The 140,863-nt window shown below is 49.9% G+C and overlaps 6 protein-coding genes, 1 non-coding gene and 2 pseudogenes across 13 annotated transcripts in view; 5 read left to right on the top strand and 4 right to left on the bottom strand.

The window, feature by feature from the left end:
• Positions 1-784, top strand: part of LOC107520937 (interferon lambda-4-like) — a 1,418-nt gene extending 634 nt beyond the window's left edge. The window contains exons 3-5 of the mRNA XM_016165225.2: positions 56-199; positions 449-523; positions 686-784. Of these exons, the coding sequence (XP_016020711.2) occupies positions 56-199; positions 449-523; positions 686-784 (318 nt within the window). The remainder of the gene's footprint in view (positions 1-55; positions 200-448; positions 524-685) is intronic.
• Positions 785-3,609: 2,825 nt separating this feature from the next.
• Positions 3,610-5,113, top strand: LOC107520938 (interferon lambda-3-like). Its single transcript, XM_016165226.2, has 6 exons — positions 3,610-3,619; positions 3,743-3,924; positions 4,238-4,315; positions 4,598-4,741; positions 4,843-4,926; positions 5,015-5,113. Exons 1-6 carry the CDS (start codon positions 3,610-3,612, stop codon positions 5,111-5,113), a joined length of 597 nt encoding a protein of 198 aa, XP_016020712.2.
• A 7,355-nt stretch (positions 5,114-12,468) lies between these two features.
• LOC107520939 lies at positions 12,469-20,292 on the top strand (annotated as a pseudogene).
• Positions 20,293-33,336: 13,044 nt separating this feature from the next.
• Positions 33,337-34,772, top strand: SYCN (syncollin). The gene is made up of 2 exons (XM_016165237.1): positions 33,337-33,737; positions 34,636-34,772. The coding sequence occupies exons 1-2, from the start codon at positions 33,337-33,339 to the stop codon at positions 34,643-34,645; spliced, it is 411 nt and encodes a 136-aa protein (XP_016020723.1). The 3' UTR covers positions 34,646-34,772.
• A 942-nt stretch (positions 34,773-35,714) lies between these two features.
• On the bottom strand, positions 35,715-39,363 carry NCCRP1 (NCCRP1, F-box associated domain containing). The gene is made up of 7 exons (XM_016165235.2): positions 39,312-39,363; positions 38,632-38,978; positions 37,952-38,014; positions 37,821-37,872; positions 37,083-37,178; positions 36,359-36,497; positions 35,715-36,224 (listed from the first exon to the last, which is right to left on the bottom strand). Exons 2-7 carry the CDS (start codon positions 38,927-38,929, stop codon positions 36,084-36,086), a joined length of 789 nt encoding a protein of 262 aa, XP_016020721.1. The 5' UTR covers positions 38,930-38,978; positions 39,312-39,363; the 3' UTR covers positions 35,715-36,083.
• Positions 39,364-59,216: 19,853 nt separating this feature from the next.
• Positions 59,217-101,463, bottom strand: PAK4 (p21 (RAC1) activated kinase 4). 4 transcript variants are annotated; one of them, XM_036231630.1, is made up of 10 exons: positions 101,307-101,463; positions 69,975-70,048; positions 68,436-68,689; positions 65,380-65,838; positions 64,731-65,168; positions 63,325-63,458; positions 62,937-63,063; positions 62,092-62,217; positions 60,714-60,848; positions 59,217-60,183 (listed from the first exon to the last, which is right to left on the bottom strand). In XM_036231630.1, exons 3-10 carry the CDS (start codon positions 68,637-68,639, stop codon positions 60,028-60,030), a joined length of 1,779 nt encoding a protein of 592 aa, XP_036087523.1. In that variant the 5' UTR covers positions 68,640-68,689; positions 69,975-70,048; positions 101,307-101,463; the 3' UTR covers positions 59,217-60,027. The 4 variants fall into 4 exon arrangements, with proteins under 4 accessions (XP_036087523.1, XP_036087526.1, XP_036087525.1 ...); XM_036231633.1 differs by lacking the exon at positions 101,307-101,463 and adding an exon at positions 93,098-101,109; XM_036231632.1 differs by lacking the exon at positions 101,307-101,463 and adding an exon at positions 78,626-78,812.
• A 2,395-nt stretch (positions 101,464-103,858) lies between these two features.
• On the top strand, positions 103,859-104,509 carry LOC107520950 (annotated as a pseudogene).
• A 2,739-nt stretch (positions 104,510-107,248) lies between these two features.
• On the bottom strand, positions 107,249-107,355 carry LOC118611528. Its single transcript, XR_004954491.1, has one exon. It is a non-coding gene; the product is annotated as a U6 spliceosomal RNA (small nuclear RNA).
• Positions 107,356-111,075: 3,720 nt separating this feature from the next.
• On the bottom strand, positions 111,076-125,713 carry ACP7 (acid phosphatase 7, tartrate resistant (putative)). 4 transcript variants are annotated; one of them, XM_036231624.1, is made up of 13 exons: positions 125,639-125,713; positions 124,164-124,470; positions 118,634-118,834; positions 118,178-118,360; positions 117,177-117,300; positions 116,983-117,045; positions 116,778-116,892; positions 116,578-116,685; positions 116,432-116,489; positions 116,276-116,343; positions 116,093-116,164; positions 112,977-113,114; positions 111,076-111,975 (listed from the first exon to the last, which is right to left on the bottom strand). In XM_036231624.1, the coding sequence occupies exons 2-13, from the start codon at positions 124,291-124,293 to the stop codon at positions 111,910-111,912; spliced, it is 1,326 nt and encodes a 441-aa protein (XP_036087517.1). In that variant the 5' UTR covers positions 124,294-124,470; positions 125,639-125,713; the 3' UTR covers positions 111,076-111,909. The 4 variants fall into 4 exon arrangements, with proteins under 4 accessions (XP_036087517.1, XP_016020795.2, XP_036087518.1 ...); XM_016165309.2 differs by lacking the exon at positions 125,639-125,713 and adding an exon at positions 125,223-125,334; XM_036231625.1 differs by lacking the exon at positions 125,639-125,713 and adding an exon at positions 125,223-125,334 and having other exon boundaries at positions 118,205-118,360.
• Positions 125,714-140,863: the final 15,150 nt, after the last annotated feature.

The following is a 140,863-nucleotide window of genomic DNA, read 5'->3' as shown; positions in this document are numbered from 1 at the left end:
GGGGATGCGCGGGCCAGGGCTGCGGCCCCCTCTAACTCCGCCGGGTCACCCGCAGACCTGCGCGCGGCTCCGCCTGGTGGCGCGGGGCCTCGCCGACGCCCAGGAGGTGCTGAGCAGCTTGCCGAGCCCCGAGCTGTACCCCGGCGTCATCCGAACCCTGGAGCTGCTGGCCGCGGTGCGGCGGGACGTGGCCGTCTGCGTGGGTGACGCCCGCACCCAAACCCTCCACCCGCACCCCAGCTCGCTCTGAGCTCTCCCGCCTCACGGCGAGGCCGCCCGATTCGCGGTCGGTGCCGCTGAGCCCCGAACCCTGACCCCGTGGGGACACCATTCGCGTCGTCTCGGTGTCCCCGGATCCGGTCGGGTCTGCGGCTGGGAGGGTCACGGGCGACGTCGGCGGGAGACTCGGTCCTTGCTCTCCCTCATTTAGCTCCCGTCCCCCATGCAGCTCGCGCTGGCGCGGCCGGGCTCCTCGAGGAAGTCGGTGCGGCCCCCCAGGAGGCGTCGCCCAAGGCGGAGGCCTGTGAGTGAAGCGGAGACGCGGGGGCGGGGGGCGGCGGCAGAGCGGGGAGCGTGTGCGGTGGGGCCGGGCGCGCCGCCGCCCTCGGGCGGTGACGGACGGAGAGGAGCTTCCAGGAGGGCGAGTCGCGCCTCAGCCCCGCTCCGTCTGCTTCCCGGGGTCCAGGACTCGCAGCGGTGCCACGAAGCCATCGTCATCTTCAACCTCCTGCGCCTGCTCACGTGGGACCTGAGGCTGGTGGCGCACTCCGGACCTTGCCTCTGATCCCGCGGTGGCTCGGAGCGGACCCACAGCTCCCCGGGCGGAGCGCAGCGGGCCCGTCTCCAGACGGCGGGCGCGGAGGCTCCGGCGAGGCTCTGCCGCCGCCGGCGGGACCTCGCCCTGGCTGCGCCGGGTGCACCGGCGCGGGTGCCTCTCCAAGGATCAGAACGCGTCCGCCGCATGCAGGGACATTTCCGTGCGCTGCGTTGCCCTAAGGCCATCGGGGGCCGTGACTCGCGGGATGAGACTTGAGTCCGGGTCGCCTAGTCGCTGACCCCCAGCTACCATGGACCAATGTCTACCTCTCTGGTTCCCAGAACTCCGGAACCCCCTCTCCCGCGAGGTCCTACACCCTACTTTGAACCTTCAGTGCCCGTTCTCAGATTCCGCGAGGCCGTGACTCTTGGATCTCCGTGCCTGGGAGGCCTCATCCGCTGAGGGGTTTGGCAGTGGAAGGGCCCACTGTCCTTAGTCACTGCAGCTTTTTGGATTATGTAACCCGTGTGTCTTTTGTATTTCTGTTTTCTGGTGTTAATTTATTGCCATTATTAAATACTGTTGCATTTACAATGGTTGTTCGTTCCCCTGTGATCATTCTGAGGGCCATTTTTCAATTAAAAAAAAAAAAGTGCTGAGGCAAGGAAATCAGGTGACTCAGTCACTTAATGATGGTGTGACTGGGCAAATCACTTCTCTCTGAGCCTGTTTCCTCATCTATGCAATGGCGTTGTTATCCTTCCCTTGCAAATGAGTACTGTACATTGAAATAGCGTTAATAAAGCTTGTGTAGCTGAGGGCATAGGAGGGTCTGAATTTATGGTCTCTGTTTATTAAATAACCACACACACACACACACACACACACATGCATAAAACTTGCACTTTTTAATTTGCCCAAGACCGTAGGCTCGCCACCTTAGTGGCTGACTGCAAGCCTCTTTCCCAAGGCCACACGGTTAGTGAGGGTCAGAGAAAGGGTTGAACTCCAGACCCTCTAGCCCCAGAGGCCATGCTGTTAACCAGCCCATCAACTTCCTTTCTAAGAAAAACCAGTAGGAAGTTTAGGAATTCTGAGATCATACGTTCACTTTCAGAATTCGCTGTTGACCCAATGTCCCCTCTCCTGGGCTAAGGTCTCCACCCTCCCACGCCCACCCCTCCAGTTGACAGAAACTGATCAATGCACTGGACAGTGACGGGAACATCCCTGCTCTGGGCTTTGAAACATTATTGTGTATCGGAGTTCGAAGATTCTCCCACCTGAGGACTTTGGTCCACTCTCCCCCTGGGATTATGGATGAGGGAAAGGGCGTTTGGGGTGGGAGCCAAAAGGACTGGGCACCTGCTGTCCGAGAAAGTTGCCAGTCTCTGGGTCCTGGGGATGGAGCTGCCCAGAGGCTGGAGGACGCAGTGGTTCCTTGTGGGTGTCAGACAGACTTGGTTAAAATCGCGCCCTCACTGCTTATTTGCTGGGAGGCTTGGGTAGGTCTCTTAACCTCTCTGAGTCTCTGCAGTTTAGTCTGTACTTGACTTGAAATGTAGCACAGTGTGCCCTTGAGGTCATCATGGATCCAATTCTACACTGTGGCAAAGCCTCAGTGATGGGGAGAGACACGGAGCGCTCGCCAAAGGGGGGGGGCGTCTTCGTTTTCCTTTTGCACTGACTGACTCCTTTGCCCAAGAGGCTCCCTCCCTCACTTCCTTTAGGTCTTTGCTCAGACGAGAGTTTCTCAGGCCACCCACTGAGTGCAAACCCCCTCCTGCACCCCGCTCTCACCCCTGCTTTTCTCTTTCATTTTCTGTTATCTGATGTCATACACACCGCCTGCAACCCCCCCCCCCCAAACTATGTCACTCCTCTCTAGTAAAGAGCTCCACGAGGGTTGTTTTACTCCCCTCCCCTCCCCCCCAGTGATCTATTCTGGGCACCTAGAGCAGTGCCTGACACAGAGTGGGGGCTGAATTACACCTGGTGAAGGAATGACGGGGTTTCCCACATACTGAGCTGGTCCCCCCCTCCCAAGGCCTTGGCCACACCCCAGTTCCCTAGCAGGGCCTCCTATTCCTGGGTCCCTCTGTGCCTGGACAATTAAAACCGCTAGTCAAGCTCCCCCTCCTCCCCATCTCTCTCTCAGTGCATGTGGGGAGGGGAGCAAGAGCGGGTCGCCTCTGCTAACACTGGCTGCTTTGCCTTTCTGTTGCGCGCTGCGTGCGCGCTTCGCCAGGGGCTTCTCCCTCCCCGAGTAGCCTCCCTCGTGGAGGTTGCAGGTTCTTCTCGACAGCAGCCCTGGGGGTGCCTTTCCACTCCTCTCGGCGCACTGGGGCAGCCTGCAGAAAGGCGAGTCCCTCTGTGCGCTCCCCATGCAGTCCTGGACCTAGTGCTGTCAGCGCACTGTGACGCCTCTCTGTGGGACGGAAGCTGCCCCCATCCTGAGGACTCGCCTTGGGAACTCAGTTCCTGTCGAGGACCGGGAATCCTTGTCAGTTTCTTTTTCTCTCCCGCTGCTCACCTGGCTCGTGGCCCCGCCCCGGACGGGCTTCCCCAGCTGGGGCCTCCTTCGGTGGCAGGTGTATTTTCACTTTTACTACATCAGCCGGGATCGCCCTGCCGACCAGGCTAAAAGGCGCGCCATGGAGCTCAGGCAGGACTTCCATCTCAGACGGAGCCGGAGGAGACACAAGAGGCACGAAGAGAGCGGCGGTCTGCGACCCGCAGGAGGACTGCGGCCAGAGACGCCAGGGAAGACTGAGCGAGAGACCTAGGGGACAGCCTCCCAGTGGACAGTTGGATCCCCGTCTGCTGACACAGGCCGGAGACCGGAGGGCAGGATGGAGCTGGGTGAGCCCGCGTCGTCGTGCAGACCCTCCGCCGCCCACAGCCCACCTCAGCGCGGCGCTCGCCATCTGCTCACCCGCTCGCCGTCCGCTCACCGGCTCACGCGTCTCCCCTTCCACCTCGCAGACGTGGCCTCGGGTTGCATGCTGGTGCTGATGCTGATGACGACCGGGCTGACCAGCACAGGAGCCGTTCCTGCCCCCACGTCCCTCAGGACCCTCCAGGGTGCAAGTGGCTGCCACATGGCCCAGTTCAAGTCTCTGTCCCCGCAAGAGCTGAAGGCCTTCAAGAGGGCCAAGGATGCCTTGGTGAGTGTCCCCGCCTGCTGAGGGCTAGTGTGCACCTCTCCCGCCGTGTGTTGCCAGCTACTCTGGACCCAAGGTGGACCTGCAGCCGTCCTTCACTGGGCTGGCCTCCGCCCTTCCGCGTGGGTACCTGCGGCTCTCGCTGCAGTGGGCTGACTGTGCTCCTGCAGTGGAGATGCCTCTACCACCCTCTGGCAGTTGACCTCCCCTCCTGCTGCTGTCAGCCATTACCGGATCCCACCGCGGTGGTCTAACCTGGTGGTCTAACCTCGTCCAGCACTCCCGCTGCGGGCTGACCTCTGCCCTTGCTCCCTAGGAAGAGTCCCTCCTGCTGAAGAACTGGAGCTGCAGCTCCCGCCCATTCCCCCGGACCCGGGACCTCAAGCAGCTGCAGGTGAGTTGAGAGAGTCAGGCCCAGCCCTGCCCTCAGCTGGTCCCGCTCCTGCGCCGCCTCAGGCAGCCCCTTTGCCTTCCCCTCTCCCTTGTCCCTGTTTCCTCGCCCTCCCCGCCAGTCCCCCTGACCTGTTCCCCTCCTCTGCCCACATGGGCTGTGCCCTCTCACCTGTCCCCTGACTTTCACTTTCACCTGCGCCCTCCTTGGTCCTCGTCTCCAGTCCCTCAGGTCCTGTTCTCTCTCATGTACAGCTCTCACCTGTGTCCTGTCTCCCCTCCTCAGGTGTGGGAGCGCCCCGTGGCTTTGGAGGCTGAGCTGGCTCTGACGCTCAAGGTCCTGGAGACCGTGGCCAACTCGACCCTGGGGGACATCCTGGAACAGCCCCTCAGCATGCTGCACCACATCCTCATCAAACTCCAGGCCTGTGTGAGTGATGGGGGCGCCAGGCCTTGTGTGTGGGCTCTGAGCCGCGAACGTGCCCCTCTGTCCCAGGCCCCGCCTCACACACCACCCTCCTCTGCCCACAGGTCCCAGCTCAGCCCACGCCAGGCCCCAGGCCCCAGGGCCACCTCCGCCACTGGCTGCACAGGATCCAGGAGGCCGAGACAAAGGTGCATTGCTAGGAAGAAGAAACTCATGTCTGGGGACAACTGGGAGCCCAGTCATTGGAGTCACTGAGCTGTCCCTTTCTCCCCACAGGAGTCCCAAGGCTGCCTCGAAGCCTCTGTCACGTTCAACCTCTTCCGCCTCCTCACCTTGGACCTGAACTGTGTCGCCAGTGGAGACCTGTGTGTCTGACCCTTGAGGCCCACCTGCAACCTGTCCCAGCACCTTAGATATTATTTATGCATTAGCCCCTTTTCCTAATTTATTAGCATCATATTCCTATTTATATATGTATGTTGTGAATTCTCAAACTCAGACCCTATAAAATGTTTATTTTTCTACTTTTTGTAATAATTGTGCAAATAAACAATGAGAAACAGATGGTTTTTTTTCTTGGGATTGTGTATATGTTTGTGTGGATTAGGTTTCCTTTACTGCCATAACAAGTTATCGCAAACTAAGCATCTTAAAACAATACAAATTTATTATCTCACAGTTCTATAGGGAAAAAATCTGGCAGGCTCAGCCAGTTTCTCTGCTGTGGGTCTCACAGGGCTGCAGTCCACATGTGGCCAGAGAGATTCTTATTGAGAGGCCTTGTGACGTGTCCACCTTCCAGCGCAGTCAGGTTTCAGCCGAATTCTATTTCATGCATTTGTAACACTGAGGTCCCAGGGAGGGTCCATCCCCAGCTCTCCTTAGTCTCTCTCTGGTCCTCGCACTTGGACCCTACACCTCAGAGTGAACAACAGTGTGTCAAATCCTTCTCAGGTCTGGAATCCCTCTGACTTCTGCCACATTTTTCTTCTGCCTCTAGCCAGAGAGAGCGCTCTGCCTTTAAGGACTCGTGTGTTTAGATAGGACCCACTTGGATAATCCAGGACAATCTCTCTATTTTAACATTCCTAAATCTTAGTTCCATCTGAAAAGTCCTTTTGCCATGTAACGTAAGATAGTCCCAGGGTTTGGGATTGGGGTGGGCATATTCGGAGTCAGGATTTAACCTACCACAGTGTCAGTGTGACTGTGTGTGTGGTCCCTCTGAGGGTGTGTGTGTGGGTCATTTACATGCTTCTGTTATAAGTAAAGTAATATGACCTAAAAATGCGTTCGTAGTAAGAACATTGATCATTGTATGTGATGAGACCTCTGGAACAGCAGGGTCCATGTTGTCCAGTGTGGTCCACAGGCCACATGTAGGTACTGAGCACTTGAAATGTAGCTAGTAAACGCTGAGCTGTGCTCTAAATGTAAAATATACCTCCCTCAAAAGAAGAATTTTTATTAAAAAATTTTTTTCACATAATGCCTGCCAAGTTTCTCTACTGTAAAGTTATTATTTTCCTCTTTGTAATAAATATGTGGAGAGACTTTGAGACTGTGTAAATACCTATTATTTCTCAAACTTTGACCCATTCATTTCAGCATTTATTGATGGTGTTTTCCTAACTGTTAATATCGTCAGTCACCAAATAATTTCATCATTCTTTTTACATTTATTCACTGGCATTCTGATCCTAGGAAGAACTTCTCACCTCTCCCTTGTTTATGTATTTACCAATTGATTTAATCTGCATGGATTCCTGAATTCTTGTTTTATTCAGTGGATTGTAATTCTTTACTATCATTTCTTTTGATGTTCAAATTGTCCCAGATTAGGCCAATGGGAACTGTTTCAAGATGGCTCCTATGCTCTTTTGATGTGTCCCCATCATTCTTTGAGCACCTCCTTGCTTTCTGGAATAAGTCTTTCCAGGCTCATCTTGTGCTTTCCCTGCTCCAGCTCTGTAGCCAGCCATTTCTTCAAGGAGCTCTAGCTCATTTTAGTGAAGAACACTATTTAGAAACCAAGATTTGTGCGGTAGGTGGGCTGATTGCTACAGGATATGGTTGCTTCTATACCCTCTCAATGGATGAAGCTAAGAAATGGGTATATGCACAGAATTTTTATTTACTGAAAAGAAATGGGGAAGTGACCCCAGTGAGCTGGACCAGTTTTGATTATATGTTGAAATGATAATATTTTGGATATAATGGGTTAAATAAAGTACATATAACTTTAATTTCATGTATTTCTTTTTACTTGTTAAATGTGGCTACTAAAAAATTTTAAATCATATATACGGCTCACATAATATTTAGATCGAACGGTGCTAGATTAGAGGGCATGATGTCATAGTGGATCCAGGCTCTTTCTGTCTGGCTGATCCTTCATCCTCAGCATATTAGCATTGTCTCACCTCACGATCATAATGTGGCTGCCATAGCTCCAGCCATCACATACTCACACAATTGTCTATAAAGAATGAGTGGTGGGGACTCCAGCTAGCTCTCTTTATATTTATTCCCCTCATCTTCCTTTAGTTAGAGAACCCCTGAATTGTAAGTGGATTCGAGAGTGCTCTACTAAGGCAATATTTTCCAGCCATCCCTGCACCTATGGCACTAAGTTCTGGCCATGAGTGAAAGTGAACCTAACACTTTATAAGTTGTTCCTTTAAAGGACATGGGAATGTTCTCCTGTCTCCTTTCGAATGACAGAATTCTTATTTTTTCTTCAATTTTCTAGGATATTTTCAGTGTGTATAGAATTCTGTGGTGAGAGCCTTTTTCTTTCTTTCAGTACATTAAATACTGAAGGGTAATTTATATATAGACTTAGTTCCTCTCCCTCTGAGGCTTCCTCCCTGTTGCAGTTTCTCCTTTCAATTTCCAGCTTCTCTGGCCTGAACTCTGATGTATGATATCTCAAGTCAGTGACCGATTTCTTGCTTGAGTTCAAGCCATCCCTTGCCACATGAGCAGAGGTGTGCCTCCAGAGGAAAAGCCATATAAACTTAGATCTTACACAGTGTGTCCCATTCTTTAAAAGGTTGAATATCCCCCAGTTTCTGCTTATTTCTGGTTGTTCTTTAGTGCCTTCATAATAGTCCTTTAAAAAAGTATTTTGTCCCGAGTTGGTAATTATCCATAGGGAGGTTAGTTAGTACCCTCTCACCTGTCCCTGTCTTACCTTCCTCCCTTTCCTATTCTCCCTCAGTGTGCGATTCTCACTGGGGGTCTCTCTCAGGGTTGCAGTCAGATGTCAGCTGGGACTTGGTTGATCTGAAAGCTTGACTGGGCTGGATGTTGTTAGTGCCTCGCTCCCATGGCTGGCTGGCGACTGGGAGCCTAGCCAGGGGTGTTGACCAGAGCACCTATGAATGCCTTCTCCATGTGTCTCTGACCACAGTCCCTGAGTAGCTGAACTTCTTATATGGGGGCTGGCTGACCTCAGAGCAGTGTTTAGGGGTGGGAAGTGAAACCTGAGGGCTAGTTAAGGGCCTTCAGAAATGACACTATATTCTATCGATTCAAGCAGTCGCAGGTCCTGCCCAGATTCAAGGGGATGGTGAAAACGAAACTCACTCTTGATGGTGGAGTGGCAGTTCACATTGCTATGGAGCATGTGGGATGGGGGTATTGCTGTGATTATCACTAGAAAATACAATTTGGCCACAACAGACACAGCTATTTTCTTCCATGCAATACTCAATACTCCAAGTGTGCACAATGCTTGCATGAGTGAATGTGTCTGCTGAGGTCCATGGCTGCTGGGTGCCCAGAGGGATCCCCAAATTCTGATACCTCCAGAGGAATTACCTAAACTAACTCCAGTGTGTGGGGGATAGAGGACCACTCTCCGTGGTTCTGAATCTGATGCTGCAACGTGATTCCTCCCTGCCTAAAGACATACAGGAGAATGGTCCAACTCTATCAGCATGCACAACACGCACACACACACGTTACATGTTCTTTGTATTGTCAACATTGATGAAAATATGCATGAAATTTGATAACATGATACATAAAATATAATAACAGAACAAAGAGAACTATCTTTTATAACAACAGCAAAAAGTTACTGAAAGATCTCAGTGGATCTGGTTGTATTCTAAGTGCTTCCCAAGGATAACCAAATTCACACAGTAACCCTACAATGTAGGTACAATACTCAGCACACATTTTAAGGCCAGGAGAACTGAGGTAAATCATTCCCTCAATGTCACACAGCTAATAAGTCAGGATTTGAAACAAACTATTCTTGGCATCATAGTCCATGTTAACCACTATGATACATGAACTCTAAAAACAGAAAACAAAAATAAATGTAAAAAGTAGGGTTTTTGATAACTCTGCAATGTGACTTATTCCCAATCAAACAGACCCTGCAATAGACAGCTGTTGCTGGGGTGACTGGTTCAATTCTGGTTATTCAACACTATCGCACACCGGAGCCCATTGGCTTCTCCACAGCCTGAAGCATTGCCACCTCCTGTCCAGTCCCTTCCTGGAATTACAAACAAAGGTAGAAGGGAGTGAGGGTTGGGGTCAGTGGAGTGGAAGAGAAAGAGGCCGCACTGAAACAAAAAGGCAGACTCTAGATTTAAATAACATTTTCAAAGGTAACCAAATTGTCAGTTTTTCCTTGTTTTTCCCTGCTCTCTTGGTGAAAAACTGGCAAAAGAAACAAAGTCATCAGTTTTATGTTTAATTTACACTGTTCATGTACTAATGATAGCTTTAGCATATTTCCTATAATTAAGATACCTTTTTTTCTTGCATTATGAATTTTGTGGTTTAATGGACAGGGTGGCCGTGTGCTCACCCTATCAATATTCCTGATATTTCCTCACCCCGCACCAGCCACTTCCAGGGTGGTGATGTGGAAGAGGTAAAGAAGGGAGAGGACTGGTGAAAAGAAGTGGGGAAGTGACCCCAGTGAGATGGACCAGTTTTGCCATCAAGCCAGTCTTAGATTGGGTTTCTAGGAAACATATTATGAGATGAGAACATCCCAGCAGAAGTTTTACTGGGAAAACTCTTGGGAACTAGACACATAAGGGCATGTGCAAAGCGGGATTGGGTAGGTGGAGGAGCTAACCCACATACAACTGAAAACAAAATCTTAACTTGTCCCACACAGAGCTCTGGAGCTGAGGAAGTCCTTCAGAGTTGTTCCAAATTGACACAGGGGCTTGAGCCTTGACACCTCCACATTGGTCAGCCACTGGTTGTGGGCTCCCCTCTGGAATTAGGGCATAAACATAAGCAAGGCAGCTCCTTGTGGATGAGGGAAATTCCTGTGGAGAGATGTGGCTGTGTGCTCTCAGCAGCGTGGTTCTCATCGCCGTGGTGCCCACTACAGTCCACCCCTTGCATCACTCAGATTCACTAGCTCCACGTACTCAGGTTGTCCCACTTGGGAACAGCTTTTCCAGGATTCTGGCTGGTCTGATATTCTGAAGGAACTTGCAAAAGAAAGATGAATAGGATGATCTGCACCCCTACTTCTGCAGCCAGTGATAGGAAAGTAACTGATACTCATTATTCTCTCCTCCACCACACATTCTAGATTCCCCTCACCCTCACTAGCACTTCTATTCGTTTGGGTGGCTTTTCTGATGGGGTGACCCATGCCCTTATCCCTGAGTGCTGTGAAGCTTTCGTTACCATAACCTTCTCAGGCTAACTCTACTGTCTACCCATTCCCTCTTTTTTTTTTTCCATTAAAATTGTTCAACAGAGTGACTGAAGATGCCCCAGTGGATCACCTGAATGCTAAACATATCCTTCCCTGCCCTCACTGTGCAGCAGCAGCCCTACATCTCCCTGACAACCAGGTCATTCCTTGGTCTCTTGGCAGAAGAGCAAAGTGATTGGGTGACAATCAGAGCTTAATGGGACTTTTTCTGTGTTCCAGGTATAAATGACCCTTCTTGGGAACCAGAGCCTCTAAATCTGCAGAGCCTAAACTTTTCCTGGTAGGAAGCACAAATTTCTAAGGTGGGTCAGGGAGAATGATGGTAAGCAATACCATTTTGGCATTCACCCCTTGTTCTCAGGCTCATTTTTTTTTTACCTATTGAGAACTCAATACACTATCATATAATGATTGTTGATTTAAGGTATGTACTGCATACTCAATAACATATTCTGTCCTTGAAGAGTTTCAATTCCAAGCTGCGACCTAAAGTGCATCTTAAGAGGCATTTTGCTGCTCCACTAAACCAGGAGATTCTGGGTAGTGGGGTTTGTAATGGAACCAGTGGATGCCATATTTGTATGCCTACTGCTGCACTTCCTTTCCTGTGAAGCCCCTTGATCCATGGTGATATTACACAAAATCCTTGGTTGGTGGATTGGAGTTCTGAAATCCCTCTAGATGAGGTCTCGAGGTCAAGAGAGGCAAAGCCCTGGCTGGATTATCCTAGTCAAGGTGAATCGCTGCCCTGTCCAGGGTGGAAGGGTTCCAGTGTGATCAACCTGCCACCAGGCGGCAGGTGTGTCTTCTCAGGGGACAGCGTTTCTGGCTGACAGGCTTGACAATCAGCAGTGGCGACAACTAGATCAGCTTTGGCGAATGAGAGCTCTGGTTGTTGGGCCCCATGCATGGCCTTCTTCCTGTCACCATGGCTGTTCCATTCATGTACCCAAGGTGCCAGAGCTCAGGAGGCTGATGATAGAGGCTGGCTAATGTCAGCTGAGCAGGTCATTATTTATCCTTGGTTGATTAGTGCCACTTTAGTAGTCGATGCTCTCTGGTATCCACTGACATGCAAAAACAAATCTTTATAGCGAGTCTCCACTCACATATGTCCGCCCATACACCTCTATGCCAATATCTTCATCTGTAATCATCTCATCTTTTTCAGGCTAATTTCAGGCTGATGACCAAGTATCACAACCATTTGCCACTGCTTATGTATAGTCACCTTGGGCTACTTGTTTTCCACCTGGTGGATGATGGGCTCTACCACCTGGAGCTCTGCCCATTGGGATGATTTCCTCACACTGCCACCTTTCAGGGTCACCCTTGAATTGAGCTGTAGTGAAACAAAACTATTTCCTTCTTATACCCATATACAGAAACAACCCATCCATGGACCAAGCTTAGCCTCCTTCTTTCATCATCAGCCATTTATAAGGGACTCCCTGCCAGGGGGCCATCGATGTGAACAGAGGACTAGGCGCTGATGCAACAGTGGTGGATGACATGGAAGCTTGGACCACCTGTTCATGAAGCTGACTTGTCCTCTGGCCCTGCCTGTGCCGGATCCTGCACCACTCCCATCCTCCCATGCGTGGCCTCTTGGCCTCACTGACCTTATGATTCAGTGGGTAGAACAGCTCATAACTGGTCACTTGATGCTTCACGGTCCAATGCTTCCTCTCTACCATGATGCAGAAGCACTCCAGGTGCTGCTTTAAGAATAGTGTATATTTTGCTGTAGATGCCCTGACTTTGAATGCTAGCAGGCTGCACTGTGATTCTCCTACTGAAGTTTGTATACTCCGCAAGGGGTCTTTCCTTACTACAGATGCCTGTAGTTCCATAAGGAGTGTGGGATCATATACTTCAAGTGATAGAGCTGCTCACATCTCAGCCTGGACCTGCTGCAGAGTGCTTTTCTGTTCTCTACCCCACTCAAAGCTGACACCTTTCCACGTTCCTGGCTTGAAGCATTATTCCCAAGTGTGGAATATAGTGTCTGCATAACCCAGAGATGGCTAGCAAGCCTTATGCCTTTGTCTTCAGGGTGTGAGGAGTAAGTCGCAATAAGTTTATTTTGGAGGAGGTGTCCTGACATACCTCAGACCATTGGATGCCTAAAATCGTCTTCACGCATTGAGCAGGTGCCTAAGTCTTTGAAAAGTTTCTCTCCCAACCTCTGGAGCATGTCTTTCAATGTAGTCATCACTACTTTCTCATACAATCTGATTAGCATGTTGCCATTGAGGAGCGAGCCAATGTAAAGATCTGTGGACGGTCCAGATGGTCCAGGTCCTTGCAGTTAATACTATGACAGAGGGAAGGACTGCCAACATAACCCTGGGGCCAGATTCTGAATGTGCATCTTGGCCATCCTGAGTAAAGGTGAACTGCTTCTGATCCTCCTTACTGGTGGGGACAGAGAGATTGCATTCTTCAAATCAATGGCCACACAGCACACAGTGAGGCTGTGTGAATCCTCTCTGGAAAAGATACCACGTCCAGCATGGCGGCTGTAATTTAGGCTACTACTTGGTTAGATTTGCACATCCACTGTCATCCACCAAGATCTATGCAATTTTTGAAGGGGCCAGATGAGTGAACATGACAGAGAACACCACCTGTGCATCCTTCGTGTCTTTGAGGATGGCACTAATCTCTCCCATAACCTCTGAGAGGAGGCAATTTTTTAAAAATCACGATGGCCGGGATGGGAAGGGGCCAGTCTCAAAGGCTTCGATTTGGCCTTTCCCCATTATAACAGCTCTGTGAGCCAGACCTGGGTCGGGACCCCATTTATCACCTGCTTCCATGTGTCCCCCTGCCCTCAAGCAGAAGGGCCAGAATGGCACTCTGTGTTCCCAGCATCAATATTAATCCAGACCCTGTGTTCAACAGTCACCCACCTTTCCCCAGTGTGCCGTTTGTTACCTGAGGAACTTGGTGTTGGCAGCGGCTTCTCACTACGTGTTTAACAAGTGGCTCTCGGAGAAGGTAAGCTCTGACTTGTGGCACTTTCCAGTCTGTGTGGTGTAAATGGCACCACCATGACTGATACCAACCACCAACATGATGTCTCTGAGCACGGGCAGCAGGGCGTCGTTAGACAGTATAACGGACAAAACGTTTTCCTTCCCTGGCACTGTAATAGCGAAGGACCACAAACTGGGGACTTTAACACAATCAAAGTTGATTGTCTCACGATTCTGGAGGCCAGAAGTCTGTCTACAGTCCAAGTGTCAACAGGGCCGTGTGGGTTTCCATCTGAATCCTGTTCAGGAGACTCCTGCCTTGCCTTTTCCAGCTTCCAGTGGTGGCCCACAGTTCTCTGCATCACACTAGTCTCTGCCTCAGTTGTCACATGACTGGCTTTGCCTGTGTGTCTCTCCCTCTGTGTGTCTTCTTCCTCTTTCATAAGTGAGCACACCAGTCTATCAGATTAGGGCCCACCCTAAGGACCTCGTCTTAACTAATTACATCTGCCACAACTCTATTTCCAAATAAGTTCGCATTCTGAGTACTGGGGGTTAGGGCTCCAACATAGCTTTTTGGGGGGACACGATTTGACCCACAAGACACAACCTCAAGAGCACAGATAGTAAGAAAGTGTGATAAAATAATCAGGAAGTGACTTATAAGTAATATTACTTTTGTTTTAATATAATCTTACATGGTGAGCATCTATAATTTAATTTTTAATACTTTGTTTAACAATTGACTTAAAAAATTCCTGACAATTTAACAATCAGCTCTCATGGGTTGGTACAAACCTGCTTCGGCACGCCATGGGTCACGGGCCCCTCTGGGGAAGGACTGGGGAGTCACCAATGAACATGCTCGCTGTGGCATTGCAGCGTCATTCCTTACAGGGGGCTTGGAGTTGGGAATCTGAAAATCGACTCAGGTTTACGAACAGTCAAGGGACCATAATTTTTTTTATTAGGGCGTCTGCCCTCTGTTCCTGGATCGTTCACATAGAGGAGAGTGTGACGTGGAGATGGCAGGAAGAGACGTGGAGATAGAGTGATGTGGCCACAAGCCACAAAATGCCGGCAGCCACCAGAGACCGGAAGAGACAAGGAACGGATTCTCCAGGAGCGTGGGCCTGCTGACACCTTGATTTGAGCCCAGTGTTACTAATTTCAGATTCGGATCTTCAGAACCGTGAGAAAATAAATTTCCGTCATTAAAGCCACAAAGTTAGTAGTGTTTGCTAAAGCAGCCGCAGGAAACTAATCCAGTTGTCTTTATGAACACTTGTCCCACTTGAGGTCTTTGATGATCTTCAGGCTTCTCTCTGCATCGGCTCAGATATGCCCATTGAAAGTCTCTCAGTCCCACATGGCACAGGGACTTGTAGGCCTGGGTATTCGACCTTCCTTGAAGCCTCAAATTCCTAGGAAGATCTCCCGAGCCTGTTTTTCTGCTTTATCTGTCGCTTAGGTGGACTCTGGCCTTCAAGTTCTGCTTTGAATTGGAGTGATATTGCACTGGCTCTTTCACCGGCATCTCATCCCCGTTCACCACAGGTAAACATTTTAACTATTGCATGGCTAAGTATGGCCGTGTTCCACCTGCCACCAGGAATGGGGTCCCCATTGCCAGCCAGGCAGCAAGTGAGCCCGTGCCAAAAGCCTGTTGCAGAGTCAGCTTGTTAGGACCACTTGTGACACGAATGGCCTTAGATTATTAGATTTGCCGGAAACACTGAGACAGAATTGCAATCAAAAGGGTTACTGGGAGCAGGTCTCAGGAGATGCCCCTATAAGAACACAAGGAAGGCAGGATTGTGGGAAGCAATGCAACTGCAACAGACAAGTTAGCCCATCCTGCAGCGAGCACTGCAGCTGCGAGGGGCCCAGGCTTTGCTATCTCTATGTTAGCCAACCGTTGGCCAAGGGCAGCGCCCTGAGAGGGGGGCTAATTTTGGGACAAGACATTTCCCTGCAACTGCCAGCACTTCCCCCATGAGGGGTGCAGCTTGGAGCCATCAGCAGCCAGCACTCCCAGCAGCTGGGGCATGAGTGTGTGTGTCCTGAACACTTGTGTGTTAACTGTATGGGATCTGGGTGGGGATCCGAATCCACGGCCCAGCTTAAGCTTCCAGGTCTCCCTTCGCGTGGCCCTTCCCAGGTCTGGGATGGGGCCTGACCAATGTCTTCACATAGTTGTATATTTTTGTAAAATAAGCGAACTAAAATATTTTTCCATTTTGTTTCTTAAAAGGAGTCCCTGAATTGTGGAAGCTTCAAGCTCTGCTAATCCTGGATCTGCCCCCAAATGTGAGAACAATGCAAACCAGTCGAGCTATGCTGAGTAGGGTTCAAGTAAAGCTGAGCTGCTGTAAGAGCCCCTCAAAATTGGTGGGAAAAAACACAGAAGTGTAAGTTCCTACCTCCTCACGGTCCCAAGGCGGAGGCCCAAGGGGCAGGACAGCTCTCCTCAGCCAGCCGGGGACCCAGTCTTTTGCTCCACAATCCCCTAGAGCAGGCATTCTCGCTCTAACCATTTTCATGCATTGACCTCATGGCAGCCTGGCAAAGTGTCTCAGAATAAAAGAAAATACACAGGACAAAGGAATCCAATTTTTATTGTCAGACAGTTATCAAAATATTTTTTAAAACTGTGATATGGTAATTTTTGTGCTTCTTCATTAATGCATTAAATAAAAAGCCACTCATGGCAGCTTTAATAGGTTGTATAACTTAAAAGTAGAGGAGAGCATACTTGATATTTTAAGATGCCTGCCAGAAAATAACGTAATACGGAAATGTCTGTGATTTCTTTGCCTCCATTTGTAGCAGATGTGTGGTAGACTGAATAATGGCCGCCCAAAGCTGTTCCTAATGCCTGCAAATAGGTCCCCTTATGTGATAAAAGAGACTTTGTGGGTGCAGCTAAGGATCTTAAGATGGGAAGATTGTCCTGGGTTGTCCAGATGGACCCACTGTAATCACAGGGCTCCTTATTAGAAAGAAGTGGGGGGTGGGGTGGTCTGAGTCCATTACTTGAGCTGTGACACTGGAAGCAAGAGCTCAGAGCTATGCGAGGAAGGAAACACAAACTAAGGAATGGAGGTGATGTCTTGGAGCTCAAAAAGGCAAGGAAATGAATTATCCTTGGAAGTTTCCAGAAGGAACCAGCCAGCTGACACCTTGATTTTTGACTTCTGACCTCCAGAAGTGTAGCCGTATAAATTTGTGGAGTGTTTTCATTTTGTTCTTTTTGTTAGGTAATTTTTTACCTTTAATTGTGAAAAATGCATGTAAAATTTACTATCTTAGCCGTTTTTAAGTGCACAGTTAAGTAGCGTTAAGTGTATTCACATCGTTGTACAACCGACTACCAGAACTTTTTCATCTTGTGGGACCGAATCACAGTACTCAGTAACTCCCCACCTCTCCTCCCCCAGCCACCAGCAACCACCATCCTATTTTCTGTCTTTATGAATTTTCCTACTCTAGGACCTTTTATAAGTGGTATCATACCATATTTGTCTTTTCGTGATAGACTTATTTCACTTACATAATGTCCTAAATTTCATTTATGTTATAGCAGGTGTCAGGATTTCCTTTCTTTTTAAGGATGAATAATATCCCATTGCATGTATACTACCATATTTTGTTTATCTGGTCATTGGGTGATGGAAAATTTGTATTGCTTTAAGTCACTGAGTTTGTGGTAATTTTTACAGCACAACTAATACAGAGAAGAAATGTCAAACTTAGATAAGTATTAGTGAAAATAAAGATGCTTTCTCTGCTCTTCCAAGTTCACAGGCCTGCCTGAATTCTTAGGCCAGGTCAGAACCCCTGCCCAAGGCATTGTCCTCACTTGTACTGTGGAACCTCAGTCAGGTCCAAGTTCCAGTCTATGGGAAGGGGAAAGAGAGCAGGACCACTTGCCCCGTGTTTGAAGGCCTGGATGCAGGCGAGGAGGTAGTCACTGGCCACATCCACTACACAGGATGCAGGAAATGTCATCTTAGGTTTGGTGGCCCATACTAGCCCCTATCTCTAGTTCTGAGGAAGGAGGGGTGAGAGGATTTTGGTGGACAAGGCAAAGTCAGCCCCAAGATCCCCTCAGGGGACTCTCCAGGTGAAGGAGTCAGGTGACAGAAGGCACAGACAAGTTAACTCAACAACTCTGAGGTAGGACATGCAGAGCTAGGCCTGGGTGCCAGGCAAAACCGTCTGCCCTTGGCACACATCTTCTGTGTGAACTTGGCAAGTCCCTTAACCTCTCAGAGCATCAGCTTTCTCATTTTCAAGGTGGGAGAAAGCATGGTACCCACCTCAGAGAACTCACCACTCTTGTATGTGAAAAGCCTCCAGGACAGGGAGGTGCCGGTGAGGGAATCTCTTCATTGTACTGACTTTGCACTTGCTGTTCCCACTGCCTGAGATGCTGTTCCCCCAGATGTCCTCATGGTTCCCTCAGATGTCACCTTCTCCAACTGTCTTATAGCATGTAACATCTTCTCTGAACACCTGACTCCATCTCCAGTTTAATCTTTCTGCAGAGCACTTCTTAATAGCTGACATCATATATATTTAGTTTATTATTTTCTTATTGTCTGGCCCTCCCACTGAAATGTTAGCTCCATAGAGGTCAGGGAAGTTTGTGGGTTTTGTTCACTACTGGATCCTCAGGGCCTAGAACAGTGCTGGCCTACAGTAGTTGCTCAATAAATGCATTCTAGAATCAATGATTGACCGAATGAATGAATGGAGGTTCCAGTCAATTTTAACCTCAATTGTACAATCAATTCGAAGACCTCAGCTATACCTAAAGTCCTGAGCAGACCCTTCGCCCAGCTCGTGCTGGTGGCAGGTGGCGAGGGGAGGGTGAGGAGGCCTGCCCTTTTCTTTATGCTCTGCTGTCTTGGCCTTACTGACTTCCTCTTCCCACCCAACAGGGGCACCCTCTGTGGGCTGGCTCCCCGCCCCCAAGCAGCTTCCTCTGGGAGCCTCCAACCCCCTCGTGGAAATACTTTTCTAGGTATCTGTTACAATCCCCTGCCACATTTTGGCAACCTGCAGAGACATGAGCCCCCCACCTCATGCCCACCCCATTGGGGCTCCTACAATCCATTTTGTGGGGCTGAATCTACTCAGCTCTGAGGGTTGTCCTGCTCAGGAAGTCACTTTCCTCATCAGTTTCTTTTTCCCAAATACACCCGGCCCCACCCAGCTCCTAGCTCCTCACCCAGGCCACCCCTAGTCCCATGCCAAACTCGCCTTAGACCTCATCTATCCAGAGCTGAGACAAGAATTACATCCCAGACACAGTCAGGGAGGCTGAGGCCAGAGATCCAGGTGAGACGGGGCCCGGCGGCGAAGTAGGGGGCAGATATGCATCCTCCTTTTGGTGAAAGAGGCTTAGGAGCCAGAAGTGAAGCCCGGTGAAGGGTCTTAAGAGGGTGAAAGGCACATTCATGAGTCTCCCTGACACTCCGCCAGCTGTGGGCTGACCTCTGGCCTTCCGCGTGGGTACCTGCAGCTCTCGCAGCAGTGGGCTGACTGTGCTCCTGCAGTGGAGATGCCTCTACCACCCTCTGGCAGTTGACCTCCCCTCCTGCTGCTGTCAGCCATTACCGGATCCCACCGCGGTGGTCTAACCTGGTGGTCTAACCTCGTCCAGCCCTCCCGCTGCGGGCTGACCTCTGCCCTTGCTCCCTAGGAAGAGTCCCTCCTGCTGAAGAACTGGAGCTGCAGCTCCCGCCCATTCCCCCGGACCGGGACCTCAAGCAGCTGCAGGTGAGTTGGGAGAGTCAGGCCCAGCCCTGCCCTCAGCTGGTCCCGCTCCTGCGCCGCCTCAGGCAGCCCCTTCGCCTTCCCCTCTCCCTTGTCCCTTTCTCCTCGCCCTCCCCGCCGGTCCCCCTGACCCGTTCCCCTCCTCTGCCCACATGGGCTGTGCCCTCTCACCTGTCCCCTGACTTTCACTTTCACCTGCGCCCTCCTTGGTCCTCGTCTCCAGTCCCTCAGGTCCTGTTCTCTCTCATGTACAGCTCTCACCTGTGTCCTGTCTCCCCTCCTCAGGTGTGGGAGCGCCCCGTGGCTTTGGAGGCTGAGCTGGCTCTGACGCTCAAGGTCCTGGAGACTGTGGCCAACTCGACCCTGGGGGACATCCTGGAGCAGCCCCTCAGCATGCTGCGCCACATCCTTGCCAAACTCCAGGCCTGTGTGAGTGATGGGGGCGCCAGGCCATGTGTGTGGGCTCTGAGCCACGAACGAACGTGCCCCTCTGTCCCAGGCCCCACCTCACACACCACCCTCCTCTGCCCACAGGTCCCAGCTCAGCCCACGCCAGGCCCCAGGCCCCAGGGCCACCTCCGCCACTGGCTGCACAGGATCCAGGAGGCCGAGACAAAGGTGCATTGCTGGGAAGAAGAAACTCATGTCTGGGGACAACTGGGAGCCCAGTCAATGGAGTCACTGAGCTGTCTCTTTCTCCCCACAGGAGTCCCAAGGCTGCCTCGAAGCCTCTGTCACGTTCATCCTCTTCCGCCTCCTCATCTTGGACCTGAACTGTGTTGCCAGTGGAGACCTGTGTGTCTGACCCCTGAGACCTACCTGCAACCTGTCCCAGCACCTTAGATATCATTTATGCACCAACTACTTCCCCTACATTATTGCCTCCAGATTTCTATTTGTTTATGAAACCCCCAAAGATGTTTATTTTTACACTTTTGATACAATGTGTGAAAATAAACAATTTGCCTGTGACACTGACTTTATATGCTACTGTATAAATGACAGACTGCATGACTGTGGCCCTGTAACTGTGTATGTATGAGTTGGGGAGGGAGAGAAAAGGAGAAAGGAGGGTGGCAGGAGAGGGGACAAGGAAGGCGGGAAAGAGAGAGGAGGGGTAAGGGGGGAGAGAGAGAGAGAGAGAGAGAGAGAGAGAGAGAGAGAGAGAGAGAGGAAGAGAATACAAAAGAAAGAACAGATGAGTAGTGAAAAGAAGCATCCTAAGGATGCTTCCAGTTACAAGTAATGGAACATTTCATTGCAAGTCACTTAAACATCACACACAGTTGTTATACCAAGTAATAAGAGGTCTGGAGGAGGCTGTGGCTGGGTGAGGTCATTGTCGGTGGGCAATGGCTTTATCATGAACCTAAGGTCTGTATCGGTATTTCTAAGGATGTGTATCAACTGTATGTTTGTGATTCATTCATCTAAACCAAACCTAACTGTGGTTGTAAACCTGGGGTGACTACTGGGGTGGAAATCTGCTGAGAGGAATGTCACAAAGAGAGTTGTCACCAATAGGTTATTTGAGTTTCATTGCGGGCGCTGTTCTCTGTGTCAGCTATAGTTTCATTTCTTCTATTCCAATCTATATGTCTTTTATTTCCTTTTCTTGCCTTATTGCACTGTATAGAAGTGCAGAACTATGTTGAATAAAAATGGCGAGAGAGGACACCTTTGCCTTATTCTCGATCTTAGGAGAAAACCATTCATTTTTACCATTTAGTGTACTGTTAACTGTAGGGTTTGGTAGATGCTTTTTATTTATTTAAGGAACTTCCCCTCCATTCTGATTTTTCTAAGAGGTTTTTTTTTTGTTTGTTTGTTTGTTTTTTAACACGAATAGATGTTGAAGTTTGGCAAATGCTTTTTCTGTGTCGATTAACATAAGCATGTGATTTTTCTTCTTTAGCTTGTTTTGGTGAATTATGTCGATTAGTTTTAAAATACTGAACCAGCCTTGCATCCCTGAAATTAACTCCATTGGGTCATGGTGTATAATTCTTTTGATCTATTGCTGAATTCTATGTGTTAATATTTTGTTAAGGAGTTTTGTGTCTGTATACATTAATTATCTTTGTGCGAGATAATTGATTTATCTCAATTTTCAAGCCAGTTGAGTTAAGGCTTTCTGTTACTTGCAGCCAAAAGCATCCTTAATGATACTCATGGAAATGAAATGTAAGTTTCCTTTGAAATTGAAGAATTCTGGTGGTATGGGATTGCTTTGCTTCCACCACTCTCCAGGATCGTCATTGATATGAAGTTTCAAGGTGTTCTTATATGCAGTATCCATGGAGGGCGATGGGAAGATGAGTAACCTGGGGCTGCAATCCAAGGGACCAGGCACTTCTGCCTACCGCATCTCTGTGACATCGCCATCTCTTCAAATACCTGTGTCCTCAAAGTTCCACTGCAGGTCTTTCAGATCTTCTCTGCTTCCTCATACCCACGGCTCCATCACATCCCTTCCCCCCACAGAAAGCGCCAGGTAGAAATGCCTCATCATCTGCATCACCTGTCCCACCTTCCCTTTGCTACCCCGTCACCACAAATGAGCCGCCTTTCTTCCTAACTTGGGCCAGTGCCTGATCATGTCATTCCTCCTTAAATCACCCCTCTCCTCCTCTCTATTTTTCAAAATGTCCTTTCTACAAGCACCTGCCCATCAGCAGTCTCCTCTTTTATAAAATCTTTTTCTTAATCCATACTCTTCTCTCCCACTGTTTTTCTATCCCTATTCCCCACTGGCTCCAATGGCTCCAGTTCCTTACCTGTCCAGTCTCCAAGGCCCTAACAGTTGACTTCTGCCCTCAGAGCTCCGTGCAACCCATCTCTTCATAGCTAGATTCTATGACTGCTTCTCCAGAAGACCTCTCAGCAGCATCTAACCCTTTCCTCCCCAACTCCTTGTAACTCTCTCACTTCGACTTTTGTGATGTCACGCTCTCTTTGTCTCTCTTCAGCTTCTGGCTGCTTCTTCTCAGTCATATTTTCTGGTTCTCTTTCTGCTTCCCACCTCTTAAATACTGGAGCTTCTCAGAGTTCTGTCCTAGACTCTCTCCTCTTTTCCCTCATTATACTCTCTCAGGTTATCTCAGACATCCCTGTGGATAACCTGAAGCTAGAGACCAACCCCTTCTCTCTGATTACCCTTGTATCAGTCCACTTGGGCTGAATTACACTATGGTAACAAATGACCCTTACATTTCTGCGGCTTATAACAACAAAGGTTTATTGCTCACTCATGCAATGACCGTCTTGGGGAGGCTGAGTCTCAGCTCCTCGTGGAATCCAAGATGAAGGCGCAGCCCTAGAATATTTCTGGTGTTAGAGTAGGGAGATAAGAGCGCATGATGGACTATGCACCGGCTCTTAGAGCTTCTGCCCTGAAATGATTCACACCACTTCACTTCTACTCCCATTTTATTGGTCTAGGCAAGTGACGCAGCCAAGGCTGAGGTTGATATGGCAGCGATTTATAATTTCCCCCAAGAAATGGATTCCTCACTTCGGAAGAGAAGATATTTTGAATGAGAAGGCAGTCTAACACATCTTAAATTCTGATTTCAAGAATGAGGACAAATTAGCTTAATTCTTGTGCACAGAAACCAGCTCATGGTCAGATCCAGGTAAGCCAATAGCAATGAAGACTTTGTCCTAAAGGTTTCTTTGCCACCTTTTGAATAATGATCCATAGAAAGAGATTTGTTAATGGAAACCCTCCTTGGAAGAGCTCGTCTACAGAGCTGAGAAAGCAGCACCAGTGAACCGCTCTCCAGTTCTGCGCCCCACTGTCTGCGAGAGCAGGGTGATTTCTTGCATTCCTGGGACCCTGTTAACATCTTCAGCACTTAAGGCTTGTTTTTTATTTTTCAAATAAAATATTGTCACATCATATATGGTTGTAGAACAAACAGAAGTGTCCTATTGTGTTTGAAATACAAATATGTATAATAATTTTTTTTCTTTAAGAAATGGAAAACCCCAATTCAGCTTGCTTAAACAATCAGGAATTTGTAATCGTATAGAATAAGAAGCCTGAGGATAAGATAGATCAGGAGTTGGCTAATTCAGGAAGTTACACTAATGTTATCAATAGTCCAGATTCTTCCCACTTTTCAGTCTGACTGTCTTCAGCATTTCAGCCTCATCCTCAAGTTGGATCTCCTCAAGGTCACAAAGTGGCTTCTGTAGTTCCAGACATTACATTCTCTGGCAATGTCCAGAGAAAGAAAAGAAACAGTATCTCACCGTGTGTCTTTTTTTTTTTCCACTGAGGAAAACTTTCCCCAGGATGCCCCCAGCAGACTTCCCTTTAAGCCCACACTAACATCTCACTAACAATGGCAGCCCCCTCATTCCCCTCATATCCCCTACCCTGCTCCACTTGTCCCCCATCGCACGTAACACCTTCTAACATAGCATAAATTAGCTTATTTATATTGTTATTTGTTACCTGTCTCTTTCTCTGCTACAGGGCAGAGATTCTTGTTTGTTTTTCAATTTTGTGTCCCTGCCACCCAAAACAGTGCCCCCAGCACATAGTAAGTGCTCAGTCAATATTCACTAAAAAAAATGAATGATGATCCCATTGGTCAGAACTGTGTCCTGTGCCTCAGCCTAGATGATTCACTGGCAAGGGACATGGGGCAACTAGGAGGGGCTCGGCTGAAGATGGCCCGCTTCATGGAGTGAGGCTGAGGTCCATTTCCCCTGGAGGCTCGGGCCACAGCAAAAGACAGATTTTTTTAAAAAAAATCAAAACTGAAGTTCTTTCAGGCCTCCATTGTCTATTATAGTCCTCCAACAGCTATTTCATGTTGTCTCCTCTCTCCCTGAATCCCCAACTCCCCCTCCCCTATGCTCACTCTCACAGATGGCTTTGCTTATTCCACTGAAAACACAGAAGCAATAGAAGAGAAATCCCACATGTTCCCATTACCACATCTGCTCACCCACCAGCACCTGGGCCTAGGCACGCTGCGTCCTCCTTTCTAAGTCTAACTTCTTTACTAGGACCCTGGATCCCACTCCTTTCTCACGCAAGAGCACCCTACACAATTCTCCCTCTTATTTTTCATCGTAATTTTCCTCTGTGTATTTCTATACTTTCTGTTAAAGAAATTTATCTCAACTCCACATCCCTTCTAGCTATAGCACCATTTCTCTGCCTCCAGAGAAACAGAACCAACAGGAGATACGTCTACATATCTATATCAGTCCGTTACGTATCTACCTGTATGAGAGCGAGAGCTTGATTATGAGGAATTGGTTCATGAAGTCATGAGGCTAAGTCCCGGGTCTTTGGCTGGCAGGTTGGAGACCAGGATTGCCAACCGGCTGGTCTGGCCCATGTCCAAAGGCCTGAGAGTGAGGAGAGCCCATGCTGTAAGCTCCAGTCTGAACACGAGGAGGCTCAAGACCCAAGGGGTCAATGTTTCAGTTGGAGTCTAAAGGCCGCAGAAGACTGATGTCCCAGCTCAGGGCTGTCAGACAGGTGGAGTTCCTTCTTATTCAGGCTTTTTCTTTTCTTCAGGTCTCCAAATAAATGCTGAATCTGACCATTTTTCACCTTGTCCACTGCTCCCACCTTGGTCCTGTCCACTCTCTCCTACCTGGACCATGGCAGGAGCCTCTTCCCTGGGCTCCCCACTCCTGCCCCAAACCCCCAGTCTGGTCCCCATACACAGCCAGAGGGACCCTGTGAAAACTCGAGCTAGATCAGGTTCCTCCTGTGCTCAAAGTTCTCTCTTGCCACCATCCCAGTCAGGGCAAAGGCCAAAGTCCATATATAAGGCTCCCATGACTTCCACCTGTGACCTCTCTGACCCCATCTCTTCCCCTCTCCTCCCACCTCTCCACTCTGGATACACAAACTCTTTGGCATTCCTCAAATGTTCCTTTGAACTGGCTGTTGGCACCGCCTGGCGTGCTGGCCCCCAGTATCGCCATGACTCCCTCCTTCCCCATCTCCAGTCTCTACTCAGATGGCTCTTCCTGAGGCCTCCTTGGCCACTCCACTCAGAATTGCTCCTGCCCTCCTCCATCCTCTTTGCCTGCTTCGCTCCTCTTCGTAGCACGTACCTCTGCGTAGCATTCAATCATTTTACTTATTTTATTTTGTTTATTGCCTGTCTCACCACCTGGAATGCAATTCCTATAAGGGCAATGTTTTTTATCTACTTCGTAAAGTTTGCACTTGTCCCGTCCCCCACAAATGTGAGTGGTATGACATGTGTCACTTCCGGGCCAATGCTTTAAGGGCCAGTGCAGGCTTCGCCTGCTTGTGCCCATGAGCAGAGATTGACAATGATCCAGGTATTGGCTGTTATGTCAACCTGAGTGAGGACAAGGACAAGCAGAGCCCCAAAGTAACCTGTGAGGAGCATGTGGTATGAGAAAGAAATCAACCTCTGTGGGTTTAAGCCCCTGAGAGCTGTTCATTACTGCAGCAAAACGCAGCCTGTCCTAACCGACAGGCTCATTGTCACTGTCCCATTGTGTGGCCCTGAAGAATAAATGAGAATGTGCATGTAAGCCCCTTGGCAGACAATCTAGCACATATTAAGGGCTCAACAAGTGGTAGCTGTTCTTGGTAGTACTTTGATTACTACTACTATCATTGTTTTTACTACTATTACCATTACCACTTTTGAGTGTGTCGATACCAGTCAATCTAATCCATCCCTTGCCTTCTGGAAGTCTCCTCCCCAGTCCCCCATAACTGCCTTTTTAAACATATAATTGACATAGAACATTATATTAGTTTCAAGTATACGACATAATGATTCAATATTTGTATGTGTTGCAAAATGATCACCACAATAAGTCTAGTTAACATCCATCACCACGCATAGTTACAAAAGAATTTGTCTTGTGATTATCATTTTTAAGATCCATTCTCTTAGCAACCTTTAAATATCTAATACAGTATTAACTATGATCACCATGCCGTACATGGACCCCCCAGGATCTATTTATTTTATAACTGGAAATTTGTACCTTTAGGCCCCCTTCAACCATTTTCCCCACCCCTCACCAATCTGTTGTCTGTATGTATGAGTGTGATTTTCATTTGTTTGCTTGTTTTTGTTTTTTAAATTCCACATATAAGTGAGATCATACAATATTTGTCTTTGTCTGTCTGACTCATTTCACTTAGCGTAAGGCCCTCAAGGTCCACTCATGTTGTCATCAATGGTGAGATTTTATTCTTTTTTATAGATGAATAGTATTCTATTAAATATATGTTCCACATCTTCTTTATCCATCAATAAACACTTAGGTTGTTTCCATATCTTGGCTATGTAAATAATGTTGCAATGAATATGAGGGTGTAGATATCTTTTCAAACTAGTGCTTTCTTTTTTGGGGCGTAAATACTCAGAAGTAGAATTTCTGGATCCATAATCACCTTGGTTCTCTGTAAGACTTTAGCCAACCCCTAATTTCTCAGGGAAATCTCCTAAACCAATCGCATCTCCTAGGGAATGTGGGTAAAGTCATATTCTTCATTTCCTATGGCTGCTGTAACAGATTACCACAAACCCCGGGGCTTACGACAACACAAATGTATTCTCTTAAAGTTATGGAGGTTGGAAGGCCCAAATGAGCCTTCGAGGGTGAACATCAAGGTGTAGGCATGGCTGATTCTTTAGAGAGGATACAGGGAAGAATCTGTGTCCTGGCCTTTTTCAGCTTCTAGTGGCCACCTGCATTCCTGGGCTTGTGGCCCCCTCCTCTGTCTCAGAAGCCCACCACTCTGATCTCTGCCTCCATAATCACATCTCCTTCTCCTCTGTAAGCTAACGTCCCTTGGACTCCCTCTTATAAGGGTATGCATTTCCATTTAGGGTTAACCCAGATAATCCAGGACAATCTCTCCATCTCAAGATCCTTCACTCAGTTACATCTGCAAAGTCTCATTTGCCAAACAAGCTCATATGCACAAGTCCCATGACTAGGACCTGGCTATCTTTGGAGGTCATTATCAGCCTCCCATAGACAACCTTCTCTCTACCATGCTCAAGTTCTGGAAAGGCTGGATTCCCCCCGCCCCACCCCGGATATCGGTGTCATCCCTTAACCTGCCTCTCACCTGAGCTTCATGACACCCAAGTCGTAGACTTGACTTTTCACCAGGTATATGGCTAACCTGAGTCAAGGCTCAGATTCTTGTGTCATCGTGTGCCACCTGTAGCTAAGTTTGATGTAGACAGCAGTATCATGTGGCACTTCTGAGAAGGGCTCTTAAAGGGTAAGGCATCTCCTTCTTCTGTCCATCTTTCCTATTCTTCAGCTGTTGTCTGGGATGTGGATGTGAAGGATGGAGGTCAAGCAGTCATTGTGGACCATGAGGAGGAAGCTACATGTTGATGATGGAGTAATGATACAAAAGGAGTTTGGCCCATTATAACTCTGGAGCCCCAGACAGCTTGGGCATCCACCGCTCTTCATATAAGAGAGATGAATAACTCCTTATTCATCTCAATAGTAATTTGTGATAGGCAGAATAATAACACCTCCCCAAAGACTTGCAAGTCGTAATCCCCGGTCCCTGTGAATATGATGTTGCATGGCAAGGGGGAATTAAGGTTGCAGTTGGAATAAAAGCTGTGGATCAGCTGACCTTAAATAAGGAAATTATCCTGGGATATCTGGGTGAGTCCAATCCTTTAAAGTGGAAGAGGGGGCAGGATAGAGAGGAGGGGCAGGAGGTCAGGGCAGAGAGAGATTTGAAGTTGCTAATTTGCTGACTTTGAAGAAGGAAGGGCCCAGAGTCAAGGAATGCAAATAGCCTCTCAAAACTAGAAAATGGAAGGAAAATGGATTGTCCCCTGGAGCTTCCAGAAAGAATGCAGCCCTGCTGACACACCTTGATATTAGCCCAGTGACACCCATTTTGGATTTCTAACCTCCAGACCTATCAGATAATAAATCTGTGTTGTTTTAAACCACTGAGTCTGAAATTGTTTGTCATGGTAGCAATAGAAAACCAATGCATAATCGATCCAGGCTTCTCCCAACAATTCTTTCTGTGTCATTAAGGCCTTTGATTAAGAATAATCAAAATCAACACCAGCATTCATAGTTAACATACTGAGCACTTACAGCACGCTATGTTTATTATCTTATGTAAGCCACGCAACACTCCTACAAAGGAAATGAAAATCCTTCAAGACAAATGTGGGAAAAGAAAAAAGGCTGAAAATTAGCAGGTTAAACGCCATTTCAAATGTTAGGAGAACAGCACGATTAATTCAAAGTAAAACGAAAGAAAGAATAAAAACCAAATGCACAATAGAAACTAATGCTATGTATTATTGTTAATAAAATAAGATCGAATTAAAGAAAAATATACAATAGAGGATCTACAAAGCTACATGTCGGTTGTCGTCAGTAATTTGAAAAGACTAATCAAACTGTTGTAATTATATCTTAAAACTGATAAAAGAAAAAAAAAAAGAATGTATCAGTGACCAATATAAGCAATAAGAAAGGAAACAAACGTCCCTTACAAGCCTCAGAGCTAGAATCTACAACTACCTCTTGAGTGCATTATCCCCACTTCACATACGAGGGAGCCGAAGTTCACAGAGAGAGATTCAGGAACCTGCCCAAGTTCACAGAGCGCATAAACGGCAAAGCTGGGATTTGAACCCCGGGGTCCTGCGCTCCCAAGCCTGCTGGACGAATCGTTGTGCTACGGCGCCACCTTGCGAGGCTCCCCGAACCTGTCGGGCTGCCCGAGAAACCCCGCGCCCCTCTCCGGGTTTAGCTTAGGGTTTACACCGCCCACCCGCAGGGACACTTGGGCCAAAGCTGTTACAGCCCCAAGGAGCTGCAGACTCCACTTCCTCCACAGCCTTCCTCCTGAAGTTTCATTGGCGTTTCTCTTGCAGTCTCAACCACTCCTCTGCGTCCCCCTTGGCATTACTGACCTCCGAATTCCTGCAATGCCCTCCTGGGGGCAGGCTCCCGATTCGGAGCTGTATTCTTCCTCTGTCTCCACTGGGATGCCAGTCTGTGGAGAGTCGCTTACTCAACGGCCCCCAGCATCCTGGCATCACTTGTGAGCGTGTGGTAAATGCAGAGCCTGAATCCTACCCAGACCTGCTGAATCGGGATCTGTATTTTAACAAGACCCTCTCCCATCCTCCCACCACCCTCGCCCCCACCCCCAAATGACCTGCGGCAACAGTGAAGGTTGAGTAGTTCTGGCCTGGACCTCGAGAGGGCCCTGGGACCCAAGGAGACTTGGAAACAAGACTCCTCACCAGGGGCAGGTGTATCTGAGAAAACTGTCTCCAGCTCTGTCCTAAAGTTAGCTAATGACTGACCTAGCGTCCGTGTTGGAGAAGTTCAAGTTCATTCTGGTCATTTGGGTTCCAGGCACTGTCTCTTGAGACTCCACCTGGGACCCCTAGGGAGGTCCCTCTTTCTTTTGCTCATGAATTTTTTTTAAATTGGGAAAATTATATGAAATAAGCTTTATATGGGCTGAGAAAATTAAGGTATCAATGCAGAAAATTCTATGTGTAATAAATAGGCAGTGACATGTGAAGCCTTGGAGGACCAGTGGTTTGCAAGCTCCAGAGTGCCTCAGAATCACCAGGATGGTGTGTAAAAACTCAGGCTGTTGGGTTTCCACTCCTAGAATTTCTGATTTAGTAAGACTGGGGTGGGTCTGAGAATTTATAATTCTAACAAGTCCCCAGGGGACGTTGATGCTGTCTGTGGAGGGATTGTACCTTGAGAACCATTGTTTCCAAACCACACGGTCATGGCTGCTTTGGAGGGTCATATTAGCCCTTGAGAAATAATCCCATTTGGTGGCATCTTTACAGAAGTGTAATTAATGAGTCCTGATGCTCCAGTGTGAACTTAAGTACCTATCTGAATATTTTCCTGTATTTATGCAACAGACTTCGCGTTTTCATTTAAACCATGTACCGCCGATAATGTTATGTTCGAGTACCCTGATTGAGACTAATATTTTCTTTTTGTTTCCAGTGGCAATTTTTGTTTGAAAAATGTCAAATTGAGGTTGTGAGATCTGAAAAGGAGGATTTTTTTTTATTATATGCATCAAAGTATATCAGCAGATTTAAAAAAAGAAAAACTGTTATTCTTACTGCATTCCCAGAGTCCTTTGCAGTACTTCTGTTACGACTCTTTTCAAACTGTGTTCAAATTATTGATTTACCATCCGACTTTCTCAAGGGTTCATGGGCTTCTCAAAGGCAACACATTCTTCCAATTGAAGGAAAAAAAATGTGTAATGAGATGTTTATTTTTCTGCTATTTGTCCAGTTTGTGTTAATAAACAGTGAGGAAATTGTCTCTGGTTGAAGATGCCGTATGTGTGCTCATGCAGGCACGTCAGTGAGTCTCTTAAGTTTGAGCGTTTGTAGGGCATAGCGTGAAAGTGGTCAAGGGCTGGGGGCTTGTTGGTCGTGGTAGGTGTGTGATTCTGTTGGGGGCACACTGTGTGGGACTGTGTTTTTCTGGGACTGTGTATCAAGCACGTCCCTACAGTCAATGGGTACATTTCTCTAGAATTCACCAATGAGATTCAGTGACCATCAGTGGGCGACTGTGTGAAGGGGGTCCCCTCCTCCCTGCCCGTGTGCGTGTCCCTGGATTGGGAATGCTATGATCTCTGTGGGTTCTCTCTGACACTGGCTGCGTGCTGTGTCCTGTGGCCCAGTGGGTCATGTGTTCCTGTCCCTGGGTCTGCCTCCCTTTAGGGTCTCTATGTCTCATGTCGCCATCCACGTCTGAAGCTCTCGGCCTCCTGGGAGGGTAGACTCTAGGTGACTGCATCCAAGTGTGTTACACTTACTTGTCTCAGTCCCTGAGTCAGGCCCTTGGGGAGCTGGGAGGGTGGGGGCTTTGTGTCGCTGAGGTCAAGGAGGCTGGCTGGGAAGTTAGCGGCTGGAGATTAGATTTCATGGGGTCATGGGAAGAAAGGAGAGAGAAGGATTCAGGTCTGGTCTGGGGCAGGGCCAGGCAGGGTCCAGGGTTTCAGAATCATTATAAGAATAGTCCATAATAGCTCCTATTTATTGAGCACCTACCATGTGTTGGGCACTATACTTCACGCTTTATATATATTTATATTTCTGCTGTTATTTTATTCAATATTAGTGTTAAGTATTTATATTATATTTATTAAAAAAATCATGTGGATTGTTCATGTTCATGAATATGAGTTCTAAGGTACTTCATAAGATAAAGTTAATTTATGTTATTTTCTATTTCTATTATAATATTCTATGATCCCATTGAAGGTAATAGGAAACTGAAGCTCAGAGAGGTAAGTTCATTTGCCCAAGGTTACAGTGAGCGAGGTCACTTAGCAAGGTGACAGTCCAAATCTGAACCCACTCTTGTGTTCCCAGCACTTGGTGCTTAACCATTGCCAGTGGCCTGGTCAGAATGGAGGACAGCATCTGAGGGACCAGCAGGGAGCAGCGTTAGCTAAGTGACCATGTATAATGGCAGATTGTTGTCGGTGCTGTGTTGTGCTGGTTTACATTTATTGAGCCCTTACTGTGTGCCAGGCACCGTGCTACGGGCTTTCATAACAATAGCGATGGCAAATTCTCTGATGGCATTATTAATTGAGAGCCTTACTGTGAGTGCTGTTCCGGGGATTGCTCCATTTGCTCCTCATGCTAGCGTTCCAAGGTGGATACCACCGGCGTCTCCATGAGGCCCAGTGGCGGAAGCATGTGCTCACGCTCATGGGGGAGCTGGGACTTGGTTCTGAGCAGCCTGGATCCACAGGTTGTACCTTTAAGCCTCAAACTTTCTATTATCTTTTATAATCTTCACAACAATCGTATAGTGTAGGAAGAGATGTTACCCACTTTACAGATGAGGAAACGGAGGCCCAGACTTGGACTCACCCACAGAGCCACAGACTTGAGCCGTTGTTGTCTGTCTGAGCAGCTGGTCCGCTCTCTTGACCTTGTACCCGTCTGGCAGGAGTCCAGGAACTCTGAAGAGCCTCCAAAGGGCCTTAGCCAGGTTCCCAGGTGCCCCAGGCCCTGTCCCGCCCTGAGATCCCAGCCTCCCTCTCCTTCCTGTGCTGCTCCCTAATTTTTCTTTTGGCTTGTCATTGTATGTTACAAGAATTGTCTGTTTTTCCCCAGACTAGGTTTTGTTTGTGTTTTTTTGCTATACAGAAGTTTTTAAAGTTTTATATATTTCAATAGATCCTCTTTATTTTATAGATCCAAGATTTTAACCTTGTGGGAAATCTCCTGGCTCCTAGGGAGCGGTGGTGAGGGGTGGTGACCTACTCTTCCCTCTCCCTCTGGCTCCTAGACTGACTTACCCAGTGAGGGTTGGGTGGGGGAGGGCATTTGATCGCTTCTCATCAGTTTGTAATCACTCTTTGTATACTATAGCTATTTTCCCCGAGCCTTTTGTACATTGCTTTGCAATGGTTTTTAAGTGTTATGCAAATAGGTCTATCTCATATTTTACAGATTCTGGGTCCCCCACCTTCGGTTAGGCACATCTCCTGCTCCAGAGGGGAAGGGTGAGAGAGGGGCTCCTCCTTATGTCATGTGCCCCTCTCTACGGGCTCCCCTCCAGGGCCTCTCCTTATTCCCAGCCTCTCCTTTCTCAAGGTCTTGGGACTGGTCCATCCTGGAGGCCCGCCTCCCCTTCCCCTCCCTTAGCCTCTCCTTGTGTGTGTGTGTTGGGGGGGCGGGGCGGAGGGGGAGAGGAGGGGGGAGGGAAGGAGGGGTGCTGGTGGTGGTTACACTCCCTCAATTTTTAAAAGCTCTCACTCCTTATACCTATTAACTTTATGTTATCTTCTGTGCTGCAAGTGTCTCGTCCTCCAGTCCTGTTAAGTCCTGTTAATTGACTTCTTCATATTGCTGTTTGCCACATAAAATCTTAGGTTGCTGAGTTTTATACAAATACGTCTATCTTGTATTTATCAGTTGTAGGTTTCCAGTCTGGGCTATGAAGGTCTCCGGGCTCCTGGGGGAGGGGGCGCCCTCTCCCTCTCTCCCCAGCTCCTTATCTCACAGCCTCTCCCTTCCCACGGTCAGGGGCATAAAAGCACTGGCAGCGCAGCTCGAAGTGTCAGCGCCACCATGTCTCCACTATGCCCCGTGCTGCTGGCGCTGGCGCTGGCCCTGGCCACTGTCCCTGGCATCCGAGGTGCCTGCCCCGGGGCCGCTGACCTCAAGAACTCCGATGGGACGCGGACCTGCGCCAAGTTCTACGACAAGAGCGACCCCTACTATGAGAACTGCTGCAGGGGCGCCGAGCTGACGGTGCCACCGGGCACCGACCTGCCCTACCTGCCCTCCGACTGGACGAACGTCATCTCCTCGCTCGTGGTGGCCCAGCGCTGTGAGGTCACTGTGTGGTCCCGCCGCGGCAAGGGCGGAAAGACGCGCAAGTTCACGGCCGGCACCTACCCGCGCCTTGAAGAGTACCGCAGGGGCATCTTCGGCGACTGGTCCAACGCCATCGCCTCCATCTACTGCAGGTGCCCTCCTGCCCGCGCCTCTGAGCGCACATTTGCGTCTAGAGCTCCAAGCCCGGGGCCCAAGCCCCAGGTCCACCACCCCCTCCCCCCCAGCCCCTGACCCCAATAGGGAGTCCCTAGAATCAGTCCTAAGGGTTCCTTTCCTCCCCCGCACCCCCTCCCTCAAGCCCATGCCTCTTGGATCTCTCAGACCCAGGTCTAGGATTCCCATACTCAGAAGTGGACCCGGTCTACAGGTCCTCCATTCTGGGGGCAACCCCCCCAACCTTCCCGAACCCCACCTGCCTACCCACCCCCAGCTGTACTCATCCAAGAGGGTCCAGGAATTCTGAAGTTGCCAAACCCAGCTTGGGGGTACGGAGCCATCAGCCCCCTCGCCTTGGAGCCCCAGAACCAAAGCCAGTCCCCCACCCCCAGCACCACCCCCTGCCCCAAACCCATCACATCCCCGCGCTCCCTGACTTACTTGGTATCTCCCTGGCTCTAAGTCTGACCCTAACCTCGAGACCCCAGACCCAGGTCTAGGGACGCCCTATCTAGCCTTCATGTTCTCCACCTACCACAGCCCTCTGTATCAGCCTTAGCTCTGGAAGCCAGCTCTGGAGCCCCTGTCAAGGTTCTGGGGCTCCCAGAACTCAACTTTGGAGGCCCCTGAGCCCACTCTGTGCTCATGTATTCAAGCTCACCGCCATAGCATCCTCTAGAACCACCCCACCTGCTCCTCTCCTCCCAACAGTTCCAAAAGCCCCCAGCCCCAACTCCCAGGCCAGGACACCTAGCTCCTGAAGTCAGAGCCCAGCCCCAGCACCCCCACCTCATCTCAGGCTTCTAGAAACTTCCCACGCACTGGATATGTGAACCCTTGCCAGTCCCTGGTGATAAGTTTTAATTGTTTCAGGTGCTACTGATGCCTTTGAGGTCCCTCATCTCCAGCCTCCACAAAATGCTACGCCCCTCACCTGGCCTTGTCCCCGGAATCTGCTGAAGGCCCTAAGTCCCAAAAGGAGAGAGCTTTCAGTCTTTCCTGCAATACAGCCCTTGTGAACTTGTCCCTGTCTGCCATCTGCTTGCGCTTGGGACCCAAGTCCACACAGACTGGGGTGGGCTGGGGGAGAGAGCAAGGTGGTCAGGCCTGGATCAGCCAACAGCTGGGACAATGCCGTGGATGGGGACACACTATAGATTCTGTCATGGATTTAGGTGTGCACAAAGACACACTCACAAGACGTGTGTAGCATACAATGGTACCCTGGCTGATTGTTAAACACTGATATGCTGCCCACATTTTTCAGTAGACAGCTATTCCCCGAGTGTCCCCCTGCTGTTCTGGCCTCCCAGGGACCTCCAGACTCAGGAGTCTGCATGTGGCAGCAGGAGACCCTCAAGGACCCACCCCAGGCTACAGCCAGGGTCTGCTGTGGGATGTGGCCAGAGTCTAGGACATATAGGTTGTTAAAAACTTACAACCGTCCCCTCCCCAACACATGGAAGACATTTTGTGTATTTCTGCAAATTTGAAGTTGCCATCTGTTCCCACCCCCAGGGTTGAGGGCCCTTGACGGGAACCTGGATTTGAGAGCCCCGAAGGAGCTAGAGAAGAGAAAATAGTGTCTTGGGGGAAGGAAAAATATAGGGACAGATCTGGGAGAATGACGATCTGGGAATGGAGGGAGGAGGGGAATTTGGGGAGATTCTAAGAGTTAAGAAATGTGAGAACCAAGGAAGGTGGGGATGCCAAGAGGCCATCAATTCAGAATGTGTGAAGAAATCAGAGGCCCAGGGAGGTGCAAAAGGTAGAGCGGTCGGAGGATCAGATCAAGGATCAGAGGATGTGTGAGTGGGATACGAACTCGGTGAAATTCCAAGGAGCAAAGATCAGGGACATACTCAACATCCTTGGGCAGTGTATTGATTCATACAGTCAACAAGGATTTATTGAGCACCCATGTCGAGCACTGACTCAGGAAGAAGTGGCCGCTGCCCTGTTGGGCCCAGAGAATGCAGGGAAAATGCCAAAGAGTCACACATTGGGGGTGAGGAGCCATCAGCCCCCTCACCTTGGAGCCCCAGAACCAGAGCCAGTTGTGTGACAATGTCAAATAAGAAGACAAGGGTTAGGCAGGGTCAAGGCACCCAGTGGCAGCAAGTGATCAGGGAGGCGCTGAGGGGTCCTGAAGGAACAGGGTGGTAGTGAGCATTGGGGAAGGGCTAAAAGAGCATGGCGGTGCCAGAGGGTCAGGGAGGTGCTGATGGTCAGGGACATCTAAGGGTCAGCGAGGTGCTGAGGTTGGTGTCAAGGGGCGGATAGATCAAGCAAGGGGTCGGAACAGGCTCTGAGCCAGCTGGTCACTCCCTGAACTGCACAGACACAGAAGAGTCAGTCACTCTGGTCCGCCGCAGCCCACCAGGCTCCATCCGGTTCTTCGTCTTGTGCAGGAAGTGGACAAAGCGCACCCCGGGGCCATACTGGCGGAATACGTGGGACACCTGCGGCAGCACCCGGCGTTAGAAGGAAGTCCTTATTAGGAACCCACAAACCCTGCTCTCCTCCCTTCTTCCTCTGTGAAGTCTTGGGACATGAACACAAGTCTGGGCATGGTGGCTAAGGTAGGGAGTCTCACCTGCATCCAGCAGCTGGGGGGACCTTTCCTTGAGGTCCGGGGGGCCACATGGTGCTGCGCGATGACTGTGTGGCGGTCGGCTGCCAGTAGCCAGACGTGCAGTTCATAGACACACATGTCCAGCCGGCTGTCTTCATACCTGGGGGTGAGGCCAGGCCTTTAGCTGCCACCGCAGCCCGAACATCGCGACCCCAAACTCTGACCCCAGTTGCCATTCAAGACACACTCACTGGCACCCTCTCCATGCACTTGGGCTGAATGGTGCTGGCAACACAGCAGTGATCAAGACGGCCCGCACCCTGCCCTCATGGGATCCACAGTCCAGTGGGGGAGACAGACTTGTCACCCGGCAGTGACAGTCAAGAATGGTCAGGGCCAGGATGGGGAAAGTCTGGGGCACTGTAGCATAACACAGCTGACTCAGCTAGGGGTGACAGGGAAGGCTTCCTAGTGGAGCTGTGGAGAAGGAGAAGGAGGAGAAGGAGAAGAAGGAATTTGTCTGAGGACAGAAAGCGATAAGCATCTAAGGAGAAAGGAACGGCCTTGGGCCCACACGTCTCAAAGATTGGACGTGTCAGAGAGAAGGAGCTGCAGAGGTGGGCAGGGCTGGCACCTGGAGTGGCAGGAGGGTCCTGGTGGGAAGCTCAGACCAAAGGGGAGCACGGAGAGAGGCCTGCTTTTTGGGGAGCCCCTGCGTGCGACCCGTTGGGGCAGAAGCACGTACCAGTCCATGACTGTGATGTCCGGCTGCTGGTCATCAAGCAGCTCCTCCCACAGGCCCTCGGCCAGCAGATCCACACACTGCTGCTTCACCGTCCAGCTGCGAGAGAGGGCACAGGGACGTGGGCTCTGGGACCTGCCGCCATTCTGGGGCATCTCCCTGGTTGGCCTGACCTCACGGAGCAGGAAACCCTGATCAAAGCACCCTCACATCGAGGGTGCCCACATACAGGCACTGAGCACTCACTCAGTGCCTTACAGGGTCAGTTCCCACCATGCCCTCAGAGGGGGATCCATTCAGAACCCCGTGTTGCATGTGGGGAAACTGAGGCTCAAGAAGGCAAGTGACTTGCCCAAGGTCAAGCAGCAAAGGAGTGGCAGAACTGAGATCCCAGACCGGGGCGGGTGTGCCTCTGAGCCCCTGAGTTACACCATCTCGCCCGCTGTGCAGAAGCAGGGCTTGGTCTCATGTACGCAGATGGAGGCTTGGGGGACTGTCCCCCTCCCAAAGAAAGAGGTTTAGACAAGGAACAATAATAGCTGCTATTTATTGAACACCTACTATGTGCAAGCCAGACTTGGCCAGACCCTGTGCTGTGTGTTTTATGAGCATTCTCTCTGATGACTAACCCAGAGCAGGAAACTGAGGATCAGAGAGGCAAAGTCAGTTTCTCCGGGTCTCACAGCAAGGAAAGATGGAGGAGAGAAGCCAACGCAGGCCACACAAGCCCTAACTACTCACCTGAGGTTGTGCGGGAGCTTCTCAGTCCTAATGTACCACCCATGGAAGTTCCCTGCCAGGTGGAAGAGGTTAGAACGCGCGCATTCGCCAGGCCCGCCTCCTCCCCTGGGGTCCAGCCACCAAGCACTCACCCAGAGCCTCCAGGGGCCGCTGCGTGGGACCGGTAGGGGGTGCTGGCTCATAAATGTTGATGCCTGAAATGGGCACGTGTTGGAGCCTTAAGCTGTCCCAGTCTACACCCTCCCGTCCCCTACCTGGCCGCCCCCCCCCACCCCCCGCCCCTGCCCCTCTTCTGGAAGGGCAGGAATCTGTGCCCTACCTGCCAGGCCAGACCGGCCCGGCACGGATGAGTGAGTCAGGGCCCAGGGAGAGCCCTGAGAAAGTCCTGGGGAAAAGGAACAATGCCCGGGTGGGGGATGGCACTTCCAGTGAGACAAGATCAGAGACAAAGAGAAGCGCCAAGAGAAAGAGACTTAGAATATAGGCAGAGGGAGAGGGGGAGAGAGAGAGAGAGAGAGAGAGAGAGAGAGAGAGAGAGAGAGAGAGAGAGAGAGAGAGAGAGAGAGAGAGAAGGAGAGAGAAGGAGAGCTCCAGGGTGAGACAGACACATGACAGAGAACGTAGAGACAGGGATGCTGCCTGCGTGGGACAACAAGAGACGCGAGGAGGCAGAGGCGCCAAGAGGCAGAAACAAAGAGGCAGAGGCAGAAACAGATGAGAGACAAGGAAACAGGCGGAAAGGAAGCCACGGTCTGCGTGCGGGCTCCCGGGGGAAGAAGAACAGAGCCTGCGGCGGCCGCGCCGCCCGCACCTTCGGGGTTGGGCGAGCGCAGCAGGTTGCGGTAGAGCGGCCGCCGCAGGAAGAGCAGTTTCCAGGTGAGGCTCGGCGGCAGCTGCAGGTCCCCGCCGCGCGGCCCCCATTCCTCCAGCAGCAGCTGCCGGGCGTGGGCTTCGGACGGCTGCTCCGGCGCGGGGAGCCGGGGGCTCTCGGGGGTTGCGGGCGCCGGCGGCGACGGCGGTGGGGGCGGCGACCGCGGCTCCTGGGGGCTGGAGGGCTCCTGGGCCCCCGTCTCGCCGCCCAGCGCGTGTGGCTCCTGCACGTCCTCCATCCGTCGGGTCGGGTCGACTGTCCCAGCTCCTCCGCAGGACTTGGGTTAACTGGGGGCAAGAGGGGGCGGGCCGTTCCAGCTGCCATTTAAGGGAGGGTGTGTTGCAGGGAGGATCTGGGCCCCCAGGACCTCCTCCCTCAGACCTAGGAGTCAGGACACGGAATGTCCTCCTCCCTCGGGCTTAGGAGCCCAGGTCGTCTCCTCCAGGTGTCAGGAGTCTGGGATCTCTAATCCTTTTCTTCCCCAACCGCTCCTCTGTTTCCCAGGCCTCCTGCCCCTGTTTCCCCGGGCTAGCCAAGGACCCAGGTCCCTCCGCCCGGGAGAGGGGTGTGGCAGATGAGTTAATGCAAGGGCTCCCTGCTCTCTAATCAGGCCCATCTACCTCATTAAGATCTGGCCTGGAGGGATTAAGAGGTTAATTAATGAAGACCCCCTCCGCAGCAGAGGGGGTGAGGGTAGAGGGAGGAAGTTCTGCTTCTCCTATTTCCTCCTCTGCCCTCACCTGGGACACACCCTTGGGGCCCTGACATTTCCCGTTCTAGAAACCAAGGTAGGGGGTGTAGGGCAGAAAGAGACCCAGAGTCTGAGATGAGGAGTCACAGAGATGGGGGACCCCAAGAAGACATTGAGGTAGCAGCTCAGAAGGAAGCAGCAATCCCACCTGGGTTTTCAGGTGCCTGCAACCCCTTCCTGGGCCTGGGGCAGGTGACACAGGCTGCCAAAGCCTCTCTCAGAGGTCATGGGGAGTTTGGAGCGAGGGGTGGGGCAGTGGTGGGGGCAGGAGATTGGGTGCGGAGGAAGTGGGGGTGGCGGGGAAACCTGTAAAGCCAGATGCCCACGGCCACATCCTGCCCGTGCAACATCCCACAGTTGGTCCAGGTATGCGCAGGCGCAGAGTTCCGCAGAGATTACAGAATGTTTTTTGCCTGCTAGGCACTTGTCTAAGCGTTTACAAGTTCACTTTATCCTCTAAGACGATAAGGAAGGAGGTGCTGCTATTATAAAGGAAAGGTGACAGCAAACGGATGCTGCCGCGCTCTAGCCCCTGTCTCGTCTGCACGCCAATCCTGTGTGAAGTGCCGTGATTATCCCCATTTCACAGATGAGGAAACAGACACTGCCCTCACAGGCTGGTCCCTTACTGCCCCAGATAACCCCATGGGCTTCCACGGGCGATTCCTGCCCCAGATTCACAGAGAGACATGAGCTGTGGACACTGGGAGCTGAGCTCACACCCCAGTGATGATGCTCATGTAATTAAGGGCTGCCTGTGTGCCAGGCATTGTCCAAAGTTCTTTAGGTGGGGTACTTAATTCAGTCTCCACATCCTCCCTAGGAAATAGATACTATTGTTATACTGATTTTGCAGATGAAGAAACTGAGGCACAGAGAAGACTAGTGACTCACCAAAGGTTGCACAGCTGGTATGTGGCAAGTTGGATACATAGAGCCTCGGATGAGATAAACAGGGACATGGATTCAGCTCACCCCCAGGGAGAGACACTGGCTCACTCAGAAGCAGACAGGAGATAATGGTCATATTTATTGTCTGTCTTTAACTCGCTGAACCTCACAACACTCCAGGAGATGGGAACTGATAATAGTACCTCCATTCACAGATCAAGAGAGTTGAAGTGACCCATCCTGAGAAATCTGGGGATTAGCCAGGGTCCTGGGGAATGGGAGGACCCATGGGAAGGAACAAACCAACTAATGCATACCAGAGCCTAGTCCCCCTGCACCTGGAAGTCTCCAGAGATTCCCAGACAAACATTCAGAGAGCCCACAACACATGCATAATCGCACAACCAGAGACACTCCCCCAGCCACCACAAGCACAAAATCCCACACCCATTTCTGGCCGCCCGCCCACCTATCCTCATTGGAGGAAGAGGAGAAGGAGGAAGAAGGGGCAGAGCCACGGCAGGAGTGCGGTGAGTGGAGTCAGAGCTGTCCCCATGTCAGAATCCAGGGCAGGGAGTGGCCAGGAACCAAAGACATAAAAATAAGGGCAGGGGAGAGTCCGAAGGATGGAAATCAACACCCCTCCTTTGCCTTCCTCCAGCCTGCCATGGTTTCCACATCACCATCTCAAGGTGGCAGCCATGGGTGTCTTCACCAACCCTGGAGAGGTCACTTCACCTCTCTTGCTTTTGATCTATGAATGGAGGTACTGTTATCCAACCTCTCAGTCTCCCACTTAAACCACCCATGGCTCCCAAGTGCCATCAGGAGAAAAGTCCCAGCTCTTTGGCTGACATTCGAGGCCCTGGATTTCTGGTCCCTGCCTCTAGGACTTGTTCTCTCCCATCTCAGGGATTTTGCTCGTGAAGTACTTTCTGCCTAGAATGCCCTGCCCTCTCACCCATGTCCCTATACTCAGAGGTTCCCAAATTTTAGGGCACATCACATTCACCCAGGGAGCTTATTTAAAATGTATATTTTCCAAGACCCTCTCCCAGGAGTCTGATTCAGTTCCTCGGGCCCCCAGGATCTAAAATTTAAGAAGTACCCCACCCTCATGTTTCTACTATGAGAGACATTTTTTACCTCAATTTGAGGGATCCAGGAACACAACCACACACTGCAAAGCCAAGTGGCTTTCAACATTAGATCTCAAACTCTCCACTTTCCAAGTGGTAAAAGGTCCCAGTGTGGTGACTTGACCTCCGAAAGGCTATTTTCTAAATAGGCCAAGGCCTGGGTGACCAACATGGGACCCTTCCCCAAGAGCCATCCTTCACCTGTCATGACATGTTAAAAAGCAGGAGCATGTCCACCCTGGTGACTCCTGGAGACCCTGCCCCATCTGACTCTTGCATTGCTGGAGGCAGTTTTGTGGCTAGGCAACCAGCCCCACCCTGAGATCTCAGCAGGGGAGTCACTTTCAGTGGTGGTCAACTAGTATTTCTTGAACAAATGTGGGGGTGGGGGGATGCTGTGGGCCCCAGGTAGGCTGCCGCTGGCCTCCGTGTGATCTGAGACTTTCGAGAGTAACTACAGGCTCAGCGCTGGCACTAACCTGAGATTTGCCCCAGCCTGGTGACTCCCTGGGACCCCATCTCACCCAACTCATAGACAACCCAAAGTTCAGCTGCTGAACCTCAGAACTTTTGCTGAGCTACCCAGGCCCAGTACTGGTGGCACAGCCTCGGTTCACAGCCTGGCCTCTCCCATGTGCCTCCAGGTCCAGCACAGGCAGCAACCAGGTAGCCCCAGGAGGTCACATGGGAGCCGCTCTCAAGGGGCCCCGGAACCAACACCCGGATCCAGGCTTCAGACCACAACGGAACACCACCTGATTAGTCCCACAAGTGGCACACCCAAAGGATGGTCTCAATAGGCACATGAGCCTGATGAGGGGAATCCTACTCCATGCAGTCAGTCCTTACACAGCAGCTCATGCTGTGGGTGTGGCCGGTCTTCACAGCCAGTCAGCCTAAGAGTCAATTCCACCCACTGATGTGCCAACAGCAATCAAGTCTCAATTACAACAAGAGGGCACACACAACCCACACAAAGCACACTCCAGGAGCACCCAGAACAGCTGATCAAAGAGGCTGTGCCACTGGGCCACGCAGGGCACCTACTACATAAGGCCACTTGGCTAAGACTGAGAGACATAGAAGACTCATCTAATACATAGAAACAAACAGAGAAGCAGCCAAAATTAGTAAACAAAGAAATGTGTCCCCAAAAAAAGAACAGGTGAGAAGTCCAGAAAAAGAACTAAATGAAATGGAGGCAAGCAATCTACCAGATAGAGTTTAAAACACTGGTGATAAGGATGCTCAAAGAACTTAGGGGAAGAATAGATGATCTCAGTGAGAACTTCGGCAAAGAGCATAAAATAAGACATGGAAACCATAAAAAAGAACCAGTCAGAAATAAAGAATACAATAACTGAAATGAAGAATACACTAGAAGGAATCAACAGTAGATTAGATGAAGCAGAGAATCAAATCAGTGATATGGAAGACAAGGTAGCAAAAAACACCCAATCAGAACAACAAGAAAAAAGAATACCAAAACAAACAAACAAACAAAAAAAAAGGATTGTTTAATGGATCTCTGGGACAACATTAGGCATGACAACATTTGCATCATAGGGATACCAGAAGGAGAAGAGACAGAACAAGGGATTGAGACTCTATTTGAAGAAATAATGACTGAAAACTTCCCTAACCTGGTGAAGAAAATAGACATACGAGTCTAGGAAAAACAGAGAATCCCAAACAAGATGAACCGAAACAGGCCTGCACCAAGACACAGCATCATTAAAATGCCAAAAGTTGAAGACAAAAGAAAAAATCCTAAATGCAGCAAGAGAAAAGCAGTTTATTACCTACAAGGAAGCTCCAATAAGACTGCCAGCTGATTTCTCAACTTTACAGACCAGAAGGAATTGACATGAAATATTCAAAGTGATAAAAAGCAAGGACCTACAATCAAGACTACTCTACCCAGCAAGGTTATGAATTGAAATTAAAGGTGAGATAAAGAGCTCCCCAGACAGGAAAAGCTAAAGGAATTTATCACCACCAAGCCAATATTACAAGAAATGTTAAAGGAAGAAGGAGGAGGAGGTGGAGGAGGAGGAGGAGGAGGAGGTGGAGGAGGAGGAGGAGGAGGAGGAGGAGGAGGAGGAGGAGAAAAATATATATGAATAATAAAATGGCAATAACTTTGTACCTATCAATACTTACTTTAAATGTAAATAGATTAAATATTCTAACCAAAAGACATAGGGTAGCTGAATGAATAAGAAAACAAGAACTATATATATATCCTGTCTACAAGAGACTCATTGCAAATAGAAAGACACACACAGATTGAAAGTAAAGGAATGGAAAAAGATATTTTGTGCAAACGAAAATGAAAAAACCTGGAGTAACAATACTTATATCAGACAAAATAGACTTTAAAACAAAGACTGTAATAAGAGACAAAGAAGGATATTACATAATGATAATGGAATCAATCCAACAAAAGATTATAACCCTAGTAAACACTTATGCACCCAGTAATAGAGCACCTAAATATATAAAGCAAATATTGACTGACATAGTAATACAGAGAGATCACTAGTAACACAGTCATAGTAGGGGACTTTAGCTCTCCATCGACGCTGATGGACGGATCTTCCAGACAGAAAATCAAGAAAGAAACAATGGCCTTAAATGACACACTAGAACGAATGGATTTAACTGATATTTTTAGAGCATTTCACCCTAAAGCAGCAGAATATACATTCTTCTCCAGTGCACATGGAACATTTTCCAAGATAGACCATGTTAGGCCACAAAACAAGCCTCAGTAAATTTAAGAAGATTAAAATCATAGCAAACGTCTTCTCCAACCACAATAGTATGAAACTAGAAATCAGCTACAAGAAGAAAACTGAAAAACATACAAACACTTGGAGGCTAAATAACATGCTACTAAACAATGAATGGGTTATCAGTGAGATTCAGAAAGAAATCAAAAGGTACCTTGAGACAAATGAAAGTGAAAACACAATGATCCAAAATCTATGGGACACAGTGAGAACAGTCCTAAGAGGAAAATTCATAGCAATACGGGCCTACCTCAAGAAACAAGAAAAATCTCAAATAAACAGTCTAACCTTAAAGAAGTAGAAAAAGAACAGCAAACAAAACCCAAAGCAAGTAGAAGGAAGGAAATAATAAAAATCAGAGTAGAAATAAATGAAATAGAGTCTTAAAAAAAACAACAACAGCAGTACAATAGATCGATGAAACCAAGAGCTGGTTCTTTGAAACGAGAAACAAAATTAATAAACCTTTAATCAGACTCATAAAGAAGAAAGAGAGAGGAGGACCCAAATAAACAAAATCAGAAATGAGGGAGACATGACAACTGACTCCATAGAAATACAAAAAAATATTTAAAAAATACTATGAGCAATTGTAGGCCAACAAATTGAACAATATAGAAGAAATGGATAGCTTCCTAGAAACATACAATCTTCCAAGACTGAGTCAAAAAATAAACAAACAAACAAACAGCAACAACAACAAAATAGAAAATCTGAACCAATCGATTACTACTAACAAAATCGAATCAGTAATCAAAAAATTTCTCACAAACAAAAGCCCTGGACTAGATGGCTCACAGGTGAATTTTACCAAACATTTAGAGAAGAATTAACACTAATTCTTTTCAAACTATTCCAAAAAAATTCAAGGAAGAAATGTTCACAAGCTCATTTTACAAGGTCACCATTACCCTGATTCCAAAAACCAAATAAAAACACTACATAAAGAAGGAGTGTGTGTGGGGGGGGGGTGGAGAGGGAGAAGGAGGAGGAGGAAGAGAGAGAAAATTATAGGCCGATATCCCTGATGAACACAGATGCGAAAATCCTCAACAAAATATTAGCAAATCAAGTTCAGCAATACATTGAAAATATCATACATCCTGATTAAGTTGGATTTATTTCTAAGATGCAGTCTTGGTTCAATATCTACAAATCAATTAATGTGATACACTACATCAACAAGTAGAAAGATAAAAATCATATGATCATATTAATAGATGCAAAAAAAAAGTGTTTAACAAAATCCAGCATCGATTTACGATAAAAATTCTCAGTAAAGTGGGAATGGAGGGAACAGAGCTCAGCATAATAAAGGCCATATATGACAAATTCACTGCCAACATCATATTCAATGGAGAGTTTTCATGAGATCAGGAACAAGACAAAGATGTCCACTTTCACCACTTTTAGTCAACATAGTGTTGGAAGTCCTTGCCATAGCAGTCAGACAAAAAAAAGGAAGGAAGGAAGGAAGGAAGGAAGGAAGGAAGGAAGGAAGGAAGGAAGGAAGGAAGGAAGGAAGGAAGGACGGAAGGAAGGAAGGGAGAAAGAAAGAAAGAAAGAAAGAAAGAAAGAAAGAAAGAAAGAAAGAAAGAAAGAAAGAAAGAAAGAAAGAAAGAAAGAAAGAAAGAAAAAGGAAGGAAGGAAGGAAGGAAGGAAGAAAAAATGCATCCAAATTGAAAAGAAAAGAAGAAAAACTGTCATTATTTGCAGATGACATGATACTATAAGTAGAGAACCCTAAAGATTCCACCAAAAAGCTGTTAGAACTGATAAATTCACTAGAGTAGCAGAATACAAAATTAATATTCAAAAATCGGTTGCATTTTTATACACTAATAATGAAACATCAGAAAGAGAAATTAAAAAAACAATCCCATTTACAATTGCATCAAAAAAATACCTACGAATAAATTTAATGAAAGAGTAAAAGACCTGGTCTAGGAAAATTACAAGTCATTGAAGAAAAAAGTTGAAGAAGATACAAATAAATGGAAGCATATACCGTGCTCATGGATAGGAAGAGCTAACATTGCTAAAATGTCCATACTACCCAAAGCAATCTATAGAGTCAATGCAACCTCTATCAAAATACCGATGGGATTTTTCACAAAGCTAGAACAAATAATAAAAAAATTTATATAAAACCGTAAAAGAAGAAAGAAGAACAAAGTTGGAGGTATCCTTTTACCTGATACCAAACTATACTACAAAACACTCTAAACAGCATGGTACTGGCATAAAAACAGACACGTAGATCAATGAAACAGAGTAAAGAGCTTGTAAATAAACCTATGCCTATATGGTCATTTAATCCATGACAAAGGAGGCAAGGATATACAATTGAGTAAAGACAGTCTATTCAATAAATGATGTTGGGAAAATTGGACAGATACATGCAAAAAAGTGAAACTGGACTTGTGAAACTTATACCATACACAAGAATAAACTCAAAATGGATTAAAGAGTTAAACATAAGGCCCCAAAGCATAAAACTCCTAGAAGAAAACAGGCAATAAAACTCTCTGACATTGATCTTAGTAATATTTTTTTTTTCCTGACAATCTTCTTAGGCAAGGGAAACAAAAGAAAAAATAAAGAAATAGGACTACATCAAACAAAGAAGTTTTTGCACAGCAAAGGAAACTATCAACAAAACAAAAAGACAACTGACTGATTGGGAGAAGATATTTGCCAATGATACATCTGATAAGGGGTTAATATCCAAAATTTATAAAACAGTCATACATCTCAAAAAAGCAAACAATCCAATTTAAAAATGGGCAGAGGATTTGAATAGAAATTTCTCCAAAGAGGACAAACAGACGGCCAATAGACATATGAAAAGATGTTCGATGTCACTAATCATCAGAGAAATGCAGGTGTGTCACCTCACACATGTCTGAGTAGCTATCATCAATAAATCAAAAACCAGTGTTGGCGGCGATGTGGAGAAAAGGGAACCCTTGTGCACTATCGGTGGGATTGCAAATTGGTGTAGCCGCTACAGAAATAGTTTGGAGGTGCCTCAAAAAATTAAAAATAGAACTATCATATGATCCAGCAATCCCACTTATGGATATTTATCTGAAGAAAACCAAAACGTTAATTTGAAAAGATATATGCACCCCTACGTTCACTGCAGCACTATTTATAATAGCCAAGATATAGAAGCAAACTAAGTGCCCATCGATAGACAATTGGATAAAAAAGAGGTGGTGCATATATCCAATGGAATATTACTCAGTCATAAAAAATATCATTTGCAATGACACGAGTGGACCTGGAGGGTATTATGCTTAGTGAAACAAATCAAACAGAGAAAGACAAATACCATATGGTTTCACTTACATGTGGATCCAAAGAACAAAATAAATGAAAAAACAAAATAGAAATAGGCTCATAGATACAGAGAACAAATGGGTGATTGCCAGATGAGAGGGGGTGTTGGAGGGCTGGATGGAAAAGGTGAAGGGATTAAGAAATACAGATTGGCAGTTACAAGATAGACACGGGTTATGAAGTACAGCATAGGGAATATTGTTAATATTGTAATAACTATGCATAGTGCCAGGTGGATACTAGACTAATCGGGGGGATCACTTCAAAAATTATATAAATGTCTAACCGCTATGCTGTACACCTGAAACATATAAAATAATATTGAATGTCATCTCTAATTGAAAAGTAAAAAGAAATAAAATAAAAAGCTTGAGCAGTGTTGAGACTATGTTGGGAAACGATTTGACAATTTTATTATAAAAACCGACTATCCTGCCCTACAGCCTGGGGATCCTACTCCTAAAATTCAGCCCCAAGATGGGAAAAGATATGTCCCCACAAAGACTTGCACACAACGCTTTCTCATAACACAGCTGGCCCTTTGATAACATGGGATCGAAATACAAGGGTCCACTTACATGTGGATTTTTTCCCAACAAACAGTAGAAGTGCTATTTTCTCTTTCTTAGGATTTTCTTAATAATGGTTGCTTTTCTCTAGTTTACTTTATTGTAAGAATATAGTATATAATACATACAGCATACAAAATATGTGGTAATTGACTACATTATCCGTAAAGCTTCCGGTCGGTCAACAGCAAGCTGTTAGCAGTTAAGTTTTAGTGGATTTTCAACCACATGGGGGATCAGCACCCCTCACCCCTGTGTTGTTCAAGAGTCAGCTGTAGCTTCAAATCAACTCATGTGTCCATCAACAGATGAAGGTAGCCACGCTCCATCCAGACCATGGAATAGTCTGAGTAAGAAAAAGCCCTGGGCTATTGCAACATGCAACCACGTAGGTGAAACTAAAATCATCACGCAGAGTGATGAAGGTCAGGCCAAAAGAAAGCACATACTATGTGATTCCATTTATACCAGATTCTAGAAAAAGCACCAGTAATCAGAATCAGAGAGCATGTCAGAGGGAGCCTGGGCTAGGGGGACGAACTGCGAAGAGGCATGGAATAGACTTCTCAGGGAATGTTCTGTCTTAATTGCGGTGGTAGTTACGCGGGCATAGACATTTGTCAAAACTCATCAGACTGTACATTTTAAATGGGTGTATTTCATTGTATGTAAATAATAGCTCAATAAGAAACAAAACTAAAAGACTAAAGCAACTGTCTACACACTAATAAGGAAATGTCTACAAGCATAGCGAGTGAAAATAGTAAACTGTAGAACAGTGGGCCTCATGTGCTACCATTTATATGAAGGAAAAAATATATAATAAATATTTGTCAAGGCTTCTCTAGAAGAAGCCTTTTCTACCTCTTATTCTTTCAAAAGATACCTTATTAAGCATCAACAGTGGCTGAACCCTGTGCTTTGGGGGTACAACTGGGAAAGTACAGACAGACTCCTGTCCCCATAGGTCTTCTGGACTTGAGTGGGGAGGGATGGGCTTCGACAAGTCAGTGAGCAACTAGTTAGTGGACAAACAGGGCTAAGTGCTTCGAAGGTGAAGAATAGGCTGTGATGACAGGGAGGAGGAACCTATGTTGACTGGGATGGTCAGGGAGGGCTTCTGGAGGTGACACGCGAGCAGAGTCTTGGAGAAGGCTAAGGAGCTATCTGTGTAAAGGGCTAGTGGAAGAGCATGCCCAGGCAAGGGGAACAGCAAGAGCAAAAGCCCTGAGGTGTGTTTGGGCCACAGCAGGGGCGCTGGTGTGGCTGGAGAGGAGGGAGGGAGGTGGGGGTGAGGTCAGAGAGAGATCAGGGCAGCTGCGTAAGATTTTTCTAAGTGTGACAATTTTCAAGTGAAACTATGGGACAGGTTTCAGCTGGGAAATGAGTAGACATAACTGATCTCTGACTTGAGTGAAGGCAGATGAGGGTGGACAGGCCCAGGGAGGGTGGAGTGGCTGACAGAGGGCAGGTTCAGGATCTCTTCTGGAGACAGAGAGGCTTGATTGGCCTCCAGGGTTTGAGCAATGGGCAGAGGGTGGCACCTTTTGCTGAGAGAAGATGGAGGCCAGGACGGATGGGGGAGGGGCAGAAAATGCAGCATTCCATCTACGATGCCAGGAGGAGGCGACTGGATGAGAGAGGGGTCCGGGCTGAGGCACAGACCGGGGAGGCATCTCCACGTGGACAGCTGCGGAGCTGGATGAGGAAATAAAAGCAACGATGCGGGCAGACCGCAGAGGCCTTGCAGCTGTGGTTCCGACCCCGCAGTAAAGCGAGCATCACAAAAAAGCAAGCAGTGATCTTTTTGCTGATGGAGGGTCTTGCCTTCTATCGGTAAAAAAACGCAACATCTATGAAGTGCAATGAAGCGAAGTGCAATTTTTAAAAAATGAAGGGCAGGACGTGGTTCCATAGTGTAGCAGTTAGCACGTCTGCTTTACAGGCAGAAGATCCTGGGTTCGCGCCCCAGTGGAGCCACGGTCCATGGTCTACTGCCATGCCACCCTGAACAAGCCCGATGTCTGATTTTGGAAGCTTAAGCAGGGTCGGGCCTGGTTAGTACTTGAATGGGAGACCACTTAGGAAGACCAGGTGCCGTAAGCATAAATTAAAAAAAAAAAAAAAAAAAGGCAAGAAAATGAAGTACACCTGTAATAGCGGTTATGGATTGCTTGCTGTGTGTCAGGCAATGTCCTTTGTGCTTTCTGTGTATGAACAAGTGAGCCTCTAAGGGAGGTGTTATCGTTAAACCCACTTTACAGATGCGGAAGCTGAGCCACAGAAGGCTGAAGTGACTTGCTCAAGGTCACACAGCCAGGAAGGGGCAGATCTGGGATTTGAACCCCAGCAGTCTAGCCCCAGAGTCTGCACCCTTAGGGAGGGTGGCCCAGGTAGGGTCCGAGCTCCTCATGCTAGTATCTGACTTCCAAGATGATCCTTCCCACTAGCCACCTGGCCACAACTCTCCTTGAACCCTTCACAGCTCGCCAGAGGCCTCAGATCAGATTCTAGTTTGCAGCCCAAGTTCTAACTCTTGGAGTTGGTCCCGATCCACCTCAGCACTGCTCCGCCCTCTCTTTACATTGCAGCGACTCCAAATCCCATTCACAAGAAGATTCAGAGCTGAGGAAGAAGACAGGTGAAGCTGGTGCCAGGTGCTGTGCCAGGTGCCATGCCAGGGAGGTTGGTGCGCTCTGTCGCTGGTCGCTCGTGGGAAGTCAGGCTGGGGGCCATTGCCCTCCCGTCCCCATGAGACAGTGTATTAGTTTCCTGTGCCTGCCGCAGCAAATTAGCACGAAGTTGGTGGCTTAAAATGACAGAAATTTATTCTCAGATCTAGAAGTCAAAAGTCTGAAATCAAGTGCTGGCAGGGACGCACTGTCTCCGGAGCCTCCAGAGGAGGATCTTTCTTTGCCTCTCCCAGCTTCCGGTGGCTGCTGGCACTTGTTGGCTTATGGCTGCATCACTTGAATCTCTGCCTCCATGGTCCCATCTCCTCCTCTTCACTCTCAAATTTCCTTCTGCTTCACCTTATAAAGGCAGTTGTCATTGAATTTAGAGCCCACTGGGTAATCCAGGTAGACCTCTCCATCTCAAGGTCCCTGACCTAATTATAACTACCGAGACCTGTTTTCCATATGAGGTTCTGGGGTTTGGATGTAGACATATCTTTTCAGGGACCACCGTCCAACCCACGGAACGGGGATCCCTCAGAGGCGGGAGCAAAGCCTGGGGAGGCAGGAGAGCCTGCCTGGCTCAGTGGTTCTCAAATGTGACCGCATGTCAGAACCCCCTGGAGGCCTTGTTAACCACGGACTGCTGAGCTCCACACCCCCGCTCCCACTCCATTTCTGATGTGGTGGTTCTGGGTTGGGACCCAGGAGGTGATGTTGACGCTGCCCATCTGGGATCCCTCACTAAGAACCACTGTCCTGGTGGTTAAGAGCATAGCGCTGCCTGAACAACAGTCCCCACCCTGATCCTGTGTGTCCTTGGGCAAAAGACATCCTTTCCCATCTACAAAACAGGGCTAACATTTCCCTGCAGTGCTACTTGAGATGGCCCACACTCTCCCCTGCACTCGTCGTGTTCCGTAGTTTTGCTGGTCCTTAACCTACAAATTCCTTCTGCCTCAGGGCCTTTGCACATCCTGCCCCTTCTGCCTGCAAGCCTTCCACTCCATGCTTCCAAGGCTGCTTTCGCCTCCGTTCAAATGTGCCTATTTGTAAGGCACACACTCTTCTGACTTTTTTCTGCCCAACAATGTTTCTTGGTGACTTTTCCTGTTGGAACATCAACAATAATCTGGGGCCGATCTTTGCTATACCCTATTGCCACACCCTGTTCTTCCTTGAACTTAGTATGATTTATAAATATCTATGAGTACTTGATATGAATACCTATGTTCACTTGGTCATGAACCATGAACTGTGTCACCCCGAGAGAATGTCAGTCTCACCAGGGCAGGACCTTGGGTGGGTTTGTTTATTATGTGTCCCCAGCTCAGGGCTGACACAGACTGGCTGCTCTTGGCTGAGCAGGGAGGACAAGAAGGTGGGGCCGGGACAGGAGGACAAGCCTCTGGCCAGCCAAAGCCAGTCCAACACACCCGAGTCTAGCTCTCATTATTTCTGCTGCGAAGCCAGCATCACCCTCCAGGAGCATCAGCTGGATCCAAGCCCCAAACCCGCTGATACTATAGAGAAAAGAGGATGGGCACTGGGGCTTGGAGGAGCAGATGATGGGTTCTCTGGGTCGGGAGGGGGCTGAGGGTAGGAGAAAGGTGGGCTCATTGGGCGTGGCCTCCCCCAATATAAAGCACAGGCGTGGGGAATGGGGGTGCTGTGAACCAGCTTCACCCTGCAGGGGGAGACAGAGAGGCAGGAATGAGTTGGGGTAGAAGGAGAGAGAGGAAGAAGAGGAGGAGGAAGGGAGACAAAGAGACATGGGACAGAGAGATAGAGAGAAAGAAAAGTAGAGAGACCTAGAGAGGCTGAAGCACAGAGACAGAAAGAGAGACTTACAGAGATTGGAGTGGGGTTGACTGGAGCCCGGGAAGGATCCAGAGGGTCAGCAATATCCAGAAAGCATTACCTGGGCAGAGGGCAGGTGGGTCATGTGGCAGCTGGAGGAGTGGGAGGGGGGGTGAGGCGTAGGCGTCCGGAGAAAGGTGCCCATGTGCGGAACGTAAAGCACATGCTGATCTGCGTGGCGCTGATTACTACAGCGGGCCACCCCCAGCGTCCTGACCGACATTGCCAGGGACGTTCAGTAAATCACGATTATAATAAATCATATTTCACATCCTCCAGGGAATAGTACCCGGCTTTTTATGTACCGGCTGGGACCAACCACCACGATACAATGTTAGACAGAAAAGAGCAGGGCAAAGAAGGAGATGTCCATTATGCTAACATTACTGCAAAGTAGGACGAACTGTGTACGCACGTGGGTGTTTCCCGGTACGTGCAAGCAGTTCAGGAAGGAAACGCAAGAAAATGTTCCGGTCACTGCCCCTGGGGAGAAGGCGGAGAGGCCCGGAATGGGGAGCGAGGGAGGTGGACTTTGCGATCTCCCCTCTTGTAATCTTGTACAATTTGTGCGATGTACTTGGGTTACCTGTTCAAATACTAAATAGGATTACGTGATAAAATAAGAGAGAGAGAACGAGAGAGAGAGAGAGAGAGAAAGAGAGAGAGAGAGAGAGAGAGAGAGAGAGAGAGAGAGTGTGTGTGTGTGTGTGTGTGTGTGTCAGGGATAAAGGAATAGGAAAGAGAGGGAGGAAGAAAGGGAGAGTTTACCTGTTTAACCCAGTGGGCCCCAAACTTCTATTGATGCCTCTGGTCTTCCCCACAAAGGCTCTGAGCTGTCCCCCACCTCTCTAAACCAAAAACCAGGACCCTATTTGCTATCTCATCTCATTTCCCAAACCCAACACCTCTCAGCCTTGTTTTCTACTCGATCAGCCATGCCTCTCCCAGAGTCCCCTAGTGGAGTTGACTGGCCACCCTAGAAGACAGGCTGACGCTTTTCTGTTCAGCTGTGCAGTCCCTCAGCTGCAGGAAGTGGAGAGAGCCCTGCCTGGTTCTTCAGGAAGCTGGGGCATGGTGATCATGTGCAGACTCCCAGGCCAAGTGCCCGGATTCAAACTCAGCATCTACCCGTTTCTTGGGGTGTGAGGGGTTGGTGACTTCCGTGCTCCTGTTCCTCAGTCTTCCAGCTATAAGATGGGACAAGGAAGGTGCCTCCTCTGAGGGCTGTTAGGGGGTTGCATTTGTTTCCTGTGGCTGTCATAAGGAACTGCCACAAGCTTGGTAGCTTGAAACAGTAGAAATGTATCTTCTCACAGTTCTGGAAGCCAAAGCCTGAAATCAAGGCGTCATCAGGGACATGCTCCCCCCGAAGCCTTTGGGGAGAACACTTCTTGGCCTCTCCCAGCTTCAGGCTTGCTTGGCTCATGGCCACATCACTCCAATCTCTGCTTTGTCGTCATCACAAGGCCTTCTCCTCTGGGTGTCTCAGATCTCCATCTGCTTTTCTAAAGACACTTGTCACTGGATTTAAGCACTCCTCCCCCGCCCCCCGCCCCTCCTTCCCCCTCCCACCCCCCGCCCCAAGAAACCATAATGATCTTAAGATCCTTAACTTAATCTGTAAAGACCCTTCTTCTAAATAAGGTCACGTTCACAGGTTCCCCAGGGGCATAGATTTGGTGGGGTGGGGACACCAGTCAACCCACTACAGGGTTATGTGAGGTTGAACTAGGAGCTCAGCAAAGACCTAAACACAGTAAAATGTTGATGAACGTTCACTATTACCTTGATTTTGCTCAGCCCACACAGCATTTTTAAACGTTGTGAGTGAGTTGCCTACCTTTAAGATTTGAGAGCTTTCACATGAAAATGGGGATTTCTCAAGAAAAATCAAAACATTTGGCATCATGGGACCAAATTCCCACAAGGCCACGGTGGCCTGAGAAGTGACTGCCCTTCAAAAGGGTGTGCCTTTGCCTTTCCCAGTTCCTGTGTCACCTGCCTGGCCCCGGGGGCATCAGAGTTTGAGACTCCGGACCACAACTGTCCTGCTGATTGTTGCAATGCCACTGAGGGACGCAGGACTTCAGACCTGTCCCTCCTAGGCCAGGTGACCCTGGGCAGGGCCTTCCATCCATGCACCTCAGTCTCCACATCCAGGAAATGGAGGAAGGTGCACAATGAGTCCACAGACCCTCCTTGGTGAGTAGCGGGGTACTGGCAGGAGGCAGGCATGATGTTTGAGGTAGACAATAACGTACTATGGCAGACAAACTGCCTTTTCCCGTTCTCAGCCCTAGCTGCGTGTTAGAATCACCTGGATAATTCTCATTTTAAACACTCGTGACCAGGCCCCAATCCATGCCTAAGGAGATTGCTCTTTGCTTATAGAGCAGAGCTTTAGCATGGTCTTCAAGACCTTTATTCCTCCCAAGAACTCTCTCATTCACTACCTTTCATTCATTACCTTTATCCCCCTCCCTCTCCACTGGGAACTGCTCTAATGTGTAAATGGGTCTTTTTTCGGGTCTTGCAAAATGAGAACAGTTTTACATTCATAATTTGTAGTTTATATACCTGGCCTGGGATTATAGCTCTTAATTTTTCTCTTTCCATCACTGGTTTGGCTCCCACTCCCTGCAGGCACACCTGGTCCCTGGCACCTGCCGGCTGCCCAGGAGTGACCCCTCTGTGTATCACTGGCTCCCCTGAGGTGGGTACCTAGGCTGCCTCCAGCTCCTCACCCATAAATCCTGCTGCAACGAACATCCTTGCCCTTGTTGCCACATGACTTCGTTCTTTGGGAGCTTATCCGGGAGCAGAATTATTGGGGAGATACATATGTACGATACAGTTGACCCTTGAACAATGTGGTGGCTAGGGGTGCCAACACCCCAGTTCCTGCACAGTTGAAAATCCATGTGTAACTTCTGACTCCCTCCAAATTTAAGTTGTCCCTTGGTATCCATGAGGAATTGTATACCTCTTGAAGATACCAAAATCCATGGATCCACGGTGTACACGTCTATGCATTCGGTCTGCCCTCGGTGTCCGTGAACTCCCAACCAGGGATTGAAAACAGTACAAGTATTTATTGACAAAAATCCATGTATAAACGGACCTGTATGGTTCAAACCTGTGCTGTTCAAGGGTCAGGTTGTTAAAGATGGAACATTTTCAAATGGCCAGCTTCTGCTTCTATAATCTGCTTGCTTGTTTGATGTGGTTTTAGGCTTTATAAGCTACCTCCTCTGGAAGCTCGGACAGATCTCCTCTAACCCTGCGTGGTAGAGAGTCAGTCGCAGGCCGGCTAATAAAGGCTCACAATTCATCTCAATTGGCTCCGTGGATCTTAGATTTGATCGCACCACAACAAGATGTACTTCATTTGACTAAGCCAGACTTTCTAATTTTTGCCAGATTCACACTTAAAATGGCATCTTGCTGGAATTTGCCCTTCTTGATTACTGAGTTTGAGCAACTGTGCACACCCTTGTTGGCCTTTTGGGCCTTTTTCTTCTGTGAGTTGTCTGTTTATATCCTCTGCCCATTTTCGCTAGGGTTACTTTTTCTTGTTAAAAATGTATCTTATCGGTGTTAGACTTTGCGGATATTTTCTCCCATTCTGAAACCTGTGATATCTGCCAGTGTCCTTCCTTGAACACATTTTCTATATCATCAAAATTATTTTTCTTCATAATTTTTTCCTTCGGAGTTTTGTTTCAGAAGTCCTTCTCTGCTTCTAGGTCACTAAATATTTTCCTCTATCAACTTTATAGTTTACCTTTCACAGTGATGTTTAATTCAAGAGAAAAACTGTCCAATAAAACCAAAATAACAGGAGGTTTCATATCTATACTAATTGGCAGCTGCTGGCCAAAAGTGGCAACGGAGCATGTGAAATGTGGCTAGTGTAACTGAAGGACTGATTCTTAATTTTATTGCATTTTAAAATTAAATATCCACGTGTGGCTAGTGGCTACTGTCTTGGACAGATCTAGGGTTCCCTTTTGTTGTATTAGGTAGGAATTCAATTTTTTCTCTGTAAAATGAACCCATTTCCCCAACACTATTTATTATGAAACAATCCCCCCCCCATTGATTTGTGGGGACCATCTTTATCATATATTAAGCTCCTGCATACACTGGGTCAGCCACTGGGTTCTTTGGGGTGAAGCCCAGCAAATTTAATTAACGGCTGAGTGAAGCAGCACAATTGTGTAGTGGTAGAATTTTTAGCTAGAGCACAGCCCCCCAAATAGACTACAATTCTCAAACTCCATTGTTCTGTGTGGTCACATGACCAAGCTCTGGCCAATGAGGCAATGGTGCAACCACAGGAGTCCTGTCCTTAAAGAGGAGTGCCCTCTTCTCATCCTCCCTTCAGTTGGTGGCAGTGGCCTTGGGCCACGCAGGAGGCCATCTCTTAGCGGGCTGGGGGGCGGGGGGGGGGGGGCGGTGAGCGGCAGGTGGAAGGAGGCGGGACCCGCCCTGGGCGGGGCCAACTGCCACACTCCTTGACCAATCACAGACCTCAGTGGCTCCCAAACTCCAGCGCCTCAGAACCCCTGGAGGGCTTGGTACAATGCAGGTTGCCAGGCCCCACCGAGAGTCTGACTCACCTGGGGTGGGACCAGGGAATTTCATTTCCAGAAAGTTCCCAGGGATGCTGCCAGGCCAGGACCCACGCTTTGAAAGCCACTGTTCTGTTTAAGTCTGACCTTCAGGCGTCCCTGACTCTGCTCCAGGGCCTTTGCTGCGGCTGAGTTAACACTTACTCCTTGTGAAGCACCAATTATGGTCGGTAACATCTGGACAGTGAGAACCCTGCGCCACATGGCGGCTGAGGCAGATGTCTGTGGCTCCGCCGCACTTTGCCTTCTGGGTGTTTCCTTGCTCACCGAGGCCGGAAGCCTGAAAAACCACCTGTAGGACACCCTTGCCAGCTGGGATTGTCCTGCCAGGAGGAGACTCAGAGTGGGAGCAGAGGGTGGGAAGCTGTCCGGAGCCATTCAACTTCAGGGCCACCGACTCTTCTTGTTCCTCCAGCCCATCCATGGCTTGTCTTTAGTGACTACTGGCTGGGTTACTGGCCCTCTGTGGCTCTTCCAGCCTTCCTGCAGGGGCAGCATCAGGAAGAGGAGGCAGGGGACCTTGGGGAGGAGCTCCCCATGCCTCCCAAAGCTATTCTTTAAAACTGCAGTGATGGGGCAAGTGGCATCAAGGTGTCTGAGCAGACCTCTCCACCTGGACAGTAGCACCTCCAGGTGCCCAGTGGGATCAGTGCATGTGGGTTGCGCAAGCAAGCAGTGGCTGCCATTGTTCTTCACTATCTTTATGTTTTGGGGGTCACAGAATTCCATTCCCGCTTCCTAAAATGAGTCTGGCAGGTTATCTATCTTTTTTCTATTTTCTGAAACAATTTGTATAAGGTTGGAATTACTTGATCCTTCAAAGTTTGGTAGAACTCATTTGTAAAAGCATTGAAGATAAGCGTTTTCTTCTTCTTTCTAAATACACGTCTCGGTAATTTTGGTCTTGTTTCCTATTTCTCCTTATTCCAATTCTGGCGTGTTTTTTCCCAGATACATTCATACATAGCAATTGTTGCTTATGCTGGTTATGTGTAACTGTGATTACCGACCTAGATCATGCATGGACTTGACCAGGCTGCCACAGAAACAGCACTCCAATCCTTGGGGCAGGGGGGGAGCTTGGAGCCTATGGAACTGTGCTGTGGGGCAGTCACATGACAGTGGAGAACAGGAGGTGTGGACTGAGCCAGAATCTCTCCATCCTCACCCACAAACCAGGCTGAGGAGGCCTGAAAGGCTCTGGAATGGGGGCTCAGTCCTCACAGTCCAGCTGTCCCCAGAAGCTGTTGCTGCCTCTGACCCCTCTCAGGGTGCTGGGAAGGACATGTACAGTCAAAGCCCAGCACTGGCCCAGAATGATTAGTGCCCAGAATGCAGAAGCTGCACTGTCACCTCGAATGTCAGCTAGATTCCTTCCTCCCTTCGTTAGTACCCAGGCTTATTTCCCTGGAGTCTTGGCCTAGAGGATGGACCTGACTGATGGAGCATCTCTGAAGCTGGCGGCTGCAGGCCCATCCGCCTTAGCCCGGTCCCCAAAAGCCCATCTGCCTGTTGACCAATTTACTAATGTCAACTCACTGGGAATCAGTTCCTACCCACCCAACATGCTCAAGACAAAACCTTTAAAACAAGTTTCCAGAAATCACAGATTCAGTAAATCGGTCATCATGACCCATGGACTTGCAAACTGGCTCCTTCCGGGCCTGAGGGCGGGCCGGTAGGGCCTGCTTGTTGTGCGTGTGTGTGGCGGGGGGAGGCACCAGCTGCTTTGACCTGGGACTCCTCTCCCACTCAGACATGGCCGTGCCCCAAGCTGCGCTAGAATCCTGGGGTTGCCAGGCACCCTCTCCCCAACCTCTTACCCCTGGATGGCCTGGTCAGGGAAGGGCCTCTACACACACCACACACAAAACGAGAAAATGTTTTAATTGTAAAACTGACTTGAAGGGGTGGGGGGAAGGGCAGGGCTGCACTGAGGGGGCAGGAACCTGATTCTTCAAGCAGTGGTTCTGTCCCCTGTGTCGCCCCACAGGACAGGGACCATTTGTCCCCAGGTGGGGGCAGGGGCTAGAGTGTTATAAAATGACAATATAAATAGACTTCTAGAAAAGAGGCTGTCCAGGTGCAGTAGTCGTTTTCTGCAAAGGCTGGGGTGAGAGGGAAGCCCTGCCCCCGTCTCCCCATCCGACCACAGAAAGGGGTGCGGGGCTAAGGGAAAGGCCACTCTTCAGACATTCATGATCCACCCCCGCCATGGCTCAGGGGGAGAGGGGGCTGTATGTCAGGCAAGGTCCGAGACACCACTCGCAGGCTGGAGGACAGGAGCTGGACCTTCTGACGTGAGCACACGCCATGTACACACTCACACACACTCACACACACACACACCCCTCTTCATAGTGTTCTCTCCACCCCCAGCGGCCCCCGCTGCAGCTTCCAGTGATGGGAGGGCCGCCTGTCCTTCTCGGAGACAGGGGAACACAAGGAGGGCCTGTCCCAGGGGGCGGGGGGGCCCTGGGAGCATCACTCGCTTCACGAGTCCCTGTGTTTTCAGTCACAAAACCAGAACCGGAGTTCAGTAGTAGGGTCCCACACACCGACTCTGCCTCATGGAGTGTCTCCCAGGCTGGGTGGAGCTGGGGCTGGCCGCTGGCTGGCTTCTGGCAGGGCAGGGGTGACCCAAGGGGCTCTTTGGTTCAGGGACAGGGCGCCAGCTTCATCTTGTGCGGTTCTGGCGCATGAGGGGCACAATGCTGGCGGGTGGGCCCGCTTTGGCCAGGAACGGGTGCTTCAGCAGCTCGGCCGCCGTGGCCCGCTGTGCTGGGTCCCGCACCAGCAGGCGGTCCAGGAAGCCCTTCAGGGATGGTGACACCTGTGGGAGAGGGCGGGGGGGGGGTGTTCTGGCTTGGCTCTGAGTGCCAGATCCTCTGCTCGCTTGCGGGGGTGGGGCCCCAGGCTCCTCCTCCTCCTGTCACACGGCTGGTGCCTACCGCCCGGGGCAGGAGCAAAGAGGCACCAGCTGTCTAGGGCTTGGGCCCAGGAGCTCATGTGCTCCCTAATTTTGAGGTTTGGTGAGGAGCTGGCAGTGGCTGGGCCCTGGAGGCACCCCTTTCTCACCAAGAAGAAGGCCCCTCTTCTACGCCTCGCTACGTTGTGTGCCTTCGGCCAGGCCAGCCTAGCACCACCTCTGTGGAATGCCAAGGGCACAGGGGACCCACGTTGAAACAAACACTCAAGGCCTAAGGGGAAGGGAGGTGGGCCCAGTACCCAGGAAATACCACCCCAGGAGCTGGCAATGCCCCAGTTCTGTCTGCGCCCACTCGCAGGTTGGGGGACAGGAGCTGGGGTGAAAGGCCAGGTGGCACCCAGCCTCGCACCACCCGCCCGCCGGGAGGTGCCCACCTTGTGCAGGTTCTTCAGTCGGGGTGGCAGATTGTCCCGAATCATCTTCATGGCTTTGAGGGGTGGCTCATTGAAGTAGGGGGGCTCCCCATCCACCATCTCAATCACCATCACTCCCAGAGACCAGATGTCCACCTGCAGGAGGGAAGATATGCAGGGCAGAGCTGTGCGGGATAGGGGAGCCTGGGGAGGGATGGCCCCAGTCCTGCCTTTGCCGCTTTGCTCCCTGAGTCCCTGGGCCCAGAACACCCTCTCTGACCCCACACGCCTTTCACGCAGGGATCCCTCTGATGGGTTCTGCCCACCCAGCCTCCATCTCCTGTTTTGCTAACCACCAGAGTCTCCTCGCAGGAACCCCTTCTCAATCTCAGGAGTGGGGCGTCCCTGACCAGGCTGCCAATCCAGCATCATCAAGACAGTAATCAGGTTGGGAACAGGCATGTGACTCAAACTGGACCAATCAGAATCAACCTGAGACTGTAACCCAAATATCCTGGAAAATGGCAGTGCCCATAGGCAGGGAAATGAGTCCCAGAGTTGCCTCGGTCATCTCTGCTGTCACCAGGGGAAAATCAGGGCCCAGAGGAACAGAACACGTAGATGGCCAATCCTGAAGCCTGTCACCTCATTAACGTCACAGTTTTGGGGGCTCACGGCTTTCATGTTCTGCTAAATCCATTTCATCTGGGTTTATTACTCACAGGCAGTCCTGACTGAGAGGTTCCCTCAGAATCTCGCACCAGTGTCCCTCCCATGGTGACCCCATGATGTGTTTCCCAGGGCGCCTGTCTCATGGCATGGCACTGGGCCAAGTCTTGCTGACTATGGAGGAAACTTCATGGCTACAGGGACCAGCTCAAAGGACTCAGGGCCACGTAGCTAGTGGCAGTGAGTGGCACGGGGAAGGGCAGGCAATAGAGAGGGGTGGGGACTATAGCCAAGCTGAAGGCACCTGCCTTTCCTAAAGCAGTGCGGCCCTTTGGTGCCTCTATGTGGCCAAACCTCTTGGTTTTCTTACAGAGAATAACAATTTGGGTTTTTATGCAAGATTCTCTTTTTTAAATGCTTGCAAAAGTATCTTCAGACGACACCAGCCAGGAGCTGGCCAGTCTGTGACCCTTGCACCAGGCTGTCAGGCAGGGATGTGACGCCTCCACCCGACATTCTGTCCTCACTACCAAACACTGGGACTGGCTGAGAACCAGCACCCGATTAGGAACAAATGAATGAACGCACGCACGTACGCACGCCTCCCTTTTCTCCTCCAAAATCGATCCTGGTCACCCATTCCCCAGACTGAGCCCCATCTCACCCTAGACGGTCACAGCCTAAACCAGTGCTGACAGCGAGGTGGGACCACCGGCCGCCTCTGGCTCACCTCTGGCCCGTAGGGAAGGCGGGAGATGAGCTCTGGGGCCATCCAGTAGGGCGTGCCGACCAGTGACTTTCTCCGTGGCACCTCCTTGCTGACCTGGGCGCAGAACCCGAAGTCGGACAGCTTCACCTGGGGCAGGGCGCAGGCAGCAGGGTCAGAGGTGCTGGCGCGGGGAGGGTGAGCAGAGGCGTCGCCCCATTTAACTCCTTGGCCTTGGACGTGCTGGGTCTCCACAATGCAGCCCAGAGGTTAGAGCTGGACCATGGGGAGCTCCGCCACCTCCTGGCAGGGGCCCCTCAGGTGTGTCACTGCCCCAAGAGAACAACACCATCTGCCTTCCTGACAGGGTCTGCCCTGGGGCTGGGGGGAAGTAGCCGAATCCTGCAGGTGCCAAGGCTGGGTGGGGATGAGACCAGGGCTGGCACCCTAAGCCCACACCCTGGGCACCATGAGCCTCATTCATGGACCTCAACTTCAGAACGTCAGTCCAGAAGACAGGAGATAGGGCTGGGGTCCACGGACCGCCACGGGTGCTCTGCTGGCAACAATTCTTCATGGAGGGAGCAGCACGTGGCTGAGCCATGCTGGCCAGCGAATGCATTCTCGTTTCTGGGCTCAGGGTGAGACTACAGTTCCCAGTACCCTACGCTGATGGCGGAGCCCCCACCAGCCTGGGACCCCAGAGTCTGTGTGAACAGAGCCCCTCACTGACCCAGACCCCTGACTCTGGACTGCTGCACAAAGAACAGATATGCTGACTGGCCCTGATCCCCTGAATTGGGGGTCAGAGCCTGCCTGACAGCAGAGGGGGAGCTCGGGAGGGGCGGGGGAAGCTGGCCCGTCCTCACCCTGCCGTCGTGAGTCAGCAGGATGGAGTCGCTCTTGATGTCACGGTGGATGACGCCCTGGGCATGCAGCACAGACAAGGCCTGCAGCACAGCCAGACACACGGCGGCGATCTGCTCCTCGTTCATCCTGCAAGGCGGAGGGGAAGCAGCTGGGGCCGGCAGGGCCCTGTCCCAAGGACTGAGGGGAAATGGCTTCTCTCTGGGAGCCTGAGGGGTATGAAGCCCCACCCTATGCGTCTGTGGGGGACACGACCCTGCTGGCTCTGAGACATGGCCCCACCCCAAAGGGTCTGGAGGGGACTTAACCATATCATGGGAGAGGTCTGAGGGGACCCAGTTCTACCCCAGAGAACCCAGGGAGACAGCAGGCTGGGCGCCCGGCGGCTACCTGGTATGGGTGACGATGTCAGTGAGGGCGCCTCCCTCCAGGAACTCCATCACCACCCAGAGCTCGTCACCCACCAGGTAGCTGTTGTACATCTCCACCACGTTCTCGTGCTGGTAGTCCCGCATGATCACCACCTGGGGAGGGAGGCTGCGTCACGCACAGTACGGGGAGGGCCACTGGCCCGTTTCGGGCCCGGCCGCCGGCTGCTCCTGCCTCACTCTCAGGCCCAGGCTTGGGTGCTCCCACACTGCAGTTCCACCTGTCACTCTTGTTTACTGGAGTCACCCACTGCCAAAGCCAACAGACCTCGAAGGCGGCTTGAAGCCTGAAGCCTCTATTCTGGGGGTGCTCTCTACCCCATGTACACACCACGTTTCTGATCCCATCTGTGACCAGTCCTGAGTTGGTCTCTCAGTGGCCCTGAAAACCAGCTTGGTGTTTGGGGAGGAAAGTGGGAAGAGCACCTAAGCACAAGGTTGAGATCAGGAAAAGTAGATAACAGCGGAGGTTAGAATAAAAAGTGGCAAAGGGGTGGGCGGGCAGGGAGGACCTGGGGCCAGAAGGCCTAGCCAGGCGCAGCCAGGGGAAGGCAGGCAAGGCGTGCTCACAGGGCCATGTTAAACAGGAACTCACGGTGCAGCTGGAGCATGTCATGTTGGGGGCCGACGGGCAGGTTATGGGGCATAGTTAAGTACTGAGTGCCTCCTGCATCAGAGTCCGGAGGCTGCTCCCACACACAGCCCTCTCGGGAAGGAGCCAAGCATCGGTCTTTGTAACAAGCTCCCTGGCAAAAAGGCCACCAAGAGCCAAAGTCTGAAGTTGGACAGAACCTAGAACCTAGGTCGGGGCAGATCTCAAACACTTTGCAAAGGGGCCAAGCCTTTATCCTTCAGGCACCAGGGATGCTGCAAGAGTCAGGAAACAGGGTGGGGGGTGCAGTTTGACAAGCTGCTGTGTGGGGAATACCAAGGAGGCACCGAGCAGGAGGCCAGGGTGGGGTCCGGTGGAAGAGGACAGTGCTGGTCCGGGGCTCTGGCGTGGGGACAGGGTTAGTGGGGACTCTCTGAGACAGGGAACCGGAGGAGGGGGGATTTAGGGGAGACATTTTGGGGTCAGTTTGAGACTGAGTGGGTGTGAGAAGCCTGAAAGACACTCAGAGGGCGGGGTTTAGTGGGCCCAGGAGGCTTGGAGCTGGGGCTTGGGGACAGGCCAGGGATAGAACAGAGACATGGCTGTGGGTGTGTGGGGGCAGAGGACACGGCCTGGGGAGGGGTGAGGAGTGAGGAGAGAATGCGCTTCAGGGCTGGGAAGCCTAGCCCTGAAGCCTGTCCTCCAGCCCCCACCCCCACTAAGCCTCAGGAACACCAGGAGGAAGGCGAGGGCGGGCCGCCAGGCGGGGGGCCCACCTCATTGAACAGCAGCTCTCGCCTCTGCTGCTTGCGCAGGTCCATCTTCTTCACGGCCACCAGCCGGCCGGAGCTTCGTACGGTGGCAATACACACGACACCTGTAGAGCCCTCGCCGATCTTGATGAAGTTGTCCAGGTAGGAGCGGGGGTCACCAGGGTCCACCACCAGCTGCAGGGCAGCCCGGAACTGCTCATGGGACACACGCTGGGGTTCCCGTTGTGGCGACCGGGGGCCGGGAGGCCCAGGGGCAGGGGGGCCGGCGGGGGCAGCGACGGTACGGGTTGGAGGGGCCAGCTGGGGCTCGGAAGCGTGGGGGCCCAGCACGCCAGGGCTGGGGGTGCCATGGGCTCGGGCAGGAGGCCGGGAAGAGGAGGACTGGGAGACAGCTAGGCCCCCCACTGATGGCCCATTGGGGGCCGTGTTGTGCGGCTCCCCCTGAAACAGAAGAGAGAGGAAGCTGTCAGTGGAAGGGCCGGGGGCCAGCTCCACTCTCTGAGCAGGAGGGGCCCGGCGGTGGCACAGATACATGGCGGTCAGGATGGAGATGGACAGAGGGCTGGGCACAGGCTGACAGTGGTGGGTGGGCATGGGGAAAGCTCTAGGCAAGGGGAAAGGTGGGGCCCTGGGTAAGGGGGGTAGTGGTTACCTGGGTGCCCCGGGACGGGTGATCCGTATCAGCCCGTGGGTACGTGTTAAAGGGCCGGCCGGCTGCCACTTTCGCCCCACTGGCCAGACCAGCAGGCTGGGGGGTGCTGACGTCAGGCCCGGAGAGGGGGCGCTTGTCCCGGGAGGACTCCTGGGGCCCTCCTGAGCCCTCCCTGGAAGACTTGGCTCTCTTCTCCGGCCCTACCCGCTGCCGGTCACCACTGCTGCCACCCGCCTCACTGCGACCGGTGACCCGGCCTTGGCTGCCCGCCTTTTCTGGGCCCCCTCTGGCCATGGCAGCCTGCTCCCCGGGCACCCCGTTTTCCTGGCGAGCACGGGCAGGTGGCGGCGGGCTGCCTCTCCGCAGGGAGTTGGAGCGTGTCACCGACATGTGCTCGAGCTCATCCAGCAGCAGTGTAAGGGCCCCGTCCTTGGCGCCTTTGCTGCCCCGCACGATGGTCTGGGGTCCGGGGTGATGGCAGGGCGGGGGCCGGACAAGGAGGAGGGGACACAGGACATGTATCCAACACAGACAGACAGGACAACACAACACACAGAGACAAGACAGAGACGAATGAAGAAATGCCATGGGCGATGATGGGGCTGGCAGGGGGGGCCAGCGCTGGGAGGCCCCGCAGCCCCTCCCTGGCACCTAGATGCCAGTGGCCGGAGTGACCTCCCCTTGTCAGGCTGTTGCCTCCCCTGCCCCCAAGCCCCCCAAGAAGCACCCTCCTGTTCTCCTGCTCTCTGGCTGAGGGAGGTTCTGGCCCTGTGGGGTGGAGGGGAGGAGGGAAGAGGCCACACCACCCCCATGAGGGGCCCTGAAGAGCTAATTACAGGATGCTGGGGCCAGGGCACAGCTCGGTGCTTCCTCCCCTGCAGCCTGCTGGGTCGTTAACCCTGAAACTGTGCTCTCTTCTCCTAGAGGCTGATGGTGGGATACAAGGACAGGCAGAAAGGACTGGACCCTACATAGGGGCAATAGTGCCCCAGGAATGGGTGGCAATGAGAATGCCCAGGGGGCCGCGCAGAGTGCAAAGCGCATCCTGAATCCGCCCAGCTCACCCTCCACACCTGCCACCTTGTTCCAGGTCATGGGCACCTCTTCCCTTGAGTGCTGAATCACAGCCTCCAGGGGTCCCCCGCTCCCCATTAGCTCCAGGTACACAGGCCTCCTCACTGCTCCTCAAACACACAGGCAGCTCCCACCTCAGGGCCTCTGCACTGGCTCTTCGCTCCGCCTGGAACATCTTCCCCCAAGTATGCCGGGCTCCCTCCCTTGTCTCCTTCAAGTTTTTGTTGGATACGGCTTATCAGAGGGAAGCTCCTATCGATCAGCTGCCTAAAATGCCAGCCCCAAGTACTCCCTATGCCCCTTCCCCACTATCTTCTTTTGAGCACCTAAAACCAGTGGACATAAAGCATATGTGCAGCTGTCTGTCGGCTGCTCCCACAGTGCAACGTGCGTGAGGGCGGCAACTGGGTCTTCCTGTCTGTTTCGGCTCTTGCTAAATCTCAGCACCTAGAACAGTGTCTGGTATGCAGAAGGTGTTCAATAAACATCTGATGAACCACTGAGTGAGTGAGAGGGCTGGGTGGAGGATTTGGGAAGCAGAGAATATGACCCCTGCCACTGGCACCCAGGGTCATGGCCCCGAGGCTGCCAGGTACTCTGAAACTGGAACTGCCGCTACTGGGCAGAAAACACTGACCCCCCAAAACCTACTGGCCGCAGTGCCCTGGGGCTTGCCCTGCCTCTCCTAGGCCTTGGCTGCCCAGGGGTCCAGTGAAGCACCTGGTCAGACTCTGTTGTCAGAAGTCCCTGCGAGTTGGGGGAGGACCCAGGAAGACTGGGCGGCAAATACAAGTGCCCACAGGGGCCCCAGGACAGTGCTCACCTGTGTGGCACCTTTGTGTGAATTAAGACTAGGTGTCCCTTCCACCTGGTGAACACAGCCCCAAGCAGGACCCATGGCTGGCAGGCAGAGCAGGGGCTGGGTTTTAGGAGGCGCCCCAATGAGGGCATGACCAGCACACAAGCAGCCACGGGGCCGGGCAGGGGATGAAACTGAGGTGGCCTGGGTGGGGCCTGTGGTTTGGAGGAGCTGGTGTCCTGCCTGCGGAGACAGCTGCCACCCAGCTCCAGCCAACTAGTTAAGCCAGAAATAGATATTTGGACGTGAGGTCTTTCATATTTTTAAGCAGTGGCAAAAATTTTGAAACATTCAGAAGCACCCTGCATGGGACACACGAACACCGCAGCAGGCCGCCAGATGGAGACCCTGGTGGAGAGGTCTGCACCGTGTCTGCGGCCACCTCACTGCCCCCCTCCCAGGCAGGGCTGGGCACTGGGAGAGGATGAGTCAGCCGCAGGCCTAGCCCCAGGCGCCGAGCCTGCTGACCGGCACACCCACCACCTCCACCACTCACAACACCCCCGGCTGCGTTCCCCTGGCTGGCGGCCCTACCCGCTCCCACTGCCCTTGGGATAAAGTCCGTGCTCCCAGACTGGCTTCACTGGCCAGGAGTGGCACCGGCCCACTGGGGGCGACCACACTGCAGGCTGCGCCCAGGCACCTGGACCGGGTCACGGGGACGGGCTTAGGAGCGCGGGCCGTGGAACAGACCTGGGTCCAAAGCCCAGCTCTGCCCCTTCGCTTGGGATGGCAGAAAAAACAGTGCCAAACGCAAACCTCCAGTGCTGCACGCGGGCAGCCACCTCCACTGAAAGCCCTGCGGCCCCAGCGTCTGCCTCGGGACTCCTCCGCCTCCTCGGCCCGCAGTCCTTCTCCAAGAAGCAGGCCTGGACCCCAGCCCGGGTCAGGCGCCTCCTCTGGGCTTCCCTAGCCCAGCCCTGACCACTTGGGGGTAAGTCTGTTCCCCCAAATGCCGCAGGAGCTCTGTGAAGTAGCACTGGGGATAGGAGCAGAGCTCAGGGCAGGAGGCTCCAGGAGAGCCCAATTTAGAGGCTGTTGCTGGGGGGCTGTCAGAGGGGACAAGGTAGCTGTGGGGTTCTCAGGGCTGGGGGTCAGGAGGTGGCAGTGGGTGTTGGCATACCTTGGGGGCCCCAGGCTGGATGGAGGTGATGTAGGCAGGGTCAACGAGGGGTTTGGGCCGGCGAGCTGACTCCTCGATCAGGCTCTGCCACTGGCGGGGCAGCCCCGTGAACTTCTGCTCATGCTGGTCGAAGCCCGTGTGCACGCGGTGCTCAAAGTTGGACGGCGCCGAGATCTCTACCCGCTTCTTCTTCTTCCCAAACATGGTGTTGCGGCTCTTGGTGCAAGGCGCAGACTTGGGCTCCTGTGGCAGGCCTGCAGGAGGAGGCCTTCACCAGAATCTGCCCATTTCTCCTCGCTCCTCCGGCCCGGCCCTGGTCCTGCACATCGTCATCCCCTCCCCGGTCTCCCCACTCCCTCCACAGTCTGTCCCTATATGTAATCCAAGGGACACCACGACCGCCCGAGTCAGGTCACGTCCCTCCCCTACTGAGAGCTGTCCTGAGGCTCTAGCTCACCTGGGAAAAGCCAAGTCCTCCCCATGGCCCACCCACACGACCTGCCCCCGTCACCTCTCTGCTCTCATCTCCCCCTCGCTCACACTGACCTCAGGGCCTCTGCACTGGCTGTTCCCTTCATGAACCACTCCTCCCCCATCCTCCCCGTCTTCAGGTCTCAGGGTCCTTGGTGAGTCTCTTCCTGACCACCCCAGGTAAAATAGCCCCCACACCCCACTATCCTTCTCTCATATCATTTCCCAGAACATTTAGCTTCTGGGAATTCTGCTGTTCATTCTCATGTTTACTAGTTTAGCATCCGCAGCCCTTATCACTAGCATATCAATGCCACAGGCCAAGTCTCATCTGCCCAGTCTCCCCACGTCCCACCCGATGCCCGGCACAGCACCAGGCACGGAGTGACGGGTTCCTAACGGCCTGGCCACAACCATCAGCTTCCCCAGCCTGGATGCTGGGCCAGGAACACCACACCCTCTGGTTACTTGTTCAAGAAATAGTTACTGAGCCGGTCCTACGCATGACGCCAAGGCAGCCTGACTGTGACACCTCACCTTACAGGGGAGGGGCCTGAGGCTCAAGTGGGGATGTCCGTTAGCAAGACCACACAGCAAGAAAGGCCCACTTTACAACAGACACTGGCAGACAAAACAGCCCATCTAGGGTCTGGGTCTCAGGGCAGGTACTCAGAACAGTACTCAAGCCCAGTATAGACGCTTGGTGAAAGCTGACTGAGCAACCAAAGGGGCCAACGGGGAGACGTGCTGACGGTGTGTCCCGCAGGGAGACCCAAGAAACCACGGGAAGGGGAGCCAGACGACCAGCGTGCAAATCTCTCTCTGCCACTTACTCTGTCTGACCTTGGGCCAGTGTCTTAACCTCCCTATGCTCTGGATCAACCCCCATCGGGCTGCTGTGAGGATTAATGAACTAACCCAAGCAGAAGCGGTACAGGACCGGGCACGGCGGGAGGCCTGGTCCGAGCTCACTATTTTGATGGTTAGGGCAACTCCTGGCAGTGACTGAGGGAGGAGGGGACCCAGGTTCTGCTCCCCTGTCCCACACATGGGCCCTGGAGTCCACACCTGGTTTGGCACTGGCTGGGCTAGAAGTGCCCTCCGGCAGGTGATGTCTCTTCTTGTAGCGTCGGGTTACTCATCTGTAAAATGGGGGAAAAAAGGTCATTCACCTACTCATTCATTCATTCCCTCATTCAGTAATAACTGACTCCCTTATGCCTAGTCTTGTGCTGGTTGGTATTAGGGATACAGTAGTAATGCAGTTAGCGTCTGACAGCCCAGAGTGGTTGGGACTGGGGTCAGGGAGCACCAGACCCGACCCAGAGAGATGGCAGGGTGGAAATACCCTGGGTGGGGATTTTTGTCTGGGTCACGGTTGGCTTCCCAGAGCCTGGCACCATGCCCAGCACAGGGCTGGCCCCGAGCTCTGTAAGTTTCATGCACTATGACGATGCTTACAAGCACATCTGGGACGCAGCCCCTCCAACCCCCCGGCTCTCCTCCCGTGAGAGAGCTGCCCTTTCCTGTGGGAGCAGCTCTGTGAAATGAGGCCTGAGAGGCTGCCGCCCCTGCTCAGAGGAAGGACCATCAGTGAGCAGCCATGCAGGGGAACCGGTTTGGCAATGGGAGCACAGTGGGAGGCGGGTGGGGACCCAGCAGCCAACTTGTCTCAACTGGTACAGGCCTCTTGGCCAGCAGGTGGCCACAGCCGGGTCTGGCCAGGGCTCCCCCAGCAGGCAGTCCCCCTGCAGGCTCCAGGGCCCCCAGCTGCCCAGATGTGTATGGGACAGCCCTGGCCAGGAAGGAGGTCCCTTCACCTCTGCCTCAGCTCCTTCTACAACCCCGGCTAAGCCAGGAGCCTCTTCGCATCTCTCCCAACTCCGGCCCCTTGAATACTGCCCATCCCTCCCTCCCAGACTTCCACTGGTGGCCCTGACCCACTGTTCCCCCCACACAGCTCCCTTTCAGCTCCTCTGCCCTCAGCTCTGACTTTCTAGTTCCTGCTCGTTGCTTTGTCCCTACACTCTCCCTTGCTCTGTCACCCCAGATCTTCACCCCATGTCCTATCATATCCTCACTGTCTTCCCAGATGTGCCTCCCTTTGCCCCAGGCAGGCCTCACTCCTCACCTTGGCCTCTCTTTCTGCTCTGACCATCTGCCACTCCTTAGGCCGAGGCCTCTGCAGGACGGGATTAGCCACTGGATCCTTCACTAAAGCCAGGATCCGGATGGGGTGAGCAGGAGGCAGCCCGGAAGACGGGGCAGCCCACCCAGAATGCCAATCCATAAACCCCCAAGCCACCTTGGCACATTGCAGCAAGCCCCACCTCCAGCCAAGGGTGACCTTACAGGGGAAGGGGGTGGAGAGGCACACCTCCGGATATTTGCCGGGGGCCACCCCTTCCCCCTGGGCACCACATGGAGGGCAGGACAAACAGAGGAACTGACCATGTTTATAATGACCAGTCGGGAGCCCCACCCTTGGGCAGTTCCAAGCATGCCTGGCCCCCACCCCAGCCGCCCCCATCCGCCAAGTCCTCAGCTCCTGACCTTGTGGGGGCCTAAGAGGGGAGGGAAAGGAGCTGCTACTTAAAGGTAGGGGCCTGTGCCAGGAACGGGGGTGGGGGTGAGGCAAGCTTGGAACTGAGGAGTCACACAGCACGGGCCGAACCCTGGCTCTGCCGCTGCGCATGGCGCCACCTTACTTTCTGTGCCTGTGAGGGGGGACCAGCCAGCCTATGCTGGGAGCTTGCTGTGTGGCCCTGGGCCAGCAGCTCAGCTGCTCTGTGCCTCAGTTTCCTCCTCTTTTAAAAGGGGGCTATGATAGTACCAGCTCCCCACACAGCACAGGCAACTGATGGCCGGCCCCTAGGCAATGGCACACAGGAAGTGGGTCACCCTCAGAGTAGCGGCCAATACTTACTGAGCACCTACTGGGTGCCAGCCCCTCTCCTAAGCAGTCGACCCAGGGTCCCCCATTTAATCTGCACACATGACGCAGGAGGAAGAGACCATCATAAGCCCCGTGTTACAGACAAAAAAAACCAAGGCACAGAGAAGGCACTCCATGTGCCCTGGTCACACAGCTTGGTAGCCGTGTGGACATGAGACTCTATGCCTGTCTAACCTGGAGTCCGGGCCCTACCAATTCTCAGAATTCACAGCAGCTGCCTCTTCGGAGAGTCCTGCTCAGTGCTCTTTGTGCCTAATCCCATCCCAGCCTCACAATATCATGTGAGACAGGTACACTCATCGTCCTCAATTCACAGATGGGGACCCTGAGGCCCAGAGAGGGGAGCCCCTTGTCCAGGGCACCCAGGATGTGAATCCAGGGTGTTGGGCACCAAAGTCCAGGCTCTTAGCTGCCTGTCTTGCTCCTGAGGGCTGCAGTGATGCTACTGCTTTTGTCATCGTCATCGTCATCATCATCCCTAAGGCTGGTCCTGGCCCCGTCCACTGCCCAGACTCTGCCCTTCCTTTCCTGTCTTGAACCCTTCTGGGAAGGAAGACCCTCACCTCCTATCCGACATGTCCCAGGCCCACAAGAGTAGAGGGAGACAGCACAAAGGGGCTCCTGACCCCCGCCACCCCGTGGTTCCTCACGTGCCGTTTCCACAGGCCTTTCGCACCGTGGTCTGCACTGGAAAAGCTGTCGGAAAGCCGGCCCCTGCCACTGTTCTCATCCCCACTTTGCAGTTGTGGAAATAGACTCACAAAGGTGAAGTCCCTCTCTAGGGTCACCAAGCAGGGCTGGGCCTGGAAGACAGTCCCATCTGCTCGAGTCCATGCTTAACACTTTGCTGGTTCCCAAGACCCCTACCTGTGGCGTACAACGCTGTCACCTCTCTGCCCTTGCCTCCTCCCACATGCGCCTTTCACCCTGCCCGAGCCGCGTGGGCCTGTTATTCTTCAAACCCTAGAGATGTGCCCACCCCAGGGCCTTTGCGCTGGTGGTCGCCCAGCCGCTGGAACTCTCTCCTCTCCCTCCTTCCCTCCACACACATCCGTGCTCGATGCCCGGTGCCGTCCTGCCACTCTTCACGTCCCTCTCTCTGCTTTACGGTTCCTGTCACTCTCACCAGGTGCACTGTGTGTGCGTGTCGTTCCTCAGTGTTGCCCCACCCACTAGAACGTCAGCTCCATGAGGGCAGCGCCTGTCATCCATCTTGCTCCCCACTGTACCCCGATGCTTGTAACACAGCCCGGCCCAGCCGGCACTTAAAGACATTTGGTGAATGAACAAATTAATCTGTCCCCGCCACACTACTCCCCTGCTCACATGCCTCACACTCATGCAGTCTTGGGAAACTGGCAGAGCCCTGGGACCCGGAGGTAGAGGGTGAACCAGCAACCCCAGAGTCAGAATGGGGGAGGGCAGTGTGCAGCCCACAGCCACCAGCCAGGACACAGATGCCTCTGAAGTCCAGTGTTTGATCCTGAGAATGCAGGCCTATTTTGCATCCTACTCTAAAATGCTTGTTTCAATTAAAAACAAACAAAAAAAACCCCTTTTGACTTATTAAACGTGTTGGACAGGCAGTTTCCGACCTGTTCTAGCAAAAGCTTCAGATTTCCCAGTTACCCTGCACTGACTTGTTCCACCCTATGACCTTTCATGAGAACAAAACGGTGCCCCCCTCCGCCTGGCAACACCCCAGGGAACTCAGCCCGGGAGGAAGAGCAAGAGCCACTGTGCGACAAAGCTGTCTGGGTGTGTGTACGTAAAACTCGTACTTCCCGCCCCACCCCCCAAGGTTCTGAGTATAGCTACTCTGTGGGCAGCGGAGGGAACGCACCCGGCTGGAACCCAGGCGTCCAGGGGCAAAGCAGGGGATGCGGCTGGGGTCATGGCCATCCTCTGATATTCACCAAAATGAAACCCTAAACCAGAAAGGGAACCATGAAGCATGCGCTGTCCCCAGCCTGCACTTGGGGCTTCCACCACTGGGTCCTGCCTACCCCTGTGTCATGCTCTTTACCAACCCTGGAAGCCCTCTTCCTGCCACAGTTTACCCCCATGTCCCTAGGCTGAGCTCTGCGATGGGCAGGGAGTCCTTGGCTTGCCTTCCTGGCCCACAGCAGCCCCCTCACCGCCCCCTGTAATACCCCACATCATTCCCGCCCCCACACCTTTGCTTGGCTCTCATTGCCCACTTGCACCACCCTCCATCCAAATCTCTCTTTAGGCCTCCTGCCTTGAGCCCATTTCCCCCAAAGAATCCTCACCAGACCCTGCGGTAAGCTTTGGAACTGACACATACCCAAGGCCCCTCCTTGGCAAACACCTACCTACGCACCAATGACTCCATGACACTCACGCACCTACCCACCACCTAAACGCCACTGTCTACTGAGGGCTGATCTCTGAAAGGCCCAGGGCAGAGCTGAGAGCAGTAGCCAGAAATATCCGTGCCCCTGTAGAGCTCACATTTGAGAGGGAAGGACTGTCAATAAATGAGACGAATCAGAAAAACAGCTAGTTAAGTCAGACAATAAGTGCTGAGAAGAAATATAATCGGGGATCAGGAGGGTCAGGGGAGGTTAAAATTTTCAGCGAAGTGGTCACGGAGGGCCTTGCTGAGAAGGTGATACTCGAGCAGGGACCTGAAGGGTGAGGAGAAGGGGAGCCATTGGGCATCTGAAGGAAGAGTGTCCGGAAGCGGGAACGGCCAGGAAAACCATCCTGAGTGCAAACGTGCCTGATGACGTCAAAGAGCAGAGAGGAGGCCAGGCAGGTAGCATAGAGACCTGGGGGCTGCAGCAGGATGCTGGCTTTTACCTGAGTGACATGGCACAACAGGAAGGTTATAAGCTGGAGAGAGATGGGGCCGGAAGCAGTTCACAGGCCCCCTCTGGCTGCAGGCAGGGCACAGACTGAGGGTGGAACAGGAGCAGAGGGACCAGCGAGGAGGAGAATGTGAAGGCCCAGGGGAAGACGAGGGTGACAATGCCATGTTAAGGTGGTAGAGGGGAAAAGTGGGCAGGTTCCAGGCCTGCTACAAAGGTCAAGACGGCAGGGCTTGACGAGGACCAGCGCTACCTGTTGTAACAGCCAGAACAAGATCTCTCTAGGGTGGGGGTCTGATCTGGTCTTGCCTGTCGCTGTATGCCACAGTGCCCAGACCATTCTGGCACCAGGCCACCCTCTCCAGGCCATGAGCATCACCTACCACGTACATGGCTATGAGAGTGACTACCACTGTCTCCCCGCTACACTGGTGGCTCAGCACAAGCAGGAGCTGCACTTCAGTTGGTCACGGCCAGACGCCAGCACAAGGAACAGGTTGCCCCTCGAGGCGGCCAAGTGGGTGGAGGGGACACACACATGCCACATGGAAATGCTGACTCCGGCCTGGGCCAGGCATGCAGATCAGGCCATGCTGATCCCTCGGAACAGTTCCTGGGTGGGTGGCCGGGTGGCTGCGTGGGTGCAAAGTCCTCTTCCTTCCTGTTTCCCAAACCAGGAAACAGGCTCAGAGAGGGGAAGTCACCAGCACCAGATCGCAGAAGCCCCCACTCCGACCCACAGAGAAGGCCTCGTCGATGCGCCCTCAGCCTCCTGCTCCCCAGCAGTCCTTGCTCCTCTGTCTGGCTCCAGCCAAGGCCTCTGCTCCAGACAGCAGACCCCAGATGTTTATGGGACAAGAACCAGGACAAAGACAACTCCACCAGTAATGACCAGAACCAGGATCAGAAAGGCTGCTCTGCTTAGCACAGACTCTGAAGAAGTGTTAAACAAAGCTGTCCAAAGCCCCCCACCCTGACCCCACCATCCCATTCAAACTCCCCACTGTGACTTAACACCTGCACTGCCCAGAGGGCCTTTGACCTCGGGACCTGATCTCCTCCCTTCACTTCACTCCAACCACATGGGCCACCTCCTCTTTAGTCTTGGACATAACAAACTTATTCCAGCATCAGGGCCTTTGCACCTACGGTTCCGCTGCCCCTAACTGCATGGCTCACCCTTTCTTGATATTCAGGTCTTTAGTGCAAATAAAACCTCCTCAGAGACGCCTTCCCTGACCCCCTGACAAAATGTGCACCCCGCCTTACATTTCTCAGTGGCATTTATCACCACCTGGCAATACATACCTGTTGGCGTCAGTCCCCTCCCCACCCCTCCCCCAGGGTACAGTGTCGGCTCCTGGAGAGCAGGGGCCTTTGTCTTGTACTTGCTGGATCCCTGACATCTAGAGCACGGCCTAGATGGAAATATCTGTGGAACAAAGGAGTAATGCCCTTGCCAGTGTGATGAGTCTGGACCCTGAGGAGGAACGGGGAAGGGTCCTGTGGGCAGAGGGCGGACAGGAGTCCGCAAGGCCCATCCGTCACCACCAACAGGTCTGACCTCAATGCCCGATAAGGAACTGGTGTCTAAGTCTTTAAAGAGCAAAACTGGCTATTTAGTAAATAACTAGGTGTGTGTTCCAAACACAAGAGGCACCCCTCAGGAGTCCACCCCCAGGCCCATGATGGGGAGGCCTGCCCCAGCCACGTGGCCTAGGGTGGGAATCTGAGGAAAGGGCAGCATATTTGGGTTACAGGCAAGAGGCAAATCACACAGTGGGGAACACCACCAGAAATCTGGGAGTCCCCCCAGCAGGTGGGATCCCATAAATATACACAGATCTAGTTTAGCCTGGCCTCGGGAAGCAGGGCCTGGAGTTGGCTATCGGGGGAGGAGCAGCCCTGCTCTCTGCTCCCTGCTCTGGCCAGATGCAGTGCCATTGTCCCCCACCAGGCCTTCTCAGACTGTGGCAGTACAAGGACTCAGCAGCCAGTGGATGGCTTAGAGCAGACTGCCAAGCTTGTGCCCCTGAGCAAGTGACTCAACTTCTCTGGGCCTCAGTGTCCTTATCTGCAAACTGGGGGGAATGACAGTCCTATCCCCCGGAAATGTCTGGACGATCTAATAAAATGACACATGCAAAGCATTTAGAACACTGTGTGGCACCCAGTGGGTCCTCACTACAGATTAGCTATTGTCATGATTACTGCTTTTGTTGTTGCTGTTGCTGCTGAATGAATAAGGAACAAGTAAACGAAAGAGGAGACTGGGCACGGTCCTCTCTGGCCAGAAAATGCGCCAGCCTCACTGTCTCTGCTAAGCCTCACCGTCTCCAGGGCTGGGACAAGGGAGAGTAACGGCTTGCCACTGTCAGAGGACAGGTCTGTCTCTCCCGCTGCACCGGAAGCCTCTGAGAAGACAGATGGGCCTGGGTCCATCTCAGCCTGTGTCCCCAGCCCTTCCCAGCACAAGAGGGGCACAGCTCAAAGTGTGGTTGAATGAAGAGATGCTGTTTCCTTTACTCATCAGGGCCCGGGCAGTGCTCAGGGTCCCCAGGGAGGCCGGGCGGCTCCTCTGGCAGCTGCGGGTCCGGGTACCCCTCCTCTCCTGGCCAGGCACAACGGGGCGCAGACACAAAGGGCACTGTTGGTACCCCTCACCCCCAGAGGGACCTGGGCGGGGACAAATGGGGATGAATGCCACCACAAACCTGAGTGTGGGTGAGCCCACAGGGACGGAGGAAATCAGATCAGACTTCATTCATTCCTCTCTAAGGCAGGGCAGGAAGGAGGGAGGGCTACAGGCAGAATAGAGGCTCTGGATCCCTCCGAGGTCCCTGGAACTCAAGCCCTCCCCAACCATGCAACTCCCTGCCTGGCCCCCATACACATGCCCTAGACACAGAAGCACATGAGGCAGCTCCACGCGGCATAGGCTGTCCACAGAGACTGTGACACACACATGTGGCATGGACATCCAGCCATACAACCACCGATGCACAGGAACACACGGTGGTCGCACAGAAAACCCTCTGAGCAGCCAGACACAGCCACAGCCACTGCTACCCCATTCCAGTGGGGGCTGGACAGGAGCTGAGTGGGGAAGGGACATGCCACCCTGAGCCTCAGCTCCTGCCTCTGGGATACAGACCCTTGAAGAGAGAGCCAGAGGGGACAGTGCGGCCTCAGTAGGAAGATGTGGGGGAAGAGGAGCCTGGGGAAGCTCTCAGTGTGGAAACGCTGGGACACTGCCAGCCCACAGCCGGTCCCCGAGAAGTGACGGACCGGGGCCTCTCCACAAACACTGTAAAGACCCACACACGTACACGCCCCAGAGACGCGGGCACTCCCAAAACAGACCCACAGGCTTATGCCAACAACACACAGCATACAGACCAGGGCCACCACCCAGAAACACAGGCACACGTGTGCGCACACACAACTCCAGACGCTCCACAACCACCAGGCTTTCCTAGAAAGGCGGACGGACCCAGGGCCCCTAACTACATGGAGGAACACTCCCTAAGACACACCACGAAGACCCACACAACCCTGATCCACACACAGTGGGTAATGAGACCCGACGACAGACCCAGGCACACCCATGGCCAACTCCAGGGTCACTGGAGCAGCCCCAGAACCACCCCCATACAACCAGACCCCAGGAATTCGCTCCCCTTGAGACGCCCAGGGACCTGCACTGAGACATGCGGCACACCCTGGCACAGGCACCTGCCACTGCGAGCACACGAGAACACAGGGACCCTGCCTCTGGCCCCAAGAAAGGTGTGGTCCCTCCGCGCAGGCTCACGAGCTCGCGCAGGTTCCCGGCTCAGGTGGCCAGGTGGCAGGGCTGCCCTCCCCACACACAGTGCGGCCCCCGCTCCCCTCTCCTCTCCTCCTGCCTGAGGCCAGGGCATGCTCACCTCCATTCTCCTCCCTTAGTGGGGCAGACCAGCAGCGGTCAGTGGACAGACTACCGGCTGGGAGAGCAGGGAGCGGGCATCAAGAGCTCCCGCGGCCCTCGACGGGCCAAGGGCACCCACCGCAGAGAGCTGGCTGGGCTGTGCCTCAGCCTCCCTGGCAGCGGGTGGTGCCGCGGCCCTGCCCTGGCAGGAGCTGAGCTCCGCTGTGGCTCCAGCCCACGGGATGGCGGGAGGGGGAAGGGACAGACGGGGGCGGGCCAAGCCTGGAGAGCCTGAGCCACATGACCCACGAAAGCCCCAACAAAGGGAGGGGCTGGGCGGGGACAAGGGAACAGGGGACCCCAACCACAGCCCTTGCTTCAGCAGGGCCAGCCCCCCACTAACACATGCACGCCCCCCACCTCGCTCCTCAGGCCAGGCGGCTGATGGGGTAGCCAGGTTTGAAACCCAGGCTGGGGGGCAGGGCAGAAGAACGGGGATGAGTGGGTTCTGATGTGGAGGGGTGGCTGGAGATCTGGGGCGGCTGCAGTCCTGACTCCCGCCTCTCCCAGGCTGTGAGTCTCGCAAGAGCTCTAGGAGGACACCGGGACGGGGCCCCTCCGGCTCCGCAGCACTTGCCCATGAGGATGGACCTGAGACTTGCGGCCTAGAGTGGGGCAGGGGGGGAACCAGGATCACAGTGATGCCCATATCACCATCTCTAGGTGTGAGAGGGGGCTGGGAGATGTGGATGGCGGGAATGAGGAGAAAGTGGGGAGTACGGGGCTTCTGCACGCCTTTCTGAAAACAGTGGCCCACATCTGTGGAGAACTGACTTTGGGCCGGGCCCCACACTTAGCACTGACACACGTGAAGTCATCTTACCTCATCACAGGCACTCCATCAGGCCCATTTACGGCGGAGGAAACTGAGGCCCAGAGAGATGGAGTAACTTGCCCAAGGTCCCTGGCAGGCAGATCGGGCACCCATCTTCCACGGCAGGCCACCTGTCCAAGTGCCTGTGCTCTCAACTGGCTTCTCTGAGCAGCAGGCTAGCTTGCTCAGACCTCCATTCCCGAGTAGGAGAGAAAGAGGCAGGGGCTGCAGCCCTGCCCCGGACTCACATCCAGCCCACTTCAGACCACATTGCCTCTGCAGAGCCTTCGCTGGTCACAGCTCCCTGCGTGAAGTAGGTTTCTTTCTGCCCCCACCAAGGGGAACTGGGGGAGACAGGGGTCAGGGTGCCTGGTTCACCCCTGTTCACCCTCGGGCCCTACCTTTGGCACCTGCTCGGCTCAGGAAGCCCTCCCTGACGCCCAGGCTGGGTCAGGTGCTTCTTCTCAGCTCTGACATGTTGTCCCCACTGGTTTACACAGCTGCTGAGCTCCTAGCACACATGAGGCCTGTTGAAGGCCCTGGGAATTCAGCAGTGAACAAACCAGACAAAACTCCCTGCCCCCAAGTAGTCCGTCCGGACATCAAGTAGGACTGCTCCCCCACTGGAGGGTCCTGTGAGTGGCAAAGCCTGGGTTGGCACATTTGGCAGTAAATGAGCCCAGTGAGACCAGCAAGTGAGTGGCCCAACTGGGCAGGGGGACAGACACGTGTCCTTCCCACTCTCCCGTCATGGCTGCTCCTGCAGCAGCCAACTCACCCAGCCCAAGGAAATCCCTCTGACAGCCTCCCATCTGTCACCCACCCACCAAACCAGAGGCTTCCAGCGGGGCAGGGAGGGGACCCCCTAAGTCCCAGATCTCAGGTCACCCCTCCCCCACCAGGGTGGAGCACCTGTCAGGCAGCCACCCAGAGAGGAGCCAAGTGGGGCGGCTCCCCTAATCTCCCCAAACCGGACGGGCTGGTTTGGGCTCTGGTGGGGGAGCCAGTCAGCAATCGGGCAGTTCTGGCCAGCCAAGGGAAACTAGGTCCCAAGGGGAGTGACAGGGGACAGGAAGAGGAGGGAGCATACCTTGTTTTCTCATTGGAAATGAGGGGTTCTCCTGTGATGGGCCTCAGGGCCCAGGAGAGGTCATCCAGGATTCTCTCGCACCAGAATTTTTTAAACACACCCCCAAATAGAGACTAAACCAGGGAACCCCATAAAACCCACTACTTGGATTCTCAGCTTTAACACTCTGCCACATCAGGGCTTCATTTCTCCCCTTTCTCTCTCCTTTCCTTCTCTCTGTGTCAGTGTCTGTGTCTTTATTGTACGGACACGTGGTTCAGAAGCCAATGCGCCAGAGTAAACAGTGGCAGGACGGCCCCAGCTCAGCCCTACGGGCAACCTCTCCTGGTTTCTTTCTCTCCCTTTCTGAGAGAGCTGACCCGTGCATGTGTGTATGGATACACACATGCTTATGCGCTGAAAAAAAACCATAAATAGGAGCACGCCACAGACTATTCTGTCCCTTGCTTTTCTCAAGAACATTCCTTGGCTCTCCCGTGCTGCTGCCATCAGGAGGAGTTTGGCAGCAACCAGGACAGGCGAGGGTGCAGGCCTGGGACGGGGCAAGCGCTCTCTGGGTACCTACCAAGCAAAATGTGGCCCTTGGGCCCTCGGGACATGTGTGGGAAGGTTCACGCAGCACAGTCTGAATCAGCCAGAGACTGGAGACAACGCAAATGCTCATCCATGGGAAACAGATAATAGTTTGTGATCTACTGGCTCATGGAACAGTACACAACAGTGACAATGAGTGACCAGAGCGACATGTGCATGAACAGCAGAACGATGTGAAATAAAAGCAGCGAAACATAAAACAACACATACTTGGATTTTGTTCAGAAAAAGTTCAAAAGCAGGCAACATGAAATACGCTGTGTAGGGATGCATATGGAGGTGGCGAAACCGGAGAGAGAAGCGAGGCAGTGACTGCCACCACAGTCAGGGGAGGGCAGAGAGGGCCCGGAAGGGGATTCGGGAGGGCTGGCACCAGCTGTTTCTTCACCTGGAGTGGGGCTAGGTGGATCTTCCCGTTGCAATAAGTGGTCATGCAATACACTTATGCTTTATGAACTTTCTAGCATGTATACTTACAATTTATATTATTTTTAAATTTTATTACATTTCTTTATGGCTTATTATTTTTATATATTTGTTAATAAAATTTTATTATAATTTTACAGAAAAAATTTATACAATATAGTTCTCAGTGATCTTTTCATGTCTTGGTCTCTGCCAAGCACAGCCCTGTGTGGAAGGGCCGAGGTGCCTCGAGCCAGTCCCCACGGGGCCAGGTTGATGGTGTCCAGCCTTTCATTCTTACCCCCTGTGCTGCAATGATAACTGTGTGCAGATGTCATTGCACAGGTGTGCCAGCGTGCCTGTGGGCCAAATGCCTAGTAGCAGAACTGCCACACTGCCCTGTGTGAGGGCCCCACATGCCAGGCTGTGGTCAAACTCTCTGATCCTTTGCAGTCGGTGAGGTGAAGTCTGGCCCCCTCTCAGCCCAGTTTTCATCTGCATTTTTCCACTTAGTGGGATGCACAGCCTTTTATAGTTACAAAAGCCATCAGAATTTCTTTTCTACTAAGTGTCTCTTCAAAGTCAGCCTATTTTTCTGTGGGGTCAGGGAGACCTTCATAAACACAGTGTCCCTTACCTGCTGAAAGCCTGCTGGGGCCTGCACAGCTAAAACCGCCTCTCGGCCTCATTTCCCCACTCCCCCCCCCACCCAGTCATCGGCTTCAGCAGCATGCAACTCCCCGCCGCGTTCACGGATTCGGTCAACAGAAATTCAGTGCGTGTCCACCGCGTGCTACATGCGTGGAGGTGCAGGATGGTCCCTGCCCCATGGGGCTTAGAGTCAAGGGTCACATAAATGAAATGTGCAATTCAGCTGGGACACACTGGCTAGAGACACGAGGATGTGGCAGGGCCAGGCCACTGGCAAGCCGGATAGATGAGGCAGGTGTCGAGGACAGGCCTGTGTTTGGAAGATGGAACTCTAGCTGCCTTGTCTGCGGAGGATGGGACTGAGGGGGCCTCACTGGGTATGGGAACAAGTGACGATACCGCAGCACTGCTCCAGGCACCTGGTGAAGGCAGCCAGGACCACTGGACATGGAGAGTGGGAGACAGACAGGCCAGGGCTATGACTGCCGAGAAAAGCAACACTTGTTGGAGTCAGGTGTGGAGGCTGAGGGCGAGGCCGGTGCCGAGGGTGACTCTGAAACTGGGCAAACCGCAGTGCCATCTTCCACACAAGGGCGCCTGAGAAGAGCTCCCAGGACCCAGAATAGGTCAAAGATGAACACAGTGGGGAAGCTCACTGTCTCCAATATTGAGACCCACCAGCCAGCTGCAGTAACCAGGACAGTGCAAACACACACACTGCTCAGTGACCACAGACAGAACCCAGAGAGAGACCCACACAAATACCCCCGGCTGGTTTGTGAAACACTGACTGCTTTCACTGCGGTAAAATATACACAATATTTATCGTTCTAACCATTTGTAACGTGCATAATTCCGTGACATTAAATACATTCACAGTGTTGTGTAACCATCACCACCGTCTATACCCAAAACTTGATCTCCAAGGAAAATCCTGTAACAATTGAGCAATAGCTCCCCACTCCCTCCCTTCTCCCCAACCCTGGTAACTCGTAGTCCATTTTCTGTCTCTATGAATTTGCCTATCCTAGAGACCGCATATAAGTGGAATCTTACAATATTTCTCCTATGTTTGGCTCATTTCACTTAACATAATAACGTTCTCAAGGTCCACCCATATGGTAGCATATATCTATATTGCCTTCCTTTCCACAGCTGTGTGTACATACCACATTCTGTTTATCTATTCACTTGTTAACTAGACACCTAGGTTGTTTCCACCTTCTAGCTACTGTGAATAATGCAATTATGACCTGTCCAAGTCTGCCTTCAGTCCCTCTGGCTACACACCTGGGAACGGAACCGCTGGGTCATGTGGCAGTTCCACGTGTTAACTGTTTCCCACGTGGTACGTTCACCACTGTACATCCGCACCAGCAATGTGCAAGCGTCCCAATTTCCCTACGTCCTTGCCAAATACTTGTTATTTTCCAATTTTTCCGATAATAGTCATATTCGTATGTGTGAAGTGATATTTCATTGTGGTAACTTGTTTCTGAAGCATAAAAGCATAAGAAAGTCAATGGAGGAAAGACAACATTTTTCAACAAATGGTGTTGGAACAAACGGACAACCAACCATATGGGGGGAAAAATGAACCTTGATCCAAACTCGCACTTCGCACAAACATTAACTCATTATGGATCACAGACTTAAATGTAAAATATTAAAATGTTTAGAAAACAAACAAACAAATCTTCGGGATCTAGGGCTGGGCACAGAGTTCTCAGACTTGATACAAAGGCACGATTCATAAAAGGAAAAAATAATAAGAGTACATCTGATTGAAATTAAAACTTTTGTTCTGTAAAAGTCCATGTGAGGAGGATAAAAAGCTATGAACCAGAAGAAAATATTTACACACTGCATATCTGACAAAGAACTAGTATCTAGAAGAGATGAAGAACTCTCAAAACTCAACAGTAAAAAAACAAACAATCCAATTAGAAAATAGAAGACATGAAGAGACATTTCAGGTGCAGACAAGCACCTGAAAGGATGTTCAACATCATCGGCAAATTAAGGGAATGCAAATTAAAGCCACGGCAAGTTATCATTACATACCTTTTAGAGCAGCCAAATAAAAAATAGTGACAACACCAAATGCTGGTGAGGATGCAGAGAAATCGGGTCACTCACTCATTGCTGGTGGGAATGTAAGATGGTACAGCCACTCCAGAAAACAGTGTGGCAGTTTCTTTAAACATGTAGCTTACTGCACTGCCCAACAAGTGTTCTTCTGGGTATCTGCCCCAGAGAAACAAAAATTTACGTTCACACAAAAATATGTACGTAGCCGTTTATGGCCCGTTATCGGTAATAGCCCCAAATTGGAAACGACCTAGATGTCCTTCAGTGGGTGAGGGGCTGAACAAACTGCGGGGCATCCAAACCACGCACTACTACTCAGTGATAAAAGGAACAAACTACTGATACAAGCGACAGCATGGATGACTCTCCCGAGAATATGCTGAGTGAAAGTCAACCTCAAAGGGTTACATACAGCAAGATTCTTTTATATAACATTCCTGAAATGACAGAATTATAAAAATGGGCACTTAAGGAAGGGCTGGAGAGGGGATATGGCTATAAAAAGGCATCTGGCGAGATCCCTGTGATGGAATGTTCTGTGTCTTGACCATATCGATGTCAGTATCCTGGTTGTGGTCTTGTACTAACTACGGTTTTGCAAGACATTTCCATCAGGGAAACTGGGCAAAGGGTACAGGGGCTCTCTCTGAATTATTTCCTAAAACTGCATGTGAGTCTATAATTATCTCAAAAACTTTAATTAAAAATAGTAATTTATTAAAAATGCTAGACCCTTGCCCACCTTTTAGCCTTTGAACATGCCGTCTGCTCTCCTGGGAACACCCTTTCACACTCTAACTTCTGCTCCCCTTTCAGCCCATAGCACAGATGTCTCCTCCTCCATGCAGCCTTCTCTGATTTCCTAGGCTAGAGGCGGGGCCACTAACAAGCCTCTGGACTTCCGCCACCAGAGCCATAACACTCCGGCCTGTGCATTCCGCAAGGTCACTCTGGGCTGTCACTGCCTGGTGCTGTATCTCTCCCCCTCACTGGACTGCCAAGTTCCATGAGGGCAGGGCCTCACGTTATCAGGTCACCAGCCCGTCCCAGGCACCAGCCAGCACGGGGCTAGACTCAGAGGAGGTACACAGTGACTATCTACGAAATGAATGAGTGCATGGCAATAATACTGACAGCTAGCACTCATTAAGAAGTTTCTATGTGCCAGCTCTCTTCTGAATACTTTACATGGGTAAAATAATCTTTGCACAACCTCATTTTACAAATGGGGAAACTGAGACCGATAGGTTGAGGGTGCCACATGCCCAAGGTCACCCAGCTGGTCAGTGGCAGAGCCAGATGGCAAACCCAGGACTTCAGATCCAGAGCCTTTGATAGTACAGACCCAGGATGGCACCAGAACCCCTTTCCTATCTTACGGGTACTCAGGGAAGGCCCCTCACATGGTAAGGGCCTGTGACTGAACCCCACTGGTGACCTGCAAAGGCAGCAGTGCCCTCCGTGGACGGGAAATGCCCGCTTTCACTAGAGGCAGTGGTTTCAAACCGGGCTGGGGCAGGGGAGCCCTAGAGCCCACTCCTGAGGCTCCAGAATTGCAGCTGCTTTTGTCTGGCTGGCGGGGGGAGACTGACCCAAGCTGGGAGCATGCCTATTGGCACGGGACTTCATTTATCCACCCAGAGAAACCTCAAGAGCAAAATATTGAGAGTGTGCCACAGCCAAGTGCTGGCAGCCTGGGACCACTTACACAGAGTTTAAAAGCCAGCTGAACCTTAGCAGATACCATTTAGGGGATACTATTTAGGGAAGCCGAGGAGGGACCATGGGAGGCACCACAGTGAGGCCCTGGGCACCTGGGGGAAGCACCTCGGGCTTTCACCATGGCAGGACTGCTTTCTCTCGGAGCTTGGCAGCAGGCCCAAGGGGGCTCATAGGTGATTCTCTGTACTTTTGGGATTCTCTGTACAGATGATCTGAAATCATCTGTAATGCACTCTCATACACACAGAAAGGCAATAATTAACAGAAGAAAAGAGGGTTGAATTTATTTGATAATGCTAGAAGAACACATGAAGTGGGGGGCTTTTAGGTGCTAGCGATGCTTGTCTTGATGCTTGTCTTGATCGGGTGGTCGTTAGATGGGTGTCTGCTTTATAATTATCCCTTAAACCAAGTAGGGAGGTTTCATACACTTTTCTGTATATGTCATATTTTACAATCCCGCACAGGAAACACCAGAGAAAGTAATTCTAATAGCTGGAAGCTTCAGCTACATATGCATGTGTGCACGCTCTCTTTTTCCGTCCACCTCTCCCCCTCCTGTCCCCATCCCCCCCACCACACACACACCCTGAGGCTGTAACTGCTACCTAATCAGAGCAGCATCCTCCTTGGCCCCTTGCAGCTCTTGGCCTGCTTCCTGCAAGGAAGACAAAGGCCTGGAAGCGGCCAGCCCCAGAGCCCTCAGACTCCCCGTCTCTCCACATCCCAGCACTCTTCACGGCCTGTGTGAATCACATTCCCTGGGGAGCCTTTACGGCATGGGAACACACACCCATCCACAGCGTCCCTGCCCTGACCCGCCCTGGGGTACCACAGCTGGTCACACAGAGTGGAAGCTTATTTAAAATTTGGTTTTGGTTACACGTCCGTATGACAGAGACAGCCCCTGGCTGGCTCACCTGTGCCCTGTGCTGGAGACACAGGCCAGCAGCGAGGCCAGATATAAAGCATTATGTGAAGGCAGGAGGCTAGTGCAAAATGAGGCAGCGAGCAGGATGCTGTTAATGCCCCCATGTTGCAGGGGAGGAAAGTGAGGCTCACGGAGGGGTGTGCTTGCCCAAGGTCACACGGTAGGTATCAGAGCCAGGATTCCACAGCAGGTGTGACCCTAGTCAAAGTCCGCTCACATAACCATGTCTCTCATTCATTCGCACACTCAAAGATTCTCTATTATGCACTCAGTATATGCCAGGCCCTGTTTTAGGCACTGGGGACATAGCAGTAAGAAGGTTCCTTCTTCTTGGAGTTGACATTCTAGTGGGGGAGGCAAGACAATATACAGGTAAACAAAAAAGTACATAACAAGTAGGAGAAGGGATGGAGTACAGTCAGGAAGTCTGACGGGGTAGCACGTGAGCAGGGCCAGGGGGAAGCAAGGGAGCCATGTGGGGATCTAGGGAAGAGCGCTGCCGGTGGAAGGAATGGCCACTGCAAAGGCCAGAGGACTGGAGCCCGCATGGTGCACTCCAGGATGTGAGAGGGAGCCGGCGTGGCAGAGAGGGAGGGAGGGGACAGCGGCACAGCTGAGGTCAGTGATCTACTACGAATGCACAACGGTGGCTCCGGAGCACATGCCATGCACCGTGCCCTCTTCCGCACAGTCGCTGAGAAGTGACCACAGCCCTCCAAGGGAAGTGCAGCTCCCATCAAGCTACAGAGGAGGAAGCTGTCCATAACGCTTAGCCACCAGGCCAGGCTGAAGGGTGCAGAGTCATGGATGGGGGCTGGGGACAGCTCTCAGCTGGGGCCCTATGGTCCTAGCAAGCAGGAGCCCAAAGCTGTGCATTTATAACAACGGGTCACTGAAAGCTGGGGGCTAATACTCAGCCCTCTGCTCCTAGCAGTTATTGAACCTAGTCTCTCGGGTCCCCACGGCCCCACTCTGCTGTATCTGGGTACCAGCCCCGCTAGGAGCAATAGAAATTTTTTTTTCAATCTACTCATTTTTTAAAAACTTATTACCTTTATTCAAAAGTCACCCAGACACTGCTGCTGACCTGATGCTCATACAGCACCACCAATGAAAGAAACAGAATCTGAATATAATCAAGCCTCTAGACCTAAGACCCAATTTACCAGAAGCACAGGGGACAGGGGAACACGTTAGATGACACCTCAAGGATGCATCAGCCAGATCTAGACTACGGAAAACTCTAGAGGACAAAGGACCGTCTTTGATAGATAAATGACCCAAACAACAAGTACATGAAAGAGCTGACAGAGGAAATCTTATGGATTACAGAAGTAAGGGGCCTATCGACCAAACGCAAAGTGTGGCCCTTGTCTGTGCTCAAATCAAACAGACTGAAAAAGGATGATAGACAACTGGGGAAATGTGACGATACGAAGGAATTATTGTTTCTTTCCTTTCCTGTGACAATAGTATTGTGGCTATTACTTTTTTTAAGATTCCTTATAGGAGGAAAACCTGAAATATTTATAGCTCAAGTATAAGATGCTTGTGAAGTGCTTCAAAATAATCTGAAAGGTGGGGGTAGAGTGCAGGTGAGAGCCTGGTGGTGACTGGTAATTACTGGGGACAATGCTGGGGACGGTGTTGGGGATGAGCGGAGAGCATCAGATCCCCCTCTGAGGGTAGTGAACATTTCCATGATACAAAGTTTGTAAACATTTTACAAAAGGAAATGTGGTCTAGTCGTAATAACAAAAAATTATGGATCGTTCACCCCCATGAATCTTAACTACTAAATCCAAACATGGCCCTGCCTCTAATAACTGTGACAGTGATCGGGGAGAGAGGAACCAAAATGACATAACGATGGCAGCCCTCCGCTGAGCCTCTCACATGCAGGCTCACTTACTAATCCTCCCAGCTTCCCTGGGAGACAGCAAGAGTCCTTCTCCTGCTCCAGATGTGGGAACCCACGCAGACATCTGGGGCTCAGGGCCTGCCCAAGGTCACAGAGGAAGGGAAGCCGGGGGCCCAGGCCCTTGCAGGAGCACCGGGCTCTCTCTCATTCCGCCTCATTCCCATCAAGTATAAAGATTCCTGCAACACAATGACCACATCTCAGCATAAACCTTTGCTGAAATTAAACCATAGGCCGCTCCATAGGAGCCTGAAATGATAATGGCTATACATGACACCGCCAGATTTTGGGGCCCACGGACAGGTCTGGGGGTTATGGGATCTGTCAGGGCCCACCCGCCTGGACAGCCCTCCCTGCAAGGTTGCAGAGTGGGCTCTAGTACCCCTAACCTTCGTGAGATGGGTACCCTCCCCCCACTCCCCCACTCCAGGTGGCAGGAGCAGCATAGTGACATCAACATCCTTCCTGTCCTTGTCCTGGGTCTGTAGAAGCCATCTCCCTTCTGGATCCTGGCTCTCAATGGGGAAGCCTGGGAAGCTTCTGCCAGCGGGACAGGAAAGCAGAAATTGAGGGTGGGAATAAGGGGTGGGGGAGCAATGAAATGCCACCTAGAAGACAGGACAGTGACAGACGCTGCACCACCAGGCATAGAAGGAAGCCTTCTCTGGGCCTCAGTTGCCTCATCTGTCACATGGGAGTAATACTTATCTTCCCATAGTATGGCTGTGGGGTGACATGACTTAATTATGCCACGTCAGAAGCCTAGAAAAGTGCCCTGAACATTCGCGTAAGTGAATACGTGTTTGCTGCTGTCATTTTTGTAGGCCAGTGGCTCTCATCCCAGCTCAGAGTCACACTAGAGTTACCCAGGGAGCTTTAAAACAAAACCCAACGCTTAGGCCCCACAGCCAGAGATTCCGATTCAAATGGTCTGGGCTGGTGCAGTTTATCGATGGCCTAGCAGATGACTATAAAGTGTAGCCAAGGGTGAGCGTGGGACTGGGGGAGGAGGGGAGGCTGGACGCACAGTCCTGGGTCTGAGCCCCTGGAGGGGGTGGGTGTAAAATGAGACAGACTGATAAGGCAGACGGGGGGGGGGGGGCAGGGTCAGCGTCTACGAGGACCCTTTCTGCCTGCCCACCCTCCCCCACCCTGGGACACCAGGAGTCTGGAGCCTGCTAAGGAATGCAAGGCATGAAGCCAGGCCTGGCACAGCCATCTCTGGGTCCCCTCCCCATTCAGAAAGTCCCAGGGGCCCATCTTCAGCCAGCCCCCTCCCTTGAGAAGGCCCCAGCCGCTGCATGTCCTCCCGGCCTGAACTCCCACTCCCAGCCCCAACCTGGAAGTGCCGGGCCTGCAACACTTCTCCTCTTGGGTTCCCAGTGACTTAAATGCAGGCCCACAGGGCCCAGCCCAGGCACCCATTCTTCATGAAGCATCTGGTGGGGGTGGAATGAGCGACCCTGATAGGCAGCAAGGGGCGGGCAGGGCTTAGCACCTCTAGACCTACTACAGCTTACAGGGCAGCCTGAGAAGGCTTGCCCAGAAGTGGTGACCGTCAGACCAAGGCTCAAAGAATAAATGAAGTTAAAGCGCTAAACAAAGGCCAGCCAGGCTCAAGTGCAGCCAGCAAGCAGAAGGGGGCAAGGCCTTGTGGACCAGAGGAGGACTAGGTCCAGGCCTCCTCCCTGGGCAGCAGGAGCCACAGGAGGATTCTGAACAAGAAGGGACCCACTCTAACCTCAATTACACCTGCTGCCCTCCATCTCTTGCAGGTATGGAGAAGCCCAGCTGGCCCACTGCAGGGTGCCAGGGTATCCCAGTCCTACTCCCCACAGGGTAGGGCTGGGCCGTGGCTCCTGTCAGCCAGGCTGTGAGAAGACCCCGCCAGAGCTGCTTCCCGCATCCCTGAGCCTATTCCCCGATAATTAAACTGTAAGCTGATTAGTCAAGGAAAACCTTTAATTAGTCCTTGAAATCGTTCAAGAAAATTACAACCTCCTCTGTGGGCGCCCTGTCCGCCCTCTGCCAAGGCCCAGGGGTGGTGCCAGGGAGGAAGCAGCGGGTGGGGGAGGTGGGCCCTGACGCGGCTGTGGGAACCTCGCCCAGCAAGGCCTGACCTCAGGAGCAGGGTGCCTTGCAGGAGAGGAGGGCACGGGCTCCACCCCGACCCCGGCCACATCACAAAGTACTCGGAATAAACCCAACAAGAGGTGGGCAAGGACTGTGCTGGAAAACTATGACACTTCTCTGAGAGACATCGGAAAAGACATAACTAAATGGAGAGACAGCGTTCATGGACTAGAAGAGTCAATGCCTAATATTTTTAAAAAATTATAAAAGGCCAAGAATAGCCAAGACGCTGGAAGAAGAACGAATGGGAGGGCTGTTCCCCCATGATTGAGACTTACTGTAACTACAGAAATTACAACAGTGTGGTTGGTATTGCTGCAGGAAAAGACAAACAGCAAGAGAAAGGAGGAGCTCTCCCAGAAGCAGACCCACTTACACGGAGACGTGATTTATGATCAGACGGCAGTGGAGAAAAGCCAGCCTGTTTTTAATACATAGGCCTCCAGGTAGGATATATGAAACTGGATGCCTAACACACACACACACACACACACACACACACACCCCTCTAATTCCAGAATGAATAGACTAAATGTGAAAAGAACCATAAAACTATAAAGGAAATGAGTGACAAATTTGAATACATTAAAATTAAGCACTTCTGTTCATCAAAAGAAAATTTAAAACATGAAAAGGCAAGCTGCAGACTGGGAGAAGATAATGTAATATCTTAGAAACAAAGGTCCTCCCTCCAGAATCTAGGATTTTACTTGAAATAAAAAATAAACATGCAGACAGCCCAGGGAAAAAACTGGCATGTGACGTGAGTGGGCACTTCACGGGAGAGGAGCTCCAGATGCTCGGGGAACGTGTGGAAAGCTGCTCCACCTGACTGGCCGCCAGGGGAATGCAAACTAGCACCAGGAAGAGACGCCACCACATCTGCTCGGCACCAGCTTGCGGGATGGGCCGAACACGCACCACTGGTGTCACCCTCACCCTCCTCCTCTGTGCCCTGGGCTGGATGGTCCCGGGATTGCAGGGAGCACTGCAGAGGCCCGGGAACCCTGAGCAGGGTGCCCGGCCTGGCATGCACCAACCCTCCACTAGTTTTCCCCATGAATCAGCTTAAGAAATGAGGACTCCTCAGGCCCAAGGTCATTTCAGGCCTTCTCCCAAGACACCCAGACAGAGATACGGGCCATGGAGAGGCCCAGGTGGCTGTCCAGATTCGAACGCAGACCCCTGGAGAACTGACACTAATGCTGGTCTTCAACTCCGCCAGTCCCCCTGCTCGCTCCCACCTGGACCTCTGCACAGGCAGCTCCCACAGCCCCCTCCGGCCTCCTCCCCCACAGGCTAACCCCTGCTCACACTGCGAGTGCCAACTCTTTGTTTCCCAGGAAGCCTGCCTTGTACTCCTCACCACATTCTGGAAAAGACACTCACTGCTCATTATGACTCGCTCATTCATTCATTCACATTCAGTCCACCAGTCTTTGCTCAGCAACTACTATGCATCATGCTCTGAGGACACAGCAAAGGGACACGATAAGCTACCCCCACCTCTTAAAGCTAAGTTATGGGGACCCACAAAACATAATGTAACATAAGTAGCAATGATGCATGCTACAAAGAAAATCAAGCAGGGGAAAGTGTGGGGAGAGAGAGGGACAGGTCACAGAGGGAGCAGCATGAGGCAGGAGCCAGCCTGGAATGTTCTAGGAATAGTAGGGCAGGAGAGGAATGGAGGTGAGCAGGAAAGCTGCGCCGGGATCTTGCGGGGCCTTGAAGGCTCTTCTGGGAAGAGAGATGAAGCCGTGGGAGGGTCCCCAGCAAGGAAGGGATGTGATCTGACCCAGGTTCCCTCTGGCTTCGTGCGGGGGGCAGGGGAGAGTGAGCCGTCTGCTGTGACAGTCTGGGCTAGAGATAAGAGTGGCTTCCACTGGGGGTGATGATGAGGAAGAGCGAAAGGCACGAGCTTCCATTCTGAAGTCAGAACGACAGGCTTTCCTGGCTGCGTGCGTGTGTGTGTGTGAAGAGGACGGGAGATCAGGATGACACCAAGTCCTTGGCCCAGTCAAGAGGATGGATGGGGTGCCTGTTAATGCGCTAGGGGAAAGAGGGGACTTATTTTACCTGTTTCTGTGTTGCTCTTTGATCAAGGTCCGTGTCCCCCACTAGACTGAACTCAGTGAAGGAGCCTGTTGTGTTCACCTCTGGATCCTGTGGCCCCAGCACAGGACTCATCGAATAAGCATGTGACTTACTCCTTGGGGAAAAGCTGGCATAAACAGGCACACAGGGAGGAGAAACCGACACAACGGACCTGGTCTCCCCTCTCAGCGATAACAAGCACATGTTACTTTTGCAGAAGAACAGAGTATCAAATGCTCCAAGGTCAATTAAAAAGTGGACAGACTAAGTGTTGGTGAGGACGTGGAGCAGCTGCTGGGTGTACACAAAGGCACAACCTCTCTGGAAAGCTGCGTGGCACTGTACACTAAAGGCGACGACACCTGTTACACTCTGACCCGAGCAACACGCCCTGCACGCATGCCCTGGAGAAAGGCATGCGCTCACGCCCCAGCAGGCACGTCAAAGAGGACATCTGCACCTGCGCGGCAGGGGCGAGAACTGTCAGGGGTTGTCCACCCACAGAACAGTACACAGCAACGAGGGGAGCGAACTGCTAACACACGTAACCGTGTGGACAAACCTCACAGACGCTGGATGAAAGACGGCAGACGCGAATGACATGCGGAGGATCCCACACAGGGTGGCCTTCAATAATTCAGAGATGCACTTCTGGTCAACACTACCTGGAAAAGCAGGGACACGGGGACCCCCAAGGTCAGGGAAGTGATCACTACTGGGGTTGTGATCAAGAGGGTAACAGGGGGCTTCCGGGATGCTGAGCTCTCTTGATGTGGTGAAGTGTCTGTCACCTTATCATTATCTGAAACCGACAGGTGCACTCAGGCACTTCTCCATATACACACACGCACCATATCAAATTGAAATAGCCTGGGGCCAGGCTGCTGTGGAAGTGTGGGGGAGGGGAGTACAGCTGTGGAGGCCCCTGTGGGCAGTAGAGGCGGGGTCTCTAGGGATAGTGGGGGTCCTCACCTATGGGGTGACGCACAGAAGAGTCCCGCCCTCCCATAATGTCCTACTTTCTTCCCTTTATCAGCACTGACAGCAGAGGGGAGAGGACAGGCCCAGGCCAGCGGCCACTTCCCGTGGTGTGGGAGTGGCTGAAACCAGACTGGGGAGCCAGCCGAAACCACAGCACAAGGCCGCTTTATCAGGAGTTTCCAGGCTGAGGCACTGGGGAAAGCTGGGGACCCTGCCTACTGCTCCCACCTGCTAACGCAGTCCCCTCCAAAGCTCAGCAGCAGCCTGCCTGGAATGAGGACACAATAGATGGGGCGGGGAGGGAGAGCCTCCTAATCCCTTGGGCTTAGTTAAGGGGGCGGCAGAGGTGGCCAGCAATAGAGGTTGCAGTCAGACTCAGCGGCAGCAGCCTGGGGCCAAATCCCAACCCTGCTGGCTCTGTGACCCCAGGCAAATCTCCCAGGTTCTCAATTTCCTCTTACATGAGAGGGGAATAAGAGTAACACCTACATCATGGGGGTGCTGGGAGATCCAGCAAATTACTTCACAGAAAGTACTCAAAACAGTAGCCGTTAATACTAACAATACAGAGTAATACTATGAGTACTAATACTAGCAGCTAACAGTCTTTGAGCACTTGCTATGCAATTTGCCTGATGAGTATGCATTTACAACCTCAAGACAACCCTATGAGGAGATACGATTAACATCCCCATGTTACAGAGGAAGACAAAGACAGAGAGATGAAGTGACTTGTCTGGGATCACACAGCTAGTAGTGGCAAAGCTAGCTCCAGAATCTGTGCCCTCGACCTTCACTGTGTCAGACACAGTTAAGAGCTCCAGATTGGAGCCAGACTGAATCTGCCACTTACTTGCTGGGGGTTGTTAGCCTGTGCCTCAGTTTCCCCTTCTCAGGGAAAGTAAAAATATCACAAATAGACAGCTTCCAGAAAAAAGAAACTCCACTTAACTCGTACTAATATCAGAGCCATGGTGAGACAATTCGGTACCTATCTGACAAGCGAAAGTCAAAGCATCAGATAAATGCCTTGTCCACATGGCCAGCTTATGAGGAAACCCTGGTGCCATCGGACACTGGGGGACAGGGCGTAAATGGGCACGTGTTCTCGGGCCAGCTGGAATGGCATTGGCACAGTGACCAGGGCACATGTCCCAGACCGCAAGCCCACCTCCACAGGTGAAACCAGAGCTGCGCTCACAGGCACCTGTAGCCCTGTCCTGAGGAGAGAGACCGGAAGGGCCTGAACGGCCATCTGAGGAGACATGTGCACGCCATGGGACACAGCCAGAGTGAGCACGAGGAAGCTCTCTGTGTCCTGACACAGAACTTGAGAGAGTGAAAAATGCAAGGGGGAAGGACGGAATACAAACATGGGAAGTCAGCTCCCTTTAAGTAAAAACAAAGGGGGAGAACATGTGCAGGAAGAAACGTCATAAGAAAAAGGAGAAACTGGGAACAATGGCTGTCTCCGGGAAGGGACTGCCAGCCGGAGTGGGAAAGAGCTGTCCTTGTCACTGTATACCCTTCTGCGCTGTGTGCAGTGTTTCGGTGATTATTTGGGAGAACAAGAAATACACGCACAAGGAGCAAAAATGTGCCTTCTTAAAATTAAAACACAGGAAAAGAGAAATGAGGTTAATAACACTTCCTCCTCAGGGTCTGCAGCCAGTGCCACCAAGATGACGGCCATCAAGCACGCATCTGGCACCGGGATGCCAGGAGCTGGGGTCAGCACAGTGTCACTAGAGACTCAGAGCAGGCAAGGAGGCTGCAGCCCAAAGGGAGACACTTACCAGGAGCTCCCTGTGTGCCAGGCAGAGTACTAAGCATTTTACAGCCTGATCTCCTCCAATCCTCCCAATGGCCATTTAAAAGGTGACAATGGGCCCCCAGCTGGGGGCGGGGGGTCCAGGCTGAGGAACATGTATGGCCTGTGTGGCCCTGGCAGGGACGCTGTCACTGCCCCTGAGGTCAGCAGCAGATTGCCTGGCACCCTGAGGAAGGGCAAGGCAGGGCCAGAGGGCCTCACCAGAAAGGATGCAGTGAGTGGTGGCTTCTGTCCAACCCATCACAGCTGGCTCCCCTGGGACTCAGGAAAGCTCCCTTTCTGGCCCACCTCGACCTCCCCCTCCAACCTTCCTGTGGGCCAAGGCAGCTGGCAGACAATAAGCCCCGGCCCTGGCTGGGTGGCTGGGGCGGGAAGGGTCCCATTTCCTGGGCTGTGTGACTTGGAAGAAGACTGCTTCCTGCTGGCAGCATCTGTGGCCGTCCAGCTCGGGTGATGGGAGAAACAGCTGCTGGGGACACCCCGAGCGGTGTCTGGCCAGGAAGTCTGGCTCACTGTGAGCCAGCGGGACAAGGAGGGGTCAGGCAATGGACAAAAAAAGGCAAGGGGGTTGTGGGGGCCCTTCAGGTAGGTAGAAACCTAGGGCCCAGAAACTACCCAGGTTGAGCAGGCCCCAAAGGAGCTTCCACCTAAAGAGCAACCTGTGTAAGAACTGGTTGGACAGGAAGGAGCCTTGTCTTATCAAAACCACTTCCGAATCACGGAGGACAACCGCAACAAGCAGGGACTCTGCAGGCCAAAGGTGTGGAGTTCAATACTTGCCTCTGCCACCTGCCTGCTATGTGACCTTAGGCAAGTCATGTACCTCTCTGGGTCTCAGTTTCCTCATCTCTAAAATGGGAAGGGTAACAGTACTTACCTTGTAGGTTGTTGCGAAGATCAAATGGGTTAATGTGGGTAAGGTACGTGTAATCTTGGCCAGTACACAGGACCCCCCTCCATCACTGCCACCCTTGTCCTATCCGCCCTGCTCTCCTACTGGACTATCAGCAGCCTCCCCTCGGCTCTCCCTGCCACTGCTCCCGACAACCTGTACTCTACTTGGCAGCCTGACTCATCTGTATAAAAGGAAACCACACATTGCTTAAAGCCCAGACTCCCCATGCCACACAAAGTGGAACCCACTCCTTCCTTCGGCCCAAAAGCCCCTGCTCTATTCACCACATCTCTCCATCTCCTGAACCTCATTGCCTACTCTGCCGCTGTGGCCTTCTTGATAGTACTTGACCATCCCAAACTTATTCAGACCTCAGGGCCTTTGCACTTTCTGTACCCACTACCTGTCCTACTCTTTCCGTCTCCTTGCTAGGCCTGGCTCACTCTCGTAGATCAGTTGATCAGAAAGCCCTCGTTGACTCCCCCAAACTGTATCAGGCGCCTCCTCCAGATTCGCACGGTCCCTATGCCTCCCCCATCCCAGCTCTGACCACTCTGGGCTGTGCTGCTCACCACTGGGACAATGGTCAGACATACAGAGTGTAACAAGGCTTTGCTAGTCCCTGTCCAAGCTCCAGCTCCTTCCTTCCTTCCTCCTCCCTGTGGAGGTTCAAGTCGGTATAGTGTCCCTTCTCAACTGTCAGCCTGGGAGAAGCCCCCAAGGAGAGCTAGCTCCAAGTTGCAGTCAGTGAGTGTCCTGGATGCCCTAGGACAGGGAGGGGTCCCCAACCACTGGGCCACACAGCAAGAGGTGAGCAGAGGTAAGCAAATGAGGCCTCATTTGTATTTGCAGCCACTCCCCAACGCCAGCATCACCACCTCAGCTCCACCTCAGATCATCAGGCATTAGATTCTCATAGGAGCTCCAGTCCTCAGTGCCAAAAAGGCTAGGGATCCTGCCTTCACGGGGAAAAGGTTGAAGCCCTCCAGAGCTTGGTGAGTGTCAGGCCCCGGCTAAGCCCATCACATGAACCATGGCCCCAACTGGCCCCACGGCCTAGGGAGGTTAAAAAACCTACCACCTCATGGCTGAGTAAATAGTTTCGCAAGGGCCATAACCTGCCCACAGCAGGGCGCGCGTGAACACAACCCTCAAGCCCTATTGGGAAGCTCGAGGTATAAGCTTTTAGGACAGGTCGGTGAGACATCTGTCTGAGATGTCTACTACAAGGAAACACCTTCTAGAAAGTTCACTGCAGTGCTGATTGTTACAGTCCCAATGGGAAACCACCTAAACGGCCACCAAAAGGTAAACGGATAACTCCTGTGTGGCATAATCACAGAGAAACACTCGACAGCCAGAAAAACGAATGACCTGCCCTAGGCTGACACACATCTGGCTGGAGAAATGTCCAAACCCTAATGTTGGGCAGGAGAAGCAGGTGATTTACCGTGATCCCATTTATATGCCCTGTAACGCTGTAAAACAGTAGTGGTCAACCCTGGCTGGCCATGGGAACCTCGTGCTGCTGCTGGCCCCACCCCAGATCAAGTGAATCAGAGTAGGGCACTCCGTGGGGGGCCTGGGCACCCCTGTCTAGGGGAGCTCTACAGGTGACTGCCGTGTGCAGCGATGTGAGCGGGGTTGAGAGTCACTCTTGCTCCTGCATTTGTGAATAACTGAGGACAGCAAAAGTGTGAAAGCCTGCAGAGGGACACAGTACAGAGGTCACAGCTGGCAGGGAGGGTGTGAAAGGCTGGGCACAGGAGTGGGGCCTTTAACTGAATCCACCACGTGTTCTGCCCTGGGCCTGACCCTGGAGGTGTGGGTGTTCTGTTATATTGAAAGCTCTACTTTTTTCTCTAGTCTAAAATGTATCATAAGGAACAAAATTGGCAAAAAATCTCTTGCCCAAGGTCCCATGGCTGGTAAGTGACAGGGTGTTCTATGCCAAAGCCCCATCCCTCCTTCTCTGTGCCGAACCCTGAGATGCTCAGTGAGCTGGCACCACAGGGCCTGAGGCTGGGCTGGCCTCGCAAGGCCGCCTGGCGGGTGCGCCCACTCAGTGACACTGCCAGAGCCAAGGAGTGGGGCAGTCGCCACAGAAATCCAAGAGGTAGGCGGAGAGAGGTCCCTCCACCATCTGAGGCCCTCCCCAGACAGCAGCAGCGGCAGCAGCAGTAGCATACACAGCATCCCTGGGCGCCAGGCCTTGAGCCAGGCTCTTTACAGGGTATCCTCACAGCAATTCTAGAGGCAGCCACTAATATTACACTCATTTTGCAGAAGATGTAACTGAGGCCCAGAAAAGTTAAGCAACCTGCCCATAGCCACACAACCCGAGTGATGAGGTAGGGGTGTGTGAACCAGGCACCCATGACCCAGCATCCACTCTCTGAACTTCTCTCGAGTACTGCCTCACAGCTCCCCAGACAAGGAACAGGTATTCATCTGACCCTGCTCCACTGCCCCACCCAGGCTGGGCGCCCTAGGCTGCATGTGGCCTACAAGCCCCCAACCCTGCACCCGTCCCCTGACCTCCAACCCACACACAGAGCCTTTCCTTCTACCTGATTCACCTGTTCCCATGCCTCCTACTCATTCTTCAGAGCTTGCCCAGGAGACTCACCCAGGGACACAGTCCTAGCCTAGGTTGGGGCCCAGAGTCTGCACACTCTCCTAGTTCCCTGAACATGTCCTCGCAGGCTACATCACCACTGGTACACATGTCGCCATGTATCACCATCTAGAGGTCTGGGTCTGGTCCGCTCCCACCAAGGGACACTGAGAGCCCTCAGAGGCCAGGGGCCCTGTGTGTCTTGTCCACCGCTGCAGTCCAACACTCAGCAAGATGCCCAATGTTCAACCTCCGCCAACCCTCGGCAGGCTGGTCAGCACTTCAGGTGGGGATTCGAGGAAGAAATGACATGGAGAAATTCCTGCGGGAGGTGGACAACAATGCAAGGACAGTGAAGGGCCAGGGAGAAAACAATTGTGAGAGAAAGAGTGTCTGAGGGCAAGGAGGGCTGGGTGCTCCTGGTCGGGCTGTGAGTGAATGAGTGAGAAGGCATAGGCTGGGGAAATGATTCTACACTCAGGAAACAGGAAGGTCTAAGACCTGGAAGGAGGCAGAAGCCTACAGTTGAACAAAGGCAAAGAGGCTTAGACTGAGGCAAGGGGCTGCGAGAGCAGTGGGAAATGAGGATTAAGGACAGTGATGAGAGCTTGGGGTTTTAACTACAGAGAACACCCAACTTTATACAAGGCACCACCCAAACACACCCTCCTCAGACAGAAGCCCATCGGACTCACGTGGACTCTGGGCCACACACAAATACCCTATCCCGTCATCCACGGGAACCTCTCCTCCCAGATCACACCCTTTATGGAGGCCAAAGAGACAATCCTTTCCTGCTCAGGGAGTGTCCCAGCCTTGCCCAGCCCCCTGCTTCCAGGAACAAACCTTTGGCAATCTGCAGGGCAGCCACCAGGGTCAGGAGCTCCAGAATTCAGACTCAGCTTGGAATCTGCCTGTCACTTAGCAGTTCTCTGAGCCTCACTTTTTCTGCCTAGTACCCACTTCACAAAATTGTGGTATACTAAGACCAGGCACACAGGCCACAGAGCATTGTTAGGCCTCATAAAATATCAGCTAAGATTACAATTATTTGAGAGGCAGTAGAGCATAGAACTCTCAGCCCAGAACTCCAGAGTTCAAATCCCAGCTGTACGACTTCCCCATCAGGTGATCCTGGGCAAGTTATTGAGCCTCTTAGTAATGGCACCAACCCCATAAGGCGGCAGTCAGTATTAAATATATGTAAAGTGTTTAAAACAGGGCTTGACCCATATTGTGTGCTTTATGACTGTTTGCTATTATTTTCATTATTTGTGGGGTAGGGGCTCCGGTCTCCCCCACCAGAAAGAACCTTTGACCTCTCTCTTGGATGTCCTGCTCCTCCTCCCCAGCAATATGTCCCACTTGGGTTTTAACTTTTAACCCTTAAGAATATCTGCCTGGCCTTCAGATCCTGACCTTTGCCCCGCCTTTGGTCACGTCCCACCTTCGATGTCATAAAAGTTGCCCCTCAACCTAAATCTCATTCATCTGGATCGCTGGCTGCTGCCTTAACCCTCCAACCCCCACCTTTATGGTTGTGACTTCTGAACATCGGAGGTGCATCTTCCCCTCAAATTAATTTTGATCCCCCCTTTTTGACACTCGCCCCAAACCCTCGAGAGAGCCCCGACTTCAAATTTCGAACTTTGCGCTCCCCTTGGTCACGCCCCCTTTGCGAGTTTGACCTTTGGTCTTCTATATACCTCCCTCCCCCTCAGCGTTGACACCCCGACGCCCCCCCCACACGACCCTACCCTCCACGAGTGAACTTTGACCCAGCGGCCCCGCCCCCTACTTGCGTAAACGCTATCCCACCGCCATCGCTCGGCTCATCCCAATCCCCTGGCCAGACCGCTTATCCTACCGACTTGGCGCCGCAGTCGCTCACGGTCTAGCTGCTTGGCCCGAAACTCCGCACCCTCGCGTTGCCCTCAGCTCTCTTGCGCCTCTACCACCGCGGCCGCTGCCATCGCCATGTTGAATCCCCAACGAACATCCGGGGCTTTCCCCCTTCACCGCCCACCAGTCCCCATAGCAACGGGGCTGACAGGGCAGGGGGCAGGGCCCACTCAGGGGCGGAGTTGGGCGCCGGACAGCGCCCGCTCCAGCCTCTGATTGGTGCAGATCGTCCAATCGGAGACCGTCGGGCGGAAAATGCCAAGCTGGGATTGGGAAATTTGGAAAAGGTGCAGGGAGGCTGGCTCCCAGCCCATTCCGATTCTTAAAGGGGAAATAACTTTTCTCTTGCAACAGTCTTTTCCACTTTTCCCCGAAAGGAGTTAGTGGTAGAAGTCAGTAACGGGCAATAATGGCTAGAAACACTTCTTAAGTACTTACTATGTGTCAGACACCTGTCCAAGTGCTTACTCACTGAAACCCGATTGTATTATTGATATCCATTTTACAAATAAACTGAGGCCTAGAGTGGTGATTTGGCATCACAGTTTTAGAGGACGGTCTGTCAGTATGAGTCTTGGAACCTAACCTGGAACCAAGGAACCAAGACACTATTTGACCTAAATCTTTTTAATAAGTTTTTAAAAAGTAATTAATTTGTAAAGTAGATATATATGAAAATATGAAAAACAAACAACACACACCAAACCCCATAAACTAAATTCCAACGACCTCTTCTATGATTTCACTCACTGGGCTCCAGTCACTTTGTTCTTCCAGAAAAATATCAGGTGCTCTCCTACTTCAAGGTCTTTGCATTGACTGTTTCCTCTGGAGTAGACTCTTCCCCCAGGTATCCTTATGGCTCCCTCCCTCCTCTCCTTCAGAATTTTGCTCAAATGACGCCTTATCAGTGGGGCTGTTCCTGCCTACCCTAATTAAAGCAGTAAACATCCCTCTCACATGCTACTAAACCCCTTACTTTTTTTTTCTTTCTTATTTTCTGTTGCTCACATCACTTTCTAACATACTAAATAGCTATTTGTAGTTATTGTTTTTTGGTTGTCTCTCACGTTGAAATCTTAGCCCCATGAGAGCACGATTTTTGTTTTGTTCGCTGTGCATGCCCAGTGCCCTGGCACTATTGGCATGTAGATGCTTAACAAATATTTTTTAAATGAATGGTTGGATGAGTCACAATTCCACTTCCTCTTCCTCGAAGATACTCTTATATGTTTATTGCACCTCCTATGCCCAGCACAGTGTCTAGCACATAGTAGACATTTAATTAATGTCTGCAGAAGCAATGAATGAATGATTGCATGATGAGTCATTTTTTTCTGTACCTTTACCTATTTCTAAAAAACTAAATCAGAAACATGTTTATAAAGAACTTCGTAAATTTTTAAACCAAGATTATAAATATCACTAGTATCTTTCCATGTCATTAAGTATTCTTCAAGACCATTAGTTTTCATGGCTACATAAGATGCCATTCTATCAATCAACTCTAATTTGTTTAAGCACTCTTCTTTATTGAACATCTAAGCTGTGATAAATACTTTGCTATTATAAATAATATCCTCCTCGAAAAAAAAAATCCAAGGAACTAACTATCTGTGCACATCGCTAATTTGAATAGATTACCACAAATGGAACTGCTGGGTCAAAGGAAGTGTACATCTTTATGATTTAATAATAGTAACGGTTTCCATGTTTCCAGCATTTCTATGCACCATGCATGGTGCTAAGCCGTATAATTTTAACAACAGGAGCTGATTATCCCTGTTTTGCAGAGGAGAAAACTAAGGCTTAGAGAAGTAACTTCATTTGGCCAAAGTCGCACATGCTAATAGGGCAGAGCCAGGGCTCAGCCCCAACTTTAACTCCCCGGCACTCGCTAACTGCCCTCTGCTGCCTCCCCACGGCCAGGGACGCACATAGCCAAATTAAGCTACAGGGATCCAATTGACGCTCCTACTAGCATTCAGAGAAAATATGCTCTTAAAGTATCCACGCCAGCATTAAACATTCTTGATTTTGCGCTGTTTTGAAATCTTTGTGCCTTACAGAGTCTTATTTTTTAAGCAAGGTTAGAAACTAAGATGATGGCACTTTATTCAGGTCACAGTGATGGGAGGAGGGCCAGGTGTGGCTTTGCCTCTTCAATGCCCTGCACAAATTGTAGAGTATTAGACTCTAAAACCCATGTTAAAGGAAGCGCCCTTGTAATTTAATTGAGGATCTCAGAGATCAAAGACCTTGGAACAAGCCTGGTGAAAGATCAGCTTCCTCAGGATGGAGGATCAGGCCCTCCTACTTCCGGGCCCTGGGAGAAAAAAAATCAGCCTTCAAAAAGCCTTCTATCGGAGGGCTGCCTGGAGGTAGTGGTGAAGAGGTGAAGAGGTGACCCTAAAGGACAGAAATGGGCAAGGAGGGTAAGGAGGATTTGACATCCTAAAAATGATGCATTTTAGTATGTCAAGGGAAAAGATAAGTGCTGTAGGGCAGAGTGGCAAGATGGCTGCCCCTGCTTTTGCTAGTGCCCTGAGAGCAGCATCAGCTATTGCATTTTGTAGGAATTGAATGTTTGTGGTAATTCTGCTTGGAGTAAGTCTATCTATGCCATGTTTCCAACAGGCTCAGATAATGGAGTCTTATGGCCCCTGAATATCAGGCATCTTCAGCCTATCGAAGCTGTGCCAAGAATGCTTATCTTAATTCTGTACTGTCCACCTGACACTTTAGTCATATTCAGACTTCAGTTGTTTCCTCTGCTCCCAGACTTATCACATTTGCCAGTAATCTGACATGTGGTCATATTGCAGCAATCCTCAACAGAGTGGCCCCTTGCTTCTAAAAGTCCTGAAGCTACCAGTCAGAACCACAACATACTTCAGTTCATGAAATGCAAGAGAAAGACTAAAAGCCGCTGTCTACATGTTTCTTTGACTTCATTCTGGCCTTTGGCTAAGGGGGAAGTCCAGTTATAAGAGAAAATCATGGAAAAAGTCAACTGCAAGAAAAAGATGCTTGAGAGAATTTGTGTTCTGCAATAAAACCCAGAGTAAACACTTAGATAGAATAACAACGTCTGTCTGGAAGAGGCAAAACTGGTATGCTGAAGATCTTTATGAGAAGTATCACGATCGAACAAATCTGGAAGTATAGATCAGAAGTTTTATGGTTTCCCAGTTATTAGATTTCTGTCTTTGTGAATATGATGGCTTTGCAAAAAGGAATAAGTATAAAACTTGATATAAGTTGTACTAGCTGATATGGAAATATACAATACCACCATTAAACTCATCAGAGTTTTAAAATAAAAAAAAAGATAAGTGGCAATATATGGGTAGCAAGCAAACTTCCTGTCTGTCATATGTAAAGAGCATTTACAAATTAATATAAGTGGTGAATATACAATAGAAAAATAGGCAAAGGACATGAACAAAACTAGAAATACAAACAGCCAATAAAAAAATTGGAGTTGGCAAACATGAAATTGCTTTTGTTTAAAAAAAGAAAAAGAAAGAGTCAAAATGGAATCAATTTTGCTAAGCCAAGTCACCAAACTAACACTTAATAACTAACCTAATTACAGTTTCAGCCTCTCCCAGGAGTGGAATTTTAAACCAATCAGTCTGGAATTTCCTGATCTACACTAGTGAGGTAATTTGCCTGATAAGACCCCCTGCCTTCCCCTAAGGGACTGTGTCCTTGCCTGAAATAATCCACTCTTTTAATTTCTTTGTCCCACCCTCTTTCTGCACGGAAATCTTCCATTTTCTACAACTCATCCGAGCAGTCTGCTAGTTGCTAGATGGGATGCTGCCCAATTCATGAATCTCTTAACAAAGCCAATTAGATCCTCAAATTCACTCGGCTGAATTTTGTTCTTTAACACTATCAAACAGATCCTTTCTTTTTCATCGCTTAGAAAAATATCGTTTAAATATTAGAATCAGTGCTAATGAAAATACCAGATAACAGCCACTCTCACAGCCCATTTGTAGGTTGCTATCTGGGCAGACAGGCTTCAGCAATATCCATCGACTCATCGATGCTGTCTACCTTTTGAAACAGCAAATCTACTTCTAGGAACTGTTCTTAAAGGAAGAGAAAGATATCGACAAGGGTGTAAGTGTGCAGCTGTTCATCATTAGTGTTATTTTAGTACGCATTTTTAAAATCATCATTGCGTTTTTATCGTCGGTGTACCCTATGGTACTTAACAATGCCCTTATGCTGGCACATTTAGGTTGCTCCCATATTTTTTCACTGCTTCCTAAACCGGACCCTCTCTAAACACTTTACCTGAATGATCTTATCTAATCCCCATCACTTATCTATAAAATGGGATCCTTAGCCCCATTTAACAGATGAGAAAACTGAGGCATGGAAGTAGGGTGGGAAGTGGAGCAAAGTCCCGCCAGTTCTAAGCGGCTTTGCTGGAATTTTAACCAGGAAATCTGACTTCAAAGCTAATGCTTTTAAAGACTGCTCAAATTTGTTCAAGAAAAATATTCATCGAATGCCATCTATACGTCAAGCACAGTGAATAATGATAACTGCAAACCTTTATTTTCTATGTGACAGTATATTCTAGATAGCATTACTATAAGCGTTTTCTATATAGCAGGCCCTGTGCTAAGTTTACGTATGTATACTACCTCATTTAATCCCACAACTACCCTATGCACTATTATTATCTCCATTTTACATATGTGCAAACTGAAGCACAGAGGGGTTAAGTTACTTTTCCAAAGCCACGCAGGCAGCCTGGCTTCAGGGTCTAGGCGCCTTACCATTTTTCTTCTTTCGCAGAGAACAAATGCTCCAGAGATAGATAATAAACACATAAATGAATAAATAATGTGACATAAACGAAGGCAGTGAGCAGAGCTGCAAATGTGTCATGGAACACATCCACGCAGCCAAAAAGGAATGCAGAAGGCACAGGACCCAGCAATCCCACTCCTAGGTATTTACTGAAGAGAAGCAAAAACCTATGTGCACATGATGACTTGTACAGGAATGTTCACATCACTTGTTTTCATAATTGCCCCAAACTGGAAACAACCTCAAAGGTCCATCAACTGGTAAATAGATAAATACACTGCAGTAGATCCATTCCCTGGAACACTAAGCAGCAATAAAAAGGAAGGAACTATTGATAAGCAGGACACATGGATGAATTACAAAAGTAGTAGCCGATCTCAAAGTGCTGCGCATGATCCGATTCCACTCACAGCATTCAGGAAAAGGTAAATCTACAGTGACAGAAAGCAGATTGGTTATTGCCTGAGGCTGCGGGGCAGGGGGAAGGATTAACTGCAAGGGGACAGGAGGGAAATTGGAGGTGACGGCAATATTCTGAATCTTGATTGTGGTGGTGGTTTCATAGGAATACACATCTGTCAACACTTCTCAAATTGTACATTTTTAAAGGGTGAAGTTAATTGTACTGAATTATATCTTAATGAAGTTATAATTAAACGTTTTTAAAATTCAGTAGAATAAAGTATGGACTTCAGTTAATAATAACGTATCAATAGTGGTTCTTTAATTATAACAAATGTATTTATACTATGGTTAAGATTTTAATAATAGGAAAAACTGGATGTGGGGTTTTGGGGAACTCTGTACTACCTTTGAAATTTTTCTGTAAATCCAAAACTGTTTCAAAACTAAAGTTCATTTTAAAAACTGAGGAGGAAAAACAGAATAGAGATGATAGCATGCCCACGTTAATTTAAGTGGGTGAGAGACTCAAGGTAACAAACCCGCCTATATCCTATGACACTCTTTTCTTTCCTTTTTTTTTTTAATTGACATACAATTGACATATAACATTATATTAGTTTCAGGTGTACAACATAATGATTCAATATTTGTACATATCGCCGAATGAAAAATACGGAACACTTCACGAATTTGTGCATCACCTTCGTGCAGGAGCCACACTAATCTTCTCTGTATCACCCCCGTTTTAGTACATGGGCTGCCAAAGCGAGCACAGTAGTATCCACATTTTTTTAAAAATCAAAGTTTATGAGGAAAACTATTAAAATGCTCAAAGTTAGAAGCTGTTAGGAATGGGACAGCTGGGAAATCTCCAGTTCTACTTGATTGATTGATTGATTGATTGATTGATTGATATTGCACGGTTTGCATTTGTTTATTTAACAATGACGGTGTTACTTTCTCCCCTGAAGAAAAATAAAGAAATTATTTATTACATTCACTGAAAAGAAGCAGCAAAGATCCTGAGGGAGGTCTTGGAAGGGTGGAAGAGGTTGGGAGGAGGCGACGCTGCCCAGGAAGGAGGGACCCCATATAACAGAGGCTCCCGCAAAACTCAAAGAGCATCCTGTCTCTACGAACATACGTGCGAGATCCAGAGAGAAACATTCTGCCTTCTTCATGTCCTCCGTTCTCTGCTTTCTCCCTGGCCCACTCCTAGGGTTGTGATAAAAATTTAGCCAATAAAAATACAAGATGGTGAATGAAAATTGAATTTCATATATACCCTAAATCATTTTTTTAGTATAAGTATATACCATGCAATACTGATGACGTACTTATACTAAAAATGTATTTATTATTTATCTGAAATTCAAACTTAACTGGGCATCCCATATTTCACCTGGTAATTCTACTCACTCTACACCAACCACCCTGGCCTCATGGCTGGTTCTCAAACGCACAGGCTCAGTCCTACCTCAGGGCCTTTGCACCTGCTGGTCCCTCTGCTTAGATCACTCTTCCTGGTCTTTGCTTTGACCAACTCTCTAACTTCTGATTCAAATGTCACCTCAGAGAGGCCTTCTCTGGATACCGACCATATCTAAATCAACCTTACTCTCCTACGCTAAGTCTAGCGTATTTTCTTCACAGCTCCAATCACCACCTGGAGTTATCAGGCGATAATATGTATGTTCTCAGTGTTTCTTCTCTACCTCCCCTGCGGTAATTTAAGAGGGGGCAAATGTCATCTGGGCCACCACAGTATTTCCAGCGCTTGCATCACAGTAAGCGCATAGGTCTTTCATGATTCTTAGTCACAATCAACAGAAACCGTTTCTGGATGACCTGAGCAATGAAGGACTTTAGTAAATGAACATGATTAGTGAATGAAACCAGAGACCCGCAGCTTCCCCCTTCTTGTCTCTGCAGCGACCCCCAGACACCCCGCATGCTCCACCTGGGGCCCCGCTGCCCCTTATGGAAGCGCTTGCCCCCATCCTGTCAGGCAGGCATCTGCATAGCCTCCAAAAGCCTCCCAGAAGCCTCGGGGTCTTCAGTCCTGCAACCTGTTACTTGCCGTGCATGTCGCATATCTCAGGTGTCACAACCAGCCGTACGTGCCTATCTCTTGCACGCTGGCAGTGGGAGCCCCAAGGGTTGGGCCTTTATCTGATTCACCTAAATCGTCATCATCCCTTCTACTCGTTACGTGCTCCTCGGCACCAGGTGCCGTGTTAAATATTTTACCTGCATTTCCCCTTTCTTCCTCCATTTAGCCAATGGCTACTGAGCGACTACTATGTATTGGGTACTGGGGCCGTGAGAGTGGACAGAACCAGCAGAAACCCCTGCACCCCAGGAACTTACATTCTGTTGGAGGAAATAAAGAATAAATAACTAAACCTGTATCTACTTAGTAGGTCACGAAGTCTAAATGGCCTGAAATAAAATAAAGCCGGGAAAGGGGATGGGAGGTGGGCGTGGGTGCAGGAGGGTTGCTGTTTTAAACAGGTGGCCAGGGAAGTCTCAACTGAAAAGGTGAGATTTGAGCAGCTGCCTGAGGGGAGGTGGGGAGGGAACCGTGTGAGTAGCTGGGAGCAGTCTCCCAGGCCAAGGGAGCAGCCAGTGCAGACCTGGGAGGGTACCCTGATAGTGAGGCTGGAGCAAAGTGGGCAAGGGTGGCTAGGGCCAGGCAAAGGCAAGGAGGTATCAGGCACAGGTGGCATGGGGTGGGCCGCAGGGAGGACTCTGGTTCTCCTTTCATGGGAGGGTTCAGGCAAGGTAAGGCCATGATGTGACACAGGTGCCCACAGGTCCCTTTGACTGTGTGTGGGGAACAGACTGTGGGGGCAGGCATGGGAGCAGGGGGAGACCCGGCGGCAGGCGAGAGATCAGGTGGTCGGCACCAGGCGCCAGGGTGAGGGCCTTGCAGCTGTGAGTAGAGGACAAATTCTAGAAGATTCCAGAGACAGAGCCGACAGAATCTACTCTGTTGGGGAGAGGAGTCGAGGGCAACTGAACGTGGGGAGGGCAGCCGAGGGTGCCACCAAGGCTTTCTACCTCATTTCATCCCAAGGTGACTCCATGAAGCATGACCATTCTTTAATGACAGATAAAGAAAGAGGTTCAGAGAGGGCTGGTGACTCCGTGGCCCACAGGAAGCGGCAGAGCTAAGATCTGAACCGAGTTTCAGTCTTGCTCTAGTGCCAGGCCTCCGCTTTCTGTGGACCCCACCGCCCGGCACGCTCGGGGCCTCGCCCAGCTGGACAGAACATGCCAGGCTCACACGGGCACCTGCTCGGTCTGGCCACACCATGCAATGAATGACTCCCCAGCTGGTGACTTCATGGGCCTGGTGCACCCCTCTGTGGCATTCCCCCATTGCATGTCACCCGTGTTGGGTAACCGTGGCCTGACTGGAGCTGATTCATCGCTATCCGTGGCACTGCCCGGAGCCTGGCATGTGGCAGCCTTCATTAAGGCAAAAAATATTTACTAAGCATCTACTTTGTGCTGGGCTGGGCTGGAGCAAGCCCTGGACACCGCCTTCCTGGGTTGACAGTTCAGCGGTGGAGACGGATCCACCCCCAGACAGCGATGGCCTAGAATGGACAGGGCTGGAATGGGGGTGCTCAGAGCCCCAGCCCAGCCCGAGAGGGGTCTTGGGGGGCAGTGGAAGCGATAGACCCAGGAATGAATGAGATGGCTTTGGGCTCCTCCCTCAGAGGCACCCCCAACCCAGCAGGGTAGACTGACAATGATCAGTCAACAAATCAATGGGAACTGTGGAAAGCTAAGAGCTGGAAATGAGGGACAGGACGGGACGGAGAGGAATGCGTTTAGTTTAGCTGAGGTTGTCAGGGAAGGCTGAGTCCTGAGGTAAGAAGGTCCCAGCCCGTGTGAGCTGGGGAGAGGGCGCTCAGAGGACAAGGAGTCAGGGCACTGTCCCTACAGCAAGACTTGAGGAGGCTGACACTGCCCGGCACAATGGACGCGTGATGAGGTCAGCCTGCAGAACTGGAACTCGCCGGCTTCCCTGGAGATGAGCCCTCAGTCTTTGCCCAGGACTCCTAGAGTCAGATCATGTCTGTCACCAGCCCAGAGCCCTCCTGTGGTTCCATCTCACTCAGAATGAAGGACTAAGTCCTCCCCATGGAACACAAGGTCCCACGTGTTCTGCCCCCATCACCTCCCTGGCCTCATCTTCCCCTCACTCTCCCTCTGCTCCAATCACACTGGCCTCCCCGCTGACCCTCTGACACGGTGGGCACCTTCCTGCCCATGGCCTTTGCACGGGCTGTTTTTCTGCCTGGAGCACCACCCACGTGACTCCTCGTGTGGCTCCTCCCTCAGACTCCTTCAGATCAAATGTCACCCTCTCAGGGAGGTCTCCCTGACCACATCCTCCTAAAAATTGCAACTGCCTCCCCTACTTCCCATCCCCCTTCCCTGCTTTTTCTGAGCACTTATCACTAAATAGTGACACCCTGTTACACATTTTACTTATTTATTGTGTTCACAGTCCAACACCCCAGACAGAATGTCAGCTCCGCAAGGGGAGAGATCTCCGTCCTCTTCACGGCTGTCTCCTCAGTACTAAGAACAGGGCCTGGCACGTGGAAAGTGCTCAATAAATAGTGGATGAATAAACGAAAGGAAGACGGGAGACAGGAAAGAGGGAAGAGAGGAACACAACAGGTGTGCGAGCACCTGTCTCGTCACCACCCCAGCTGGGAGGCAGGCATCAACACTTTGCTTCCTTGGTAAATCAGTGTCAGGCTGAGAAACTGAGGTGCAAAAGGACACTGGTTAGCACCCTTTGGACCACTGGCTCACTGAAGGCCAGCCAAGGAGGAGAAAGTCACCGACGTCACCTGCTGGAGAGTGGTATCATGATGGCCATGCCCACCTTGCTGACTTGGGGCAGGTGATACCTCTCGCCCCGGCAGACGGGAGATGGGGTGCCCCAGCAGGCATTCCCAGCAGAAGTGCCGAGTCCACAGAGACACAGCCATGAGCCTCTTTATTCCTGAGGCCCCATGGGTGCCCCGCCCAGGCAATGCTATGCAGGAGGGCGGGGCTGTGCCACCCGCCTGTGTCCGTCTGTGTCTGCACCTGCCCTCCAACACAGCCAGTGGGGACCCCCACCTCTCCGGGAGGGGAGGGCTGCCCCAGCTCCCTCAGGGCCGCATCCACCGACGAGGGGCCTCAGGAAGGCAGAGGAGTCGAGGCCCGCCTTGACTCCCCAGCCGGGCCTGGGCAAGGTCTGGCCACGCCGGCCAAGACAGCAAGGCCCAGAGTTCCTGATGAGAGCTGCTCCGTCCCTAGAGGTACAGCATCCGGTCAAGCAGGGGTCTCACCACCCAGACGTCATCCACAATCTTCCCGTCCTGCAAGGAACAAAAACAGCCTTGGTCAAGTTGCTAGACGTCTGAGCCTCTGTTGTCCTCGTGTGCAATGTACAGATGAGAGTGACAGTACCTGCCTCATAGATGTGGGAATTGAATGAGATATTTGGAGGGGGCACCTGGAAGGACCGTGTAAGTGCAGGCTGTCACTACTAGAACTTGGAGTCAGACAGAACTCGCCCTGCATCCCAGCGCAGCCCTCTCCACGTGGCCTGAAGGATGTGAGCCAGCCCTGAGCCCAAATTCTATGTTCTATCGACTGGGGAGAACTGAATGAGACAATCCACACAAAAGCCCACCCCTGGCGCACGCACGCTCCATAAGCGGTAGTTGTTTATAATAAAAAGAGCATGGTCCTTGGGGTTAGTTAGATCCAGCTCTGCCACCTTCTGGTCATGTGACCCTGGGAATATTACTTTCCCGTCCCGTGGGGCTGTGGTGACTAAAGTGCTATTGGATATAGAGCATCTAGCCCAGCATCTGGTACACGATAGGTGCTCAACAAATCACAGTATCATCATTATTTTAACGTTACAGTGACTAAAATAAAGAAAGGCGAGCCATGATTATCTGAGTCCATCTAACCTTAAGCCACCAGGAGTACACTCACATCATGTTGACTTCCCTCTATCTGCTTCCCACCACCTACCTTTTTCTTCTCCCACTTCATGTTAATAAATACCTATATAACTTAAGATATTTTAGAAGCTTTTCTAAGCACTTTATATATAGTAAGTCATTCAATGTGCCCCCCTCCCACCACCGCCATATAATCCTGTGAGTTGGAAACACTTAAATGCATTCATTTCACAGATGGGAAACCTGTGGCTCAGTAAGTCGCTCAGAGTCATCCGGCTGGTAAGGAGCAGAGACAGGATTTGAACCTGGAATTTCTCACTTTGGAGTCCACGTTTTTAAGCACTTGGCCCCAGAGCGTGTCGTGCCTGGCTTCTCAGGTAGGCGACTGGGTGTCCCTCACTAACCTGGTCGTCGGACACCTGCTGGATGTGGATGTGGGTCCCGTTGAGGATATGTAGCCGCGTGTACCCATACTCCTTCACGCGCACAGCGCTCCAGGGCCGGGGGAAGAGAGTGAAGCGGGTCAGCCGCTCCTCACAGCCCTGCCAGAGAGAAGTGTTCAGACCCCAGGCCAGGAGGACCGCAGGGGAGCGAAAACAATCTGCCAGGCCAGGACCCTGCTGCCCCCGAGGAAGACAAAATCAGTTAAGATGACATTCTCAATAATGTTCACAATTGAGTGTTTTGACTCAGCCAGGCGTCCTGTGCCCGGGTCTTCTAGAAAGTGCATGGCTGTACAAGACTGTCCACTGCAGCATTTTCTGTAAAAGCCCTACGTTGGAAGCCACCCAAATGCCCATCAGTGGGGATCGCTTAAGTAAATTATAGTGTAGCTGTCACAAAGCAGGGTGATGCAGAAAGATAGCCAAGATGTATCGTTAAAGGGGAGACGCAATTCACAGAATAGAAGAAATTGGTGGGTCTCAACCCTCACTGCACAGTAGACCCTCAAAGGAAGCTTTTTAAAATCAACAATGCCAGGGGGAGAGGGAGTGCTCGTCCCTACAGGAGAACGCCAGGCAAATGAGGGAGCTTGAAACATCGCCATTTTGCAGCCATTATTGTAATAATCGACTGAATCGATGGATGGTAAAACTAATGAGAGTTTGAGAAATAACAAGGTATTTGCAGAGTGTCACAGTACCTCTCCAGGAGACACTTATTAATTATAAAGGGGAAGAGAATAAGCATGGTCGAGAGGCCTGGAAGACACAACCTTAACAGAGCGATCAAATTGAATATCATCAGTAATGAGACAGATCTACACCAGTTTACACAATGGGAAACTGAGACTTAAAGGCGTTAAAGAGATACCATGCACCTCCTGCTGGATGCCCGGAGAACACAGTATCACTTCTGTGTATTCTTACAGAAAAGGCATAACTTCCTTCTAATCATGAGCAAAGACCAGACAAACCCAAACGGAGAGAGATATTCTACAAAACGACCTTGCTGTACTCTTCCAATGTTTCAAGGTCATGAAAAATGAAGAAAGAGTGGAGACATGTTTCTGATTAAAGGAAACTAAAGAGACAAGACAGCAAAATAGAACATTTGATCTTAGATTAGCTCCTGGGCTAGGGAAAAAAATCTTTGATTCGATTTAAAGCACACAAATGGAATGACTGGCTAAATTTGAATGTCACAGGTTAGATGATAATAGTATATTATCGATGCCAACTACTTGAATTTGATTATTATACGATAAGATAAAGTCCTTGTTTCTTAGGAAATATAAACAGAGGCATAAAGGCATCATTTCTGCAACTTATCCTTCATTGGATCTGAAATAACAATGAAATGTGTGTGTGTGTATACTGAGATATACATACTGACGTATATAGAGAAACAGAGAAAGACAGAGACAGAGATATTAAAACAAGTGTGCTTAAATGTTCACATTTGAAAGATCTCAGTAAAACGGATATGGAAAGTCTTTGTAAGTCTGAAATCATTTACGATTTTAAAATTAGAGAGAAAAACTAATCTTTGCTGATAAAGGTCAGAATAGTGATCGCCTATGGGGGCCTGAGGAGCCATCTGGTACTGAAAACATTCTGTTTTCTGCTGGGGATGTGACAACACAGGGCCATGCATTGCCAGGCCCACTCTCAGAGATTCCAGGCATCAGAGTTTTAAAAACTCCCCTGTCACCAAGGCTGAGAACCTCTAATGTGTGAAGCATGATCCAAGTTGCTTTTTAACAGTGAGTGATGCAGTAACACATCTCTATCCAGACAATTACTCAGTACATGCACAGAACATTTCTAAATGCCACCCCAGGGACGGAATGACTGAGAGTGGAAGTAAGAAGGGGTGTAGATGGCCAGTGTTCGCCTCCTGCCCTCTTTGAATTTTTATCACGAGGAGTTCTCACTAATTTCTAAGAATCAGCTTAAAAAATAAGCCTTCTCTCCTTGCATAAGTGACTGGTTCCAAGGTAGGGGGGGGGGCAGGGAAAACACAAGATGATCCTGAAGCACTGTACAGTGCCAAAAAGTAAGGACATGCTCACGAAATGACAGGGTACGTCTAAGGAACAGGGGACGGACCTGAAGAATTTCCAATGGCCAAAGCTGGAGCAACCTGAGTAGCAACAGAAATAAAAGTATTGTATCGTAGCGCACAGAATAAAATAATTACTCACGAGTCTACATGTATATAAATCAATAACTAACTAACTGAAAATCTAGGAGGAATGAGGAAAATAGAAGAACCCAGGAAAACACCACACTATTCATTATTGCAGGCAAGACACACCAATGGAGTTGAAAATTAGCAGGTGAAAGTTTGAGGAGAGATGGGACATTTGCATGGTCTAAAAGGATTTCTCCCAAGGTACCCATTAATTAAAAAGGGAGATATAGTAGCTTTACAATAGAAGAGTCCAGCAGACACCTCTGTAAGCAGGTGGTTCAGAGAAACACCTCCGGGGATGAGGCACAATGACCTCACAGTATGATGAATTCAGATGGACACGACATTGATTCTGTGACCATCTTCCTCCAAATGCACAACTCGATTCTCAGCATGAAAAATGTCAGATAAAACCAAATTGAGGGGCATTTTGCAAAACACCTGGCCAGGGGTCTGCAAATATCTGCAGGATGAAAGACAAGGAAAAACTGAAGAACTGTCACAGATTGGAGGAGACTAAGGCAACATGGTAACTAAATACATGTGGGATCCTGGAATAGAAAAAGGCCATTAGTGAGAAAGCGGGTGGGGCGTGAACAAGGCCTGGAGTTTAATTACAATAATAACAATAAGCCCTCTGTCCTTGGATCTAGTAGACCCAGGCAAGCTCCCAAACCCTGCCACCTACAGAACTTGTGACTTTGGATGAGCATTTCACTGTCTGAGCATCTGGACAATGGGCATGTCACTAGGTAGGTGTCCCTAAGCTCTAGGATCGAGTTAGTGATAGCGATTGTATGAAGCACAAGGCACTCAGTTTGCTGGTACAAGTTTGACCCTCAATACGAGAGAAGCCAGAGGCACCCTTCCCCTCCCTGCTCACAGCAGATCCGGTGATGATGTGGACTGGGCCTCGAGGGTTGGTATAGGGCATCTCCTGGCTGCCGTTAAACACCTGGAGAAGGGGACAAGGGGGAGGGGTGCGTCACACCAGGCCATGCCTGAGGGTCTGACCCGGGTCCCCTGACACCAGCCACATGAGCCCTCAGCCTTCCCTGAGCCTCACCTGGTAGTTGTAAATTGGCCACAGCCGCTCGTATGAGTGTTCATGAGCCCAGAATTGCAGGTCGACCCCTGAGACAGAGTAAGTAGGGATCAGGCCCCTGAATCCAGGAGAGATGGGGGTAGGACCTGAGGCTGGGGAGTTCCCTGGGTCACTCACCGTATTTGTAGAAAAGATCCTCCAATCCAAATAATTTGCCAAAGAGGCCTTTGCGAACCTGGGCAGGAAGAGCAAGGAGGTAAGGATGACTTGGGCCAACCCCCACCTGGCTCTTGGCCCCTCGCCCGTGGGGAGCAGGTCTTCACCTTGCTTTCATGCCAGGTACAGTCATCCACATCAGCATTGGAACAGTACATGGGCCGGTGACCCATGGTGATGATCCACGGCCGGGCTGCCCGGTTCTTATTGGCTTTCTAGAGAGAAAGGCCAGTAGTGAGAGGCAGGGGAGGGGACAGGGGAGGGGAGGCAGGTCCCAGAGGCAAAAGCGGACCTCTACCCAGGTTACCTGGAGGTCTCTTTCCAGCCAGTGGAACTGTCTCTCTACCAAGTGACGGCCATAATGGAGGAAGAAATAGACCTCGGTGGAGAAGGAGATGATGTGCGCAGGGCCCAGATCCCAGCTGAGGGGTCAAAGGGCAGGGGTCAGAGATAGGGTCTCATCTCTCATCCTGCAGGGGAGGGAGGCCCATCCCCCAGTTCCCCCAGGTTACCTGTACCACAGGCCCTCATTGTCCCCCGGCATGCTGAAGCGCGCCTTGTAGTTAGAGAAGTTGCTGGATAAAAGGAAATAAAAGGATGGGGGGAGGGCCTAGGTGCCCCCGCCCCACCCCATCCCCCCACCGTCAGGCCACGCGGAAGGGCTGCTATCCCGGCAGCCCGCGCCCACCCCGAGGCCCCGGCTCACTAGCGCTCCTCGTGGTTCCCAGGGCACGTCATGTACGGCAGGCTGGCGGCCACAGGCTCGATGAGCCTCATGAACTCGTCCCCGACCCGAGCATTGTCCTGATCCATGTTATAGGCAAAGTCTCCTGCGCAGGGGCGGGGGGTGGGGGTGGGGGTGGAGTGAGCACCCCGGCTTAGCTCTGCTTTCGCCAGAGTTGAGAGACCTGGTTGTTCAGGTGCGGGCTGGGCGACCACTGGAGTCCAAGCCCTCCCTCTTCTCTGGTCACTACTGCACACCCACCCACGTGTGTGCTTAGAAGTGTTTCCTGAACCTCTGGTCCCTGACACCCCCATGGATCCAGGCAGCCCCCATCTCTGCTGCCGCCTTATCCTCTCCCAGAACTACATGGAGAGGGACAGAGGCTGGTACTGGTTTTACACCAGGCACAGATCCAAATGCTTCACATGCTTGATCACCGCAATCTCAAAACACCCTCTGAGGTGGTGCTGTTATTAGTATCCCCATTTCACGTGGAGAATCTGAGGCCCGGGGAAGGTAGGTGCGGAACTCAGGTCACAGAGCAGGTTGGTGAGGATCTGGAAGTCAAACCCTGAGAGTCCGATTTCAGAGTCTAGGCTTTGAACTGTATCAGCTCCAATCTTCACACCCATGTGGTTCCCTGTCCCCTCAGATCACAACAGCAATGATAATAACTAGCACTTACGGCGCTTACAACATGCCAGGCAATGTCAACTGATGTAGTCATCAAAACAGCCCTGCGAATTCTGGACTGCTCTTGACTCAAGATAATGATACAGAGGAGAAAACCAACGCATGCACCTCTAAGGGATTTTAACATGGGCAGTAACCGAGCCACCATCCCCACGGCCAGTCTCATCCCTCGTCCCTTCAGAACCACGCGAGCTCCTGCCCCAGTCCCCTCCCCAGTCCTGGTGTCTCCTCCCACCCAACTCCGCCCCCCAACACCCACTCCTCCAGGCACACCCTTGCCAATGCCTCACCCACATGGAGAACAGCATCGTACATGCCCTGCTGGGTGTCCCTGCGCAGTCGGGGTAGGGCCTTTGGGTTGTCGGTCCCCAGGTCCCCAAACACAGCCAGACGGGGGCTCCAGTGGGGCCCGTTCTTCAGGGCCCTGAAGCGGAACCGCCGGCTCCAGCCCCTAGAGCTGCCGCAGCGGTAAACTGAGGGGGAGGGGGAAGGTCACAGTCAGCTGGGGTCCCCAGCTGTCTCCTCCACCCCATTCATCTTCAGTGGGGGGGGCGGGTTGAATCACCCATGCCCCTTCTGTCCACCTCACCACAGGTCCCCAATGCCTTCCATCTTCACTCCAGATAAGCAGATAAGCAAAGGTGTTACCAGCCCAGTCTGAGCCACCAGCCAGTGGGAGCTTCTAGTCCACATCCCACTTTTCTCCCCATTCCCCCCTCAACACCCGGGCCCAGGACCCCTCTCACCATACTGGATCCCCGGCAGCAGCCCCCGCAGCGTGACTCGGTGTATGTAGAGCTTCCGCCGGAGAAGACCCCCATCCACAAAGGGGCTGACCATGCCCCGGGCCCGGAGGGGCAGGGGCCCAGATAGCTGCATCCCGAACTGCACTTCAGAGCGGGTTGGGACCCATGTGGTCCAGGTGACAGTCATGGAGCCTGGCTCATCTGGGTAGGAAGGAGCAGAGGGGGGCTAGGTGGTGAGGCCCGGGCACAAAGGGGTGTGTGGGGACAGCAAGGGCAATGATTAACAGCTCTCGAACACTCAGTAGTTAAGGACCCGGGTTGTAGAGCTTCCCAAGTTTAATCTCAGCTCTGCCATTTCCAAGCTGTGCTCTCCTTTGAGCAAGTTACTATATCTCTGAGCCTCAGTTTCCTTATCTGTAAAATGGAATAATAGTACCTACTCTATGGGATTGCTATGAGGCTTAGATAAATAAATATAAGTAAAGCACTTGAAACGGTACCTAGTATGGTTAGGGTTCTATGAGCAAGTGGATATATTATTATTAATATCATTATTTACTATGCACAGGCCTTGTGCCAAACATTTTACATATGTATCATCTAGGGATTATAAACTCAGATGTCTAGAGGCCAGCTAGGTAATAAATGGGGACAAAGACTGGCTATAAAGAGTAAGGCAGTAGGGAGTTGCGGTGTGTGTGACAAACTGTAGACCCTGACCTGCCTGAGAGGGGCAGGCTTTGCTCAGCTCTGGTGATAGCTTCCATGCGAGGCCTAGCACTGCCAAATCTGTCAACTTCTAGAATAAATAAATAAATAGATAGATAAATAAATAAATAGATAAACAGATAAATAAATAAATAAATCTTCATAGGATGGTTTTTACATAGCTAGATATACAAATCTAGACTTTTAAGCAATCGCTCCAAATTCTTAAAATTTAGCAACCGAATCAAGATTTAAAAAATACCGTGAGGTATAGTATAATGTTAAAAGCATGGGTTCTTCCTCCAGCAATGTGAAAATGCATGCGCACAAGGTTACTCATCGTGTGTAATCCCAAAATAACAAAAAGAAGCGGGACGCCATACGTAGGCGAGTGACTGAATAAACTCCGTAACACTCATACAGTGGAGCACTGTACAGCCGTCAAAAAGAAAAGAGGACAAGCTCTAAGAATGGCTATGGAATGATGCCCAGGACACGCAGTTAAATTAAAAAAGCAAAGTACACTAAAGTATCTATAGTCAGCTACTCTTCATGGAAGAGGATGTGAAAAAATATGCAGGGATCTACTCGTTTGTACCAAAGAAATACAGGGAGAATACACCAGGCACTAAAAAGATGGATTACTTACATGGACAAATGGGAAAGAAGGGGTAGAATAAAAGGGAAAATGGGGTAGTAGGAATGAGGAGGGAGGAGGTCTCTCTGAATCTATCTTTTTTGTATAATCCTGACTCCTAGAACTACAGTCATGTTTCATATTTCTTTCATACACTCCAAAATAAACTAACAATGAAAACTGCCCAGGATGTGGGAAGAAGCTAGTAGGTGCAGGAAAGAAAAGCAACCGTGGGAAAGAGGTCTTGACTGGGCACTGTAAGACGACAGAGAAAAAGGACTGCACATATGTGCTGTCGCCCGGTACATGTTCTCACAGGGATACGGGCAAACAATTCTGAAACCACTTTATGCCTATACTAGCACTGAACAAATAACTAAATATATTGTAGATAGTGGGAGCTAAATTTCTCAGTGTTGGAGAAAGAAGTTACAACGAAGGAAAGAAGAAGGTGAAAATGAGCTCTTGATGTTGGACCAAAATCAGAGGTATCAGTACAATCTTATGGTATTTAATAAATACACAGGTCAATACAGAAATATGTAATATATACAGATAGATATAGTTGTGTGCACATGGGTATTGCCATACATATGTGTATTGCCTAGCTCTGTTTTCGAGAGGGCCAAGAAGCAACGACTCCTCAGTAGCAATGAACAAACTTAGTGCTCAGATCTTGGTTCCTAAATACCCATTCTCCAATGAAAGGAACCAGGGCTCCTTGGAGAGGAGGTCTATTCCAAGCACGAGGTGAGAAATACACAGGAGGAGCCTGGAATGATTTGTGATGACAGAAAGTAAGGAAGTACTCAAAAAATGATGGAGGATTTGTTAAAGGAACACAGGTGTCAATCTGAAAGAATTCTAAAAGGCCAAATTGAGGACATGTGAGACGCAAAATAAATATAGTATTGGGTTTTAACCCATAGAATAAAATAAATACCTGTGAGCCCACACAGATATAAATGAATGAATGAATGAATGAATGAATGAATGAATGAATGGAGGGGAGAGGAACAGCTTTTCCTTACAGGAAAATTTCAATTAGTTGGAGAGAGGGAATTATAAGATTACAAAATCACAATTAGGCAAACATTATGCTAGTAATTGTTGCAGACAGGATCCAGCGATGGATACTAAACTTATTGGGCGAAAGTTGCAGGAGAAACGTGATTTTTGTAGTCTCAAGGACTCTCCCCCAAGATATTCATTAATGACAAAGTTAAAAATAAAAACTTCACAGTGGAGAAACCCAGCAGGCACCACTTGACCAAGCAACGATGGTTAACATCACCAGTAACAGCAACAAGCCACGTTGGCATCATTAAACTCTCGGATCCATGCACTAAGAAGGACACAATATCATATCTATTCTCATCTTGCCAGAAAAATGTATAACTTAGTTCCAATCATGAGAAAATATCAGACAAACCCAAAATGAGGGATAGCCTACAAAATAACTTCTCAGTCCTCAAAAATGTCAAAGATCATGAAAGGTAAGGAAAGATTGAGAAACTGGCAAATTGGAGGAGATTAAGCAGACACAATGACCAAATACTAAATAACTAAATAACTAAGTAGAAACACTGGTGAAACTCAAACAAGATCTGTAGTTTAGTTACTAATGTTATATCAATGTAACTGTTTTTTTTAATTTTTATATTTTTATTTTATTTTATTATTATTTTTTAGGGAAGGTAACACTTGGTTGACCTTACAGATTGCAAGGACCTTGTCAGCTTACAATCTCTTATTTATTTATTTTATGCCTACAGCACCTGGTCTTCCTAGGTGGCCTCCCATCCAACACCTAACCAGGCCCGACCCTGTTTAGCTTCTGAGATCAGACAGGATCGGCCTTGTTCAGGGTAGCATGGCTGTACACTATATTTTTATTTTTTAATTATAGTTGACATATAATATATTAATTTGAGGTGTACAACACTGTGATTAGACATTTATATAACTTATGACATGTCATCCTGATAAATCTAGGACCCATCTAACAGTATATATAGTTATTACAATACTACTGACTATATTCCCCATGCTATACTCTATATGGCCTCATGATTATTTTTTAAATACCAGTTTGCACCTCTTAATCCCCTTCCCCATCACTCATCCTCCATCCCTCAATCTGACAACATCAAAATGCCCTCTGTAAATATGAGCTTGTTTCTGTTGTTTGTTTATTCTGTTCTGTAAATTCCATATCTGGCAATTATCTTTCTCTGTCTGATTTACTCCATTCAACACAAAACCCTCTAGGTCCACCTATGTTGTTGCAGATGGCGGGATTTCATTCTTTTTTTACGGCTAATATTTCATTGTATATATGTACCACCTCTTCTTCATCCATTCGTCTACTGATAGACCCAACATAAGCAGTTTTAAAAATTGTACTGTGGTTAGGTACAATGTTAACGTTAGGAGAGACTAGATGAGTGGAAGAAGAAGCTCTATCATATTTTTTGCAAATTTTCTGTTAAATCTAAAATTAGCACAAAATTTATCATTTTAAAACAAATACTGTGGGCTCCTGAGTTGTCTAGGTTCAAATTCCAGACTGTGACCTGTGCTCAGACTCTTCATCTCTGTGAGCCTCAGTTTACTCTTGAAAATAGGAATAACAATAGTACCTGTGGCTTAAGGTCCAATAGGAGGTTAATTGAATTATCCACCTGAAGCAATAAGTGTAGGCCAAAGGACAACTGTGACCTCATCGGATTTTCACAGCAGTCGGTGAGATTTTATCGTTGTTCTATTTTACAGAGGCCTCCAGGCAAAGCGCCTTGTTCAAGATCACTTGGCCTGCAAATGTCAAAGCCAGTTCATTCATCCCATTTCAGATTCCACATTGCAACTAGCCTTTAAAGAACTATCTTCTTTAGAATTGTCAAGGAAAACAAGGAAAAATTGAGAAACTGTCACAGAGGGACTAAAGACATGGTGATTAGAGAGGTGATGTGGGGTCCCGGATTAAAATAAAGACAGTGGGAAAACTGGTGAAATCCCCCCAAAATCCATAGTTCAGTTAGTAATAGAATATCGATGTTAATTTCTTAGTTTTGTCAAGTACCATGGATATATAAGAGATTAATGTTAGGGAAAGCTGGGTGAAGGGAGGACAGGAACTCTGTACGATGTCTGCAACTCTTCTGTAAGTTTAAAATTATTTCAAAATAAAAAGCTAAAATAATTAGAAAGGGAAGGAGGGAAGGAGGAAAGAAAGAAGGAAGGAAAGAGGGAGGAAGGAAGAAGGAAGGAAGGAAGGAAGGAAGGAAGGAAGGAAGGAAGGAAGGAAGGAAGGAAGGAAGGAAGAAAAGAAGAGTGTTGACTTTGGATGTAATATCAAAAAAGAATAGCCACAATTTTTGAAACTCCTTTTAAAATCCTCCCTGTTTCAGCTATGTGTCTGTGTGAGACCAAATTTTCTTCATATACATCATCCAAAGCAGCATATCATAACAGACTGAAGCAGAAGGAGAATCTGGCCGTATATAGACATTGAAGAGATTTAAAAAGATGTAACTCAATGGCACTACTTTCTAAAGTATAGTTATTTTTCATGAAAAATGTCATTTACCTTAATACGGAATGAGTTTATTACTATTTATTTTAAATGACAATAAATATTTCTAAATGCCTCGGTTTGGGGTTCTAATATGGCCAATATTATGGGTATAATTCATTTAAATCAAAGCTCTTTGTGATTCTCAGTAATTTTTAGCTGCAAGGGGTCCCAAAACAAACATATATAAGAACCACTGCTATGCGCCAAGCTCCGTTTTTGCCACTTCACAGGTAATATTTCATTTACTCCTCACTATGAGGTCACAGCACTATTATCTCATTGTCCAGATGAGGAGACTGAGGCCACAGAGGTTAAGTCACTTGCACAAGGTCACAGAGCAGGTAAGCTGGGATTCAAGCCCAGCGAGTCTGAGTGTGGAAGGTCCAGAGTCCAAGGTCTCACCACCCAGGTGTACCACCACCTCTTGATCGAGGACCAGGAGGCAGCCTTGTGGGGACACGATGAGCAAGGACCACAGCAGCCCCTTTGGAGGACAACTGAGGCTCGGGAAGAGCAAGCCACCAACCTAAGGTCTCATAGCAGTCTGTGTGGGATTCCTCGGCCCCCAAGCCACTGGGCCTTGTTGGGAAATAGTCACAGACACTTACCCGGGTAGGAGAGGTGGACTTGCTCTGGGGCAGCACCAGGATCCTTTGGGACCCCTTGTACTTGCAGGGAAAAAAACAGGAACAGACAGAAGTAGGAGCAGCAGGACCAGCAGGGACGAAGGGGGAACATGATGGGGTGGGGTGGGGTGGGGTGGGGCGGGGGGACTGAGAGGGGAAGGGGAGCTGCTGAAGGAGATCAGAGTCCAGTCAGGGGCAGTGGGAGGAGCCGGGAGGCTTGTGGGGGGATCGGGCAGCCGAGAGGAGGCAGGATGGCAAGAAGGTCTTCAAGGGTGTGGATATCCAGATGCTGGAGAGCAAAGAAAAATAATAATCACTACAGAGCAGCCAACGCTCTCTGAGTCTCACTGCGTGCTTAAGCGCTTTGCATAGATTAACTCACGGGAGCCTCACAGCATTCCTCCGTGTGGTGCCACTGTGATCAGCAGCCCCGTGTCACAGAGCAGAAAAATGAGCAACCAAGTGATTCAGCTGCACAGCTCGGGTGCGATGGAGTTCGGAGCCTGTGAGCCCTGGCTCCAGAGCGCGGGTTCTTAACGCAGCTGGCTCTCAGCACGATTGGTTTGGGAATGGGGGTGGGGGTCGGGAGTTGCCTTTGGCAACCTCACCACCAGAGTTCCACTCTGCTTTCAGTGACCCCGGTTTCTGCTACCTGATTCCCTGCGTCCCTAGCGTTCCACCCTGCCCTCGGGGGCCTCATCACTCTACTCCACCCTCCAGCCTTCTGTTTTGGTCTTAGTGACCTCAATTCCCTCCAACCCTAGATCTCCCAGAATTCCCTCCTACCGGTAGCAGTCCCTTCCCCTCTGCCCCCACCCCAGCATTCCAGACCCCCTGTGTGACCCCGATCCCCGGCCCCATCTCCACCAGTCTCGCCCAGTTCCGCACATGCACACCCATCCCCCATCTCCCCAGCCCTGCCCCGCCCGCTCCAGTTCGGTCTCCAGCAACCCGAGGACCTGCCGGGGCAAAGTCGGGCGCGGCCGTCAGCCCAGAGGCCGGGTGCTGGGGCGGGGGGCGCCCTCCCGGTCCCCGGCTCACCCTCGTGGACGCCACCTGCCCGCGCGCGCGTCTCCGGCCACCAGTGCTGCTGCGGTATTTATGAGTTTTCAGATACCGAGGCATCCCGCCGCCCACAGCCGTCCCAGCCCCGGAAGAGCCTGCTTTCTCCATGTGACGGGCTCCGCAGACAGCCGGGGCCCCGGGTCCCACAGGTCTGGCCGGTCCTGGGCGCCCCACGCCCACCCGCCCACCCCCCATCCCCAGGGCGGGGCGTGTGAAGGGGGACCCAGGAAAGTTTGCTACGCCGCCGCCGCCGCCACCTCCAAGCTGGCCATCAGGTGAGCGCCAGGACAGGTAAGGCTGCGTTTGTCCCCCAGGCGCCCCACCCCGCAGCTGCAGAGCCCCTAGGGTATGGACACCGAGCCCACCCCTGGCCCTGCTGGGCCCCGCGGTACCCGGGTGTGCTGGCATCGGTGCCTGCGACCCGGGGGATCCCTCTTTTCCTTCCCTTCGCTGGGGCTTCATCTTCCTCTCAATTCCTTCCGCCTGCCTCCCTCTCCGAGCTCAGCGCATGGATTCCTGCCCAGACCCCCGGCGAAGCTGAAAACACAGAATCAAAATTCCCGGAACGACAGTGCAGCTTCCGAGCTGTGCGCCCCTGCGGGTTACTCGACCTCGCTGGGCCTTGGAGTCATTACCCGTAAAATGAGGATGATAATGGTACGTACCCTGTGGGCTGTTGTGAGGGTTAAGCTAGTTGACACATGAAATTTCATGCTGAGAACACAGCCTGGCCCAGAGTAAGGGCTAGATAAGAATCAGCTGTCATTTTTATTATTATATTAATGCATGAACTCCAGAAATCGCCCTGGGGTCTAAGAGGGAGCAAGTGAGAATTTGTAAACCTTTGTGAACTGTGGGAGGGTTGTGAGTGGCTTGCCACGAAGGATGCAGGAGTTCCTGGGGCAACAGGAAAAGTCTTAATTACAGATATACAAATATTTTAAAACAAATATGTGATATGGTAATATATGTGTGTCCTTCTCAATGCATTACTTCAAGATCTAGAGGCAGGTTCCAACATTATGGTAATTTAGAAATTCTGATGAGTGTGTAGAAAGTGTTTGACAATGCCGCAGTGTCTGTAATGGGAGTTGAGAACATCTGTGATTTCTCCTCATCAAAGCCAGACTCTGCTGGGCTCCTGTGGTCTGTTCCCCACCCCTCCTCTGCCCCAACCCCCTTCCCCCCCACTTCCCCCAACCAGTGACAGAAGGACATGAAAGATTTCAATTACATCAGCAGTTCGTAAACTTAAAAATTATTGAGCTTTTGTATATGTGGGTTCAATTAATATTGACTATATAAAGGAATAAAACGGAACCACGTTGTATACCTGAAACTAATGTGATACCGCATGTCGATTATGATTTAAAATAATTTTTAAAATAAAATATAAATAAGACTGAGGCATTTTTAAAACACAAGACTACAAGTGCATACAGAGCAATGATATCACAGGTCAGGTAGCCTTTGGAGAAGGAAAAAAACAAACACATCTAAGTATTATTAGTTTCGACCTTAGTAACCCCCGAAAAAAGTCTTGGGGACTCACAGGGTTTGAGCACTGCAGAGTTAAAGGATAGTAAAAGCAAAGAGGTATTATTTTTCCCATCCAAATTCACGCAGACCCCGAATTCCATCTGCCAGTTCAGGTTAAGGGGCCCCACTGGATTTATGCCTATTGGTCCTGATCTACTGGATAAGGGCTCATAGCTCACATAAGACCCCTCCCTATCCTCGGGGCAGCCATGGAACTATTTCTAATTTCTCTTTTTAGATACCTTTGTGTTTTGAGAAATATACTCCACTTCCCTATTTCTTAGTCCAGTCCGTGGAGAGATGACTTCTGTGGCGGTGAACAGAGCATCTGCTCTCGGACCAGAGTGTAATGTAGCTTGAGCATGCCTCATTATGCCTCAGTTTCCCCATCTGTTAAATGTAGATAATAGACTACTTCAAAGACGTTGTGAGGATTGAATAGGCAAGAGCTGCAAACCTCTCAGAATAGCGCCGGGCACAGAGTCAATACCACACACATTCCTTCCAATTATTTATTGTACCTAAGATATCTAGCCTGTCCAGTTTGTAAAATAAAGCTATAATGAACCTACTTTCCTAAGTCATTTTTACATTATTTAAACCTTTTTTATTGTGAAATATGACAACCATCCAGTCAAGTACCTGAAACATAAATGTTCCACTTAATGAATTATGACAAAGGGAACACGCTTTGTCACCACTGCCCGAGTGAAGAAACAGATCTTACCAGCTTTCCCAGCCCCCTCCTGCCTTCTGACTTTTCCCTGACTTAGGTTGAAGTATGCCTCCCTGCATACAGGAGTTTCAGTTTGTTCTCCATATAATGTGAGCAGAATTGTGCAGTATGAACTCCTGCACCTGGCTTCTTTCTCTCAATATTGTGATTTTGAAATTCAGCCAGGGTGGGCATAGAAGTGCAGTCCATTCCTTCCCATTGCCAAGTATAGTCCATGGTGGGAATGCACCATAATTTACTTATATACCAGTGTAAATTTGTGTGCATCGTTGACGTAAATTTTCACTGTCAATGGAAATTTGAGTTGTTTCCTTTTTTTTTTTTTTTTTTTTTGGCTCTTGCAAATAGTATTGCTGTTAACATTCTAGTATATTCACAACCTGATGTGAACATACATACACATTTCTTTTGGGCCCAAAGCCAGGAGTAGGAGACTGGGTCATAGGGTGTATATATGTATATAAATATATGTTTATCTTTAGTAGACAGTACCAAAGAGGTTTTTTTAGCTTTATTTTATTATTATTAATCCCTACAGCATTTGTGCTTCCTAGATGGTCTCTCATCCACGTACTAACCAGGCCCGATCATCAGAAATCTGGCTCGTTCATAGACCATGGACCATGGCTCCACTGGGGCTTGACCTCAGGGCCTTTTGCATGTAAGGCAGACATGCTAACCACTACACTATGGAACCACATCCCAAAGAGTTTTACAATGTAGTCGTAATAATGTCTTCTCCTCCCTCCAGCCACATTGGGGCTTTTCCATTGCTCCACATCCTCACCAACAGTTGGCATGTCAGGAGTTTTATTTTAAGCCATTCTGGTGGATGTGTAGTAGCAATGGTTTTAATTTGCATTTCCTTGATGAGTAATAAAATTGAACACCTTTTCATTTGCATGTTGGCCTTTCGGATATCCTTTTTCATGATGTGCTTATTCAAGTATCTTGCCTGATTTTCTGTTGGGATGTCCGTTTTTAAAGTGGATTTATTCTTCATATGCTCCAGGCACCAGCCATTTGTCAGTTGCACATACAATAAACATCTACCCTGTGGCTTGCCTTTTCACTCTCTCGATGGCATTTTTTTTTTTAATGCCTCAGCATCTGGTATTCTTAGGTGGCCTCCCATCCAAGTACTAACCAGGCCCGACCCTGCTTAGCTTCTGTGATCAGGTGAGATAGGGCACATTCAAGGTGGCATTCGATGGCAGTTTTTAATGGTCTTTAGTCTAATTTCTCAATCTTCCTCTCATGAATAATCACTTTTATAACTTATTTAAGAAATATTTCCAGACCTCCAAACATGCTGATATTCTTTTATGTTATTTTCCAAAAGCATTATTATTTTACATTGAAGTTAGCAATCTATCTGGAACTAATTTTGTGTATGGTGTGAGGTAGGGTTTTAATTTTTATCAAATACACATAGCTAGTAAAATAAAGATAGAGTCTACTTTCTTAAGAAAACTTTTTTAAAGTATTTTTCCATTATGAACGTCATTTCTTATTACTAAAAAAGACCCAGAGAGATTTAATGGTTCAGGGAGCTGACAAGCCTGGATCCGAATCCTGGTTCTGCCACTTCTTGGCTGGGTAAGCTTGGGTGAGTCCTGCCTTTCACTTAGCTTCAGTATCCTAATCTCTAAAATTGGCATCGCAGTATCTACTTCACAAGTGCCTGGAAAGATACAGTATATGAAGCCTGTAATATGGGAGGGGGCACAAAGAAAGAGCTCAATTTAGTTGCAGCTGCAATTAATCACAAAGGATTTCATTTAATCACTCAGTGTCCATTTACCCCTAAGCTACATCTAGTAACCATGGGTGGTCCCCTTTGAGCCTGTTTTTCTTAGACACAGACTCTGCATTGAGTCATGATCATACCATCATTCAGGGTTATTTTTACTGGACTCTTCTAAACATTATCCTACATTGGCTGCATGATATCATATTGCGTGGCATACTTTGCCCATTCTGCCAAGAATAGTAGCATTAATAGGTAAAAGCCATGACTTTGGAGCCAGGCAGCCCAAGTTCAAACCCAACTCCAGCCTTTGGTAGCTGTAAGTCCTTTGCCTCTTTGTGCCTCAATTTTCTCATCTGTAAAATGGGGATAATAGATCATACTGCATACTCGATATGTTTTAGAGAGTGGCTATGAGAATTAGATGAGTGGATGGATGTAATAAACTAAAAACAGTGCTAAAAATACTGCTTGATGTAAACCGAGTCCTCAAAAATCTTAATAAAAATATTTCAGGATTTTGAAATTCATCATAAAAAAATAAAATGGACTGATATCCATCAGAGGACTCAACAGATGTGTGGATAAAACAGGAATAGTAAAATGCTAATGGCAGAATCCAGGTGTTGGTATAATTGTAAAATTCTTTCAATTTTCCTGTTTATTTGAAAATTTTTATAGTAGAAGGTTGAGGAAAATACTTGAGGAGATCCGTGTAGCTGCTGTTGTTGATGGCTGCGGTGAAACAGAGAAGCTACTGATTTCTGAGCACCTGGTGTGTGCCAGGCGACTTGGATGTGAGACGGTTCATCTAATGGCCAGGGCAATCTGTAATGCAAACTTCACAAAGCCCATTTTACAGATGAGGAACCCGAGGCTAGGCAAGGCCTAGCACAGCATGGTGTGGCTTCCAGAGCCCTGGCTCAGTGCGGGGCAGGGCAGAGGAAGAATATAGGAGCAGATGATGTGAATGGCGGAGGGACAGCTCCCTTCAGGGAGGATGGCATGTGCCTCAGGGACAGTGACCTGGGCCGACAGGTGTTGAGGTCTTTCCTGGGGAATGATCCTCATTATCACAGCTGCCTTGTAGGGAGCACTCCTCATGTGCCTAGGCCCATTCTGAGGGTTTTGCATGAATGACCCCATTGATATTGCATCCCAGTTATTAACCTCATTTTATAGATGGAGAAACTGAGGCTGAGAGAGATTGAGCAACTGAGCTAAGATCCACACGGCTGGAATGTAGCCAAGCTGGGGTGAGAACCTTGGTGTGTCTGATTGGAAAGCCTGGGACATGAATGAAGACTTTTAGGCGAGACATTTCCCCTGTTGGGACATTATCTATCGAGAAATACTATCATCTCCACCTTCAAATCTATCCAGAATCTGCCCGCTGCCCTCCCTTCTCCAGCCTCTGCCCATTGTCTCCCTCCTGGACTATCTCCACAGCCCCCTCCCTAGTCTCCCTGCTTCGGTCCGGCCCTCAAAGTCTTTTCTCCACATGCAACCACAGGGCCCTGTTAACACAATTCAGATCACGGTCCTCCCCTGCCCAGAGCCCTCAGTGGCTCCATCTCACTCAGGGTAAAGTTTGCAAGAGTCCTGCCCTTGGCCCAAGCCCCCTACGACCCGCCCCTGTCACCATTCTGCCTCATCTCCCGCTACTCAACTCCCTGCTCACTCAGCTCCAGCACAGGGGCTTCCGCACTGTCCCCCAGACACAGTGGACACGTGCCTACCTCAGGGTCTTTGTACTGGCTGTTCCCTCTACCTGGGACATTCTTCTCCCAATGCCCACATAGCTCCCTCCCACCCTCCTTAAGGCTGTACCCAAATGTCACTTTCTCAGTGAAGCTGTCCTTGACTTTCTAATATAAAATCACAATCCGCCTCCATATACCACTCCCAATTCCCCAAGCCAGAGGACTGCAGACTTTTTCTGTGAAGGTCAAGATAGTAAATAGTTTAGGCTTTATGGGCTATATAGTCTCTGTCACAGCTACTCAACTCTGTGGTTATAATACAAAACAGCCACAGACAGTATGTAACCCAATAAGGCTGGCTGTGTTCCAAAAAACTTTTTATTTATGAACACTGAAATGAGAATTTTATGTAAATTTTACATGTCACAAAATCTTTTTCTCTTGATTTCCCAACCATTGAAAAATATAATGGCCAGGTAGAGAGCCAGAGGAGAGAAAGAGCAATAAGGGCGATCGTTTTATAAACTATATAAATGTCTAACCAACGTACTGCATACTTAAGCCCAATAATAAAATACAATTTTAAAAAATGTAAAATCTATTCTTAGCTTGTACAAAAACAAAAACAAATGGCAGCCTGGACTTGGCCTGTGGCTACGCTTTGCTGATCCCCGCCCTAAACTTCCCTGCCCAGTCTTTTCACGTGGCACACATCACCTCCTAACAAACTATAACATTTATTCGTGTGTGATATTTGTCGTCTGACTCCCCCACTGAACTGTCGGCTCCAGGAAGGTGGGAGCTTTTCTGTCTGATGCATGTAGCTGTACAATAAAGATCCGTTAAATGACTGAATACTCGAATGAGTCCCAATGATTATCGAAAGCATGAAGGCAATCTTTACTTCCATACCACCTTCCTAACCAAGGTTACATGGCCAGTGCCCACCCTGAGGGCCCCACGGCTTCAGAAGGAACCAGCTGAGTGCCGCATCCAAGAATTTGAGATTTGGAAGAAGAGGCAAGCAAACAACCATTTCCTCTCATTCCAACCTCTGTGCTTCATAATTTCATCCTGACTGTGATGTCACATGTCAGGTAACCTGTGAGCCACCGGAGGTGAGGGGCATGCCCCAGGGCACAGCTTACCTCCTGGGGGATTCCCCTCTGCCTCAAGTTATGGCAGGAAGGAAGGGTGACTCACCGTCTTGATAGAAAACCTTCTTGTGACAGACCCAGGACAGCCCCCCTGAAGACTCAGTCTCCCGCCCTCCTCAAGCTTTACCCTCATAATCATGGCCACAGCTGGTTGTCCACTCACTATGTGTCAGGTACCACGAGTGTGACTATGTGGATTCTGTACACTCCCCATACCCTCACTTTCTAGACAAGGAAACTGAGGCTCAGAGAAATGAGCTCACTTACCTAAGATCACTTACCTAAGAGATGGCATTCATCCCCGAGGCCCTCTGCCTCCAATACCTTAACCACTGGGCTCCACTATCTCTAATTCATCCTTCTGCCCAGAGACATTGGCCATCACCTCGTAGACTTCAGGCCTCAGGTCTGTCCATGGGGTGGGAGTGATGGCTCTATGAGATACAGAATTGATGCCTTGGACAGAGTAGATCCTCAATGAATGTGAGCTCTATTTGGTATTTACCCAACCATTTATTGTACTGTTGTTTTCTGTTGGAGTCGTGTTGAGAAGTGGGGGAGGTTTTTAACTCAATATATAAGAGTTAAAAGTAGATGTTTAAAATGACCTTTTTAAAAAAACTCTTCATTTTGCTTAAAAAAAAAAAACATTTCTAGAGCCCTCAGTGGGTGCCAGGTACCGTTCTGAGTGCTTTACGCTACCTATAACAAGCTGTAAGGTAGGGATCTTATTATACCCAGTTCACAGATGAGGAAAGGCAAGCATAAAGTTCCTGGCTCTGGATGAGGCACCACACAGAGGCTTGTTTTCCCTCAGACATTGGAGCTGATCTCTGAATGAGGGCTTGCACTTGAGTCAAGGTTAAAATCTGAGAACAAGAACAGAATGATACTGAACATGGTTCGCTGACATAGGATTCATGATATCTAATAAATACATATTATTATATCTAGGGTCACATGAGAAAGATGTTCACACTATGAGAAGGAACAACAAAATCATAAAACATGCTTAGCGGGTGGGATGGCCTTTAGGGGGTTGGTTGTTTTGGAGGATAGGATTTTCCCCTGAGAACATAGAATCGTATGCCCGTGACATGTGTCTTCACTCTGGCTGGGAGTGACATTGGTGGTAGTAAATTACAACCATGCATCGTGTAAGGTGTTACCCAAATATTGTATTGTTTCATACAACAGAAGACAAAACCCATAAGTACAGCTTAAAGGAGAATAGTTAGAAACCTGTACACTTACCACCTAGGTAAAGAACCCGATCATCAATGCCTTAGCACCGCCTGAGTGTGACTATTATATGTAATGGCTGAGGCTTCCTTTTAACCTTTTTATTTTGGAATAATTTTAGATTTACAGAAAAACTACAAAAATAGTCCAGAAAACTCAAATATACTCCTTGCTCAGTTTCCCCTAATGTTAGCATCTCACAAAACTGTGGTACATTTGTCGAAACTAAGCTATATTGGTACAATATTATTGGTACAATATTGGTACAATATTATTTAGACTACAGATTTTATTTGGATTTTACCTGTCTTTGAAAATGAATTAGAGAGGAAGGACCACCTATCTGTGTAAGTGAAGGGTGGGTTGTCCACTCTTAAGTGGAGGTCCCTGGGAGAGGATGAGTTGGACCATATCCAGGTCATCATTTGGCGTCGGCTTTCACAAGAGTCTGTGCAAACCCCTTCTGGAGAGTTCAGTGGGCAAAGGCATGAGTGAATCCTAGAAAGCGCATTGCTAACCATAAGTAAGTGTAGCAGTCAGGGCTGAAAAGTGGGCTACGTTCTGCGTGCCTGGCAAGAATGAGTTCAGCTCTGTGTATTCCGCTTCTGAGAACACCCCAGCCTCTCACAAGTGGGAGCCAAGCAGCACATTTATGGAGAGAGAAATGAGCATCCTCAGTGGATCCAGCAGCCAGTCATGTAAGGAGAACAAGATCTCCATCATGGTCAAGACAAGTCAAGTGCAGACAGGAATGTGGTTCACCTTCACCCAGCCATTATCTCAAGATTAAAAATCAAAACAAAACAAAATGGTACCATGGCAGTTGGCACGCTGGTGATGACAGCCCTCGGCACGAGTCCCCGAGTCGCATGGTTAATCTCTACCCTTGATACCCAGCTAGCACACTGCGATCATCGTCACCCTGGGGATTCCCCTCACTTCTCTCCTGTGATGGATCCCCGTGTCTCACATCTTAATTCTTCCTTTTTTTGGTCATGCTCTTGTTTTGGTGGGGCACATTCTGTAGCTTCTTAAGGAAGATTTCTCAAGAGGTCAATTTTTGAGAGCTTGCTCATTGGAAACTGTGTTCAACTTCCTCTCTTCCTTGATTGATAGTATAGCTGGCTACAGAATTCAGGGACAGAAAGCAGTCCTCCCAAATTTTGAGGGTGTTGTTCCCTTGTCTTCATGTTGGCAATATTGTTCTTGAGAAGTCTGAAATCATTCTGTTTCTAGATACTTTGTTGTTGAAAAAGAGGATGATGATCTGTCACTTCCCTCCACCTAAAGGTTATTAAATCTTTTTGTCCCCAGAGTTCTGAAATGTCACAGTGACATATCCTGGGAAGGTCTATTTTTACCAACTCTGGTGACACAAACAGGGGGCAGGTAGAGCAGGGAGATCAGTGAGGAGGCCGCTGAGATGGTCCAAGCAGATGACAAGGCTGGACAGGACCAAGGATGGGGGGACCATGGAGGTGGCGAGACGATCATGTTTTGGATAGATTTTGAAGGTGAAGTTGACAGAATTTGATGTCACATTGGCTAGAAGATGAGAGAGAAACAAGAATGAAGGACAACCCAAGGCTTTTGGCTTGAGCAGCTGCGTGAACGAGTTGTCTTTCACTGAGATAGGGAATAGAAGAAAGTTTTTGAGAAGAAAATCAGGAATTTGGTTTTCAATGTGTCGATCTGGAGGTGCCTGTTAGTCACCCAAATGGAGATGTCAAATCAGCAGTTGGATAAGGAGTCACGAGAGCAATCAGGCTGAGGAGAGAAATTTGAGATCCGATAGCTTGTCAATGGTATTTAAGGCCGCAAGACTGGCTGTGAACACCGAGGGGAAGAAGTGAGGTGAGGACCAAGAATCAAGCCTTGAGAGACTGAAGAGGAAGTGCCAACAGGCAGGCTGTCCTGGAGGCTGAAGGAAAAGGGAAGGACGGAGTGCTTGACCGTGTCACAGGCTGCTGGTGAACCAAGGTGTTTAAAGAACTGAACTTTGGATGGAGGTCACAACATGGAGGTCACTGGCGACCGTGATGAGCCTTTGATAGGTCTGTCTTTTTGTGACTGCAACTTACGCCATGTGGGGAGTACCATGACTTATTTAACCAATCCCCTACTGATGGATATTTAGATTGTTCCCTATCTTTTGCTATTTCAAAGAAGATTGCAATGAAGAACCTCATGCACACACGTGTCTTTTTGTACTCTTTGTTTGTGCTGTTCTACATGTGAATTTCTGGATCAGAGAGTAGTTACATTTCTAATGCTGACAGATGTCACAAACTGTCCACCAAAGAGATTGTATCAGTCAATACTCCCACCAACACTGGGTGCCCTTCCCCTGTGACCCTGCCAGTACCAAGTATTGCCGTGATCTCTTTGTGTTTACCAATTTACTTTATTAAAAAAGTTGTTTCAGTATTGTTTTACTCTGCATTACTTCCGGTCATGTCTCTTCTCGTCCATTTAAGAGTCATATTTATTTCCTTTTCTAGGAACTATCTACTCATATTCTCTGTGCATTTCTTCTTCCTATGGGAATGTTGCTCTTCTCAATTTGTGGAAAATGTACATATATATTGAGAAAATTAGCCCTGATTGTGTGATACAATTTGTGAGTATTTTTCCCATTTTGTTCGTGTTCATTCTGGATTGATCAAATGTAGACATTCTCTATGAACTCCTCTTTATGAAAAATGAACATTTTGATTTTTTAGCCTACCACCCTTTCTGTCCCTTCCCCATAATTTCTGTAATGAGAATGAATGCTACCATATTTAATCCTCTCGCAAACACAAGCTTCTGATTGGCCGGCTTCTCCAGTACAGCCAGGATGATGTAATCACACTAGATAACGTAGCTGTAAACAAATCGGAAATGATCGCAAAAATCATGTGACAGGCACCACCATTTGAAACTTTTGCCCTGTGTGGCTATTATGCCGAAATGGGTGATCATTTTGGAAGGACGGCGACTCCTATTTTAGAGTGCATTTTCCAAACTTTTTTTTATTACAATTCAGTATAAGAAATGTATTCGCATCACAATCCAGCACTCACACATATCTGTGTGTCTGTTATTTAACTGAAAGTTTATAGACTCTGTGCAGGCTTCACAGAGCAGCACTATGGCGGGCAGCACCTACTAAGATCATCCACGCTGTTCTTTTTCACTATCGTTTGAAGAGCCTGTCCAAATCCATTTCATCGATATTAAAGCCTTAGCAGGTCCAGTGCCTCCTTTTTATTACAAATATGTACTTTAACATTTTTCTATGCAGACATTTTTAAATTTATGTTTTATTCGGCTTAAGTGAAGTGTAATTTACATTACAATTACAATGAATTGTGCCACCTTAAATGTGCAGTTCAATGAATTTTGACAATTATCTACTCCCCTAGTCAAGGTAGAGAACATGTTTATCACTCTACAAAGTTCCTCTGTGCCCCTTCGTAGTCAATCCTCTCATCAACCACCCCCCTAGCTCCCGGGGTAACTGCTGTTCTGATTTTTATCACCCTAGATTAGTGTTACAATATTTTTATATGCTCCATTTACTACCCTGTAATGAAATGTATAGAGAATATAACCTACCCTACATACAAAAATAATTTTTAAATCAAGATAATGTTCTTATTATAATATAAAGTATAAGAGGAAAGCAATTTGCTATACAATAGTGAAAGGCTCAGGCCTGATGAAGCTGCAAGACATAATGATAAAATTTAGGGGTCTGTACCAGGGTCAGAATCTTCCAGAATGCTGTCTGTACTACCACGAATTAAAACAGACGCAGGCACACTGTACTTGCAATTCAAAGAACAAAATGGCACACAATGAACAAGCCTTCCTCGTTTACCCAGTAGTCACTCTTCTGGAAATATTTAAATGTTGTTTGTGAGTAAAATGGAGCTAGTGCTGAGCTTGGGTACTAAAAACAGGTTCCTTATCTCCATGAATGTCTTGTGGGACATAGGGTGGGACTTTCTGTCTGGGACAGATGCTATGGGACACCTTATGGGACATTTGCCATCCTGCCCAGGAAGTGCTGGTGGCACTCCCCAGCCCCTGAGAGAGCAGCAGCCACCCCAGGAATGAGTCGCTGCTGCAATTCCAAAAGCATTGCTTTAGGAAAGAGTCTCATGTTTTTGGGGGGAGGGGTCCTGGGTTCCTGTATTGGGCTGTCTGGGCTTTGCCGTTGGGAGGTAGAGCAGGAAGGAAGAGCGTGTAAGCAGCCAGCTGACACAGCTGGAGCCTCTGATCGCCTCTCCTTCCTGCTTCCCACCTGCCCAGCCTGGCCTGTAGGCCCTCCCTCCAGGTCCATGGCCAGGGCTCCTCTCACTGTCCCAGGGTCAACAGCTTCCCCAGCAAGTTCTAGGCTCAGAGAATTTGTTCACATCTCTACCCTTTTGCCTGGTCTTCCTCCCAGTTCATTTCCTTTCCCATTGGGGATGTGCCCCCTTTTATTCCTTACAGGCATTTCAGTGGACTCTCCAGATGTTCCTAGGATGCAGGCTGCAGGCCTTCGAGCCAAATCCGAACCATAGTTTTATTTTCTGTGTCTGAGAGAGTGGCCCCAGTGGTGTGGCCAACTTTAAAGAGGACATTTGAAGCACTCACACCAAGGACTTAAGAGGTTATTAGCTGGGTGGCTTTGGTCACATTTCTTAACCCTTCTGGATCTCTGTCGCCTCAAAGAAAAGAATGAAGGTGATGGTCATACTCGTGCAGAAAAGAGTTAACAGGGCTGAACCCTGCACATTCCTAAGAAAGGCCCATTGTCTTGCCTGGCCCTTGGCCAGCACCTGGGAATTAAGCTCTCTGAAGACAGTGTTTCTCACATGCTTGGGGTCTTAAACCACACCATCAGTTTGTCTAGATAGTTTGTGCAAAGAAGGGCATCTGTGATTGAAACCTGCTCTCCTTCTGTGGGTCTGGAGCTTCAATTCCTGTGGCTAGTCGTTCGAGCACTGCATGCCTGCGTGACTGACCCCAGTAAACACACGCACTCCTGGACTCCCCAGGGAGACACCTGGCATGTGTTGTCGCTCATTATTGTTGGAGGACTTAAGTGTGTCCTGCGTGACTCCACTGGGACAAGACTCTTGGAAGCTTGCTCCTTGTTTTCTCTGGATTTCTTCCCCTGTGCCTTTTCCTTTGGCTGATTTTGCTTTATATCCTTTCACTGAAATGAACGATCACGGTGAGAATTACAACTTCTGAGTCCTGTGAGTGCTTCTAACGAATGACCAAACCTGAGGGTGGCCTTGGAGAGCCCCGACACAATACCCGGGATGCTTTGGGAACAGCAAAAGGAAATCCAATTCCAAGAGGCTCTGAAGATAAAGACATTTATTCTCCCTCATAACCAGGAGGGTTGAGGCAGGGCCACACCTGGGTTAGTGCACTGCCTCGGCAATGGCAACAAAGGACATCTCTGTCCATTTTTCTCCTCTATTGTCCTTAGTGTGTTGGCATCTATGTATCCATCTTGGGACCAGTTGCCTCATTGTATCTTTGCTCCACCTCTGCCACAAAAAGTAAAGAAAACATTTTTATATGCATGCACACACACACACACACACACACAATGACAAACACACTGAAAAGTACATAAAGCAGAAATGAATTATTATAGCACAAAAGCAGAAATGAATTATCATAGCACAAACACCTATGTAACCACCAACCAGGTCAAGAAAGAGAACACCGTCTCACCCCAAAATCCCCATCATGCCCCTCCTAATCTCAGAACATCCCCAGCTCAAGGGGGTGTTACATAAACCTCACAGTTTTTATCAAGCAAGATTAACTTCCCCAAAGTCCCCCCATCATTCTTCTCACAGACCTGGACATATCAACCTCAGATGAAACCAGTTCCTTAAGAATATCGCTGTCTGGTACCCAAACAAAATTGGGGCTCTCTAAGCCAGGAAGAAGGGGCTGACTGTGGGGTGGGCAACATGTCATTCTCAGTGGGGGGGTCTACAAACGGTAGAATCTATGAGCGTAAAGTGGATCCCCATCTTTGCTGAAACACCCCCAGAGGTTTCCAGTCCTGCCTTTGGTCAGTAGAATCCCTTGTCATAAGGGTGTTTTGTTTGTCAAAACCCATTTTTTACAAAAAAATCTTCAAACATACAGAAAAGTGGAAAGGATTGTATAATAAACACCACCTATTACCTCCATCCAGATTTAATAATTGTTAATAATTTGCCATGTTTGCTTTGTTCCTATTTTTTTCTGAGCCATTTGAGAGTAAGTTGCAGACATAATCACTGTTTGCCCTAAATACTTAAGCAGACATTCTAAGAATCAGGTCATTCTCTTGCTCGACCACACTGCCATTATTCCACCTAAATCCGTAATATCTTCTACTTGGTCCATCTCGACTTTCCATGGTCCGAAATTGTCTCTTATAGTGAGTTTTATTTACCCTTTCCCCCTCCTTCTCTTCCTTCCTTCTTTCCCTTACCTTTCTAATTTTTTAAAATCTCAGTTCAGTCTCATGAATGGCATTTGGTTGTTATATGCCTTTAGGCCCTTCAAGGTTAGAACAGTTTCCCGCATATCCATACTTTAATTTTCTATGATAGCGACTTTTGGAGGAAGTCTGGATAGTTTTTCTTTATCATTCCACATTCTGGACTTATTAATTATTTCCTCATGGAGTCACCTAACTTGTTTCTCTATCCTCCCTAGCTTATTGACTTCAAGCACTCAAGCATTTTCTATTCCTTATCTCATTTAGTTCTTGCAGTACAGGAAGTAGGTATCATTATTAGTCACTTCCATTTTACAGATGAGGAAACTGAGGTCAGGGAGATTAGTAGTTTATCCACATTGCATAACTATTAAGTGGTGAAGCCTGGACTTGAACTCAGGTCTCTCACATTCCACAGCTTAACCCAATACTCCATGGGCACCACCCCTACCCACCATCCTTCCATGGGCATTCAGAAATGTGAGCGTTGCCTGCAGGTGCTACTTTGGCTGAGATTTCCTAAAAGTCTCGGCTTGCTTTAAACCACATAAATGTGATCTCTTTGATGCATCTAATAGAGAGATCTGTCTACGATGACCATCATCAGTCCTCACTTTGGCCAGCTAGATGCTGGATGTATACGAAGAGAAAACCCAAGAAAGAAGAAGGGCAAATCTGATGCCCAAGCCACACACACTGGGCCATTCCCTGGGGGTTTCTCTAAAGCCAAGATTCCCAAACCTCATGGTTCATGTACCTTTTCAGATTCTTAAGCTATATTTGAAGATGACTTCAACTACTATTAACTTACTATTTTTTAACCCTTTTCTCATTTAGAAAAAATAGCGCAGCTCACTGCCAGCATTAATTTAATATCACACATAGGAATGCTACATTTTCTAGGATTTGATATTTTTGGCAATCAAGAATTACTATATTTTATAAGTGCAAATGCCACTACTACAAACAGAATGCACTAAATAGGATGATGTCATTTATT

The sequence above is a fragment of the Rousettus aegyptiacus genome, unplaced genomic scaffold (assembly GCF_014176215.1).
Source record: "Rousettus aegyptiacus isolate mRouAeg1 unplaced genomic scaffold, mRouAeg1.p scaffold_m13_p_14, whole genome shotgun sequence".
Classification (NCBI taxonomy): Eukaryota; Metazoa; Chordata; class Mammalia; order Chiroptera; family Pteropodidae; genus Rousettus; species Rousettus aegyptiacus.
Note: the sequence above shows the minus strand (reverse complement) of the source record. Positions and strands in the feature narration are given on the sequence as shown.

Excerpts from the sequence above, each read along its gene's own strand:
- LOC107520938 (XM_016165226.2), top strand. Across the intron at positions 4,742-4,842 it reads TCATCAAACTCCAGGCCTGT|GTCCCAGCTCAGCCCACGCC; the intron begins GTGAGTGATGGG and ends CTCTGCCCACAG. Across the intron at positions 4,927-5,014 it reads TCCAGGAGGCCGAGACAAAG|GAGTCCCAAGGCTGCCTCGA; the intron begins GTGCATTGCTAG and ends TTCTCCCCACAG.
- SYCN (XM_016165237.1), top strand. The coding sequence starts at position 33,337 with ATGTCTCCACTATGCCCCGTGCTGCTGGCGCTGGCGCTGGCCCTGGCC.
- NCCRP1 (XM_016165235.2), bottom strand. The coding sequence starts at position 38,929 with ATGGAGGACGTGCAGGAGCCACACGCGCTGGGCGGCGAGACGGGGGCC. Across the intron at positions 37,873-37,951 it reads GCGGCCCCTGGAGGCTCTGG|GGAACTTCCATGGGTGGTAC; the intron begins GTGAGTGCTTGG and ends TCCACCTGGCAG. Across the intron at positions 36,498-37,082 it reads GACATCACAGTCATGGACTG|GTATGAAGACAGCCGGCTGG; the intron begins GTACGTGCTTCT and ends CCTCACCCCCAG.
- PAK4 (XM_036231630.1), bottom strand. The coding sequence starts at position 68,639 with ATGTTTGGGAAGAAGAAGAAGCGGGTAGAGATCTCGGCGCCGTCCAAC. Across the intron at positions 65,839-68,435 it reads TCCAGCCTGGGGCCCCCAAG|ACCATCGTGCGGGGCAGCAA; the intron begins GTATGCCAACAC and ends CCCGGACCCCAG. Across the intron at positions 63,064-63,324 it reads GACATCGTCACCCATACCAG|GATGAACGAGGAGCAGATCG; the intron begins GTAGCCGCCGGG and ends TCCGCCTTGCAG.
- ACP7 (XM_036231624.1), bottom strand. The coding sequence starts at position 124,293 with ATGTTCCCCCTTCGTCCCTGCTGGTCCTGCTGCTCCTACTTCTGTCTG. Across the intron at positions 117,301-118,177 it reads CGATGCTGTTCTCCATGTGG|GAGACTTTGCCTATAACATG; the intron begins GTGAGGCATTGG and ends GCCCCTGCGCAG. Across the intron at positions 116,165-116,275 it reads GGCCAATTTACAACTACCAG|GTGTTTAACGGCAGCCAGGA; the intron begins GTGAGGCTCAGG and ends CCCCTTCTCCAG.